The sequence below is a fragment of the Rattus norvegicus genome, chromosome 5 (assembly GCF_036323735.1).
Source record: "Rattus norvegicus strain BN/NHsdMcwi chromosome 5, GRCr8, whole genome shotgun sequence".
In the NCBI taxonomy this organism is placed as follows: Eukaryota; Metazoa; Chordata; class Mammalia; order Rodentia; family Muridae; genus Rattus; species Rattus norvegicus.
The window spans coordinates 10298732-10423131 of record NC_086023.1 but is presented as its reverse complement, the minus strand read 5'-3'; the positions used below and the strand labels follow the sequence as shown (position 1 = coordinate 10423131).

The 124400-nt window shown below is 42.7% G+C and overlaps 2 protein-coding genes and 3 long non-coding RNA genes across 6 annotated transcripts; 3 read left to right on the top strand and 2 right to left on the bottom strand.

Moving 5' to 3' along the window:
* Positions 1–19079: 19079 nt before the first annotated feature.
* LOC120102808 (uncharacterized) lies at positions 19080–58475 on the top strand. The gene is made up of 3 exons (XR_005504564.2): positions 19080–19254; positions 54213–54393; positions 58243–58475. It is a non-coding gene; the product is annotated as an uncharacterized LOC120102808 (long non-coding RNA).
* On the bottom strand, positions 48204–70967 carry Lactb2 (lactamase, beta 2). The gene is made up of 7 exons (NM_001024247.1): positions 70797–70967; positions 67413–67576; positions 64678–64804; positions 61194–61372; positions 51869–52017; positions 49036–49117; positions 48204–48534 (listed from the first exon to the last, which is right to left on the bottom strand). Exons 1-7 carry the CDS (start codon positions 70916–70918, stop codon positions 48491–48493), a joined length of 867 nt encoding a protein of 288 aa, NP_001019418.1. The 5' UTR covers positions 70919–70967; the 3' UTR covers positions 48204–48490.
* On the bottom strand, positions 55150–58247 carry LOC134487107 (uncharacterized). Its single transcript, XR_010066817.1, has 2 exons — positions 57056–58247; positions 55150–56910 (listed from the first exon to the last, which is right to left on the bottom strand). It is a non-coding gene; the product is annotated as an uncharacterized LOC134487107 (long non-coding RNA).
* On the top strand, positions 65866–68677 carry LOC134487108 (uncharacterized). Its single transcript, XR_010066818.1, has 2 exons — positions 65866–66729; positions 66891–68677. It is a non-coding gene; the product is annotated as an uncharacterized LOC134487108 (long non-coding RNA).
* A 6911-nt stretch (positions 70968–77878) lies between the features above and the next one.
* Positions 77879–106622, top strand: Xkr9 (XK related 9). 2 transcript variants are annotated; one of them, NM_001012229.1, is made up of 4 exons: positions 77879–77977; positions 81414–82057; positions 93735–93955; positions 105695–106622. In NM_001012229.1, exons 2-4 carry the CDS (start codon positions 81786–81788, stop codon positions 106321–106323), a joined length of 1122 nt encoding a protein of 373 aa, NP_001012229.1. In that variant the 5' UTR covers positions 77879–77977; positions 81414–81785; the 3' UTR covers positions 106324–106622. The 2 variants fall into 2 exon arrangements, with proteins under 2 accessions (NP_001012229.1, XP_006237795.1); XM_006237733.4 differs by lacking the exon at positions 77879–77977 and adding an exon at positions 77991–78170.
* The last annotated feature ends 17778 nt before the right edge of the window (positions 106623–124400 follow it).

The window sequence follows — 124400 nt, the reverse complement described above, 5'->3', positions numbered from 1 at the left end:
TATCTCACCATGTAAAACACATTTTACTTCATCTGTAAGGAATCCCCAAAGCCTTAGCATTCCTAACCACAGTTCAAAGTCTTTTTAAGGCTCAAGGTAATTTCTTAACTGTGAGCCTCTATAGAAGCACTGGGCACATACATCAACATATAGTGGCGCAGAATAAACACTCCCTTTCCAAAAGGGAGACCAAGAACACAGTAAGGAGAGATCAGACCAAAGAAAGACTAAAACCCAACAAGGTAAATATGAAAGTCTGTTTCTGGCAGGGCGGGACTGGGTGAAGGCATCATTTATGCTCCAGTGGGATCCAGTAATGTGCTGGGTAGCTTTATGTCAATTTGACACAAGCTATACTCACCTGAGAGGAAGGAACCTCAATTAAGAAAATGCCTCCACATGATCCCCATGTAGGCCAGCCTGTACGCCATTTTCTCAATCAGTTATCAGGAGGGGAAAGCCCAGCCCATTGTGGGTGCTGCCATTTTTCTGCTGGTGGTTCTGGGTTCTGTAGGAAAGTAGGCTGTGGAAGCCACGGGGAGCAAGCCAGTAAGCAGCATCCCTCCATGGCCTCTGCATCAGCTCCTGCCTCCAGGGTTCTGGCTTCCTTCAGAGATGGACTACAATGTGGAAATGCAAGCCACATTTCTTCCCTAACGTGCTTTTGGTTATGGTACCTTTGCAGCAATAGAAACCCTAGGTAAGACAGCAACACCCTTTGGCCTTCTGCCTGCCATACATGTGCACATGTGACGTCCCTCTTAGGTCAGCTTCCGTCCATGATGCAGTTTTCCTCAGCAAGCCCACAATGCTGATCTCTCTCCTATATCCTGGTGTTTCCATTACAACCTAGGCCTTACCATCATAGTTACACACAATGGCCTCAAATTTCCTCCTGGAAGGAAATCCAAGCCTGCCATGCACAGCCTGCACTTGCCCACTGTTGTAATCTTGATGCAAGCCTTCATGACCATTTAATTCTTTCATTTTGCACAATTGCAAAAGTAGAAGCCTGGGGCTATGCTGCCGAGTTGTTTGTTTTTGCCAGCTTGGCTGTGCTCTGGCACCTTCTACACTAGCAGTGGCCTCTAACACCTTGGTGAGTGAGCCTAGGAAGAGCTCTCTGCTTGTTCTCTCAGCAGAGAACCATTTAGCAAGTTTCTTCTTCTTTTTTTCTTTTCAGTCTCCTTCTTTTCAAGTTGACCAGCAATTTTACAAGTTAGAGCTTTCCCGAGTAGCCTTGCTACAGGTGCCTATCTTAGTTGCTTTATCTGCCGCTGTGATACAATACTCCGACAAGAGCTCCTTGAAGGAGGGAGGATTTATCTTGGCTTGTGGTTTAAGGCTGCAGTCTATCCTGATGGGGAAATCACAGTGGCAGGAGCTTGAAGCTGGTTACAAACATCCAGTCATGAAGCAGAGAAAGATGAATGCTTGTGTTCAGCTCACCTTCTCTTTATCCAGTTCATGACCCCAGCCCAGAGAATGGTGCTGCCCACAGTGGGTAGGTCTTCCCCAATTAACCCAATGAAGATAACTCCTACAAAAGCATGCTCAGAAGCCCAACCTCCCAAGTGATCCCATATCTTATCAAGTTGACAGTTGAGATTAGCCAGTCCAGTGATGAAACTTAATAACACCAATCACTTTAGCTGTTACGGTTCCTTTCCTGGCACCCACCTTGTGTGCAATTGTCGACTTCTTCCTATTCCTTGTGGTGGGACTCATAGAATTCCTCCATGGGCTCATATGTTTGAATACTTGATCCCCATTTAATTATCACAATGAACAATTGCTAACTTGTGGGCTGTTCTCCAAGAGTCAGTGCAAAGTAAAAGGATGACTTTTCTACTGACATTGGGTTTAAAACTGATGGTTGTATGATCAAGTAGGCTTCATCCCAGGGACGCAGGGATGGTTTAATATACGGAAAACCATCAACGTGATCCATTATATAAACAAACTGAAAGAACAAAACCACATGATCATTTCATTAGATGCTGAGAAAGCATTTGACAAAATTCAACACCCCTTCATGATAAAAGTCCTGGAAAGAATAGGAATTCAAGGCCCATACCTAAACATAGTAAAAGCCATATACAGCAAACCAGTTGCTAACATTAAACTAAATGGAGAAAAACTTGAAGCAATCCCACTAAAATCAGGGACTAGACAAGGCTGCCCACTCTCCCCCTACTTATTCAATATAGTTCTTGAAGTTCTAACCAGAGCAATCAGACAACAAAAGGAGAACAAGGGGATACAGATTGGAAAAGAAGAAGTCAAACTATCACTATTTGCAGATGATATGATAGTATATTTAAGTGATCCCAAAAGTTCCACCAGAGAACTACTAAAGCTGATAAACAACTTCAGCAAAGTAGCTGGGTATAAAATTAACTCAAATAAATCAGTAGCCTTCCTCTACACAAAAGAGAAACAAGCCGAGAAAGAAATTAGGGAAACGACACCCTTCATAATAGTCCCAAATAATATAAAGTACCTCGGAATGACTTTAACCAAGCAAGAAAAAGATCTCTACAATAAGAACTTCAAGCCTCTGAAGAAAGAAATTGAAGAAGACCTCAGAAGATGGAAAGATCTCCCATGCTCATGGATTGGCAGGATTAATATAGTAAAAATGGCCATTTTACCAAAAGCGATCTACAGATTCAATGCAATCCCCATCACAATACCAATCCAATTCTTCAAAGAGTTAGACAGAACAATTTACAAATTCATCTGGAATAACAAAAAACCCAGGATAGCTAAAACTATCCTCAACAATAAAAGGACTTCAGGGGGAATCACTATCCCTGAACTCAAGCAGTATTACAGAGCAATAGTGATAAAAACTGCATGGTATTGGTACAGAGACAGACAGATAGACCAATGGAACAGAATTGAAGACCCAGAAATGAACCCACACACCTATGGTCACTTGATTTTTGACAAAGGAGCCAAAACCATCCAATGGGAAAAAGATAGCATTTTCAGCAAATGGTGCTGGTTCAACTGGAGGTCAACATGTAGAAGAATGCAGATCGATCCATGCATATCACCCTGTACAAAGCTTAAGTCCAAGTGGATCAAAGACCTCCACATCAAACCAGACACACTCAAACTAATAGAAGAAAAACTAGGGAAGCATCTGGAACACATGGGCACTGGAAAAAATTTCCTGAACAAAACACCAATGGCTTATGCTCTAAGATCAAGAATCGACAAATGGGATCTCATAAAACTGCAAAGCTTCTGTAAGGCAAAGGACACTGTGGTTAGGACAAAACGGCAACCAACAGATTGGGAAAAGATCTTTACCAATCCTACAACAGATAGAGGCCTTATATCCAAAATATACAAAGAACTCAAGAAGTTAGACTGCAGGGAGACAAATAACCCTATTAAAAATGGGGTTCAGAGCTAAACAAAGAATTCACAGCTGAGGAATGCCGAATGGCTGAGAAACACCTAAAGAAATGTTCAACATCTTTAGTCATAAGGGAAATGCAAATCAAAACAACCCTGAGATTTCACCTCACACCAGTGAGAATGGCTAAGATCAAAAACTCAGGGGACAACAGATGCTGGCGAGGATGTGGAGGAAGAGGAACACTCCTCCATTGTTGGTGGGATTGCAGACTGGTACAACCATTTTGGAAATCAGTCTGGAGGTTCCTCAGAAAACTGAACATTCCAGTACCTGAGGGCCCAGCTATACCTCTCTTGGGCATATACCCAAAAGATGCCCCAACATATAAAAAAGACACGTGCTCCACTATGTTCATAGCAGCCTTATTTATAATAGCCAGAAGCTGGAAAGAACCCAGATGCCCTTCAACAGAGGAATGGATACAGAAAATGTGGTACATCTACACAATGGAATATTACTCAGCTATCAAAAACAACGACTTTATGAAATTCATAGGCAAATGGATGGAACTGGAAAATATCATCCTGAGTGAGGTTACCCAATCACAGAAAAACACACATGGTATGCACTCATTGATAAGTGGCTATTAGCCCAAATGCTTGAATTGCCCTAGATGCACAGAACACATGAGACTCAAGACGGATGATCAAAATGTGAATGCTTCACTCCTTCTTTAGAAGGGGAACAAGAATACCCTTGGCAGGGAATAGGGAGGCAAAGATTAAAACAGAGGCAGAAGGAACACCCATACAGGACCTGTCCCACGTGTGGCCCATACATATACAGCCACCCAATTAGACAAGATGGATGAAGCAAAGAAGTGCAGGTCAACAGGAACCAGATGTAGATCTCTCCTGAGAGACACAGCAAGAATACAGCAAATACATAGGCGAATGCCAGCAGCAAACTACTGAACTGAGAATGGGACCCCCGTTGAAGGAATCAGAGAAAGGACTGGAAGAGCTTGAAGGGGCTCGAGGCCCCATATGAACAACAATGCCAAGCAACCAGAGCTTCCAGGGACTAAGCCACTACCCAAAGACTATACATGGACTGACCCTGGACTCTGACCTCATAGGTAGCAATGAATATCCTAGTAAGAGCACCAGTGGAAGGGGAAGCCCTGGGTCCTGGCAAGACTGAACATAATTGTTGGGGGGAGGGCGGTAATGGGGGGAGGATGGGGAGGGGAACTCCTATATAGAAGGGGAGAGGAAGGGGGATGTTGGCCCGGAAACCGGGAAAGGGAATAACATTTGAAATGTAAATAAGAAATACTGGGGGGGTTGGGGATTTACCTCAGTGGTAGAGCGCTTGCCTAGCAAGGGCAAGGCCCTGGGTTTGGTCCCCAGCTCCAGAAAAAAAAAAGAAGAAGAAGAAGAAGAAGAAAAAAAAAGAAATACTCAAGCTAATAAAAAAAAAAGACAAAAAAACAAAACTGATGGTTGTTCTTTCAAACTATTAACTGTCTTTTCTACCACATGAAAAGGGACTGCATGAGGCAGGGACCATTATGGACAGACTTCTAGATCAGTCTGCCCACTTTGAGGTGTCTTTTATTTAAGCTAAAACCTCACAATGCCAGCTATGTCCAGAAGCATTCCTGTCTAAAAGGTTAACATCTTTAGAAATTGCTCCATGACCTTGAGCAAAGCATGTCCAAACAGGCATCACTTTTCCTCAACTATGACCTTGAACTGAGCATGCTCGACAATGTACTTCTTAACCAAGCAAGCTCAAGAATGTGATGAGCGCGTTTCTATAGGAATATGTATTGTTGGGGTTGGTCTGGTGCTGTTACGTATTCAAATTCTAAATATACCCCCCGAGATCTGCTCAGCACCACAAGATCCTCATGTACACCAGATGATGCTGTATAACCTTGCTTCCCAAGTTAATTGGTCAATAAAAGACTAAGGCCTGTGATTGGGCAGTAGATAGAGGTGGGTGGACTTTTAGTTACCTGGCTGGGAGTCTCAGGTAGAAACAAAAGAAAGAGAAAGGAAGCAAAGAGAGGAGGAAGCCACTGTGAGAGGAGATGGACCATGAGCATGTGGCAAGGAGAAACAGCAAGCAACAAGGGACACATGGCTGGGATGTAATTTAGATTAGCTCCAAATGCTGCCCAGTCTAGGCTCACAGCTTGTAAATCAAATACCTGGATTGTGTGTCTTTCATATGGGATACCTAGGATTTATAATTCCTTTTACAATATATATTCTCATTTAATATATGTATTTTCATATGGACACACACACACACACACACACACACACACACACACACACACACGCTTCTTCAATAAAATCCCTATCTTCCTCTCTTTAAGGATGATACTGCTTTAGAAAGAATACCTATAGGGTTGGGGATTTAGCTCAGTAGTAGAGTGCTTGCCTAGCAAGTACAAGGCCCCTGGTTCGGTCCTCAGCTCCGGAAAAAAAAAAAAAAAAGAATGCCTATGTGATGGTATGCTCGGCCCAGGCAGTGGCACTATTAGAAAGTGTGGCCCTGTTCGAGTAGGTGTGGCCTTTTTGGGGTAGGTATGGAACTGCAAGTGTGGGCTTTAAGACCCTCATCCTAGCTGCCTGGAAGCCAGTATTCTGCTAGCAGCCTTCAGATGAAGATGTAGAACCCTCAGCTCCTCCTGCACCATGCCTGCCTGGATGCTGCCATGCTCCTGCCTTGATGATAATGGACTGAACCTCTGAACCTGTAAGCCAGCCCCAATATAATGTTGTCCTTTATTAGACTTGCCTTGGTCATGGTGTCTGTTCACAGCAGTAAAACCCTAAGACAGCCTATGTCCTTACCTGTTGTAGGCGATCTTTCTCTGCCCTTTCTGCCTTGGCTGTGACATCTTTGCATTCACTAAGATAGGAACCCATTGTGCTCAGTCATTTACACTTGAGATATACTCAAGTATATCTCACTCTTTCATTTCTGAGAAAAGTACCCCATGCTGCTTCTACTCTAGTTGCTTAAACATACCATATGCTGGTTAGCCCATAAAGCTTTAAATGGCTTTTTGGTTGGGATCATCCCAAGACACTGGTGTCAAAACAGAGTTAGATGTCTAGCTTATCGATGGTGCCATTTTATTGCATCGGTAGTGGGCGGAGTCAGCAGGGGAAGCTTTCTGATTCAGTCCTGGCACCCAGGAAAGGCAAGGGGTGAGGGCAGCAAGGGCTTCAGACTGAAGTGTGGCTGAGGGAGTTCCAGTCATTGCAGGGGCAGCACCTGGAGGAGTCCCCACTGCGAGAGGTGGTGAGTCGTCCGGCTCCTGTGGTCCTCAGCTAGGACTGCTCTGTGGCCAGCCACCTTCGATGGCTCCAGTCAGGAGGCTCTCTGTCCCTCTATGCGTGTTGTCAATAATCTCAAACCTTGTGCTACCCTGCATGGCTCCTTTTACCTTGCCCATATGTTTTATGAAAATTTGCCCAAATCGTCCAATCTGAATATACAAGTTGTGCCCGCTAGCACCCTAACTATACCAAGATAATGGTTTCTTTGGAATAGGCTGGCTAACGTGGGGTCAGAGAGGACGGGACGTGATGGAGACACGGGCAGAACTCGTGAGTGGTTTCCTGGGAGACAAAGCACAGAAACAAGCAAGCAGCCGAAGAGGCTCTAAGGAAGTTTTTGCTTTTCTTCTTGTTTATAATGTAGTATGAGCTTGTGAATCCCAATGGAAAGGCCTACAAGGAAGCCATTCTATAGGAGTGACTGAGGGAAAAAAAAGACCCTGGTGGGCCAAAGGCTGTTGTTCTTCTCCTCTGGTGACAAGGATGAGCTTGCACCATACCCGAGAGGGACGCCTTAATGCCAATACCCAGTTGTCTTCCCTTGATTGTTCCCATTTTCTCAGGAGAGATATTAGGACTAGACATTGCAGTGAACTTTGGGAAGAGAACTGGAAGCTCACAGGAGGGTGAAGAAATCAGAGGAACAGGATCAGACAGCTGGGCCCATTGGAGAGTTTTAGGTGTAGACCTAAAGTGAAGTTTTTCTGCAGCCGTGTCTCCTGGCCTGGATACGGGTATAGAGGAGGTAGGAGTGCTTCTGTCTGGCTGGTGGAACAGTGCCACAAGGATACTACAAATGTATGCAGATGAGGACAGCAGTGATGCAGCCAGGGCCAGGGAGGAGTCACCAGGTCCTTTTTAGTACCTTCATTTCCATGACATTGCACCCCCTAGCTCCTTGTAAAAGAACAAAGACTGTAGACTGCATTACTGGGGCTCCCTGGTTCTTGATCTCCAGCTAGATAGAACTGGAAATTAAATAGAAGACACAGGCGGAAAAAATCAAAACAAAACAATAACAACAACTGTTGTTATTAATATCAGGTATCAGTTATTAATAATATCAGAATATCAGCTGCGCCTCTGGGGAAAGAGCATACCAAACCAACACCAACATGATTCCACATGGTGAGATTTAATTGGGGAACAAGACAAGGGGAAGGGGTGAGAGAAAGAAGAGAAAGAGGGCGAGGGTGCAGGGAATCTGCCTTTTATTTGGAATGTGACATAAAGGTTCCCAGGTGGAGGTGAAAATTGAGCCAAAGGTCTTCTGGGCACGTATGGCTGTTGCCATGGCAACAGTGATCAAACAGTGTCACTGTTAAAGGCAATTCCTGATACCAGCACCACCACCACCACCACCACCACCACCACCACCACCACCACCACCACCAACAACAACAACAACAACAACAACAAAAAACACATCAGACAGTGGGGTATGCACTTTCCCTCCATATGCCTGTCTCTTACCACACTTGTAGTTTGAGTCTCTGGTCACATCCCCCTCTTACCCAACTCTTCCTGGAGTTCAGGGATCTGCTCTCTCTGTTAGACTGTCGCTGGCAAGAGCTTATCACACGCCTTGTTTCTGGCCAGGCCATTATCTCTTCTGGGTTCCCTTATCTACTGGCTACTGTGTGAATGAGCGTCTTATGAAACTCTCTCAAGTCCTTAGGTGTAAGTCACAATCTTTCCCATGCTTCTTTGGCAGAGACAAGGGATGGAGAAATGGTGGCTGTAGGGGCCTTTCAGTCGGAGGCATCTGTGAGACTGAAGAGTCCTGGGGGTTGGTTCTTTGGGAGGGCGGCCAGAGCTAGGGATGGGGATGTGACTGCAGACACTGTGTACTCATCACATGGGATTGCCAGAGGGCAGAGTTGTAGGCGCGGGAGCTGAAGGTAGGTGGAGGAAGAGAAAGCAAGGAAGTGAGGAGGCGAGGCTGCAGGCCACTAATCCCCCTGCACACATTTTAGGTGGCTACAAAGCCACAAAGCGTGACTGAAGAGCAAGATGGAAGGGCAGCTCATGAGCCAGACCCTAATGTCTGCTGTGAACCAGGGACAAGAGGCTGGTGAACAATGGCCTGAGGGGTAAGAGGGTGGGTGGAAGAACTTGAGGGTGTGAGTTTTCAGAACTGGCAGTTGTCAGCTGGAGAAGAATGGTCAGCCAGCAGCCACGAGAGCCAAGAAAGACACTTACTCTGCCTCTGGGCTTGTGGTCTGTGGCGTGAGAGGGTGTGGTGGGGGAACAGCCGCTACCTGAGAATGCTGTAGGGAAAACAGGTTTCAATTTCCAGTGAGGGCTGCAGCCTGACTTCTAAGAAAGACAAAGAAGAAAATATCCAGAAAGAGGTAGGGAATGTGAGTTCTGAAGGAGTTTCCAGGGGGCACCCAAAGGGGTGCAGCGGAAAGGTTTGGTGACTGACTGGATTTCAGCTGAAGTTAAAGGAACAGACAGCACCTTGTGTAGGGGGAGAGTGTGATACTTGGTGACGTAAGAGGTTTGACCACGGACAAGAAGAAGGCATGTCAACTTCAAATAAGTGAAAATCTGACTCTCTACCACATAGCACTTATATGGGATCAGCGTGGCCGCAATCCTGGGTACTCTGCTCTGGTAGAACAGGCACATCTGAGGGGACAAAGGGCAAAAAGAAGTCCACCCAAGCTACCATAAGGCAAATGTCATTTGGTCTCTAGTGTTGCCTCAGAGTTGGCAACAGCAGAGGCAGCCATTGTTAGTCAAATGTCCTGACATTAGCCACCTTGAATACCTCAGCTCTGAGGAATTCTTTGCATAGTTTCCATCCTAGGCATTTTCTCATGCCTCTCAGTGCCGTCTTCTACATTCCACATGCTTGGCTCTAGTCAATACTGAACTTGACCAGGTGGGGTTTTTGAAGCACAGTGAAATTATCTGGGTGGCCTTGTGGTGGTAAGTGGTGAATGACTTCTAATTTCAGCTTCCTTTTTAGGAGTGCCTTAACAAATGTGTAGTAAAAGGCTTTGTGTGCCACATAGGGACTGGAGAGAGGGCTCAGTGGTTAAGTGTACTGACTGCTCTTCCAGAGGTCCTGAGTTCAAATCCCAGCCACTACACAGTGGCTCACAACCATCTGTAATGGGATCTGATGCCCTCTTCTGGTGTGTCTGAAGCTACAGTGTACTCATATACATAAAAATAAATAAATAAATAAATCTTTTTTAAAAAGAGAAAAAGGAATGTATAGGCTTTATTAGTTAGCCTTTCTACACTGTAACATAGCACAGAGAAGTTAGGTCTGCATGCCTATGTGTGAAGCTGCTTTACGAAATGCTTGAACGAAGAGCTCAGGGAAGGCTTGCTTTGGCCTCTGGTTTGAGAGGATACAGTCCTCATAGACCAAGGAGCAGCCGAGACCTGGTAGAGATCCAGCTTAACCTATAGAGCCCCTATGATTTACCCATCAGTGAGCCACTTCCTCCAGTAGATCTCCTCTCCTCAGAGTTCCACAGTCTTCCAAGATAGCACTAGGACCAGTGCTGGGGTGATAGTCAACCCCTGGGCTTGTGGTAGGACATTACATACTCAAGCCGCAAGAGACAAACAGAAGAGCAAAAGCTACTGAGATGATGTGAAAGTAAATGCAAGGAAAGTGCCCATAAAACAGCTAAGAACAGGAGATTGGAGGGAGGGCTCCGCAGGAGCTTGCCTGTTCTTCCAGATGGCGAGCTCAGCCCCCAGCACCATGGCCAGGGCTCACAACTACCTGGAACTCCAGCTCCAGGGATCCTTGTTCATCTGGTCGCTTGGGATATTCTCTCTGTCTCTCTCTGTCTCTCTCTCTGTCTCTGTCTCTCTGTCTCTGTCTCTCTCTCTGTTTCTGTCTCTCTGTCTCTCTGTCTCTCTGTCTCTCTGTCTCTCTGTCTCTCTCTCTCTCTCTCTCTCTCTCTCTCTCACACACACACACACACATTTTTAAAAGTTTAAGACACTTGCCCTAGATAACAATTTGCCTATCAAAGTCATTTTTACTCCATGCAGAGAAGTAGTCCTCTGGGTCTTATTTGCTAGAATGACTCTAGGCAGTTAGTTCTTCTTAATCTTATCTCATTCCTAAGCCACTCAGGAAATTCTTTTTCTTTTTTTTTTCTAGGTTATGTATCTATCCACATGTTATCATTGTGTGATTATTGAAAGCATAAAATTAAACTCATAGGAATTATTAATTATTATTAACTCCCCCACCCACTCCATCACCCTTTGAGATTACATAATTTCTTCGAGTATATATGCTGCAACTTAGGATGCAGTGTTGTCACTGCGGATCAGACTGGCAGGGAATGACACAGACGGGGAGGTGGACCCAACAACTGAACAAGCACACTGACTGTTGTGTTCACGGAAAGCACGGGATACCCTGACTCTGACCACCCCACTGGGGTAGTCTGAAACCCCGAAGCTTATGGAACCTTAACTCAAAGTGGACTTTTTAAAAACCTTACTAACACTAAGTACCCCAGGACTGAGTTAATGTTTCTCTGATGAGAGAGCAGTTTTACAAAGTGATGAATAGCAGAGAAAGGAAAACAGGAAGTGTAGACAAATGCTTTTAAGAGGTTTATCTTCAGGTGGATGAGATGGCTCAGTGTGTAAAGGAAAGTGGAACACAAGCCTGGAGACCCAATCAATTCCCAGAACCCGTGTAGAGGTGGATGGGGAGAGTGCAGTCCACAAAGCTCTTCTGGTTTGCACATGCACACGGTGGCAGTGTTCAGTCCCTAGCCCAGCGTTGGTTGACAGGTTTTGATTGGTTCTTGCATTTTACTGGTGACATTGAATTGGGTTGGGGTTTGTTTACCTGGGGTCTCCAGGTGCTGGAAGCAGCACAGATTAATGGCCTCCTGAGTGTGTCGGGAGAGTCCAAAAAACAGTGCCTGTAAGAAGGGGAAAGGAAGAAGGCCAGAAGGGCAGGGATGATCATGTGGAGATCACAGAATGGTTTGGAGAGGGAGGAATCTGTCAGCCATACCCCAGACAGTAAGACCTCAAGATAGCCCAAGTTTGAGAGACAGGAGCAGTATTCATTCAATAGGGATAAAGGAGACTGATAGCTTGACTGGAGGCCCAGGACACGGTAGGGACATCTTGGAAGTAAGTTTTGGTGTACTGGTGGAGGACAGAGAGGACACAGTTTTCTTCTCCTTTTCTTGATGGCCTAGGTTATTTTGGTTGCAATCCCTTTAGCTGTGACTGAAAGGGGCAGATATTGGACCAAAATTTAGGAGTCAAAAGAAAAGCTGCAGGAGCCAGGATGTATTATGGATTTCGAGAATTAGAACACTACATTTGAACTCACCCAGCTCTCTCGCTCCTCCCTTCTCACTTCCCCTCTCTTTTCTCAGGTCTCTCTTTCCAATTGGCTTCATTTTTTTCTCTGTGTATAGACTTTATTTACATAGCAGAATATAAAATCACTTTGGGGCGCCATCAAGCATTTAAAGGCTTGCACTTCTTTGGCCTGAGGTGTGGCTGACTGGAACAGCATCTGGTTGATTTATTCTGTCACTTTTTCCCCTGGCTTCATAGAAGCCACTCTTGCAATACATTTTCTTTTGGGATTAAGTCCCTCAATACAATTATTGTCCCTTTCTTCTTCCCATCTTACTACTTGACTTATCCAATACGTCTTTAATGCATTTCAGATTCAGAGGACATGACTTGTATTAACACTGTCATTTGGACTAAGCACAATGACATTGGAGCCGAAAATAAACCAGTTGTTAGGATTCTAGCAGGAAAGACTATTGTAGCTTAAAGGAGCTTGACCATCCAGGCTTTTGGAGATTTATAAAAATCTATTGTTTGAAAATAATTGCTATTAAAGTGCCACACACATGATTAAGCACCCACAACATGGTGCACTAACCTCATCGCTTTTCTTTCTCTTTTCACCCCATCAAGAGCTGCCGCCGTTCATATTAGTGGCGTTGAGTATATTGCTGGGTGGAGCCATGTCCACATGTGTACCATGGGTCTGGAATTGCTCATCAGTGTCCTGGGCCTAGAGCTTATGCCTGCTCTCTCCAGGGCCCCTTTGTTCGGCTGGCTTCTAACACCAGACAGAAGCACGAGGAAACCCAGTCCCCTTAAAACCGAAATCTTGGAGGTAGCTAGAGGGTAAGGGTGATTTCCATGGTTAAGGGTGACTGCGCCACACCTCACAACCTGGAACTTACATGGTTGAAAGGACTGACTCTTTTTTTTTTTTTCTTCATTCTTTTTTTTTTTTTTTTATTAACTTGAGTATTTCTTATATACATTTCGAGTGTTATTCCCTTTCCCGGTTTCCGGGCAAACATCCCCCTCCCCCCTCCCTTTCCTTATGGGTGTTCCCCTCCCAACCCTCCCCCCATTGCCGCCCTCCCCCCATAGTCTAGTTCACTGGGGGTTCAGTCTTAGCAGGACCCAGGGCTTCCCCTTCCACTGGTGCTCTTACTAGGATATTCATTGCTACCTATGAGGTCAGAGTCCAGGGTCAGTCCATGTATAGTCTTTAGGTAGTGGCTTAGTCCCTGGAAGCTCTGGTTGCTTGACATTGTTGTACTTTTGGGGTCTCGAGCCCCTTCAAGCTCTTCCAGTTCTTTCTCTGATTCCTTCAACGGGGGCCTATTCTCAGTTCAGTGGTTTGCTGCTGGCATTCGCCTCTGTATTTGCTGTATTCTGGCTGTGTCTCTCAGGAGCGATCTACATCCGGTTCCTGTCGGTCTGCACTTCTTTGCTTCGTCCATCTTCTCTAATTGGGTGGCTGTATATGTATGGGCCACATGTGGGGCAGGCTCTGAATGGGTGTTCCTTCAGTCTCTGTTTTAATCTTTGCCTCTCCCTTCCCTGCCAAGGGTATTCTTTTTCCTCATTTAAAGAAGGAGTGAAGCATTCACATTTTGATCATCCGTCTTGAGTTTCGTTTGTTCTAGGGATCTAGGGTAATTCAAGCATTTGGGCTAATAGCCACTTATCAATGAGTGCATACCATGTATGTCTTTCTGTGAATGGGTTAGCTCACTCAGGATGATATTTTCCAGTTCCAACCATTTGCCTACGAATTTCATAAACTCGTTGTTTTTGATAGCTGAGTAATATTCCATTGTGTAGATGTACCACATTTTCTGAATCCATTCCTCTGTTGAAGGGCATCTGGGTTCTTTCCAGTTTCTGGCTATTATAAATAAGGCTGCGATGAACATAGTGGAGCACGTGTCTCTTTTGTATGTTGAGGAATCTTTTGGGTATATGCCCAAGAGAGGTATAGCTGGATCCTCAGGCAGTTCAATGTCCAATTTTCTGAGGAACCTCCAGACTGATTTCCAGAATGGTTTTACCAGTCTGCAATCCCACCAACAATGGAGGAGTGTTCCTCTTGAAAGGACTGACTCTTAGAAGTTGTCTTCTGATCTCCACAGGAGGCACCGTGGTGCGTGCACCTTCCTACCCCACTAAATAGATAACTTAATTTTTTAAAATGGAAATCTTTAGCTTACCCCACCATCTCATGTCTCTGAACCTGTCTTTCGGGCCACGCTGTTGGATAGGTGGTACTCACGGATGTTCCACATCTCTGGCTCAGCTGGCTTTCCAGGAGGCACACTTCACTGAGGTGGCTGATCATATTATGTGAAGATGGAGGCTGAAGGCAGTTTCCAAGGTAACGCTGAAGGGCGTGGCTGACGGATGAGGGTGGTACACAGCTGGAGAACTGAAAATGGCCCCACAGTGGCCAGACCTGTGGTTTTCTCAGCTTGGAGGGTTTACTTCTGTTCTTCTCTAAGCTAGTACTTTTTTTTCCAACAAGAGAACATGGATTTATTTGAGACTAAACCAACCAGTCCACCTTTGCTTTTCAAAAAGCTCCTAATAGATTGAGGAAGGCGAATGGCCCTTTCTTATTAAGATAAACTACAACTTTAGCAGTCCCCTGTTAGTTCCTTACTGTGGTTTCAATTATCTGACGTCAACCGCAGTTTGAAAATACTACATGAAAAACCCCAGAAGTTAATAGCTGGATCCATTCCGACTAAGTTGAAGTAGCTTCGTGCTGCTGTACACGCTGGTGACGTCTGACGGGTGTGAGTCATTTTTGTGCAGTTTCCATGCAGTACACACTACTCATCCATCAGTGACTCAGCTCTTCTGTTCATCAGATCATCAGAACTTGTGCTCAAGTAGCCCTAAGTTTGTTTTCTAATGGCCCTAATTTGCATGAGAAATGATTCTGGGAGTTTAGATATTCCACAGGAAAGTCAACTACCACCATCCCTGAAACAGTCAAGAGGGTAAAAGAAATGTATGCTACTGTTGCTGAGTTAGGACAACAGAGCTGTGGCTCTACTGTGTGAGAAGAGCTTATGAAGATGGAAAACACGTGAAGCCTTTTTCTTCCTGTGCAAACTACAATAATACTTGAGCGCTCTTTTTCTACAAATGAGGGATTGATTTGCCAGATACTGTTACTAACCAGGTACCACGGTTACCATGATGAATGCTACATAAAGGGAAATAAATCAGTTACAAAAGTCCAATTTATCATAGGGGATATGTTACAAGAATTCAGTGTATACCTGTAACCATGGATGGTTTGGAGTGCTTTGTCCCCAGATGGTCCTTAGTGCTGTAGGTAGGATACAGATCAGTGGGCCGATAAGTTCATTAGAATATGGGGCCCGCTTGGAGGAAGTATGCCATTGGGCTGTGCCTTTGAAAGGAAGGTCTACCTTGTCTCTGGTCCCATGCCCTGTTTTTCTGCGTCCTTGCTGCCATAAGATGAGACCCTCTACTGCTCTGCCTCAGCTCGGCCACACACAGTCATGAGTCCGGGCCACCATGGAATGAAGCCTTTGAAACCAGAGGCCAAGATACAGGTCTCCTCTTTTAGTTTTCTCAAGAAAAACTAATGCAGAAAACTGGTACCAGAAGTAGGGTCGCTGCTGTGACCAGACAGTGTCTTGTGTGGGTCAGAAGATTTTCAAATTTGGAAAGGCCTGGGGAAACTGGATAGGAAAATATAAAAATGTTGTAGGCGACTCTTAGTGAGTTGCTCTGAGCGAGCTCAGATGCACACAGGACTACAGATGCTGAGGCCCTGACTGTGAGGTGTCAGACAGGTGGCTGCTTTTGCCTGGATTTATGGAGAAAACCCCAGCCTCAGAAACAGCATGGAATGCTTCGTAAAGCTTGTGCTGGTTGGAGGACAAGCATGTTTAAAGCAGAGAATCCTGGGGCTACTGAGATTAGTGCCAGCAAAGACCACAGCTTATGAACATATCAGGAAGCCCTGCCAGGCTCAGGCACCAGGGTTCAGTGGAAGAAGGAAACTCTGTCTTCTGCCTGCTTGCTCTCACGCTCCCTACCTAGCAAGTCCATCTGCCTTCTTGCTCAGCCATTCCTTCCCCTATGTTACTAGAACCGACTGCCTCAGGATTTCAGCACAGACTGAAGACCAGCAGCGTTCCATGGATCCTCCAGGCCTACAGCAGCAGATGAGGGCTGATGAGACATCCAGCCTAGTGAGCTGAACACTGGCCTCTCAGACTCTCCAGTGCAGGCAGCCATTGTTGGATTACTCAGACTACATGTGTAAGCCAGTTTAACAAATCCCCCTTTAAGACAAAAGGATGAGTGTCGTGTCTTACAAAAAGATGAGGACAGAGAGAATATGTTTGGTGGATGTGCAGTCAGGTGTGGGGGAAGGGGGTGCCTCTGCGAGCCCATGCTGAGGCACCCCTTCCCCTTGAGGGACCAGCCACACAACGATGTAATATAGAATAGAGTTTATTCAGGGCACGGGGAGGGGAGTTGAGAGGGTAGTGGGGGGGGGAGAGAGAGACAGCGAGAGAGAGAGACAGAGAGAGAGAGAGAGGCTGGCCATGAACAAGTGGAGAGAGAGGGGGAGGGGAAAAGGGAGCGGGGATGTGGCAGAGGACAGGGCTGGAGCAAGAAGGCAAGAGCAAGAGAGAGAGGAGGGGCCAAGCAGCCCTTTTTATGGTGAGTCAGGCAAACCTGGCTGTTGCCAGGTAACAGTGGGGCAGAGCTTAGACAAAATGCTAACATTCCCCTGTTTCAGTTTAATTAAAAAAGGGAAAAAATTAGAAAGAGGTATTGGTGGAGCAGAAATATGGTCATCGTGATCTTTAGCTGCTTCCTGCTGACTTAGGGGTGACGTGTCTCTAGGAAACCTAGGAAAATGGATATGGTCCATCTTAGGAGGGTCGCCTGTTTCCTTGCTGTCCAGGGTCTGCTGACCATGGGGGATAGATCAGAAGGAACAGGTGCAGCAGGTGTCCGTGTCTGTGAGAGAAGATTAGAGCATCTAGAGGTTGCTTCTCTGGAGCTGTCCTGGATGCAATAAATGCCTAGGCTTGACAAGATGCTAACACACACACACACACACACACACACACACACACACACACACACACACACACATTATAGGTAGAGAATAAAGGTAAGACGTTTGGGAGAAAAAATTTCTTAGGTGTACACTTGGAAGTTTAGGTGTACATTTGAAAGTACATTTGAAACTCTTAGGTCTTAGCGGTTGGGTAGGGGTGAGTATCAATCCCAGGGCACAGGAGAGGAACCCCACCCTCTGGAATGGGTAGTAAGTCGGAACTAGACTATTGATTGGCAGGTGTACTTAGCTGGATGGAGTCTGTTTGGTCCATGAGAGGAAGATCTGAGTGGGTGTCTTGTAACAAAAGGGATACATTTGTAACAGTCCTTAAGATGAGGTTAGGGAAGACAAAAACCTTTCATGGAGCAGAAGGAACAAGAAGGACTTTTTCCTTCTGTCTGGGAGACTGAATACATACCACTTTAAATTTAGTTAAAAGACAAAGGAAACTCAAAATTTAAATTTGTGCTTATATAGTTGGATCGTATAGGGGAAATGTTTATTAGAGTTAGACAAATTTATAAGAACTTAACTAATGTTGGGACAGTGGCACAGCAAGAAGAGGAGGAAACGTGAAGCATTTAGTTGCTGGAAACCGAATCTAGGAAAGGAAGTAACAGGCTACATCTGTGAAAGCTTTCCATCTGAACTAGTGTATCCTTTATCATGAGGTCTGGAAGAAATCTGGCAGTCTTAGCCAAGGAACAAATTGACCAGTGAGTTAATACAGTGGGAGATCACCTCAGGGTAAGGAACTAGGTCTGTTTGCTAGCTGTCAAGCGACAGTTACCTTACCTGTCAATGTACTCAGAATCTGGAGAAGAATACATTATAATCTAGGAGTCATGTATTAATTAAAAACAACAGAGTTCATCTGTAGTCCACTACCTAAACAGTTCCCAGGTCCCTGCGGTCTCCATGGCAACTTGGACAGAGTCAGTCTGGCTTTCAAGCCCAGAAGATGAAAAGCCTTTTCTCTGTGGAATAGATACATGAGAAATGAGAAATGACTCACCTTGATTTAGACAATGTGAGTCACTTGACTCTTAGGGTATCCAGTTTTATCCACCAGGTAGACCAAGCCCAGACAGGGCAATGGTGGTGCTCTCAGTGGTTTTCAAACCACAATCCATGTAGTCTCTTGTAGCTGTGTCTATTATCTTCTGAGACCTTTGTAAACTGTTATGCTTTGAGAGTGTGTCTGTTATAAGCTTAAATATATTTGTAGACTTCTGACAAGATTGAGAGCTGTGTCTATTGTTCATATCTGAGTTAGACAATACACACTATAATTTAATGGCAGTAGCAAAAATCATTATTTACCAAGGCAGGATAGTAACAAAAATCTTGTTAAGTGACTTTGACAGGTTCCATTCATTAGTAGAGAAGAACACATTTTTGCACTTGCGTTAGCAGAGAAACACTTGTCTTAGAGTTGGCCTGAAGCAGAGTGGAAGGCAATCAGAGAGCTAACAGAGGTGGTGTGAGACGGAGGTCACATTAAGTATGTCTGAACAGGTTCAGGCCTGTGCCGCGAACTGAGCAGGCAAGCACGCAGCTGTGAGAACAGGCAAGGGCTGTGTTGTGGCATACATGGGAGTCCACAGTGGGTCATCGTTGGGGTTTCTGTGCTATGGGGCCCTGATGTTGCAGGATCAAGGGAGCGCAGTGCACGTAGCAAGCAAGTGGGGTGGGGGCCCAGTAGCATAGCTTTCTGTCTCCACCCAGGTAGTGTGAGAGAACTCTGACACCAAACGCAGAAAGAGAAGCCAGCAGGAGACACCGGAGCGCAAGTGTGCCTGCAGCAGTCCCATGGAAGAAAGGAGAGAGAGAGAGAGAGAGAGAGAGAGAGAGAGAGAGAGAGAGAGAGAGAGAGAGCGCTCCTGTGCGTATGTGTTTGTGGGGGAGGTGGGGGTGGGGGAAGCAGTGCAGCGTCTTTGTGCATGCGCATGAGAGAGCACAAGTGGAGGGGCAGATGGTTGCACATGTGCGTGCAGGAAAGCAGAGTCTCAGCAGAGTCCCTGGCAGGACGCAAGGAGTGGGACCAGACCTGCTTTTCACGAGGATAACAGGGAGCAGAGCAAATGGTGAGAGAATGAGGGAAGGGGGAGGGGGAAGCTTACGCTACAGAACACTAACAAGAGAGTTGGTTTAAAATGCCAGTTTAGTGGCCATCTAGAGATACTGCTTGCTGTGTACTGTAAATGAGATGGGGCGGTCCCTGTAAGTAGGGACAAGGTGGCAAAAACCAACCTGTCGGTGAGAGTAGAGTTATTATTTACCCCTACAAGCGTCCTGAGGATACAATTAATGTCCAGAGAGAATGACAGCCAGGCCAGATCACAAGGTCATCACGTGGTGATCTGAGGGCTAAGTTCTGGACCAGTGCTCTAAGGGATGGAGGGAGAGCAGTTCACGTAGGCCTAGGATTTCACAGGAGCAAGAGAGGATCCACCACAGAGGAGAGAGGAAAATCTCGCCCAAGGGACAATGTCCTAGAACAAGGGTCAGTGAAAAGACTGAGTATCTCTCTTCTCAAGAGCATCACAGGGGTAGCTCTGAGCTCAAGAACTTTCTGCTGGGACCATGGGGACATTTACTCTGACCGGTGTGGGGGAGGGGGCTTACCAATTCTCTGAAGTTTGGGCTGGTGAGCAATGGCTCTCCCTGGGGTAGCCCTGGGGAAGTGAACCTGTGGAGTTTCTAAGTCCAAGTCTTGGCACTAAATATTGTGTTTTATAAAAAGATAAGGAGAGAGAATATGTTTAGTGGATGTACAGACAGGTGTGTGGGGGGAAGGGAGCACCCATGGTTTGAGTAGGCTTGGCTACTACTAAAGCTGGCAGCAGAACTTGGTGTTCTTTTTGCACACATGCATAGGCAAGAGCTGAGGAGGCTTCCTCCCTGATCTCCGAGGGAGGGCTGGGATGCACAAGGCACAGAAAGGTTAGGAAACCTCTGGAAACAAAGCTGAGGCATCAGCAGAAACAGCAAGGAATAGCCCATGGAAGGAACATGTATATCTTCTAAGGGAAGCCATGGGCAGTAACCAGGACCATCCAAGACAAGTGGCCACGAGGGCTACCGTAACCGGCAAGTCTTTAGGGTGGGGTGGTCTGGAACTTGATCATGATGATGTGGTGGGTCCTGCTGTCCCACACAGAATGACAGGATTCAGTGTTTGCCCTCAGGGGGTCTCAGTCTGTTCATTTCAAGTTGGAAGACTGCTACTTACGGCTGTTTTGAATTTTATAGGGACTATAACAGTTTGCCTTGGGTCCCAGAGAGGCCTTGTTTAGACTTGGCAGTGTTGAGAACTGTTGGGCTGTTTGCGTTCCTCTTCCTGTTGCTGTGATAAAATACTGTGGTTTGATGCTGGTAGCACTTTAGTGACGACATCAATGGATGAATCAAAGCATTCAAAGTGGAATGGTTGTTAGGGTTGGGAGGGGTGTGACTTTAGGAGGTGAATCCCCTGAGAACGCCTCTGCAGAGTAGAGCCTATACTTGGGCCTTTCTCAGTGCTCTGCCCTGGCTCTCCCGAGGTGAGCAGCTTTCCTGCAGTACGTCTGTCCGTTCACTCTGCTGACTGTATTCCTCCACAGGACTAAGCAGCCAGAGAAGCTACCCCAACCCAGGGTTGAGACCTCTGAGACAAGCATGGAGCTTTAACTCTTAAAGTGCTTCATTTCAGTGTTTACCACAAGGGTCAGAAGCTCATGGACCTCGCTCAGGATTAATAAATATTGTATTAAATAGGCAGTTTCAGGTGCTTAGCATGGGCATGAGATGTTGACGTCACACTGTTTTTAACAGTGCATTCACATAGCCCTTTATGATAATTTCACTTTAACTTATGTAACTAACTGCCACGAAATATAATATTCACCTGTGTTAGGGTTTACTGCTGTGAACAGACACCATGACCAAGGCAAGCCTTACAAAGTACAACATTTAATTGGGCTGGCTTACAGGTTCACAGGTTCAGTCCAGTATCATCAAGGTTGGACTAGGGCAGCATCTAGGCAGGTATGAGGCAGGCAGAGCTGAGAGTTCTACATCTTCATCTGAAGGCTGCTAGTGGAAGACTGGCTTCCAGGCAGCTAGGAGGAGGGTCTTAAGCCCATGCCCACAGTGGCACACTTAGTCCAACAAGGCTACACCTCCTGGACCAAGCAGATAGAAACCATCACACTACTGTTTCATAAAGTCCTACTGACCTTTACCAACTTGTACAAACTTCACATTCTTCATGCTGGAAGGTAAAAGTTAATACAATAGTTGTAAGGCCTTAAACAAGGGATTTCACTGTGCCTGTGCTCTTGTTTGAAACAGGGACAACAGTCTGTGACTATTCTATCCCTAACAACCCCCACATTGCCTGAAATAGGGGTAATATCAGGATACTGTGTCAAGTATTGTGGTCCACCCTAGTCATGAACTTGACTTGTTCAGTAAAATGTAGAGGAGGGAGTGTTGGGAAAATTAGAACAAGAAGATCACTGGTGTCTCAAGGAAAATGGGTTCCAGAGGGAAAGCAACAGTGAGAAGTAGGTAGATCAGGGAGTAAAATAGTTGCTATAAAATGAACATGAGGAAGCTAAAGAAAGGAGTGAACAACTTACATCTGAGGAAAATGGCAGAGGGAGTGGATGTACGTGGAAGGGTGGATCTGCAAGACAAAGGGCCATCACATAGACCTTAGTTTGATTTGGTTTCTTTTAAGAAAGCCCTGAATAGAGAAAACAGGAAAATGGTGGTGGATAATTGCTTTCTGTGGAGGCTGGCACACACTGGGGGCAGCAGGAGCAGCTTCTAGAGAAGGTAAGTGAGCTCTTGTTCCTGCCACAGAGGTTATCTCATAGGTCACCATCATCCCAACTAATATGATGTGTATCATTCTCTGCAGAATGCTTCCCCAGACTGGCTCTAAAGTGAGGAGGAATTTTGCTTCTGGAACTTATGAGTTGTGGAATGAAGCAGATATCTTTTAATCATCAACAACAACAATAAAAAAAACACCCCCCCCCACGCAACGGTACATGGCTCAGTGCCTAGTAGAAGTGAGGTCTTGGCAGCATGACCACATATTATTGGAATACTTCCCTTGTTCGCATCAGCCTGTAAGCTCTAAGACAAAACTCACAGCACACACACACACACACACACACACACACACATGAATTAAAGTACACTTGTTTCTTTGAAGAACATTTCATACACATCACTAGTTTTAAGCTCATTATCAATGTAGAATGTATTATCCCCATCAAATGAGAGAATGTAGGGCTAAGCGTAGCATGTAATTACTAAAAAACAATCCATGCTATTGCTGGCTAGGCACCTGCGATGTTGGTCTGTTTTCAGCCCGGTATACAGCCTGAGACTGAAACCTCATGTTTCTCCTAACCCACACCTTTCCCACAAACACTGACTCTGCCTCTTCAGAACTCTTTATTGCTCTCTAAGTCCCCATGGCCAGCCCAAGTTTATGAGTAGCTAGCTGGGGGCACACTCTCGCCAGCCCACACTCTGCTATGGTTACCTCTACCCTGGAGCTCAGTCCCTGCCTGATTTTCCCCTTCTAAAACCTGGCCAAATTCCACCATGGCTAAATTCTTTCCCTCCAGCCTACCTGAGTCACCAAGAATGAAAAAACTAGACAATTTTAGTTTAAAATAAACCAATAACACAACCACTGGGCACAGAATTTATCATCCTCAACTATTCTATGTTAGAAATCGTCATCCCAGGAATGCAAGGATGGTCCAATATATGGAAATCCATCACCGTAATCCACTAACTATATAAACAAACTCAAGGGAAAAAACGCCACATGATCATCTCATTAGATGCTGAGAGAGCATTTGACAAAATTCAACATCCCTTCATGTTAAAAGTCTTGGAAAGATCAGGAATTTAAGGCCCATACTTAAACATAGTAAAAGCAATATACAGCAAACCAGTAGCCAACATCAAATTAAATGAAGAGAAACTTGAAGCAATCCCACTAAAATCAGGGACTAGGCAAGGCTGCCCACTCTCTCCCTACTATTCAATATAGTACTCCAAGTCCTAGCCAGAGCAATCAGACAGCAAAAGGAGGTCAAAGGGATACAGAAGTAAAAATTTCACTATTTGCTGATGATATGATTGTACACTTAAGTAGCCCCAAAAATTCCACCAGAGAATTCCTACAGTTGATAAACAACTTCAGGAAGGTGGCTGGATATAAAATTAACTCAAACAAATTGGTAGCCTTCCTCTACTCAAAGGAAAAACAAGCTGAGAAAGAAATTAGGGAAATGACACCCTTTACAATAGTCACAAACAATATAAAATACCTTGGTGTGACTCTAACCAAGCAAGTGAAAGATCTATATGACAAGAACTTCAAGTCTCTGAAGAAAGTAATTGAAGAAGATCTCAGAAGGTAGAAAGATCTCTCATGCTCATGGGTTGGCAGGATTAATATTGTAAAGATGGCCATTTTGCCAAAGACAATCTACAGATTCAATGCAACCCCCAACAAAATTCCAACTCAATTCTTCATAGAATTAAAAAGAGCAATTTGCAAATTCATTTGGAATAGCAAAAAAGCCCAGGATAGTGAAAACTATTCTCAACAATGAAAATACTTTGGGGAAATCACCATTCCTGACCTTAAGCAATCATGCATGGTATTGGTACAGAGACAGACAGGTAGATCAATGGAATAAAATTGAAGACCCAGAAATGAACCCACACGCCTATGGTCACTTGATCTTTGACAAAGGAGCTAAAACTATCCAAGGGAAAAAAAGACAACATTTTGAACAAATGGTGCTGGTTCAACAGGTGGTCAGCATTTAGAAGAATGTAAATCTATCTATTCTTATCTCCTCAAGTCCAAGTGGATCAAAGACCTCCACATAAAACCAGATACACTGAAACTAATAGAAGGAAAGCAGGGAAAAGCCTCAAACACATAGGCACAAAGGAAAATTTCCTGAATAGAACACAAATGGCTTCTATCATAAGATCAAAAATCAACAAATGGGACCTCATAAAATTGCAAAGCTTCTGTAAGGCAAAGGACACTGTCATTAGGACAAAAACAGCAACCAACATTGGGAAAATGTCTTTAAGAGGACTATTATCTAATATACAAAGAACTCAAGAAGTTAGACTCTAGAGAATCAAATAATCCTATTAAAAATTGGGGTACAGAGCTAAACAAAGAATTCTCAACTGAGGAATATTGAATGGCTGAGAAGCACCTAAAGAAATGTTCAACATCCTTAGTCACCAGTGAAATGCAAATCAAGACAACCCTGAGATACCACCTCACACCAGTCAGAATGACTAAGATCAAAATCTCAGGTGACAACAGATGCTGTTGAGGATGTGGAGAAAGAGGAGCACTCCTCCCTTGGTGGGATTGCAAGCTGGTACAATTATTCTGGAAATCAATCTGGAGGTTCCTTGGAAAATTGGACATAATACTACCTGAGGACCCAGCTAAACCACTCCTGGGCATATACCCAAAAGATTCTCCAACATATAACAAGGGAATATGCTCCACTATGTTCATAGCAGCCTTATTTATAATAGCCAGAAGCTGGAAAGAACCCAGATGTCTTTCAACAGAGGAATGGATACAGAAAATGTGGTACATTACACAATGGAGTACTACTCAGCTATTAAAAACAATGACTACATGAAATTCTTAGGCAAATGAATGGAACTAGAAAATATCTTCCTGAGTGAGGTAACCCAGTTACAAAGGAACACACATGGTATGGACTCACTGATAAATGGATATTAGCCCAAAGGTTTGGAATAACTAAGAAAAAATTCACAGATCATATGAAGCCCAAGAAGAAGGAAGACCAAAATGTGGATATTTCATTCCTTTTTAGAAGGGAGAACAAAATATTCACAGGAGGAAATACAGAGACAAAGAGTGGAGTGGGGACAGAAGGAAAGGTCATCTAGAGACTGCCCTACCTGGGGATCCATTCTATATGCAGCCACTGAACCCAGTCACTATTGCTGTTACCAAGAAGTGCTTGCTGACAGGAGCCAGATATGGGTGTCTCCTGAGAGGCTCTGCCCGAGCCCTACTGATACAGATGAGGATGGTTGCAGTTAACCATTGGACTGAACAAGGGGACGCCAAATGAGGAGTTAGAGAAAAGACTGAAGGAGCTGAAGGGGTTTGCAGCCCCATAGCTTCCTATGGGAATATAATTTCAACTGTTTTCCCTTGTATGTTCAAACAGACACCCTATTGCTTCACTCCTCTAACCCCTGGGGAATCACCCTATTGCTTCACTCCTCTGAACCTTGGGGATCTCTCTTTGAAGCCTCCTTCCTCCTGCCTTAATCTGGATCTGACCAACCAGACCCCACCAGAGCTTCCAGGGACTAAATCACCAACCAATGAGTACACATGGAGGGACCTATGACTCTAGCCGCATATGTAGCAGAGAATGGCATTGTCCAGCATCAATAGAAGGATAAGTCTTTGGTTCTGTGAAGGCTCAATGTAGGTAATGCCAGGGTGTTGAGGTTGGAGTGGGTGGGTGGGAGTGAGAGCATCTTCATAGAAGCAGGGGTATGGGAGTAGGGAAAAGGGAATAACATTTGAAATGCAAATACATAAAATATCCAAGAAAAATAAAAAATAAAAAAGAAATCTTCCAGTGGTGCAATCCACCATCAGATCTAACAGTTCCCTGTTTACATCTTGCTTGCTTCCTTGCCATACCAAAATACTCTCCCTTCCTCTGTGTCCCCTCTTCCTCTCTTGAACCTGGAGGCCCTCCTTCTCCTTCTTACCCGTAGTGACTAGCTTCTTGTTGTTTTTATTATCTAATTAATTAACTAGGGGAAAATTCTACTACACCTCACCTTTTCTGTCAAAAAAATCCCCTCTTCTCTCAGATATGAGTGAAAAAAAGTCATGACAAGTAAATTACATAGTATGAGGTACAAATGACATCCAGTCCATCAATCTGTCAATTTAGGTAAAGCACTCTACCATCTAACTTAAAAGGCTTATAATTTTACACTTGAGTTATGTGTTGGTTTTAGATTGTATACCTTCTAAAACCAACATGCAGCTTGTACAGCTATGTTTTGGTTTGCCAATTTTAGGCTTCCTATTATTATAGGAGATAATAAAAAATTACAAAACTCCATTTTCTTAATCTTGTTATTTTATTACTATTTTCCCTTGTAAACAGACACCCTCTAGCTTCACTCTTCTAACCCCTGGGGATCACCTTATTGCTTCACTCCTCTGAACCTTGGGGATCTCTCTTTGAAGTCCCTTCCTCCTGCCTTAATCTGGATCTGACCTTGGGCATGTGATGATGGGCTGAGAATGAGGTCTACACACTGAGGGCTCAGCAGCCTATGGGGAGATGGTTGAGCCTTTATGACGTGGGGTCTATTGGGACAAAGTCAGATCACTTTTCCATTGAAAGCTGGACCACAATAGGCCATTTCTTCTAACGGCTTAATCACAGAACGAGAACAATGGAGACCTGACACACGTTAGTGATCGTCCTCCTGACAATGTGCTTTCTTGCATATGTGCGTGCATATGTCTGTGTGCATGTATACATTGCTATTTTCTCTTTTCATCCAGGATCTAAAGAGATGGTGCATGACTGGTAGATCTTCTATTCCTTTCATTCATACATGATTATCTAGTTGACTAAATATTTCTAGTATGCACGTAATTCTCCCTCTAAGAAAAGTAGCACCATCCTTATTATGCTTCTTTGTGATTCCAAGTCCCCAACTTAAAGTCTTCAACAGGCCTCTTCTTACTTAGTTTCTTTACATTTTTTTCTGTATTCTGTTGATTTTACTTTTTTTTTTATATTAACTTGAGTATTTCTTATATACATTTCGAGTGTTATTCCCTTTCCTGGTTTCCGGGCAAAAATCCCCCTCCCCCCTCCCCTTCCTTATGGGTATTCCCCTCCCAACCCTCCCCCCATTGCCGCCCTCCCCCCAACAGTCTAGTTCACTGGGGGTTCAGTCTTAGCAGGACCCAGGGCTTCCCCTTCCACTGGTGCTCTTACTAGGCTATTCATTGCTACCTATGGGGTCAGAGTCCAGGGTCAGTCCATGTATAGTCTTTAGGTAGTGGCTTAGTCCCTGGAAGCTCTGGTTGCTTGGCATTGTTGTACATATGGGGTCTCGAGCCCCTTCAAGCTCTTCCAGTTCTTTCTCTGGTTCCTTCAACGGGGGTTCTATTCTCAGTTCAGTGGTTTGCTGCTGGCATTCGCCTCTGTATTTGCTGTATTCTGGCTGTGTCTCTCAGGAGCGATCTACATCCGGTTCCTGTCGGTCTGCACTTCTTTGCTTCATCCATCTTGTCTAATTGGGTGGCTGTATATGTATGGGCCACATGTGGGGAAGGCTCTGAATGGGTGTTACTTCAGTCTCTGTTTTAATCTTTGCCTCTCTCTTCCCTGCCAAGGGTATTCTTGTTCCCCTTTTAAAGAAGGCGTGAAACATTCACATTTTGATCATCCGTCTTGAGTTTCATTTGTTCTAGGCATCTAGGGTAATTCAAGCATTTGGGCTAATAGCCACTTATCAATGAATGCATACCATGTATGTCTTTCTGTGATTGGGTTAGCTCACTCAGAATGATATTTTCCAGTTCCAACCATTTGCCTACGAATTTCATAAAGCCGTTGTTTTTGATAGCTGAGTAATATTCCATTGTGTAGATGTACCACATTTTCTGTATCCATTCCTCTGTTGAAGGGCATCTGGGTTCTTTCCAGTTTCTGGCTATTATAAATAAGGCTGCGATGAACATAGTGGAGCACGTGTCTTTTTTATATGTTGGGGCATCTTTTGGGTATATGCCCAAGAGAGGTATAGCTGGGCCCTCAGGTACTGGAATGTTCAGTTTTCTGAGGAACCTCCAGACTGATTTCCAGAATGGTTGTACCAGTCTGCAATCCCACCAACAATGGAGGAGTGTTCCTCTTTCTCCACATCCTCACCAGCGTCTGCTGTCACCTGAGTTTTTGATCTTAGCCATTCTCACTGGTGTGAGGTGAAATCTCAGGGTTGTTTTGATTTGTATTTCCCCATGACTGAAAATGTTGAGCATTTCTTTAGGTGCTTCTCAGCTGTTCAGGATTCCTCAGCTGTGAATTCTTTGTTTAGCTCTGAACCCCATTTTTTAATAGGGTTATTTGTCTCCCTGCAGTCTAACTTCTTGAGTTCTTTGTATATTTTGGATATAAGGCCTCTATCTGTTGTAGGATTGGTAAAGATCTTTTCCCAATCTGTTGGTTGCCGTTTTGTCCTAACCACAGAGTCCTTTGCCTTACAGAAGCTTTGCAGTTTTATGAGATCCCATTTGTCGATTCTTGATCTTAGAGCATAAGCCATTGGTGTTTTGTTCAGGAAATTTTTTCTAGTGCCCATGTGTTCCATATGCTTCCCTAGTTTTTCTTCTATTAGTTTGAGTGTGTCTGGTTTGATGTGGAGGTCCTTGATCCACTTGGACTTAAGCTTTGTACAGGGTGATAAGCATGGATCAATCTGCATTCTTCTACATATTGACCTCCAGTTGAACCAGCACCATTTGCTGAAAATGCTATCTTTTTCCCATTGGATGGTTTTGGCTCCTTTGTCAAAAATCAAGTGACCATAGGTGTGTAGGTTCATTTCTGGGTCTTCAATTCTATTCCATTGGTCTATCTGTCTGTCTCTGTACCAATACCATGCAGTTTTTATCACTATTGCTCTGTAATACTGCTTGAGTTCAGGGATAGTGATTCCCCCTGAAGTCCTTTTATTGTTGAGGATAGTTTTAGCTATCCTGGGTTTTTTGTTATTCCAGATGAATTTGCAAATTGTTCTGTCTAACTCTTTGAAGAATTGGATTGGTATTTTGATGGGGATTGCATTGAATCTGTAGATCGCTTTTGGTAAAATGGCCATTTTTACTATATTGATCCTGCCAATCCATGAGCATGAGAGATCTTTCCATCTTCTGAGGTCTTCTTCAATTTCTTTCTTCAGTGTCTTGAAGTTCTTATTGTACAGATCTTTTACTTGCTTGGTTAAAGTCACACCGAGGTACTTTATATTATTTGGGTCTATTATGAAGGGTGTCGTTTCCCTAATTTCTTTCTCGGCTTGTTTCTCTTTTGTGTAGAGGAAGGCTACTGATTTATTTGAGTTAATTTTATACCCAGCCACTTTGCTGAAGTTGTTTATCAGCTTTAGTAGTTCTCTGGTGGAACTTTTGGGATCACTTAAGTATACTATCATATCATCTGCAAATAGTGATATTTTGACTTCTTCTTTTCCGATCTGTATCCCCTTGATCTCCTTTTGTTGTCTGATTGCTCTGGCTAGAACTTCAAGAACTATATTGAATAAGTAGGGAGAGAGTGGGCAGCCTTGTCTAGTCCTTGATTTTAGTGGGATTGCTTCAAGTTTCTCTCCATTTAGTTTAATGTTAGCAACTGGTTTGCTGTATATGGCTTTTACTATGTTTAAGTATGGGCCTTGAATTCCTATTCTTTCCAGGACTTTTATCATGAAGGGGTGTTGAATTTTGTCAAATGCTTTCTCAGCATCTAAGGAAATGATCATGTGGTTTTGTTCTTTCAGTTTGTTTATATAATGGATCACGTTGATGGTTTTCCATATATTAAACCATCCCTGCATGCCTGGGATGAAGCCTACTTGATCATGGTGGATGATTGTTTTAATGTGCTCTTGGATTCGGTTTGCCAGAATTTTATTGAGTATTTTTGCGTCGATATTCATAAGAGAAATTGGTCTGAAGTTCTCTTTCTTTGTTGGGTCTTTGTGTGGTTTAGATATAAGAGTAATTGTGGCTTCATAGAAGGAATTCTGTAGTGCTCCATCTGTTTCAATTTGTGGAATAGTTTGGATAATATTGGTATGAGGTCTTCTATGAAGGTCTGATAGAATTCTGCACTAAACCCGTCTGGACCTGGGCTCTTTTTGGTTGGGAGACCTTTAATGACTGCTTCTATTTCCTTAGGAGTTATGGGGTTGTTTAACTGGTTTATCTGTTCCTGATTTAACTTCGGTACCTGGTATCTGTCTAGGAAATTGTCCATTTCCTGTAGATTTTCAAGTTTTGTTGAATATAGGCTTTTATAGTAAGATCTGATGATTTTTTGAATTTCCTCTGAATCTGTAGTTATGTCTCCCTTTTCATTTCTGAGTTTGTTAATTTGGACACACTCTCTGTGTCCTCTCGTTAGTCTGGCTAAGAGTTTATCTATCTTGTTGATTTTCTCAAAGAACCAACTTTTGGTTCTGTTGATTCTATGGTCCTTTTTGTTTCTACTTGGTTGATTTCACCTCTGAGTTTGATTATTTCCTGCCTTCTACTCCTCCTGGGTGTATTTGCTTCTTTTTGTTCTAGAGCTTTTAGGTGTGCTGTCAAGCTGCTGACATATGCTCTTTCCTGTTTCTTTCTGCAGGCACTCAGCGCTATGAATTTTCCTCTTAGCACAGCTTTCATTGTGTCCCATAAGTTTGGGTATGTTGTACCTTCATTTTCATTAAATTCTAAAAAGTCTTTAATTTCTTTCTTTATTTCTTCCTTGACCAGGTTATCATTGAGTAGAGCATTGTTCAATTTCCACGTATATGTGGGCATTCTTCCCTTATTGTTATTGAAGACCAGTTTTAGGCTGTGGTGGTCCGATAGCACGCATGGGATTATTTCTATCTTTCTGTACCTGTTGAGGCCTGTTTTTTGACCAATTATATGGTCAGTTTTGGAGAAAGTACCATGAGGAGCTGAGAAGAAGGTATATCCTTCTGCTTTAGGATAGAATGTTCTATAAATATCCGTTAAGTCCATTTGGCTCATGACTTCTCTTAGTCTGTCTATGTCTCTGTTTAATTTCTGTTTCCATGATCTGTCCATTGATGAGAGTGGGGTGTTGAAATCTCCCACTATTATTGTGTGAGGTGCAATGTGTGTTTTGAGCTTTAGTAAGGTTTCTTTTACATATGTAGGTGCCCTTGTATTTGGGGCATAGATATTTAGGATTGAGAGTTCATCTTGGTGGATTTTTCCTTTGATGAATATGAAGTGTCCTTCCTTATCTTTTTTGATGACTTTTAGTTGAAAATTGATTTTATCTGATATTAGAATGGCAACTCCAGCTTGCTTCTTCCGACCATTTGCTTGGAAAGTTGTTTTCCAGCCTTTCACTCTGAGGTAGTGTCTGTCTTTGTCTCTGAGGTGTGTTTCCTGTAGGCAGCAGAATGCAGGGTCCTCGTTGCGTATCCAGTTTGTTAATCTATGTCTCTTTATTGGGGAGTTGAGGCCATTGATGTTGAGAGATATTAAGGAATAGTGATTATTGCTTCCTGTCGTATTTTGTTGAAGATATTTACTGGTCCTTTGAGCTGGGAGTCTTCACTCTCTTCTATACCTATTATCCTTAGGTTTGATCTTCTCATTGAGTCCTGGATTTCCTGTATGTTTTGGACCAGTAGCTTTTTCCGCTTTACATTATCTTTGACAGTTGAGTCAATGATTTCTATGGAATCTTCTGCTCCTGAGATTCTCTCTTCCATCTCCTGTATTCTGTTGGTGAAGCTTGTATCTGCAGCTCCTTGTCTCTTCTTTTGGTTTCCTATATCCAGGGTTGTTTCCATGTGTTCTTTCTTGATTGCTTCTATTTCCATTTTTAATTCCTTCAACTGTTTGATTGTGTTTTCCTGGAATTCTTTCAGGGATTTTTGTGACTCCTCTCTATGGGCTTCTACTTGTTTAATTATGTTTTCCTGGAATTCTTTCAGGCATTTTTGTGATTCCTCTCTGTAGGCTTCTACTTGTTCTCTAAGGGAGTTCTTCACGTCTTTCTTGAAGTCCTCCAGCATCATGATCAAATATGATTTTGAAACTAGATCTTGCTTTTCTGGTGTGTTTGGATATTCCATGTTTTTTTTGGTGGGAGAATTGGGCTCCGATGGTGCCATGTAGTCTTGGTTTCTGTTGCTTGGGTTCCTGCGCTTGCCTCTTGCCATCAGATTATCTCTAGTGTTACTTTGTTCTGCTATTTCTGACAGTGGCTAGACTGCCTTATAAGCCTGTGTGTCAGGAGTGCTGTAGACCTGTTTTCCTGTTTTCTTTCAGCCTGTTATGGCGACAGAGTGTTCTGCTTTCGGGCGTGTAGTTTTCCCTCTCTACAGGTCTTCAGCAGTTCCTGTGGGCCCGTGTCTTGAGTTCACCAGACAGGTCACTTGCAGCAGAAAAGTTGGTCTTACCTGTGGTCCCGAGGCTCAAGTTTGCTCTCGTGGTGCTGCCCAAGACCTCTCCACGGCAGCAGCAACCAGGAAGATCTGTGCTGCCGTTTCCGGGAGCTTTAGTGCACCAGGGTTCCAGATGGCGTTTGCTGTTTTCCTCTGGCGTCCGAGATGTGTATGCAGAGTGCAGTCTCTTCTGGTTTCCCAGGCGTGTCTGCCTCTCTGAGGGTTTAGCTCTCCCTCCCACGGGATTTGGGTGCAGAGAACTGTTTATCCAGTCTGTTTCCTTCAGGTTCCGGCGGTGTCTCAGAGGCAGCGGTCCTGCCGCTCCTGGGCCCTCCCCCACGGGGACCCAGAGGCCTTATACAGTTTCCTCTTGGGCCAGGGATGTGGGCAGGGGTGGGCAGTGTTGGTGGTCTCTTCCGCTCTGCAGCCTCAGGAGTGCCCACCTGACCAGGCGGTCGGGTCTCTCTCCCACGGTGTCTGGGTTTCTTAACATTTTTAATGGTATGACTTGGATGGATTGTGTCTTTCTGTCACATCACTGGATCCTACATAAACCCTTCTAGTTTAAAACCATGTTCTACAGTTCTGAGAAATGTCCTCATCCTTATTTTTCAGATATTTCCATCTCTATTTTCAGGTGTTCCCCCTACCCCTGGTGTGATGTTCCTATCCCTTCAATGTTACTATTTGTTTTTATCCTAAGGCTTTCTATCTTTTCTAGTTTTCACATCTTTTTTCCTTGTTCTAAATTTTGAAAAAAATGCAACTTTATTTCCCAAAAATCTTATTCGTTTTGGTTAACTTTGCTTTCAAGTGATTTTTGAATGGAGCTATTTTTATACTATACTTCTTTTATGAATTTTTATACTTTTTTATACATTTTTATACTTCTTTTATGAATGTCTTTCAGTCTGAAGGTACTAATTAAAATGTTCCTCTGCACTGTCAGTTTCACTTACAGCTTGTTTTATGTTTGTGCATCTGTTACTCTTTGGTTTTGCAATGCTAAAATTTTTATGGGGATTTCTGTCAACCGGTAGGTGTTCCTGTAGAGGAGTGGGGCATTCTATCAGAGAAGACACGACTGTATGTGAAGGAACACCCATTTTTGGTACAGGATTATTTTCTATATTCAATCTGGCATTCACATACTTGCAAGTCAGTATTCTGGCCATTGGTAAATTAAGGAGAATGGAATTCTATTCTTCTTTCACAGTCTTTACTCACACCTTGTATGGGTGTTTAAAGTGGCGTCGGTCCGTCCGCACAGCAGTGGTAAGGCTATGTGGAGATACGTTCCACACAGAGGCTTTCAAGAATCCTGCAGATCAGAATCGTCTGCAGGGCGAGCGCCTCCGTGTTCGGATCTCCAGGCCTAGGTGGAGTGAGTTGTTCTTTTGTGGACCACAGGAATATGTCTTGTGTAAGGTAAGCAGTTCCTCTATCACGTGCTCCCCTACGAAGCATGGACTGAACCCTAAAACACTGCCGCTTCTTCTTTTAATTTGAATGAACTTAGTTTACTGGTTACAGTGATGGGAAACTAATGCCAGACCCATAACTTCTACTGCTGCTTTTTATAAGTGCAAACCTTTATTTACTCACAGTTTCTTTTTGGTGGTGGTTGGGATTGAACCCAGAATCTCAAGCACTCCTGAGACTTCACTGTTTTTGAGCGGATCTCAGACAGGAGTAATGATAAACACGTGACCAATCTGTTGTAAATAATCATTAGCAAAGAGTTGAAATTTCCAAGGAAAATGCCCAATATATTTATCTTTCTTCCCCAGACACCAGATACACCTTGCTGCAGTTGCCTGGTCCCAGTTAAGTCTTTCTAAATCTCCCAGGGCTTTGCCTGCGTAGCCACTGCCAGACTGTCTACACGAACTCACCCATTACTTTAAGTGCAGTCCCATAATGCACTATCCCCTCAATCTCTGATCCAGAACTCTTTCATTGGCTTCTCAATACCTCAATACCATGTGTGTGTGTGTGTGTGTGTGTGTGTGTGTGTGTGTGTGTGTGTGTACGCGCGTGCACTCATGATCCATTTTCCCATAGGTCATGTACTTTCCCACTGCTGTGGATGAAGATCTTTTTCATTAGATTCCACAGAGCCAGTGTGTGCTATAGATTGCTGTCTGTAAGCAGGTGAAGGCAGGTGAAAGACCAGGCTAGAGCCTGTGATTGGATAGTAGAAAGGAGGGCAGGCTGAGGGTTTTTGAGAGGCAGGAGAGATAGGAAGGAGAGAGGAAGGAAGGAAGGCAGGAAGGAAGGAAAGAAGGAAGAAAGGAAGGAAGGAAGGAAGAAAGAGAAAGTGATCCAGATTTTGCATGGCTTTAAATAGCCACAGGTAGCTATGAATATCTTATAAGCAATGGATAATTACAGGACAATTTGTCTTATCTAGGTGGGCAGTTTATATCAACATCAACTGGCTCTGAGTTTATTGTTTGAACATTTTGTGGGGTGAGAATTTTTTCTTTTTTCTTTTATTGGATATTTTTATTTATTTACATTTCAAATGTTACCCCCTTTCCTGGTTTCCTGTCCATAAACTCCCCACCCCATCCCTCTCCCCCTTCTTCTATAAGGCTGTTCCCCAACCCATCCACCCACCCCTTCCTGCCTCCTTACCCTGATATTCCCCTGCACTGGGGGGGGGTCGAGCCTTGGCAGGACCAAGGGCTTCTCCTACCATTGATGCCCAACAAGGTCATCCTCTGCTACATATGCAGCTGGAGCCATGTGTCTGTCCATGTGTCCTCTTTGGAGTACACCTGAATAGTATTCCACTGTGTAGATGTACCACATTTTCTGTATCCATTCCTCTGTTGAAGGGACATCTGGGTTGTTTCCAGCTTCTGACTATTATAAATAAGGCTGCTATGAACATAGTGGAGCATGTGTCTTTGTTATATGTTGGGGCATCTTTTGGGTATATGCCCAAGAGAGGTATAGCTGGGTCCTCAGGTAGTTCAATGTCCAATTTTCTGAGGAACCTCCAGACTGATTTCTAGAGTGGTTGTACCAGTCTGCAATCCCACCAACAATGGAGGAGTGTTCCTCTTTCTCCACATCCTCGTCAGCATCTGCTGTCACCTGAGTTTTTGATCTTAGCCATTCTCACTGGTGTGAGGTGAAATCTCAGGGTTGTTTTGATTTGCATTTCCCTTATGACTAAAGATGTTGAACATTTCTTTAGGTGCTTCTCAGTCATTCAATACTCTTCAGTTGAGAACCCCATTTTTAATAGGGTTATATGATTCTCTGGATTCTAACTTCTTGGGTTCTTTATATGTACTGGATATTAGCCGTTTATCAGATGTGGGATTGGTAAAGATCTTTTCCCAATCTGTTGATTGCTGTTTTTTCCTAATGACAGTGTCCTTTGGCTTATAGAAGGTAATTTTATGAGGTCCTATTTGTTGATTCTTGATCTTAGAGTATAAACCATTGATGTTCTGTTCTGGAAATTTTCCCCAGTGCTCATGTATTTGAGTCTCTGCCCCACTCTTTCTTCTAATAGTTTGAGTGTATCTGGTTTAATTTGGAGGTCCTTGATCCATTTGGACTTGAGCTTTGTTCAGGGCAATAAGAATGGGTTGATTTGTATTCTTCTACGTGCTGACCTCCAGTTGAACCAGCACCATTTGTTGAAAATGCTCTTTTTTTCCATTGGATAGTTTTAGCTCCTTTGTCAAAGATCAGGTGACCATAGGTGTGTGGGTTGATTTCTGGGTCTTTAATTCTGTTCCACTGATCTATCTGCCTGTCTCTGTACCAATACCATACATGACTTTTATGACTATTGCTCTGTAATACTGCTTGAAGTCAGAGATGGTGATTCCCTAGAAGTTCTTTTATTGTTGAGTATAGTTTTCACTATTCTGGGTTTTTTGTTATTCCAAATGAATTTCCAAATTGCTCTTTCTATCTCTATGAAGAATTGAGTTGGAATTTTGATGGGGATTGCATTGAATCTGTAGATTGCTTTTGGCAAGATGGCCATTTTTACTATATTAATCCTGCCAATCCATGAGCATGGGAGATCTTTCCATCTTCTGAGATCTTCTTTGACTTCTTTCTTCAGAGTTGAAGTTCTTGTCATACAGATCTTTTACTTGCTTGGCTAAAGTCACACCGAGGTATTTTATATTATTTGTGACTATTGTGAAGGGCGTCATTTCCCTAATTTCTGTCTCAGTCTGTTTATCCTTTGAGTAGAGGAAGGCTACTGATTTGTTTGAGTTAATTTTATACCCAGTCACTTTGCTGAAGTTGTTTATTAGCTGTAGGAGTTCTCTGGTGAAACTTTTGGGGTTACTTAAGTATCCTACCATATCGTCTGCAAATAGTGATATTTTTATTTCTTCCTTTCCAATTTGTATCCCTTTGGCCTCCTTTCCTTGTCTGATTGCTCTGGCTAGGACTTCGAGTATTATATTGAATAAGTAGGGAGAGAATGGGCAGCCTTGCCCAGTCCCTGATTTTAGTGGGATTGCTTCAAGTTTCTTTCCATTTAGTTTGATGTTAGCTACTGGTTTGCTGTATTTTGTTTTTTTACTATTTTAGGTATGGGCCTTGAATTCCTGATCTTTCCAAGACTTTTAACATTAAGTGGCATTGAATTTTGTCAAATGCTTCTCAGCATCTAATGAGATGATCATGTGGGTTTTCTCTTTGAGTTTGTTTATATAATGGATGGATATACATTGATGGATTTCCATATATTGTACCATCCCTCTATGCCTGGGATGAAGCCTACTTGATCATGATGGATGATCGTTTTGATGTATTCTTGGATTCAGTTTGCAATAATTTTATTGAGTGTTTTTGCATCAATATTCATAAGGGAAATTGTTCTGAAGTCCTCTTTCTTTGTTGGGTCTTCGTGTGGTTTACGTATAAGGGTAATTAAGTATTACCCTTAATTACGTATAAGGGTGTGGCTTCATAGAAGGAATTGGGTAGTGCTCCTTCTGTTTCTATTTTGTGGAACAGTTTGGACAGGATTAGTGTTAGGTCTTCTATGAAGGTTTGATAGAATTCTGCACTAATCCCGTCTGGTCCTGGGCTACTTCTATTTTTTTGGGGGGGGGGAGTTATGGGCCTGTTCAAATGGTTTATCTGATCCTGATTTATCTTTGGTACTTGGCAAAGTATCTGCCTAGAAAATTGTCCATTTCCTCCAGATTTCTCAGTTTTGTTGAGTGTAGGATTTTGTAGTAGGATCTGATTTTTTGAATTTCTCCAGTTTCTCTTCTTGTCTCTTTCTTTTCATTCCTGATTTTGTTAATTTGGATACATTCTCTATGCCCTCTGGTTAGTTTGGCTAAGGTTTTATCTATCTTGTTGATTTTCTCAAAGAACCAGCTCCTGGTTTTGTTGATTCTTTGTATAGTTCTTTTTATTTCTACTTGGTTGATTTTAGCCCTGAGTTTGATTATTTCCTGTGGGCGTATTTGCTTCTTTTTGTTCTACAACTTTTAGGTGTGCTGTCAAGCTGCTAATGTATGCTCTCTCCAGTTTCTTTTTGGAGGCACTCAGAGCTACAAGTTTTCCTCTTAGCACAGCTTTCATTGTGTCCCATAAGTTTGGGTATATTGTGCCTTCATTATTTATTAAATTCTAAAAAGTTTTTAATTTCTTTATTTCTTCCTTGACCAGGTTATCATTGAGTAGAGCATTGTTCAACTTCCATGTGTATATTGACTTTCTGTCTTTTTTGTTGTTACTGAAGACCAGCCTTAATCCATTGTGATCTGATAGGATGCATGGGATTATTTCAATCTTCTTGTACTTGTTGAGGCCTGTGTTGTGACCAATTATATGATCAGTTTTGGAGACGGTACCATGAGGTGCTGAGAAGAAGGTATATCCTTTTTTTTTTTTTTTTAAAGATTTATTTATTGTATATGAGTACACTGTAGCTGTCTTCAGACACACCAGAAGAGGGCATCGAATCTCATCACAGATGGCTGTGAGCCACCATGTGGTTGCTGGGATTTGAACTCAGGACCTCAGGAAGAGCAGTCGGTGCTCTTAACCACTGAGCCATCTCTCCAGCCCCGGTATATCCTTTTGTTTTAGGATGAAGTGTATTATAAATATCTATTAAATCCATTTGGTTCATAACTTCTGTTAGTTTCTCTATGTGTCTGTTTAGTTTCTTTTTCCATGATCTATCCCTTGATGAGAGTGGGGTGTTGAAGTCTCCCACTATTATTGTGTGAGGTACAATGTGTTCTTTGAGGTTTAGAAAGGTTTCTTTTATGAATGTAGGTGCCCTTGCATTTGGAACATGGATATTCAGTATTGAGAGTTCATCTTGGTGGATTTTTTTCCTTGATGAATATGAAGTGTCCTTCCTTATCTTTTTTGATAACTTTTGGTTGAAAGTCAATATTTTTAATATTAGAATTGCTACTCCAGCTTGTTTCTTGGGACCATTTGCTTGTAAATTTATTTTCCAGCCTTTTACTCTGAGGTAGTGTCTGTCTTGGTCACTGAGGTATGTTTCTTGTATGCAGCAAAATGCTGAGTCCTCTTTTAGTATTCATTCTGTTTGTCTATGTCTTTTTATTGAAGAATTGAGTTCATTGATGTTGAGATATAATAGGGACCAATGATTACTGTTTCCCTTTATTTTTGTTGTTAGAGTCGGAATTATGTTTTTGTGGTTATCTTGTTTTGGATTAGTTGAAATTAGATTACTTCTTGCTTTTTCTAGGGTGTCATTTCCCTCCCTGTGTTTGAGTTTTCCATCTATTATCCTTTGTAGGGCTGGATTTGTGGAAAGATATCGTGTAAATTTGGTTTTGTCATGGACTATCTTGGTTTCTCCATCTATGTTAATTGAGAATTTTGCTGGATACAGTAACCTGGGCTGGCATTTGTGTTCGCTTAGGATCTGTATGACATCTGCCCAGGATCCTCTGGCTTTCATAGTCTCTGGTGAGAAGTCTGGTGTCATTCTGATAGAATTGCCTTTATATATTACTTGACCTTTTCCCCTTGCTGCTTTTAATATTCTTTGTTTTATTCATTTGGTGTTTTGACTATTATGTGACAGAGGAACATCTTTTCTGGTTCAATCTATTGGGAGTCTGTAGGCTACTTTTATGTTTTCTTTAGGTTAGTGAAATTTTCTTCTATAATTTTGTTGAAGATATTCACTGGCCCTTTAAGTTGGGAGTCTTTACTCTCTATACCTCTTATCCCTAAGTGTGGTCTACTCATTGTGTCCTGGAATTTCTGGATGTTTTGGATTAGGAACTTTTTGTGTTTTGTATTTTCTTTGACTGTTGTGTCAGTTTTTTCTATGGTATCTTCCACACTAAGATTCTTCTTTCTCTTGTATTCTGTTGGTGATGTTTGCATCTATGACCACTGATCTCTTTCCTAGGTTTTCTATCTCCAGGATCACTTCCCTTTGTGATTTCTTTATTGTTCATTTCTATTTTTAAGTCCTGGATGGTTTTGCTCAATTCCTTCACTTGTTTGGTTGTGTTTTCCTCTAATTCTTTAAGGGATTCATGTGTTTCCTCTTTAAGGGCTTCTACCTGTTTACCTGTGTTGTCATGTATTTCTTTAAGGAAGTTATTTATGTCCTTCTTAGAGTCCTCTAATGTCTTCATGAGTTGTGATTTTAAATCGAAATCTTTCTTTTCTGGTGTGTTGGGGTATTCAGGGCTTGCTGTGGTGGTGGGACTGGGTTCTGATGATGCCAAGTGGCCTTGGTTTCTGTTGCTTAAGTTCTTGCCTTTATTTCTTGACATCTGCTTATCTCTGGCGTTAGGTGGATCTTGCTGTTCCTGAAGTGGCTGGTTTGACCCTCCAGTAAGCCTGTGTGTCAGTACTCCTGGAGACTGGCTTTCTCCCAGAAGGATGTGGTTAGAGTGCTCTGTCACAGGGTCAGGTCTGGGCACAGGCAGAAACCGGAAGGATCCTGTTTAGGCTGCTCCTGTGTTCCTGTGTCCAGAGGGCTTCAGGAATGTTATGTTATGTTATGTTATGTTATATTATATTATGTTATATTATATTATATCATATCATTCTTGGACCAGGAGTGTGAGCAGAAGATGTAGTCTCACCTGCGCTCTCAGGAATGTCCGCACTTCTGAGAATTCAGTTCTCTACCTACAGAATCTAGGTACAGAGAGCTGTGGGGTGAGAATTTACTGATATAAATCTGATTGACAAATTACAAGCCTCCAGAGTTTTGATTTGACTGGGTTATGGGGATTTTTTGACTGCTAACCACAAAGGGTGGATGGCTGGGAATGTGAGCATTGGTGGTTACTGCATGGTGCTAGCCATGGAGGCGGTGGCACAGGGGCCAGAAGTAGCTAGTGTTAGTGTGGGTTGGTGCATTTTTATAAAAAATATTTCCTGCTACAGTGGGTCAGTTTGTCTGCTTATTTAATAAAGTCTTATGTAGTAGTCACACTAGGCTCACTTGTGAGCTTCTTTCTCAGCCTCTGGAGTACTGACTGGGTGAAGCAGCCATTGTACCTGGATGTGCCTCTTATTTTGATTAAAATATGTTGTTATATATATTTTAAATATAAAATACAGAAACAATTAAAAACTGAAAATGCTAAACAAGTGTATGCTGTAAAGTTTCCAGTGCCACCTTTCTTTTAGCTACCTGTAAGTTTTTCTGAGGTGTAACCAATGCTATTTTTCCTTGATAGTTTTGGTGGGTTTTCAAAGATAGTACTCATATAGAAGCAAATGCATCTGGCATGCATGGGGCCCTGGGTCTCATTCCGTCATGGCATAAAATTGGTGTGTTAGCACAGACATCTTCTAATCTAACCCTCAGGAGGTAGACACAGGAGGATCAGAAGATCAAGGTTATCCTCAGCTACATAGTATGTTCTCAAAGGCAAAACAAAACAAACAGCAAACACACTTAGTAGCCCCCCCCCCCATACACAAGGTTCTCATTTTCACTCCTAATTTGTCTGTTCATGTAGTATCTTTGCTAGGGTTTCTATTTCTGTAAAGAGACACTGTGACCATGACAAGTGTTATAAAGAAAACCATCTAATTGGGGACTGTCTTACAGTTTCAGAGGTTTATTGGTCTATTATACCATCGTGGCAGGAAGCACGGCAGCATGCAGGTAGACATGGTGCTGGGGAAGGAACTGAAAGTTTGACATCTGGATTGGCAGGCAGAAGGAAGAGAAAAATGCCACATGGGGCTTGGCTTGAGCATCTGAGACCTCAGATTGTGGCCCAGTGACACACTGCCTTCAAGCATGTCACAACAAGACCATGTCTCCTAGCAGTGCACTCCCTGCAGGCCTGTGTGGGCCGTTTTCTTTCTAACCCCCACATGCAGAACTGATTTTCTTTTTTTTAAAAAGGATGTTTATTTATGCCTGTGTGTGTGCCTGCATGTATGCTTGTGCAACTACATGCACGCAGTGCCAGTTACGCCAGACCAGGCCATCCAGTCACTCAGGACTGGAGTTACAGATGGTTGTGAGCCACCACATGGGTGCTAGTAATCAGAGCCTGTCCTCTTGTGCTTTTAACCACGGAGCCATTTCTCTGGTCTCAAGGTAAAACTGATTTTCTTGGTTAGTGCTTCAAATTCTGTACTGTTTTCCCAACTAAAAGAAAACACCCCAACACTATAAAAACCCGAATCCAGTAGAAAGACTGGTAACAATGAATCCTCAGTGGATTCCAACATTGCCTAGAAGCTGGTAGAAAGTTTCATTCTGGTTCGTCCCTCTGACCAGCATGCAGACTTGTGAGAGAGGGGCGTGGGTAACTGAGAGGATTCAGAATCATTGCACATGCATCTCTCCTCATTGCTTTCAGGATTCTAGCTTTCCACTATCAGCCCTGTCACAGACTTTTCCTGAAGTGACAACCTAGACATAGACATGCTCAAAGTCCCCCAGAAGAGTAGAGTTGCCGAGCCAGGCCTGGTGACACACGCTTGTAGTTCCAGTACTCAGAGGTTGAGTGAGGCCTGAGGATCAGCGTCTGGCCAGCCTCAGCCTGAACTCGGACAGTTCAAGATCAGCTGGCGTTACATAAATGACCCTGTCTTAAGAAAGGCTCAGGTTGCCTAGTCACTGAGCTATAGCATATGACTGACCTATGAAGTATTGTTCACACATTGAGAAAGGAAACCTACGAGGTAAGCATTGTTTCTGGGAGGGTGCCTTCCTCACTTCAGCCATAAGTCTGGGTGTGATGCTAAAATGGCACCTGTTTTCTTGGCCTCATGTGCTGACCTGAAGAATGGGAAGTAAGCCTGTATAAACCACTGAATAGTTTCCATAAGACCTTTTCATACTGAAGCTAGAAAAGCCAGCCATTCCTGCTGGCAGGGTGGCCATAGCCAACACCCCAGTCTTGTGCATAAGCTCACTGGAGTCTTTGATGAGTAAAATAGCAGGGAAGGGGAGACAGACGCTGGTCTTCAGTCTGGCCGCCTCTCATCCTCAGTGGTCAGCTACCCACACTGACCAACCTTTTGCCTGAACAATTTAACAAGAACATTCAGTCAGTAATAAGCTACACTCCATCCACTTAATTCCGTTTCTAAATGCTTATGCTGCCTCATGCCAGGGGTTCTCCCGTACACTGGACTTGGGTCTGTAGTGAAATTCATTTTTCCTCTCTTCCACACAGTATGCAGCAGGATTCGTTCTGTGCCGTCACCTACTGCGTATCAACAGCATCTTGGGGTCAAACCAGAGATGGCAGTTTCCTTACACTTCTTTCTACCTGACTCCCACTTTCAGAGATCAAACAGGTGTTTGGGTACTATTTCTTCTATTTCTTTTTCTTTTCTTCTCTTCTCTCTTCTTCTCTCTCCACTGTTTCTTTTAATGTGTACCTAGGGTTGTCTGACCATATGGCAGCTAGAGGTTGGTTTTGGGCAAAACCCCCCACCCCCAACACACACACACACACACACACACACACACACACACACACACACACACACACACACAATCTGTTCTCTGTCCTATATCTCAGACATGGAGCCCAAAACTGTACCGACCTGCTAGCCAGTGGACTTTAAGGGGCTTTCTGCCTTTCTGTCTCCTTCAGTGCTGGGAGCTGCACACCACCATGCCTTCCTTTTTAACGTAGCTGCTGGGGATCCAAATTCCAGGTTTCATGCTTTGCCGTTGAGCCATGCCACAACCTCCCTGATGTAATTCCTCCTTTTATCCTTTTAAGTAGCGCTCATGTTTGCAGTTCTCTATTTAGAAATCCCTTTCTGCTTGTGTCTTTCCATGCTGCACTGCAAAATCCAATTGCAAAACGTCACTATGCCCAGTGCTCCTGTTTATAAGATTCTGGGCTGATGGCTGTTCAGAACAGTTATTACAAGGGCTGGTCAATAACGTAAGAGAACATGGCAAAAACTCAGGGTAATTACCTGCTTAGGTGTTCCTTTCAGTTCCGTGTGAGACACAGAGAGCTGCTCAGTTACACACAAGCCTCGTTTGTAATAGAGAGAAGGCAGAGGTGCTGTCAGCGACTGTATGAAATCCTGAGGAAACAGAAAATGAGGATTTTAGAGCTACTGGGTATATTGAATGGGGGAATAAGGTTCTTGAAACAGAGGGATGGCATTTCTGTAACGGCAGGAGACGAACATTTGCTACTGAGGCAAAGTAATACTAGATAATTCTCCAAACCATGCTAGGCCCTGGGACCTGACCTGCATGCAGTTCTGAGTAATGAGGGAAACTGAAAATGTCATGTTCTGAGCAGCTCAGAGCATGAGTCATCCTGCACTCCATTGATGTGGACTGTGTATGTCACGACTGTTACTCACTCAGGAGCCCTGGCGATCGTCAGCGCTACAGGAATGTGGCCAGCACTTGGATGCAGGTAACCTTTGGTTTTACTTAATCCTGTTCAAAGCACAAATGGAGTTATGTCGGCAACTCAGATATGCCCAAGAGGAGCTGGACAGGGTGTCTCTTATGAGAAAACACAGTAAGATACTTGGAGGAAGGGGACAGCGCACTTATTTTTTTCCTTCTTTTGAATAGGGCCTCATTATGTAGCCCTGGCTGGCCTGAACTCCTTGGCGGCCTCTAACACAGAGATTGGTGTACCATTACCCACAAGTGCTGGGATCAGAGGCACGTGTCATCGCAGCTGGCTGTGCACATAGCCCTTTTATCCTACGTGGGATTAGTGTATTGCTAGTCATTGCTAATGTCTTACTGTGTCTTTTATGAATCAAACTATTATAGGTGTGTGTGTGTGTGTGTGTGTGTGTGTGTGTGTGTGTGTGTATGTGTGTGTGTGTAGGATTTAATATCATCTGTGGTATCAGGTATCCACTGGAGGTACTGTATTCCCTAGAGCTAAAGATTACTCCATTGGGCAAAGCATGGGTGAAATTAATATGCACATAATTATCTATCTATCTATCTATCTATCTATCTATCTATCTATCTATCTATCTATCTATCTGACAACCCATCCCCATTTATTTTTGAGATGAAGAATTCACTATATGCCCCAGGCTGGCCTAGAAGTAGAAATCCTCTTGCTTCATACTCCTGAGTGGCACTGGGGTTATAGCTAGGACCCCTTGTCTGTGACTCTAGTACACTGGTTCCTGCGTGATGTTAATGCTCTCATGAAACTCCGATTAGCTCTGTGACTCAATCACAAGCACGAGATTCCGATGGTAGAAATAGTTCGCACACAGGATGCTTTTCTCTGTTTAGGAGCACAGGCAGTTTATTCCGAGGGGAATAATTTTTCTCATCTAAACAAATAACTGCATTTCCTTCTGGCTACCACTTTCTTTGTAAGACTGGGTGCGGGCTTCTGTCAGCCGACTACTATAGGCCAACTGGCTGGGATAGTCTTCTTCACTCCCAACAAGCACAATGGTGCGCACATCACCTTGTTAACAAGGCCGAGAGCTCGCGCTGCCCAGATGCTGCTGCGTTCACCATTGTGGTGTGCGTTTGGCACAGTCCCCAGTGAAAAGCATTTAATATATGTCATAGCTTTTGTTATAGCTCTGTTGCTAGGCTTTTAAAATGACTAAGATTTAGTAGCTCCCCATCCTTCCCCTTCTGCGAAAAGACCTACTTGCAAAGTGCGGTATCTGAAGTGGGCTGTGGCAATGCCACGATTGCATGGCTTTTTATTTTATTAAAACTCTTTTTTTTTTCAAGACAGGGTCTCTCTGTATAACCCTGGCTGTCCTGAAATGTACTGTGTAGACCAGGCTGGCCCCAAACTCAGAGATGCCTGCCTCATCCTCCTGAGTGCTCGATGAAGGTGTGTGCCACCACCGCCAGGCTTTTCATGTATTTCTCTGAGATTTTCTCAGCTCAGAATGCCCTTTTAAATCTTCGGCCCCACAAGAGGTAGCAGGCATTGTACTAGTTCAGGAGGGAAGGATGATGGCTAGGGCCAAGACTGGCTGAGGGTGATGAACTCTGGATGTAGAATAGGGAACACTTGGACGGTAGATGAAGGCCAACCAAGAGGGATTATTTTTAATTTTCTGATTCGACCAACTGAATGGTGTTTGTATTCAACCCTCTGGGAAAGAAGAGAAGCTAAGAGGTAAGTTAATTTATTCACATACCAATGAAATTAAAGACTCCAAATTTGATTATGTGTTCCATTTTTTAAAAAATTTTTTTGGTGGTAGCATCATGGAAGACACAGTTATTACTGATCACTTTAGGGACATGACTTGGCCTTAACGAAGCTTCCAGACTTAGTGTTTTTGTGATCAGCGTCACCATTCATGCCCAGAACTTTTTACACGGTTCCTTACTGGAACTTAAGTCTCCATTCCTTTTCCTCCAAATCACTGCATTCACTGTTCTTTTCGTCTATGAATTTCCCTATTGTAGGTGCTTCATATAAGTGCAACCATGGTGTTCATCTTTGCTGTCTTGACTCATATAGCATTATGGAATTCATGCACCATCTGTCAGGTTTCCCTGTTTTTAGTTTTAGTCAGCCCCACAGATACCTGCTTAAGTCAGGTTTTCGGAATGATTCTCAGAAGTAGAATCACACTGTAATTGTTTTATTTTTCAGTTTATCAACTCACTGTAAAGGTTTATTTCTTGGTACCTCAGCAGCTGCCCTCTTCTTATTTTCAGAAAACAGCAGCTATCCAAATTGGCAGGAAGCCGGACCCTGTGGTTCTGATCTGTGCTTGGCTTTGTGTTGCTTTTCACTTAGGCATCCTCTTCGGAGAAACGTTCATTGTCCATTTGTGAATTGACTGGGTCATTGGCTTTTAATTGTTGAGTTTCTATAGTTATTTTGTAGTATGGAACAAGTCTGGGTATATGCCATGTTTCCATGGAACAAGAAAAAATGTGTTAAGCTTGCATAAAAATGTATTACTGAAAAGCCCATTCCAGCGGGGGTGTTGACTCATGACAGCCATATTCCTGGAGCTCCCGTTATCACTTGTAGGCAGCTCAATAAGGTGAGAAAGTCCCTTCTCTCCAGCAATCAATATTGCTGGGATAACCTTGGAGAAGGACCTGGTGAATTATTTAAGTTTCAGGAACTTTTTGAGACTTGTGAGTTATTTATTTCCTGAGCCCCATAAGTTTCATTTACTTCCCGAGTCTTAGGAGCCTCCCTCCAGGACTGAATGTTTTGATTTGGAGGAAATTACTATGCAGTACCAGGAATCTAACCATTATTTAAGAATGTTATTTATATATTTAAAAGACCTAGCTTGCCATCTTCAAATTAAAAGCCAACACTTCCTAGTATATATTCATATATAAACGGATGACTATTTCTATACCAAAATCTAAAATTGCAGAGCATGTCGTTGTGGGCTGGAGAGATGACTCAGCAGTTCAGAGCAATGACTGACTGTTCTTCTGGAGGACCTGGTTTGATTCTGGGCCCACACATGGTAACTAACATCTGTCACTCCAGTTCCAGGGGATCCAGCGCCCCCTTCTGGCCTCCATGCACACTGTATGCATGTAGTGCACAAATACTCATATAGGCAAAATATTCATACACATCAAATAAAAACACATTTTAAAGAATTACTTATTATTAATCACATAATATTTCAAGTTAGTCTATTTAATATTTTTTAATGATCAACTTATGCATTGTTTATGGGATACCATTATAAGAAAATAAAACAGTATAGAGTTGTAGAATCAATAAATGATATAATTGATAGAAAAGTGAAATAAACTTGGTATGTACAAGGTATAGACAAGGGTTGAAGAAAAGAAATGAGTATGCAGATATCCGTGCTGTGATTGAAGTAGCTAAAGAAAACAGTATTACTGGCAAATGCTAACAAATAACTGTGGGGTGTGAATTGGTGGCCCCCACACACTCCTGTGTTTGAATGCTCGGCTCACAGGGAGTGGCACTGTTAGGAGGTGGCCTCCTTGGAGGAAGTGTGTCACTGTGGGGGTGGGCTCTGGAGGTCTCCTCCTTCGCTCAGGCTCCACCACGTGGGGAGAGCTTCCTTTTGGCTTCCTGTAGAAGACAGTCTCTTTCTGACTGCCTTTGGATCAAGATGTAGAACTCTCAGCTCTTTCTCCAGCACCATTGATAGTAAGCCTGGATGCTGCCATGTCTGCCCACCTTGATGATAATGGACGGAACCTCTGAAACTGGAGCCTGCTCCAATTAAATGCTTTTCTTGTTAGAGTTGCCTTGGATGGTATTTTTACTGCACTAGAAACTCTAAGACAATAACCAAACTCTATAAAGTATTAACTGGTTTGAATTGTTCAACATTTATTACCCTTAAGTAACCACTGTACTTAATCCCTAGGAAAGTGATAAAGTGCTAGATTCTGAATTTCTGGTAAAACCTTCCAAGACCCAGGTTAGATCAGTAACCTGTCCTACATACATAAAACGTAATTTACATATTTCACAAAGGTGTTAAAAGTTATTTTCAAAGTTGTACATTTGATATTTTCTATAAATATGTAATTTATAGCTAAAAGAAAATACCATCTTCTAAAAGCAAAATGAGAACTTTATTGATCTGAAACTAAAGGGAGGCTCTCCATTTCTTGGCAGGACTTGCGATGGAAACTGTAGGAAAAGAAACAGAGAGTAAAAACAAGATATAAGTATATCACTGGGTTTCCAATTCTTTTATAGTAAGAAAAGGTGCACCTTCCGTAAAAGAATTCTGTTGATGACGATAAAGTAATTTCTTCTTGTAGGTAAACACATGGCTGGGGCTTCTAAACAAAATTCAAGCTTTGACTCACTTCTTGATTTTAAGGACTCGACTGCCTGATTTGACAAGTTCATCTACCATCAGGAAATAGCTATCGAGCTCTGACTTCACTGTTTCTATCGGCTTACGACCGTGCCTGTCCTCACGTGTCCCACGGCCAGTGTCCTTGGCCTTGGCATCCTCCCAGGCACCAAGTCACTATGGCGCAGGGCGTGGACCCTACTTCTCCACCGAATGTGGTATTGAAGGGAGACCTCAGATGAGCACTGTTCTACCTAAAAACAAACTCAAGCACCTGCACACGTTTAAATGCTGGTAGAAAGTGCATTAAAGTTCAGAAGGATACGTACATATTTTCCCATCTTTCTCTAGTTTCCTCAAGTGAAGCAAGAGATTATGCTCCGCCATTTTATGTAAATTCTCTGGAACGTTCTGAAAGGAGAAAGGATAACGGAGTCTTAGTTCTAAATACTTAATTGTTTAGAATCTTTAAAGCAAGACACAGCAGAGAAGAAGTTAACCTGAGCATGCTACACTGCTAACCTAAGTCAGGCTGAGGCTCGGCTGACAGCTTTCCTACCTACAGCCCCACCCCGGCACATAAACTGGGAGAGCACAGGAAATCCAGGCACTCAGGAGCTGGAGGTAGGACGGCCATATGTTCAAGGTCATCCTTGGCCATTGTGAGTTTGAAACCAGCTTGTCATAATGAGATCCTGCCTCAAAAAAAGCAAAAATCAAATAAAAATATAATACCAACTTAAGCAATTTCTACCTTGAAAATGGTCTTGTTTTAGAATACTATTCTCTTATGTTTCTATAGATAAAATAGTTAAATGCGACAAATTTTGTTCACTATGGAATTCCTAGTGTTTAGCATACTGACACTCAATAGAAACTCATTAATATTTATAAACAAGGAGTGAGTGTAAAGATTTAGTTCTGCATAATCATAAATTGGCTTTATGCTCTTTTGGGTATTATGATATCTGTATCTTATGACTTACAGCTTTCATTTACTCTTGGATAAAATAATGTAATATTGACATGTTTCAATAAGGAGAATTTTCATTTTATTATTTAAATAAGGATTACAGTTCTGAAGCCAATTTTCTTGACTAAACTCACTTTGTCTGTGACCTAGTTAGTTTTAATTGTTATGGTGACACAGTCCAGAGACATGGGACAGTAGAGTGTCAGTTGAAGAACTGCCTAAATCAGACTGTCCTGTAGGTGTGACTGTGGAGAGTGTCTTGATTATTAATTGATCTAGAAGGGTCCAGCTTACTGTGAGGGGCACCATGCCTAGGCTTCTGTGTCTAGAACGACTCCATTTCTTTTCCAATCTGGCCTAGAAAGTGCTTACTCCTCCTTTAGATAAAACCCATCACTCTGTATCTTCACTACGTAAAACTACGTCAAATTTTGTGTCAGCATATGGTGTATAGAACCTGAAGGTAGGAGTGAAAAATATGACTTGGATATTCCCCATGCTCCAACACGTGGGCCTTTGGAGTACTGGAGTGTTCTGGACTAAAGTTCTCAACCTATAAAACCACGTAGTGTGTATGGAGGAAGCGGTCACGACAACCTGTCTTCACTAATCCTTGGACCCATCGAAGGCAAAGGCTTGTGCTTATGTATGTATTTCTGCACACACTGTAGCATGTGACTTATCAAATATTTAACGAGTGCTGAATGACTTACTCACTCTAGGCTGTCAGTCCACATGCAGGAGGTGTATATACAGTACCTCTGTGTACGCACAGAACACACTCCCGCTCTGTGTACATCCAGAACATACTCCCGCTCTGTGAATATACAGAACACACTCCTGCTCTGTGTGTAAACAGAACACACTCCTGCTCCATGTATATACAGAACACACTCCTGCTCTGTGTGTGCACAGAACACACTCCTGCTCTGTGTGTGCACAGAACGCACTCATGGATGAAGAAGCACTGTTTGTTTAGGCATGAGCAGTTATGTAAGGAGTAAGCTGTGACTGGGTAGAGAGTTTTGCTGGCTGTTCTTAGGTTAGGGAAAGAAAGCCCTCAGTGTAGCAGTGTATAGTTTAGAGTGGCTACACACTAGTATTAGAGAGGTAATGAGCTCTTACACTCAACTTTTAAGCTTTTTTAGTGTGTGTGCACGCACACACATGCATACTGAAGCTACATGTTGACCTTGGGTATTTTACTTGATTACTTTCCACCTTATGTTTTGAAAAAGGGTCCCTCAGTGACTCTAGAGCTCATGGATTCTTTGTCCCCAGCACTGGCACATAATATGACTTTTACCTGCTGGAAATGGAATCTAGTCCTCATGGGTGCACTGTGGGCACTCTAGTGACCGACCTATCTCTCAGTCCCAAAGAAAGAAAGTACTTGTATTAATTTTTCCAACGAGCTTTTCTCCTAGTAGTGCCAGGAATCCCAACCCAGAGGGTTGAATATGCTAGGCTGGCTAACTCTACTCCTGAGTCACCCCGCCTGTCCCATCAGAGGTGACTGTCACCTATCATCTTTGTCTGCGGAGGTGAGGCGCAGTGGAGTGTGACTTAGCAGTCTGCAGGGTACCCCAGGGTAGCCTCTAACTGGGTAAGTGCTGAGGCTGTGTGTGCTACTGTGTCCACCCTGGAGGGACTTGTAAAACTACTGAGCTACTCTAGCTGCACGGCAGACACTCGCCTTGCTAAAACCCGGAGCAACATTAACTGAGCCACACAGTGGGGCAGGAATGTGCCCAGAGGCCACACACTGAGTCTGGAGTCCTTCCTGTAGAAAGGGTTCTATTCATGCGTTTTGATGCACATTTTCCCATTATTAGGCTACAATTTTCCATTGCTATGACCCTCAGGTGTTCTTTACTTTGTTTTTGCTTAGAAGGTCACTCTCTTTGTCACCAGGTAACCAAGAGGGCTAGAACAGGATGTCATTACAAACTAGGCAGGGCAGCTCTGGTGGAGTCACGTGCAGCGGTTACAGTGGCTCAGCATGGCCACCTTCACTCTCTCTCTCTAGACACTTCTCTCTCCTAACTGTTGGTCGCAGGCGTAGGCAGCTGGCAGTACTTAGAGAATAAAAACGCTGGTACACCTGGGGTGTATGCAGTTTACCGCCCCGCTTACTCAAGTGCACTGTACTAAAGAGTGGCCGTGCACAGATAAGATCTAAGACTCACCTTGTAAATCATTTTCCTAAGTTCGCTCACTGAGAATGATTCCTCAAGGTTATCACGGAATACGGTGATAATTTGTTCTTCTCGGTTATTTCGGTGAGAAATATATTCCAGAATTTTAGCTTCGGCATTATGGATCACTGGGCCATGTCCTGAATTAAAAGAGGAATACAAATTAGTGCGACCAAATAAGAAACATGAAGAAAAAGCTAAGCTACTCTACTTAAACATAATTCATACACTCACTAAAGAGCAGTCTAAGTACATACATATTCATTGCCCGGAAAGAGCACAGGTCTAACACATAAAGACTGCATACAGGGCCTTCAGTTGGGCCTGTCAACAGAGTGATGGGAGGAGGTCTCTCCAGATTCCCACCTCTCCTTGAGGATCTGCTATGCTAACGGTTGCAGGAGAGGAAGAGGCAGCTCAGCTCAGTAGTGCAGCCACTCGGACTGCCGAGACTCCTCTTGTAAACAATTCTCACCCTTGCTCCTGTAAGCAACCCTGATAAACTCATTGGCTTACCGTAGAGAGACATTAAAGTAGAAAGGGGAGGGGTATTTGGGAAGAAGAAAGGGATCAGTGGGGATGGAAGGGGTATAAGAAATGTATTGGGTAAAAATAATCAATATTTATTGATTATTTTAAATATTTATTCCCTTGCACAGGTATGTGTGTCTGTGAATGGGTACATGGGTGCCTATAGAGCCAGAGAGGATAACTGGCTTTCTGGAGATGGTGTCACAGGTACTTGGGAGCCACTAGACTGGAACGTCCATCACTGAAAGAGCAGCACACACTCTTAACCACTGAGCCCTCTCTCCAGCCCCTCAAACACACTACATAAGCCTATGGAAATGTCATAAGGAAACTGAGTATTATGTATAATTAACGTATGCTAATAAAAAGCACTACATTACAGACAGCCTGGGAAAAATTAAGCTTTGATGGCAACAATGAAAAATTGTGTATAATGCCAAAAACCTTTAGCAAACTATATCAAATGAAAATATTATTATGTTCCTTAAAATACAAGATTGATTTTAGCAATAGCATATTCACTCACACAGTAGCCATGGTAATAGCGGGTAACATGTAAGTGCTCACCGGGCGCTCGACATTGTTTCTCATACATGAAGTACCCTGTGCTTACAAGGATCCCATGAGGTAGGGACTCTTACCACCCACAGGGAAGGAACATAACCTGCCTACAGCTCTATAGCTAACAAGGGTGGAGCTGAGATTCCCACCAGGCAGTTCTAACCACTATGGATGCGTCTTAACTGGCGCAGCGAGCTTACTAACAAAAGAGTGAGAAAGTACACAAAAGCAGGCTACGGCCCACAGTAGAACTGAAAGCTTACAGCCAATGCAGCCGCTCAGAACTTGCCACAACCCAGATGCAGTTCCACTGAGATTGCCTGCTCTTTAAACAGTGCATGCAGCATGGTGCAGAAGTCCACAAAAGGGACATTTAAAATGTTTGAGAACAAAGCCTCCAGCAGCAGGCTAACCTAGGATCACATGACCAACACTGGACTTTGCTGTGTGACAGGCTGTCCTTTCTTATCCCTGTGAGGAAAAGTGTGAGTGTCTCTGACCTGTCCCCGCAGCTGTGAAGTCATGACATCCCTGCTTTACAGAGCTTTGCTAAGCAGAGATATAAAGGCCTCTGTGTGATACCTGCAGGGACGCAGTCTTTACTATATGGTAACTATGGTGACAGCATAATTTACATAAAAACTGCGTCCTTGCTAACAATACAAGAGGTTTACTGGGTGAGAACACTCCAAGACCCTTTGTAGGGAGCCTTCTTGGTCTCTAGCTCAGGAGGGCCCAAGCAGCTGCTCCTTGTATTACAGAGAGCCCTGAGTGCCTACTCTGCCCATGTCATGGTATTACACATGGCAGCCATATGGTGCATTTACTATTCCTGAGCATGGAGAGCTCATGGGAGACTGCAGGTGAGCTGACAGATCTTCCCATAGCTGTTTTGTTAGGAGCAAGTTAGATAACTAATTCCCCTTTCCCTCTGGGACTCTAGCTGGATTCTTCCTCGGCTCCTGTCACAGAAAGAACATCCACACTGTAACCAGTGCAGTGACATCTGACATATAACAGTTTCTTCTTCTGGCGATCAGATACGTACCAGTTCATAGTTACTATGGAAACGTGCATATCAACACTGTGAGTTAAAGAGTTCAGAGGACAAGTGTTACCCAAGGTTTGACAGCTAAAATGTTGTTTATGAGAGAAGTCAAAGTGAGCTAATAAAGACGACAGACATTGAGGCATCTTCCTGTCCCTACGTAACCTTGCTTTGTTGCAACACTTTTGTCAACAGCTGTGTGAATGCTGATGAAAACTCCTTACAGAAAACTCTATGGAGCGGAGGAACCTAGAGATGATGTGGAGCGGCCAGCAGGAGCTCTGCCTCTTTAGCTTCCTAGGTGAGAAGAGTCAGGGTAACAGATCAAGCTGCACTGAAGAAAAAGGAAGACAGGAGCCTGGACACTAAGAAAGAGGTAAGGACTTGTAAGACGCACGGACAGACACACAGGGAAGGGGCAGTCCTGATGTCAGCAGACTGGCAGTCCCAGCTGTAGGACAGATCCACAATTTTAGAAGGCCTTAAATTTACCGTAGGGATCTGGTGTGACTGAGACGTCTATGTTTTAGCCGATGGAGAAGCATCGGTCCATTAGTCTGCTTCCACATTTTGGAGTGCTACAGCCCAGGGCAATCTTGAGAGGGGCTTCCTGCTCGAGAATGAGCTATACCGGGAACATGAAATCAAGAAATAACCCCAAGTTAGCGAGCTGGGGGACAGGCTGCCCAGAGTCTGTCTGTATGGAAGAAGGCTGGAAGAAGCAATAGAAAGGGGTAGGTGTCAATGTGGATTTGCCTAGAAGTTCAGAGAACAGGAAGAGGCTGGGTTGTGGGGTTGGGGTGCTGGTGGCCCTGTTCTGTACGGTGAGGAATTTAGTTTATTGCTTATGGAAAGCAAGTTGTCCCTTGACCAACAACTGCTTGGCCTTAGGAGCTGCATGTGTGTCTAGGCCAGCATGGGGGAGCAGTAGGTTCCCCAGACACCTTCTCCCTGCAAGGCGCTTCACGTGGCAGCATCCGGAGGCTCCGAGATCAGCACTCGAGTTGCCGAGTTCCCTAAGGTTTTCCTTTTCACTGAGGAACTCTGTGGATATATCTTGGCTAGGTATAAAAACTGGGGGACCTGTGAAAGAAGTGAAACCTGCCTAGCTTCAAGGGCCACAGAGCTCAGGGCTGGGGTGGCTCCTGGATGTAGGCCTCAGAGAGAGCAAGCAATGCTAGCAGGAAGAACAGCAAGGACTGAAGACATTAAGGAAGCATTACATCCCAACATCAGTAGGAGAGCACACGACCCATGGCCACAACACTCAAGACTGCGTGCGCCAGATGAAGGCAGCAAACCTACGCACGTGTAGCGTTGAAAAGAAACGAAGACGCATAAAATGGAGAAGCATCGGTCCATTAGTCTGCTTCCACATTTTGGAGTGCTACAGCCCAGGGCAATCTTGAGAGGGGCTTCCTGCTTGAGAATGAGCTATACCGGTGATGGCACAGTACATTCAGTGATGTCACAGCGGGATTTCCAAGACCCGTCCCCCTAAGAAGACCCTGCGGCCAGAAAACAGCCTTTCCATGTCAGAGTATGGCACAGTTTAAGAATCCCGAAGCTGTGCAGACCATGTCAGGTTACAGAGCAGACTATCAGCAGGACCCGAGGCCTGCAACAGACTAAGTCACTGCCGTTCACATGAGCTTGTTATCACCCAGCGATGTGATCCTTTACAGAGTTCCCACTGCATTTTGAGCATGAACTAAAGCAATCCGCATGTCTTCAGGAGAAGTCACACAACAGCTATCAAAGCTCTACACTGAAAAGTCAGAGAGGAAGCCAGGTAGTGGTGGCACACACCTTTAATCCCAGCATTCAGAAGGCAGAGGCAGGCAGATTTCGAGGCCAGCAGAGTTCGAGGCCAGCTTGGTCTACAGAAGGAGTTCTAGGACAGCCAAGGTTACACAGAGAAACCTGGTCTCAAAAAAAAAAAAAAACAAAAAAAAAAAACAAAAAAAAAACACCAAAAACAAACAAACAAACAAACAAAAAACCAGAGTGGAGTTGGTCAGCTGGCTCAGTGCTCAATGGATAGTGGCACGTGACATTAAGCCTGATGACCTGAGTTGGAGCCCCGGAACCCACATGGTGGAAGGAGAGAACCAACCCCTGAAAGTTGTCCTCTGACCTCCACTTGTGTCACACACACACGCGAATGTAAAGAAACATAGAAAATCCATAGATTTAGATGAAATAAGCAAATTAAGTACCCCAACATCTTAAAGTAAGAGTAAGTCAAACCCAAGACTGATAAATTGAAAGAACAGTTCAGAGAGTAAAGTGAGTTCAGAGAGTACAGGACGGCAGCCACAGAACTGCCTTTCTATTTATTACAAGTGCATCCTATTGGGAACTAACTGAATTCACCAAAATACTGAGATTAAACTAGTGAAGATGTTACTATATATTGAAAACTACACTTATTACAAGCTTGTACTATTGGGAACTAACGGAATTTGCCAAGATCCTGAGATTCCACTAGTGAACATTTTGCTATATCTTGAAAAGTACACTTATTACAAGTCTGTTCATGAAAATGTTGCTATATCTTGAAAAGGAGAGTTATTACAAGCACGTCCTATTGGGAACTAACTGAATTTGCCAAGAAATTTAGATTATATTCCTGAAAATTTTTCTATATTTTGTAAAGTACACTTATCACAAGCATGTCCTATTGGGAACTAACTGAATTCGCCAAGTAACTGAGATTCTGTTTGTGAAATTTTGCTAAACCTTTAAAGGATAAGGTTCCCAAACTCTCAGCCAAACTAACCAAAAGGAGGAGACAAGGATTTAACACAATTGAACACCAAAAAGAGAATGCTGCAGGAGACTTCTGAACTTCAGGTCACTGTACAGGATTCTGTAAATTCAGCCTGTTAAACTGGAACATCAAAAAGAAATGGATGAGTTTTCTCCTATATGTGACGTATCGACATTGAAACGAGAAGACAGAAACAAGCAAACATCTGTAGTGGGGAATAGGACTGAAGGACCACCATGGGCCTCCGCAAAGAGGAGCCCAGTACCGGAATTCACGGCCCACAAGACAGAGGAGACCCAGGATGCTCATCTAGTGTTGCCTTGCTCCTGGTTAACGATCCAACGACAAAGGCAACATGTCCTTGATGAATGTCTCATCAGAAGAAAGCAAGCTGACAAAATTCAGCGCCCTTCATGACAAAAGCTCTTCAGAATGCAGGCCGGGAGTGCCAGACTTGAGCATAATAAAGGCAATTATGACAAGCCTAGTGGCTAACCCACACACTGGAGAAAACAAAGCACCTCCTCTAAATTCAAGACCCTACTCTAATTCAATGCAGTCATTGAATTCTTTTGTTTGTTTGGTTTTTAGAAAGACTGGGTGTCTCTGTGTAGATTTGCCTGTCCTGAAACTCCCACTATGGAGCAGGCTGGCCTTGAACTCACAGAGATCTGCCTGCCTCTGCCTTCCAAGTGCTGGGACTGAAGGCATAGCAGCACCACCTCCACCTGGCCACAGTGTTTGAATTCCTAGCTGGGTCAGTAAGCAAAGAGAAAGCTATGCAGGTGAGATTTGAATGTGACATTCCCACAGGCTTGTCCTGTGAGTTCTGGTCTCCAGCTAGTGCTGCTCTCCTCGGGAGCATGAAGGATCTTTCAGAGGTGGGCTATGGAGCAGGAATCAGTCACTAGGAGGTGCCCCAGCCATTTATGGCTCATGGTTCTTGGCACCTTCTGCTTCTCAGGTGTGACTATTCTCTGCTATGCAGTCGTGTACGGGGAGGAGCCGGTATGTCAATAAAGATGGCAGAAGCCAATCGCTGGTCGAAGATACAGAGGTGGGATTTCCGGGTCCCAGGAGGAAGGGGAGGTCACCCCCGTCCTCCACCTCCAGCCAGGCTTTTCAGAGAGGAGGACAGGCGCCATGTAAGGCCAACTAGAACCTGTGGGGCTTCCGGGAAGAACAGTTGTTGGCAGCTTAGTAAAGCCAAAGGAAAGGAACTGTCGGAACTCTCGGGAAACGCCAGCTGGCAACATGGCCGCAGCTGTTCTCCGAGCATAGCCGGGATCTCGGGGAGAGCTCCCAAGAAAGAGTAAGCGTGTTATAAAATTACCCACAACATGTTCTGGCTGCCATGGACTGAGTTGGCCCACTAGGTCTTCCCTGCCTTGATGGCCTAAAACCCTCTACAACTATGAGTCAAAATAAGTCTTTATCTCTTGTTTCTGCCAGGTACCATGGTCCCAGTGCAACAAGTAAGTATGTGAAAGAACATGCAAACGTAAAGGAGGACCCAGCTTACCCTCCCTCGAAGACAATATGGATCAGATAAATAACCAGGAAAACAATCTCCTTCACAGTAACCTCTTCCCTGCTCTCGGTTGACAAAAACAGCAGCAGCAGCAGCAGCAGCAGCAGCAGCAGCAGCAGCAGCAGCAGCAGCAGCAGCACCACCACCACCACCACCACCAAAAAGACAACAAAAACACACCAAACCCTAGGAATAAACCTAACGGAAGATATGAACGATCTCTATAATGAAAACTATAAAGCACTGTAGAAATAACTGGAAAAAGATATAAATCTGTGTTCACGGATTGGCAGAGTTAATACTGTGAAAACAGCCATATTACCCAAAATGGTAAACAGATTCAGTGCAAATCCCCATCAAAATTCTGATAACATCTTTTATCTAACCCGAAGGCATAGTTATCAAGATTATTAACAAAAGACCCAAATAATCAAAGCAACTTTGAGCAGTGCTGGATAGTATCATAGTATCTGATTTCAAACTATACTGCAGAGCTACTGCAGACAAAAGGTTTGGTTCTAACACAAAGCTTGGTACCCAGTCTCACCCCAAAGTGAAGCCCATAGCTGTGCTTCGAAGGCAAACAATGTTGGGAAGGCAGCCGCTCAGCAAGCAGTGTGGGAACCTGGACAGTACACACATGTGAAATGAAACAAAATACCAGACTCTCACTTTGTACCAACAAACAAAACAAAGGTAAAAAACCAAACCATACTACCCCAAATGGATCAAGGAAGGATCTTGTTGTATAATTTGGACCTTTGAAACCACTCAAGTTAAACATGGGGCAAATAGTTTAAAGGAAAACACGAAGAGACGTCTGAAAAGGACTCTACAGCTTGAGAAAATGGGCAAGAACTGATGAAGAGGTGAGATTAGAAACCTCTGCGGCAGCTGGGCAGTGGGGCGCACACCTTTATTTCAGCACCTGGGAGGCAGAGGCAGGTGGATCTCTGAGTTTGAGGCCAACCTGGTCTACAGAGTGAGTTCCAGGATATCCAGGGCTTCAGAGAGAAGCCCCGTCTCAAGAACAAATAAACCCTACCAATAAGGGAGCAATCAGTAGAGTGAGGAAAGCCTGCAGACTGAGAGGAACTCGCCAGCCACTGATCTGGCATGGGTTGGGTTAGTCAATTTCTTAATATCTCTCATATGCACACACACACACACACACACACACACACACACACACACACACACACTATAAAAACACCAAAAGAATAATGTAGTCAGCGGGAAAATGAATTGCCCTAGTTAGCATCTGCTGTTGTTACTGAAGCTAGCCTTGAATTCATAGTAATTTATCATGTAATCCTCCTACCTTAAGTACTAGGTTGCAGCACAAATCATACCCAAAACTGCCTCAAAGAAGCAATTTACAAATAGCTAATACATGAAAAGAATATTTAAAACTGTCAGCCACCAGAGAAATGCAAATCCAGACTACATTGAGATTTTAGTTCATTCCAGTCAGAAGCACTATCTTCAGAAAACAAAAACAAAAATAAAAATGAGAAATGCTAGTTAGGATATAGGGAAACAGAACCTTTAAACACTGCTAATGAAACTACAAATTGGTATGATAAATACAGAAATAAGCAAGATGGTTCCCCATGAAATGAAAAACAGAGCTGGGATATAGCTTGAAGGTAGTGTACTTGCTTATCATGTACCAGTCCCTGGGTTCCATCCTCAATACTGTAAAAGACAAAGCCAACCAACTAACCAACTAACCAGCCAAGCAAGCCAACTGAACCCAAATGAGCCAACCAAACAACCAACTCCAATGAACCAACCAACTCAACCAAACCAACCAAACCAACCAACCAACCAACCCAACCAATCAAACCAACCAAACCAACCAACCAACCAACCCAACCAAACCAACCAACCAACCAACCAACCCAACCAACCATCCAACCCAACCAACCAACCAAACCAACCAAACCAACCAACCAACCAAACCAACCAATCAAACCAATCAAACCAACCAACCAACCAACCAAACCAACCAACCAAACCAACCAACCAACCAAACCAACCAACCAAACCAACCAACCAACCAAACCAACCAACCAACCAAACCAACCAACCAACCAACCACCAACCAACCAACTTGCAAACAGTACTATCGCTTGATCTAGGTGTACTACTGTTGGCTATACCCAAAGAAACCAACAGTTTCGTGCAAGAGCCATACCTAAATGTCCATGTTATTCTGGCTTTAATTGCAATAGCAAGTTCTTTAAAGAGCCTAAGTGCTTGTCAATGCATGAAGAAAGTAAAAAGTACTTATATACAACATATAAAGAATGAAATATTGTCTTCTGGAGAATGGATGGATCATTTTGTCAAAGTCAACTATCACGTTTCACTCTTATGTAGAATCTAGATTTTAAAAAAAAAGGCACTGAGGGGTCTGGAGAGATTGTTCAGAACATGTATGACTGTTACAGAAGAAAGTCTGGAGGGATGATGGCTTACAGGGTCAGAACATGTACAATTGTTACAGAAGATTTAGGTTCATTTTCTGCACGCAAGCCTGCAGCTCCAGTTCTACGGGACCTGACAGCCTCTTCCGACCTCCATGGGCACTGCACTAATATGCACCCCCTAAAACAAATATTATTAAAAAATAAAATCTTTAAGAAATGGAAGTTGCAGATTACAACAGCGACGGGATAATATGCAGCAAGTCCGCTCAAGGTCTGCTGTACAATACATGCATGGAAATGCCATCACAAAGCCTAGCACTCAGTTAGTATACGCTAATACAAAACCTCCATGCTCTATTTCAACTCAGAGGTAAGTCAAATGGACACTCCTTATCATGGGAAAAGAATGGTTTACTAGACCAAAGGACATCACTCACCTGGATATATAATGTTGGCTTTGACTTTTAGTAAGTCTTTTAGGGAGTTCATGTAATCAGAGAGGTCTTCAAATATCGTTGTCCCTTCTCCTAGGATGCAGTCCCCAGAAAAGATGGCATTTTCCTCTTCCAGGAGTAAAGCCATGTGATCATCAGTGTGGCCAGGAGTGTATAAGACTCTAGGCAAGAACACACATTATAAACCATAAGTCAACAAGTATGAATTCTTACACTTGGGGCAAAATGTTGAGAAGTGAATAACTCGGTCACTGTAGACAAGACATCAACACATGCTGACAAGCAGGGAATTAACTTCCTCCAGAGGCTGCTTGTGGAAGCTGACTCCAGACAGAAATCTCCTATTATTAGATCATGTTTCTTATCCAGAAGTGCACATTTAATAACATTTTTCTTATAAATAAGATGATTACTATAAAGTTGAAAAACATGAAAATAGAAAAAAGAAAAATCAAGATTACTCAGAAACAATACTTTTAGTTAAGAACATAGCCTTTCAAATTTGTATACTAACAATTAAAAAACAACACTGCAGGCTTTGAAGTTTTCATTTATTTCATTGTATTTCTCTACATTATTAAATTTTTTACAGGTAAACACATAAGCTCTCTACGTAATAGCTGGCACAATGCTACATTTCAAAATTAAATTTTAATAGCATTATATAAACATTTAAAAGAAACATTCTTAAATATATGTTTCCACATATTTTTTTAAGTAAGTGTAGAGGCTGGAGAGATGGCTTAGCAGTCAGGAGTGCCTGTTGGTCTCCAAGAGGATCCAGCACTCACTGTGGATTACAAAGAAGAAGACTGCTTGGAGGACATACTGGCAGAGATTTTTCTGCTTCCTATTTGCAGACCTAATCCCCTGAAAACAAGCTGAGCTCCATGTTTTCTCCTACCTTGCCGTGGCCATACTGTTGTCACAGCAAGAGAAAAAGACAATGCTTATCCCCTTAGTATTACGAGAAAATTCAGTCAACTACCTACCCATCTGTTATATATTTTGTTCTTATTGGTTGTGTTTTTCCTGTAGCACTAGGAATTAAAGAGGCAGAGGCCGCTTAGACGCTCAGCAAATACCATGCTGCTGAGCCGTGCGTGTGTGCGCGCGCGCGTGCGTGCGCATGTGTTTGCACACATGTGTTATTTTTAAGAAACCTACCCCAAGCTAGCTGTATATAAATTATAGCAATCAGCTTTAAAACTGGCGCCTTGGCACATGGAGGACACTCACTGGTTTGGAAGAGTGCAGTGCACACTCATTTCATTCCCCCTTCACGTTCAGCAGTGAACGCTTGCCTACTTAAAGACACTACTTGTAGGAACTCAGTGCCTTCCATGTGCAGGGCCCTCATGAGGATATAAAGGTGAACTTGGACTATCCCTTCTGTCTTAGTTTGGGTTTCATTGCTGTGAAGGGACACCATGACCAAGACAACTCTTACAAAGGCAAACATTAAATTGGGGCTGGCTTACAGGTTCATAGGTTTAGTCCATTATCATCATGGTGGGAAGCATGGCACAATGTATGCAGATGTGTGCTGGAGAAGCTGAGGGTTCTAGGCCGACTTGAGCATATATAGGAGACTTCAAAGCCCTGCCTCCATAGTGACACACTTCCTCTAACAAGGCCTCACCTACTCCAGAAAGGCCACACCTCCTAACAGTGCCGCTTCCCAGGGGCCAAGCATATTTGCCCAGCACGCCTGTGTAGGAAGATGACTAGCTAATTACCAGTGCCACTTACTTCTTCTCTTGGGGATGAAGTTAAACTATACGACCCCGAGTCTCTACAATCAGGTATGAAACATGACTGAACATACATTCTGAGCTAATGCAACAGAAACCTACAACATGAAACCTATGACAAACCTTCTTGTTCTTTTTATGTACTGCACTGAGTTCCCTGTGTGGACCTTGGAAGTCAAGTGCAGAGGAGTGTGGAATCACAAGATCAAAGCCACCCACAGCCCAGGTCCACTGAGCACCTGGTGGCCACTCACAAACCAGGAAGCTTTTGTTTGACGTCATGTGCCTGAGAAACGTCTTTGCTATTTGAACCACTGCATTCCTAATTAGCTAGTTGTGGCAACTGGCATTAATTAGCCACCACTGTGCCTTGTCAGAGCTGAGAAGACACCTACTCACATACAGAGTGCTTTAACGAAACAGCAAGAACTGTGTGAGACCCAGAGAGAGGAGGTAATTCTGCTCAGAGAGGGATTCAGAATCATTGGTGAACTGGGAAATACCTTTTACCAGGAGAAAGGCCTGTGAAGGGAGCGAGGCCCAGGGAAAGGGAAGACAAAGACAAAGGCGGATGGACGCGCATGCCACAGGGATTTACACACAGTTAGTTCATCTGTCGTGAGAAGAGTAGATGGAGCTAAGACCAGAGATGTTGTTTGGGGCTAGACCATGGAACTGTGAGGACAGTAAACATCTTGTGGCTGGCAGGAATCAGCAAAGGTTCGAGTGACAGGGGTACAGGGAAGACTAGACAGGGGAAGGCTGGAGACAGACGGTTAGGGAGGCTGCCACAGCAGGAGGCAGGGGAAGGGACAGTGCCAGCGAGTGCTTTGTCTTAATTGTTTTTAATTACATGTTTATTTATATATGGGTGCTGGGTTGGGGGCATGGTGTCTATGGAGGCAGGAGGACATCTTCTGGGAGCTGGTTCTCTCCTTCTATTATGTACCCTGAGTGACTCAACGCAGGTCATCAATCTTAGTAGCAAATGTTTTTACTCACTGAGCATCTTGGGCCCCTGACTTTTGAGGCAAAATCTGATTTTGATGAGGGGTCAGGGAAAGGGAAAGGTGAAAAACAGTTAAAAGTTTGAAAGTAATCCTGCATAACGTCCCAGTGCAGAGAGCAGTGGGCAGGAACAGACAAGGAGGCAGAGGACTGTCATTAGTTCAGCTTCAGAAAATCAGAGCAGGAAAGACTTTATCTCTGAAACAGGTCGACCCAGGACTATTTTTTCGAAGTGAGAACATTGAGAAAATCCTACAATGAGGTTCAGGTAGTCCCCTGATTCACCCACGAAAGAAATGTTAACTTTTAAAATAAATACATTTGCTGTTTTGAGACAGGGTCTTCTGCTGTAACCAAGCCAACCTGGAGTTTATTAGGTAGCACTGACTGGCCTCGAACTCATGGCAACACTTCTGACTCAGCCTCCCATGTTGATGAGCAATCATGCTTGCGCCCAGTCTTTTCAAGTTTGTATTTCTGAACAGTGGTATGAATTTAAACAACACAAGAACAATCAGAGAGCTGATGGAGTGAAGGGTCTTCGTTTTCTGGTTTTGCAAGCAAGCCCTTTCTTCCCCTTTTCTGAGAGCTCAATGTGTCATATTTCTTCTGTACTCATGATTCTTCGCACATTCAGGCAAACATCCCTGTATAACCCTTTATAACACGTGTGCACAGGCTGTAAGTTAGGGCTATTTACTTACCTGAGCGTGGCTCCCTCAGTCTTAATCAAGTCTCCATCTTCTATATAAACATATTGCTGTTCTCCACTTCCTATAATTTCTTCTTTCTGAGGATTCCGTCGAAGTTTTTTAATGCAATAAGTGGCATCTAGTCATAAAACATGTATATATATTAGGTCATACTCTGAATAGTTCATCTTTTTAAGAGACCAGCCCTCGCACAGGCGACACCCACTAATGGCTGCATAAAACCCTAGCATCAGGACGACAGGACAACAGAATTAAAGGATTGTATCTCTGTGGTGGAACCAGGTCACATAAAAGCTGCCATGACTTTCTAGTCATTTCTCAGCTAGCTTTTGACTCCGGGAGGTTACAGGGAGACAGTCTGATGGAGGGTGAGCACCTTTCTCTAGGGGCCTGCCTGTGAGCAAGCCATGGCAGTCCTCAACAGCAAGACCACCTGCGCTGTGAGTGCTCACAAGGTCCCAGAGACTCTAACCCTGAAAGTTAAGATACAAGACTGCTCATCAGTGGAAAGAAACCCAATGCTTTACCACTCAGCAGTGTCAGCCATTTCACCAGCACAGCAGCTACAGTGGATAAAGGCAACAGTCGGACATAGCTGGGAGAGTGAAACTGTCAAACGGAATGAAGACCATAGTGGATATGCCTGGAGCTGAAGAGACAGCTCAGCCAGGAGAGGACTGGGGGTGGGGCAGCAGCTGAGACATGACTTACACGACAAGCAGGGTGGGTAAAGACAGGCGAGGCTGGGGATTTAGCTCAGTGGTAGAGCGCTTACCTAGGAAGCGCAAGGCCCTGGGTTCAGTCCCCAGCTCCGAAAAAAAAGAACCAAAAAAAAAAAAAAAAAAAAAAAAAGACAGGCGAGAGCTGGTGGGGAGAGGAGCTGCTGAGAAGAGCTCTGGGAAATCTTAGGAGAGGTCTGGGAAATGTGTGTGCTGTGGCTGTGACAATGCTACCATCTTGTCTAATGAAAACTCTGTCTGGGAAGGATGGAGAAAGTTGTATAGGTGAGATGGCTCGGCTGACAGGAGAGTGGGTGTTAAACTTGGCCACTGTGGCCACTAGACAGCTTTTAGTAAGATCTGTGACAGTATTAACAGCACGGTCAATATGGCAGCTCTAAGTGGTGGGGGTGGGAGTGGGAGTGGGGGTGGGGTGGGGGTGGGTGGAGTCAAACAGAACCTGGAGGGGATAGCTGCCCACAGTCCAACTGGATGTGATAAAGGTTAGGGCAGCGGTGCTGAGAACAGAGGGAGAAATTACGTTTGCAAGTTATACTGACTCTTCCCCCTCTTCCGAGACAGGGTTTCTCTGTGTGGCTCTGGATGTCCTAGAACTCCCTCTGTAGACCAGGCTGGCCTTGAACTCAGAGATCCATTTGCCTCTGACTCCCAAGTTCTGTGAGTAAAGGTGTGATTCATACTGACTGTTTTTACTTTGAAGATTTTGTTTTTACTTATATGCTAATGTAATGTATGCTAAATGTGTGTAGTGACCACAGGGCCCAGAAGACACTGGATCCTCTGGAGCCAGAGTCACAGGTGGTTGTGAACTGCCTGACATAGGTTCATCATGCTGTGACCCAAACTCAGGTTCTCTGGAAGGCTAGGACACACTTTTAACCACTGAATAAAATCTCCGGCCCTAAACTGGTTGGTTTTGAAAAAAGTCTATGGCCTATTAAAAATACACATAGCTTAAAAAAAATACAAGTAGTCAGCACTGGAAATTACTGGAGCCATACCTGCCCTACCAGCAACTAAACAGTAAAATAACACGAAGCAAGACAACTACAGTACAACGGGAAGGAACAAGCGTAGCCACTGGGGATGTAGGGGAGAACCACGCAGAAGCAGAGCACCTCGGAACCATTTGGATGCCAAACCAAGCAGCAAGATCTTTCTCAAAAACAGGACTAACATTTTAGTAGCTATAAAGAGCTTTGTCAAATTTCTCTTCTACTTTCTTTGTATCATCTGGATGGTAATTATACAATTTTTTTTTTTTTGTAGAACCTAGAACTTTTACTCTCGGGAAATCCCAAAGGTAACTTTATGCAGTGCTTTCAGGGTGTCTGTATTTGACTGTCATCTCTCACGTGGGGTCTGGTATGGGACTCCCTAGCTGTGGCTTCAGGCTGGTGGGCTTTGGTTTAGGGCTGTTCACGTGGGGAAGCTCCTGAGAGCATTTTCTGCTTCTGTTCTCAGCTGTTGTCTTTGTGCCACACCCAGTGCCTGACACACAGCAGGAGCCTGGATGGTCAATGGCTGCCTTAGTCTAAGACTGTGAAGGCAGAGTAAAGGACGAAGAGGACAGGAAAGGCGTCAGTGCTACGTAAGTGTCAGGGAGAGAGAACTATCGAGATCTCTGACACAGTGCTTGGATCTCTTAGCAGCTGTAGCAGAGCTGCCTTAAGGCCTCAGGTAGTCTGCTTGGGAACAGACACTAACAGCATCAACCTTCCAGTACCCTGGGAAGTGTTCAGTGCAGCACCTGATGAACAGGAAGTGCTCAACAGCTGTTAAAGGCAAGGCTGCGCTGGTCACAGAGCCTAAAGCTTAGCTTCATCACTGGCCAAAGGGAGAAAGGACTTGAAGGAAAAGTTTCCCATGTCACCTTTGCTAAAATTGACAGTATTCATGCTGTATCAATTAAAAAACATCAATATAGTCAAAGGCTTAAACTATAAATGATTTCTCAAGCATAGCTAAACATGGTTTTCTGCTTACCATTACTGATGTTTTTACAAATGTCTACGATGCCTCCAGAATGATCTCGGTGCCAGTGAGTCACCAGAATTTCCTGGATTGCGGTGTCAAACTCAGCCAAGGCCTGCTTTAAACAGCTGATATATTCTGGAACTGATGGCTCTCCCGTGTCAATGAGGATTCTCCTACAAACGACAGGGAGGACGATCACGTCGGAACCTGTGGCTCACATTAGCATTCCTTTACGTAGATAACTTGCATTAAATTAAAGAAAATACAAACTTTTGCTTTGAACATATTGCTTCAGTTTAAAGCAGTATTTTCCTGTAAGATAGTTCTTGGAAAGAAACTATGGCTAAATGTAAATGTGAACTGCGGTCGGAAGGGACCTCGGGCACCTGAGTAGCAGTTACAGTTCACACAGCACCATTAGGAGCTCTTTCTCAGGCCTTTTGTCTTACGTTCGGAGGTTAAATGACTTGCCTAGGGTTACTCTGCAGTAAAATGGTAGGATCAGCACTCACTCTGATATGCTGACACCAGAGTATGTGCTCTTATGAATTCTGCCCACCAAATGGGTTATAAATCCAAGGACTAGAATTTATCACACCCTTAAAGACATGTGGTCTCATCTGTGGATGAAACAGCATGTGCCGGTTGTTGTTAAGCTCATGGTGCTTTAGTAAATTGCAGGCTGTACATTGTCCTCCTATAACCATAGCTTCACCAGCACTGAGATGGTAGCTAGGTTTCCAGTTCCAGGCACAGCATTCCTCTTGTTGAGTGGCTTTACACCCACAGATAAACACCCCTCATCCAGCAAACTGCTCTTCTCCACAGACGGGGACCACGACAGAAACCACAACCAATGGAGACAGAGTCCTGGAGCCCAGCCCCACGCCCCCATGGCAGGCTCAGGGAACACTGTGGAAGACAGAGTGGGAAGACTGTAGTAGCTTCCCGTGAGAATTTATCTCCTAGTAACGTCAGAGCTACACCTCACAAAGTCTCACCACTCTACCACCCAAACACGGGCTGAACAAAGGTGACACCAATAGCCATGAACAACTGGATGAGGAAAGCCCATGAGGCTTCAGCCCAACATAACTATAGGCAAGTGAGGAGAGCTGGGCACCGAGAGGTGGTCTTCTCCAGGGAAGAAAACATTAACTGGCTGTCCAGTGCCACGCAGCCTGAAAACACACATAGGAGTATATTACAGAAACTGAACAGATTATACTTAGGAGTACACAGGTGTATATATACATATATGCATGCTATAACAATTAGTGAAAAAAGAGGCCATGACTTTGAAAGACAATGGGGACGGGTATGTGGGAAGGGGGGGGGGAGAAAAAGAGTAGAAAGAGGGGGAGGGAAGAGGAAGAAGAAGAGGAGGAGGTGGTGGTGGCTACAGAAGATGGCAAATTAGAGACATTTTGGAGGGAAGATGAGACGGCATGGGCCACTCTAGTTATGGCAACAGAAATGGCCACTGGTCATATTTTGTGCAGTCAAGAAGTGGAAAGGAGGGTGGACAAATTCTTGGTGCTCTGTTTGCATTTTCTTTTTACAAATTCAGTTTAGGTCTTGGGTACATGGTGTGTTCTTGCTGTTCAGAGAAGGGCTTCCTATCTTGGGGAAAACTTTCTTGAAATTCCCTCTAAAAGTTTATATTCTAGGTAAATCCAATAAAGTTGACAGTCACGACTACTTATCAGAAGAAGTCAGGATCAAGCAGGTGAGAGGGCTCAGCAGTAAGGGTGCTTGCTGTCAAGCCAGGCAACCAGTGTGATCCTCAGGGTTAACAGGGTGACAGGAAAACAACTGCGCCCTGTAAGTTATCTTCTGATTTCAATATTCCAGTCATGGTGTGTGAGAGAGCTTGCAGGAGAGCACACATCGCACAAGCGCATGTGTGCGCTTAAGTTAGGATCGAATTCAGAGGAGTACAGAGCTCTGATAAAGATGGAGAGTGAGAGAACAGCAGCTCGAGAGCATGTTGTTAGCGAGGAGGGACTGGTCAATGAGCCCCAAAGTTAGCAGAGACAGAAGCATAAAAATCCCATTGAGTTCAACAATACAGCACCACCTATAACCTTAGACCTCTTTGTGAGGTGGAACACACAAGTCTTGGAACATCTGATTTGGACCCAGGAAACGTTTGTCTCTAATCACCCTTTAGTTTGAGTAGCGACATCAGCACATTAATGATTTCGGTGTTACTGATTAAATATCCTATAGAAATAAAATTATCACTTAAGTAGAATATGTGATTCCATTGGACATTCCTGCTTAGTAACTATTCATATTAGTAGTTTCTTAATCCGATTTTCATAGAAACACAGCCATCGATTTTTTTTTTTTTTTTGGTTCTTTTTTTTTTTCGGAGCTGGGGACCGAACCCAGGGCCTTGCGCTTCCTAGGCAAGCGCTCTACCACTGAGCTAAATCCCCAACCCTCCAGCCATCGATTTTTAATCCTCGAAGAAAAGCAGGCTGTGTTGAATTTATTGGGACCGTCTGCAACCTTCAGCAGGGCATTCTCCAGGGTTTTTCAGACTATCTGCAATTTCCGGCTTAGGCGCTGACTTCAGTATGAGTTTAAAATGACACAGGGAAGAGACTGCCCTGGGCCGAGGAAGTACAGCTCAGACTACACTCTAGCGGTTAGGCGCTCTGCTGCTAAACGAGTGCAGGAAGCCTAAAGGTCCGGCACTTTACCCCGGCCTTATTCACTCTGGGCTTGACCTGTTATGTCTACTTGGAATTCTTCCATTTCCCAATAGTCACATGCTTGTAAATGTCCTTTACTCTAGAAGGGTAAATTAATAGAGACTTGAAATGCAAACGAGCTATGCTTGTCATACACGACCAGAAGGAAAAGGAAAATGAGTTATTTTCCCCTATACACAGGCTGGGGTGCTCTTTTGGGTTTAGATTTGGGTTGAAATGGAAGAAACTTCTGCCCTCTACTGTAAGAGAATGGATTCAGCATAGTGAATAGCTTTCACGATGGGAGGCTCTGGGCAAAACAAAATGGAAGAAGAAAATACTGTAAACTTTTGGGGGACTGGGAATAAGGGTCTTGCTATACGACCCAATCAAGCCTGAAACTGACTATGCAGACTAGGATGGCCTCGAACTTGGGGCGACCCCTCTGCTTCTGCATTCTAAATACTGGGTTTCAAGTGCGCACCAACACACAGGCTCCCTTAAACTCACTGAGTCACCTCCTGCAGGCAGCCAGACAGCAAGTAAACCGGATTCAGCCGTGGGAAGCCTGTGCTTTTCTTATGTTCTCCGCTCTCCGCGGAGCTCGGGGGCTCGCTGGGGGCTAGCCTGGCCTCTCGCTGCCTCCGGGTCACGCGAGTGTGTGAGCCGGGGGCTCAGGGGTGGCGTTTACCTGCTGCCGGTTCCCACCAGGTACGTGTTGGTGCCTTGCAGGGTCATGGGACCCGGGTTACAGCCCAGCACGCGTACCACCCGACTGGACAGCTGCTCGATGCGCTGCAGAGCGGCAGCCATTTCTACCTCGGTGACCGCCGGCGCCTAAATTTTAAGTCACTCGGCCAGCAGCGGCCCCAGGCAGGGAGGGCTTGGGCGGCGGTCACGTGACACCGCACCGATCACGTGAGGCTTCGCGCATTGACCCGGAACGGATTGGCAGCCGCCATAGGGTGACTCGCCGGCCTGCGGAGCAGCCACGGGGTGGCGGGATGTGTGCGTCGTGGCTGTGGCGTGAGGTGAACTGATGTGACCTAAGGTCTCCTGAGTTGGCCTGACCCGCCCGCACTGGCCTAAGCCAGCTCTGTCGCAGAGCTTCGTGTGTCTCTGGACCTTGTTCCCAAGTAGCCAAGCATATCCATAACGAGTGACATTTCTTCATTGTAAAGTTAATCTGCAGAGACGGGGAGGGAGGGTCCTAAGTGTAGGCAGGTGTGGGATAGTTACTGAGTCACCAACCTAGGAAGGAATGGCATGCCGGGTTAAGTGGCACTTTAATCTGAAGAATAGCTTACCTTTCATAATAAATGATACAACCAACATTTGCTTATACCTGTGTGCTTCTTGCTAAGGGCCACCTCCGAATATTCCTTTTTAATCCTCAACAACAGGGAAAAAAAAAAAGAAAGAAAAATGTGACTGTGTACACCTGTACCTGTGGAAGCCAGAAGACAACTGGAAGTGCATCTAATCAACCTTCACCAGCCGTGGAGGCCACTTAGGCCAGACTGGCCGGCTGTTGACCGCCCCAGGGGTTCCCGTGTCCATCTCCCCAGTATAGGCATTATAAAAACGAGACACCATGCTCCACATTTTTACATAGGGGGGTCAAACTCGGGTTGTGGTGTCTGTAAGGCAAGCCTTTACTAACTGATCTATCTCCCCAACTCCCATTGTCAACTCTTAAACTCCCACGCTGTCTTTAACCCTCAACAGACACAAATATCCCCCCACTTTATAAATGTAAAATGGAGTTCGGGAGCACCAAGCTCTGTTTTGGCCTCTGTTTCTACTTGTTTTGCATGTACACACGATTCCATCTGCAGACCGGAGGAGCTTGTTCGTCCTCCTCTCTATCCTACCCTTGCCAAGGACAATAAGTTGGTTTAGTGTCCACGGTGAAAGTGATGTAATTGCTCTGTCTTTTTCAATCAGCAAGTATTAACCATCTCTTCCCATTTAAAAATGTTGAGTTATAAGTTACTTATAAGAAAATGCACAGGTCTTATGATCTCCATCAAAATATGACAAATATGTACAATAAAAGAATTGTAGAGTGGGTTCACTATCTTAGCCTACTCCTTTGAGGAACAATTGAGCAGTTGATATTTCTGATACTTCAGTCTCATTTTTTAGGAGAGTGTTTGTTTGTTTGTTTGTTTGTTTGTTTATTTATTTATTTATTTATTTATTTATAGGAGAGTCATTTTAAATCATTCATTCTTTCCGGAAGAAATGGCTTTACAAGTGAACAGCTCAACATTTCAGAGTAGTTGAAATAATGTATTTGTTGCACGTGAGAAATTTCTGCTTTGTGTCACAGGAATGAGCTTCATTAAAAAGTGCTACTGAAATTACCACATGTCATTTTTATTTTTTTGTGATTGTACATACATACAACGTGTCCTTTAAAATGTCCTTGGAGTCCTCATCGACTCGTTTATGTCAGGTGTTTTCATCCCGCCACATCTTTTTCTGTAGTTGGCAGATCAGAGTCATCCCTCTGTTGGGGGTGGGGCTTTCTCCTGCTGCCGCTACTTCTGCGTCATCCCTGCTTCTTGTAAGTAACCTCTTACTGATACCCAGTTAAGACAAACAGCAACAAAACCTCATTGGTTCATCGAGTTGGTCACTGATGTGGTTGTTCCTTTGGGCTGTTATGTTGTGTCACACAGCACTTTCCTCTGGATCCATGGCCTGACAGAACCACAGATGAGTTGGGGAGGCATGGACCTGGCTACAGAGCAGCGCGGCATGCAAATGAGGCGTAGCAGCCTGGGCGGAGAACATCCGTGGAGAAACTTCACGATAGCTGTCCTTGTGTACATGTTGTGTCTTAACGTACCTCTAGATATGCTACTGAGAGGCTAGGAGTTAGACAGACTCTCTGCTAGGCACACACATAGGGCAGAGGGTCATGGTTAGGGAATGAAGGTGGCGAGTTTCCAAGATGGCCGGCTTCTTCCTCACCTTTCTGACTAGAGACAAAAGCCTGGCAACTGAAAACAATGTTCCTGGGAGCTTCTGTCTCCCACCAGCAGGTCTCAGCTGATGAACTGGCTCAACAGGTCACTGCTGGGTCAGGACATGCTACACAGCAGTTCTGGACCAATCGATCGATCATCCTGTCCGTCTTCAAACTGGCCACCCCTGGATTAGGGGGGGAAAGCTCTTCAGAGACTTTAAGACCCTGCCCTTGAGAGAAACGGGACTTTCTGAGTCTCCTCTCCACTTTGCAGTCTCTGCTCTGTGTGTCTGCTGCATGTGTGTGTTTTCTTACCACCAAAAACATCTCTCGCCAACTGCTGATTCTGCTTGTGGTGCCTGGGGTCTGTCTGCTGCTGCCTGCTGCACTTCAGGTTTTTCCTGCCTTTTAATAAGTTAACTGCTGGAGAAAACAAACTGAATCAATACCTCTGGGCTGTGTCACACATGGTCACTTGGCTTTGCTACAGGCAATGAGATAGGCAACTAAGGCTGAGGCATCAGGGTCTTGAGTGTCCACAGGAAGACCCTCAATATGGCGGCCGTTTCACACACTGTATGGAATAGTGTGCCTTCCTGACATGTCAGTGGTTACGTGGTTCCTCCAGCGAGTGCTGAAGCACACAACCAAGATTGAATTCACTGTGAAGAAGAAAAATCTGGCTGGACAGTCTGGGAGAAACCCATCGAGGCCGTCTTTCTGTGAAGTATGGAATGGTATGCCTACTAGAGTAGACTCTAGTGCATGGATATATGCTGGCCTGCATCCGACGGGCGTGGCCTCTTGGGAAGTTTGACTGCTCTTACTGCTGCTGGAGTGGTTGCTGGGCTGTAGGAAGCACTGAGACACAACTCTGCTCCAGAGGTGGGAAAGCAAAGCCTGAACTGATTGGGGGTCCCCAGGCCTGCTGGGGCCATGGGTTCTCAGACTCTTGGCCAGCCAGCCACCACTGGGAGTCATGAAAGAGCCAAGAACAGAGTTGGGGGCCCACAAGGTTGGGGACAGTGTCTAACCCGGGGCAGGGGTTCGGGGTGGGGGTCCGACTTTGTCTCATGGGTTCTTGATTGTTCTTAGCTTGGCAGAGTCAGACCTCATGGAGGTTGTGACTGGGAGTACAGAGAGGCCTTCTTTGGAAGAGTTAAGTTGTGGCTCTGTAATTGAAGGGCTTCTTCATGGCTCCCCCCATAGTGAATCTTGATAAAAGAGGCAGTCCATGGTTCTAAACAGTTTATTGTCATGGCAGAAAATGAATGCCTAAGACTATACCCATTTCTCAGAGATGGGCCTGAAATTGAATACCTTTTGTAGGGAGGAATGTCTGGAAGGGAAGATTATTGGCTAAGCCTTCAGGGCCTCTAGGTACCTCATTAGCATGGAGAACTCTGTTCTGGGTCCACATGACATCACATGACACGTCACATTTCCTTATGTGAGGAGTGTGGTACATGTTCCAGACCAGGAGTCTGGCAGGGAGCAGGGAGCCACCTAAGCCTCAGGTGTGAGCCCACCAAGTTTCTGGGTCTCAACCTGCTCTACCTTACCAAACTCCCTGGTATGGTTTTATATCCCACAGCTATAGCGGTCCTGAAAAGTTGAAAGATTTAGAACAAATTTTGAGGTCTCTAAGAGCAATATGTAAAGAATAATCAAGTCAGTATGCTGACACAGCTGTGTAGCCTCTGCTTTGTATTGTGAAAACTGTTTCAGGCTGCCTGACGGAACTGTCGGGGAAGGGTTAGGAACTGCTGGAGGAGGCATGTTGCTGGGCTTGAGCCTCGAGATTTCAGAAGACCTGTGCCATTTGGAGTTAGTTTCGTTCTGCATCATGCTTGTGTGTTGAGATGTGAGCCCTCAGCTGCTGCCCCAGTGACTTGCCACCTTGCTTTTTTTTTTTTTTTTTTTTTTTGGTCCACCATCATGGACTCTAACTCTCTGCAACTGTAACTCAAATAAATTTTTTTTTACCTCACTTTGTTCATGGTGTTTCATCATAGCAATGCAACTTATGTAAAAATTAATACTGAAAGTGAGTTTCTGCTCCGATGGACCTGGGTATGTTGTTTTCAGAGGACTGTGGATGCTCTGGGACTTTGGAATAGAAAACAGGTTGGTTGAATATTGAAGTAGAGCCTAATGGGTCATCTTGGTAGGAGTTTAGAAGACAGTGCTGAGGGTTATACCTGGAGTTCTAGCTCAAAATAGGAAGTATTAGAATCTGGGCTATCGATTCGTGTGATTTTGGCAAAGAAGGTGGCTGATTTCTGCCCACTTCCTAAGAATGAAGCTAAATTGAAAAGTAGTGGACTAATTTCCTTGGTAGAAGAGATTTCAAGAGAGCTGAATATTGACTCTCCCATTTGGTTATTAGTAATATAAAAATGTAATATAAAAAGCAAGAGAGGCAAAAAAACACACAAAATAGTTTGAAGAGAAAAAGAGCACCAGGAAATCAAATGTTGGACCCAAGGTTTGTGCTGAAAGATTAAGGAGAGGTCTGATTCCTATTAGAAGAAAGGGAGAGTGTCCTCAGGGCAGGAGGCCCCAGCTAAGACTCATTTGTGAAAGGAAAAAGCCTAAGGAACTTTCTGCTCCTAAAAAGCAGCGACAGATCAAAGCTGCTGCAAATGTGATTCAAGGGGACCAAGGATTCTCCCCAGTTTGATAACCAACCTTGGCAGCCAAGTGATGTTGCCGTTAGAGTCTTGAAGGGGTACTGGAATCTTCCTCCATTTTCAGAGAGATGCCGAGGCTAAGCTAGTGGCATAGGAGTCCCTGCATGGAGGGTCGGAAAGGCAATTGAGTGGAGTCTTGGAGAGCCTCAAGACTTCGAAGATGCCACACAGTCACAAGACACCTGCCAAAGCAGCAGTAGTCAGGGAGTGGAACCAGCTTGAGAGAGAAAAGTATATTGCTAGTAACAAAGCTGGAGAGACAGCGATCTAAACCCCTTGACATCAGACGTACTGCTACAGGACTGGGAATGTTCCTTGCTAAGTTTTGGCCTTCCTTTAATTCCTTACTGTGCCACAGTCCTTCCCTTTTTGAATAGTAATGTGTATCCTGTACTGTAATATGTATGCAATTTGCTTTGGCTTTTTGACCTTACAGAGTCTCAGAAGAGAGGTTGGACTTTGGATTTTGACTTTTAAAGAGTATCCAAGACTGTGAAAGACTTGGGGATTTTTGAAGTTGGCCTAAATATATTTTGCGTTAAGATATGCTAGGGTCTATGAGGTCCAGGAAGTAGAATGTGGTGATTGAATGAGAACTGCCTCCCTTGGCTTGTGTGTTTGAATACCTGGTCCCGTTGATGGAACTGTTTGTGAAGGATTAGAAGGTGTGGCCTTTTGGTGTAGGTGTGTCACTGGGGTTGAACTTTGAAAGGTTCAAAAGGCTCATGTCATTCTCAGTTGGTTTTATCTGCCTCCTGCTTGTGCTTAAACCATCTGCCACCATGCCTTTGCTCTGCCATTATAGAGGCTAACCTCCTGAAACTGCAAGCCCAGTTAAGAACCTTCTTTTATAAGTTACCTTGGCCATGATTTCTTATTGCAGCAATGTGGAAGTAACTAATGAAAACATGCCAGTGTGTCTGTGGTGTGTGGACTTAGATTCCTTCAGTTTATATGCCTGACAGCTTCATGTTTGAGAGTTATATGGTAGTTTCACTTTCAGTTTTTGAGGAGCTTCTGTACTGATTTCCATGGTGTCTGGAGGACTTTATATACCCACTAGGAACAAGTAAGAGCCCCTCTTTCCCCACATCTTCCCCAGCACCTGTTGTTATATATATGTAACAATTCCGCTGGACTGGAATGCTCAGGGTAGACGGCGGGGTGTGCTAGCCATACCCCATAACAGATTGGGACTGAGGGATACGAGGGCAAATAGGCACCTCAGCCATTTGTCTGAGGTCAGAGTTGAAGACTTAATAGTTTCATCTGTCTACTTGTGGAAATCCAGTTTTCTCAGTACCATTTTTACCCCAACACAGAGGTCTGACTGTCCTCTGTGAACCAGGCTGGCCTTGAATTCAGAGATCTGAATCCCAGCCTCCTGAGTGCTGGGGTTAAAGGGGTTGTGCCACCAACGCCCTGCTCAGCACCATAGTTAAAGAGACTGTCTTTTCTCCAAGTTATGCTGTCACTGTGGGTTTACTCTGAGGTTATCCACTCTACCATTGGTCTGCATGCCTGTTTCTGTGTTCACTCCACACTGTGCATTACTATTATGAATGATATAATTTGAGTTCAGATATCATGACATCTCTAGCATTATTCCTTTTTCTTTAACTATATGCTGCCCTTTGTGCTTCTATGTGAATTTTAGGATTTTTACCTAATTCTGAAAAGAGACCACTGGGCCTTGGATGGGTGTACATTGAATTTGTAGATCATTTTTTGGTTAATATAGAGACATTTTCACAATTATATCTGCCTATCAGTGAGCATGAACACTCTATCCATTTTCCAGTGTCTTCATGTCTTTATTGTAGAATTCATTCAGTCAGTTGCTTGGTCAGGTTTGCTTCCAGGAATATTATTTTATTTTATTTTGAAGCTGTTGTGAATAGGACACACTCCCTCAGATTATATTTCCTTAACTATTAAATGGTAAATATGTTAAAGGTTGGTGTCTAACCATAAAGAAGGAAGCATACTATGTCTCCTCAGTGAGGGTTGGAAGAGGTGCCCTGCCATCGCTTGTACAGACTCCTATCAACAGATAGAGGGGACATGTGACTAACAGGTGACTTCAGTTTCATTTTAATATTTGATCCTAAAGTGTTCGACAGTGAAGAAATAAAACTCATATGCTGACGACTTCCAAGAAGGGACATTGAATTAAAGAAGGCTTTTTTATATTTGTCACAAGTAAGTCTAGTTTTACATGAATGGTTTGGCTGACTAAGTGAAACTTTCCCAGTTTTCATTTCTTTTAGCTATCTGCTTTATTGCAGAACAATCATGTGCTAGGGCAAAGATTATATATTTTGGCTGGCAGCCAGCTTGCCATACAGCTGGGCTGCTCTCTCAATGAAATGCGTCGAACTGTCTTACTACGTCCGTAAGTAGAAGCCACATTTTGTCAGCGGTGTTATTTTTACTCGGGTGGTATTGGAACAGTGATCAACTGTGGGGCTAGAGATGAACTATCTGTAATACAAAAGTTATAAAACTGTGTAATTATTCAGAGAGGTTGTGCGGTGTTTGTAAGATGGCTACATTGTTTACTGTGTAGGTTTACTTCCTGTTGGACATTTTTCTGCCGGACCAAAGCAAGAATGCGAACATTGTATGTTAACAAATGTATTAAGTCAAATGTTCTGGTAATAATACAGTTTCTGTTTCTTAGAAACGACTCTATAGAAAAAACTGCCTGGGTTTTCCTTAGTATAATCATGTCAGACTCAGGGAGTTCTTTTTGTGGATGGCGTCATAAGTTATACACAGACTCCGTGGGTATAATAGCCTATAAGTCAGTTACTTACATTAAAAGTTCTATGTAAAATTTCAGTTCAACTATTGTAGTTTGGTTTGAATATTCTGAAATCACTTGATTTCTGCTGAGTCTGGAAAATGAATTAAAGATTTTTTTAACTCATGCTTCGTAGGTAGAATAAAATACAACCTAGGATTATTCTGTAGACTAGTAAACAAAATGTTTATAGGTGGAAAAAGGACATAGAACAGCAGGCAGTAGTTTGCATGTGTGCTTTTTTTTGTTTTTTGTTTTTTTGTTTTTTGTTTTGGTAATGCTCCCCACCCCCACCTCACCCCCAGGTTTTAGAGATTGAGTGTTCTTTATAAAGAACACTGTGTCAGCTCCAGTGGTTCACAGTTAGAACACCACAGACTCATCAGATTACAATTGGTTTTTATCACAGTTTTAGAGACCAAAGTCCAGGGTCAAGGTGCTGGCGAGGGTGCTTTCTGGAGATGCTCTCTCTCCTCCAATTGCAGATGGCAGTTTCTTAGCTGTGTCCTCTACCCTAACTTCTGAAACAAAGTTACTATTTTTCTTTATGACTGTATCATTTGACTAGAAGTAAGGGTCACAGTTATTGACCCAGGCCTCCCATTCTTATGGAATGGGAGCGGCGGAGTCCCATTCTTATGATTAGAAGAGAGTATATCCCTCTGCCTATCCATAAACATAACCCTAGGTGGGAAGACTGCTTGCAATTTCCAAGTAAAATGGATATTAGAAATTTATACAGCTATTATTATGTTGTTAAATGTATTTTGATACTTTAATAGTCGTATATTTATTATATATCATATATTATACATTTATTATATTTATTTTATATTTATTATAAAGAATGATACCTAAGAGGGGATTTTTTTTTTAAAGATTTATTTTTTCCATGTGTGTGAGTACACTTTCATTGTCTTCAGACACACCAGAAGAGGGCATCAGATCCCATTACAGATGGTTGTGAGCCACCATGTGGTTGCTGGGATTTGAACTCAGGTCCTTTGGAAGAGCAGTCAGTGCTCTTAACCACTGAGCCATCTCTCCAGCCCGAGGGGATTATTTTTAACAATGGGAAGAATGAAAATATCTGATGCCCTGTCTTCCAGTCTACTTATTTCAGATATGTGCATGTGAGATTAGAAATAATTAGCTGTTTCTAATTTACAGAAATCATTAATGCTGTTCTTTTGCATGCTTATCATACATGTTGATCTAGTTCACTCCCATAAGCACTTCCCTTTTCCGCCTCACCACTCCTATTTTCCTTTTCTCTTTCACAATCGTACTCCTTCTGCTTTCGAATATTGTTTTAAAGCCTGCATTCTGCAGGTGAGAGGAAGCATGCAATGTTTGGCTTTCTGAGGCTGCTTTAATTTAACATGATAATCTGTGACTTCACTCCTTTCCTTGCAAATGGCAACTATGATTAGCCATTCCACATCTTCTTCATCCGTTCGCTCATTGGTAGACATCTATGGGATACCTAGATGAGGAGCTGGCATACTGGTTTCTGTAGTGAGCACAGAGATTTATATCTGTACTCATAGTGTACAAAGGTTTCTTCCATGCCACGTCTGCACCAGCATTGTCTGCTGCTTGGATACCTGATGATTAATGTTCTGATTGAATGAAATGCACTCTCAATGTAGGTATTTATTTATTGCAGATCTATTCTTTATTTTTAAGTGTGTGTGTGTGTGTGTGTGTGTGTGTGTGTGTGTGTGTGTGTGTGTGTGTGTGGTGTTATGTTGCCATGAAGTAAGAGTATTAAATCCCCTGGAACTGAAGTTAACAAGCAGTTGCCAATTGCCTGATATAAGTGTTGGGAACTGATAGGTGCTGGGACTCGAACTCGGCTCCCTTGCTGGAGCAGCAGTACGTGCTCTTACTGGCTGAGCTCTCTCTTTAGCCTGCCAGTGTAGTTTTGATGAATGTTTCCATAAATAAACAGATGTGTTTGACTTGTGTAAATGTTTATTGACTGGTATTATTTGCTATTTTGGGAGCTCTCTGTTCAATTCACTTGTCTATTCTATCTATCTATCTATCTATCTATCTATCTATCTATCTATCTATCTATCTATCTTCTATCTATCTAAAACAATCCGAATGGCTTCCTTATCTATCTATCTATCTATCTATCTATCTATCTATCTATCTATCTATCTATCTATCTTCTATCTATCTAAAACAATCCGAATGGCTTCCTGAGTTGTTGGAATCGTTTTTGGTGAAGTCCTCGCCCATGCCAGGATGTTCAGCTTTTCCTCCTAAGTTCTATTTATTTTAAAGTTTCAAGCCTTACCTTGAGGTCTTTTGTTAATTTTGAACTGAATTTTGTAGGTGAGAGATAGGAATCTAATTTCATTATTCTATGTGTGGACAGCCAGACCCCCAGCACCATGTCTTAAATAGGCTGTCTTTTCCCTCAGGCATGTTTTTGGCACAGCATGCCACCGTGGCTGTATGGGCTTATTTCTGGTTCTCTAATCTGACCTATTGGTTGGTATACATGCATGTTTTCGTGCCAGGGGTGTGCTGTGCTGGCTACTGTGGCTCTGTAGTGTGATTTGGAATTGGGTAGCATTTAGACTGTTTGCATGTCTTTTATGGCCAATAGAACTGGTCCTGTAATAAATATCCCATGAGAAGACACAGTTTTAAATGCTAAGTACTTGAGTTTGAGATGACATTATCAACAACGAGACTTGATTTTCCAAAGGTAAGAAGTATATTTAGTGCAGATATTCTATTTAGAAACACGGATCTTGATAACTCCATGGGCCAGGCTTTATTAAGCGTTAACGGCATGTTTTTGTTCTGTTCTAGACATTGGTATCCGTAATGAAGATTGTGATGGAGGAGAAGATACAGCAGGGCCTCCTTGTGCTACTGGGTCTGGAGTAGAGATTTTTTAAAAAAGAAAGTTAAAGTTATTCATTTTTGTTTTAGTGCTCCGATTTCATAGTATTTATTTATTTATTTATTTTTGGTACTAGGGACTGAATATAGGAATTTATAAATGTTAGATAAACACTCTGTCACTGAACTATATCACCATATTCTTTTCTCTGAGTAGACTCAGAGAGTAGAAATTACAATTCAGTGCTAACACAAAAGATACACTAGTATCCATTGTGGCATTTCCCCTGTTTTTGTATCTGAAAAAGAGTAGCTAGGCAAGAGCCACAGGCCTTCATAATGAAATACACCATATGCAATTTTATGATGTCAGTTTTGGGCATTATAATCTATGTAACTGATTTAGTTGCGGACATTGTCCTAACTGTTAGGTACTTCTATGACGGACAATATGTTTTTGGTGTTTTAACCTTGAGCTTTGTGCTTTGTGGAACACTCATAGTCCATTGTTTTAGCTACTCATGGTTGAAGGACGACTTAAAGAAAGCAGGAGGAGAAAATGAACATTATTTTCTTCTGCTTCATTGCTTGCAAGGAGGAGTTTTCACAAGGTGAGTGCATGTCAAACCCCACCGTTGCTATTTTATCCAAGCCAAAGGTCTGTTTCTAAATGCAGATAATCAAATGGACAAGGCTCCTTATTTGCAAGAAGGGCTCACGCTATTAGCTTCTGAAGCATAGTTTTAGTGTAGGTCACTGCAGAACTCATAGACCTTCTCTAGTTCCTTATCAGAGCCTTCTCTTTTCATCACTATACCCTACCCCCGTTCCCCTCTGTAGTGGTTTGAATGGCAGGGTTAAATATCTCTGATGTGGGTTGAAGCATCCTTTGGGTATATGCCCAAGATAGCAGATCTTTAGGGAGATTTGTGCCCAGCTTCCTGAGGAACTGTCACACCACTGATTTCCATAGTGGCATGTAAGTTTGCATGTCCTCCAGCAATGGAGGACGGTTTCTCTTCGCCCACATCCTTTCCAGCTCATTTGTTTTGCTGACGTTGGCCATTCCGATTGGTGAAAAGTGAAATCTCAAAGTACTTGAATTTACATTTCCCTGCTGGCTAAGAGCGCTTGTCCACATCATTAAGTGCTCCTCACCATTCGAATTTCCTTGAGAAATCATTGTGTTCTTTTGAGAACTCTCTGGCTAGTTCTCTACCTTAATTTTAAATTTGGTTGTTTGTTTCCTTGATGGTCCGGTTTTTTAGTTCTTAATTCAATTTAGATTTTAACCCTCTACCAAGTACGAATAATTTGTAAAGACCCTTTCCCTTTCTGTAGCCTGCTACTTTGCTGAAAGTGTTTCTTAACTGTAAAATTTTCCTGATGGAGGTTTTAGGTTTTAGGTTTTTCTTCCTTCCTTCCTTCCTTCCTTCCTTCCTTCCTTCCTTCCTTCCTTCCTTCCTTCTTTCCTTCCTTCCTTCCTTCCTTCCTTCCTCCCCCTCCCTCCCCTCCCTCCCCTCTCTCCCTCTTTCTCTCCCTCTTTCTCTCTCTCTTTCTCTCTCTTTCTTTCTTTCTTTCTTTCTTTCTTTCTTTCTTTCTTTCTTTCTTTCTTTCTTTCTTTCTTTCTTTCTTTCTTCAAAGGCCCTTTCTGCACCTAGTGAAATATAATCATATTACTTTTACCTTTCAGTCTGTTTCTGCAGTGGAATGTTTACTGATTTAGGTATGTTGACTATCACTGTGTCTCTTGGATGAATTTTATGGTGGATAATCTTTCGGATGTTTTCAATCTGAAGAGAGTTCCACGAGGTGCTGAAAAGAAGCTATGTTCTTTTGTGTCTGAGTGAAATGTTCTATAATATCTGTTAGGTCCACTTGATTTATGATGTCAGCTACCAGCATGTGTCTGTTCAGTGATGTCTTGGTGACCTTCCTGTTGAATGAGAATGGGGTACTTCTGCTTCCAGCATCAGCGCGTGAGGCTCCATATGTGATTAAAGCTATAGTAGTTTCTTTTATGAACTTGGGTACCCCATATTTGGTGCATACATATTTATAGTATCATATCCTCCAGGGGAATTTTTCTGTCAATGAGAATACAGTGTCCTTCCCTATCTCTTGTGATTAGTTTTTGTTTGAAGTCTGTTTTGTCTATTAAAATGACTAAGCCTATCCTGGGGTGTTGTCTATCCTTGATGTTAAGGTGTATTTCTTGTCTGTAGCAGAGGGATAAATCCTGTTTTCTAATCCAATACATTTATCTGTGTTTTTTTTTTGTTTGAGGAACTGAGACTATTAATATTGGACATTATCAATGAGTAGTGTTGATTGGTTCCTGCTATTTTGTTGTTATGTCATGTGTTTCTTTCTCCCTGCTTTTATTTCTGTCCTGGATCTGTCAATTCTGTTGTTATCCTCATCAGACTAATGTTCTCCTTTTAGTGCCTTCTGTGGAGCTGGATTGGTAGATAGATACTGCCTAAATATGTTTTTATTGTGGAATGTTTTTCTTTCTCTGTTAATTGTGGCTGCTAGTTTTGGTGGGTATAATAGTCTTGATTGGCATCTGAAGTCTCTCAGAATTTGTAGAACATCTTCATAGGCCCTTCCACCTCTGCTGCTAGGCTTTGGGCTTTAGGGAAGTGCCAGTACACTGTTTAGGGGGTGGAAAAACACAGCATAGAATATGGGAGGCCAAAGCTCACAGGCATCCAGTTGCTGCTGGAAACTGCATGGAGTGGGAATGAAGAGTTTGGGGTCCATGGGCCTCCTAAACTCCTGGACATCTAGACACCACTGGGACACGGGGAGTTGGGAACAGTGTGGGCCAAAGGGCTAAGGATGAGCCCCAGGGCAGATGGGACAGGGATTTGCAGTTTAGCTCATTGATGAAAGTCCTTAGCTTAGCGATGATTGTCTGCAGGAGAGTTAGGCTGTGGTTCTGTAGGCAAAGGCCTTCTCTGTGCTCCCCATAGTGGTTCTTGATGAAAGAGACAGTCCATGTTTACCCATACCATTCACTGACTGTTCATCATGGAAAATGGATGCATACCAACACCTCAGAGTGGGCTTTTACAGGGAGGAATTTCAGGGTAGGGAAGCTTACTGGTTAAATCCTCTGGGTCTCTAGCTACCTCATTAACATGGAGAACTCTATTCTGGGCTAAGTGACCTATGTGGGTAGTGGGGTCATCTGTTCTGGGCTAGAAATCTGGTAGGGAGCAGGGAGATGCCTACCATCTCAGGTGGGTGCCTGGGTGTTGTGGTCTCTGAACCTACTCAACTTCACCAAGTTTCTTGGCACAGTTCACTGTCCCACAGCCCTTCTGGCTTTTAGAGTTTCTATTGAGAAGTCAGGTGTTATTCTATTTGTTCTGCCTTTATATGTTACTTGTTCTTTTTCCCTTAGAGATTTTAATCTCTTTTTTGTTGTTGTTGTTTTTGTTGTTGTCATCACTGTTGTTGTTCTGTACATTTAGTGTTTTGATTATTGTGTGTCATGGGAAATTTCTTTTCTAGTCCTATCTATTTGGTGCTCTGTGTACATCTTGTACTTTAATAGGCATTTTCTTGTTTAGTTGGGGAAGTTTTCTTCTATGATTTTTTAAAAATTTGTTTCCTTTGATGGGATTCTTCTCCTTACTTTGTAGATTTGGTCTCTTCATAATGTCCCAGATTTCCTGGATGTTTTGAGCCTGCACTTTTTCCAGATTATTATTTTCTTTGAGCTCTCAGTATCCTTTAACACCCGAGACTCTCTTTTCTATGTCTTGTACTTTGTTGGTGTCTTATCCAGTATTCTATTGGTGTGAAGAGACACCAAGATCATGACAACTCTTATAAACAAAAGCATTTAATCGCTTGCTTACAGTTTCAGAGGTTTAGTCTATCATCTTCATGGTGGGGAACATGGCAGAACACAGGCAGACCTTGTAGCTGAGAGTTCTAGATGCAGATCTCAAAGGCAGCAGGGAGAGAGAGAGAGAGAGAGAGAGAGAGAGAGAGAGAGAGAGAGAGAGAGAGAGAGAGAGAGAGAACACTGAGACTGGCTTGGGATATCACAAAGCCCACCTTAAGTGACACATTTCTTCCAACAAGGCTACACCTCTGAATCCTTCTCAAGTAGCACCACTCCCTAGTGACCAGCATTCATATATATGAACCTATGCTGGTCATTCTTATTCAAACCATCACAGTTGGCCAGATTATTTTTGGGTTTCTTGTTTGAAATCCTAACATTCTGATTTCTGTTTTTATTTCAGTTTTTTAAAAATTCTACTTCTTTGTTAAATTCCCTCTCAAGTCTTGACTTGACTTCATTCTTTTATTCAGCTGCCTGTTTTCTAACAGATGTCATTGAGGAACTGAGGAATTTAGTAATGTCCTTTCTAAGCTCCTTGAGCACATTCTTACTTGCTATTTTGAAGTCTTTGTCTTGTGTTTCTCGGCGTCTGCAGTAATAATGTTACTGTCTTCTGGTGGAGGCATTTTGTCATGGCTGTCCATGCTGTGTTTTACATTCAGGCCTAGGCATCTTGAGTTATAATGTTTGGGTTGTTTCTTGATGTTGATGTCTGGTCTTGTTATTTTTGGGTGGGCTTTTCAGTTGCTGTTGCTGTCTGTTGATCCTAGGCAAATGTTGTAGCTGTCTGGTTCCTAGAAGATAGTGCTTTGGCAAGTTGGTAGGTGACTGAAAGGAGCTGAGATGGGAGGGGGCAATAGGAAAGTGTGTGTGTAGGTTGAATTAGTACTAAGAGGGATTCTCAAGGAATAGAGGTGCTGTGGAGAGGAGACTCTTGCAGGCAGGCTGGAGAGACGGGGTGAGAGGTGCAGGGTCAGTTTGGGTCGGCACCAAGAGGTGGATTTTTCAGTGAATAGAGTCAGGGTAGGAGAAGGGACTCCTACAAGCTGGATGCTGCATGACTGAGGGTCAGACCTGAGAGACTTTAACCAACATCACCATTCTTTAGTCCAAACAGACATGCCCAGACTTTGGAGCTGAGTCATCAAGGTACAAAGGTTCTTATTTGAGCAGCACAAAGCTTGTTGCTATTGCCCTTGCTATGAGTCATCGCTGTACTGCCAGAAGTTTCCAGATTCACTAATACGGCATCTTAACTTAATAGAGCATTTTACTTTGTTTAAGAAAGGCAAAATGTGCAATGAGAAAGAAGTCTTTTGGTTTTAGGGGATCTGGCAAAACAGTACTTCGGTCAGTTCTGGAAGTTCACATTCTCATTCAGGTGAAGAGAAATAGGGTAGAGGTCAATGCTGATGTGCAAACAGATTATATGTAAACAACAGATAAGATGGGACGTGATGCAAGAGGTTCAATGAGTCATGTAGTCATACGAGGTCAAAAGACACCAGCGTTGGGCTTTAAGTGGCTTCTTTTTATATTGCTCTGTTTCATCAGCTTGCAATCTAGTGCATTTCATTAGGACATTCTCATCCATGTGTACCTTGTTCATATGCATCCACCCTTCTGCCTCCTCTCTTGTACTTCTTCCTCATCTCCTTCTTCTATGGAGTAATCTTATCCCTGTTCTTGTGACCTTTATGTGATTTGACTTCTCACACAAAGGAGAACATGTGTGATGTTTGCTTTTCCCCATCTTTTACATCCTTTTTTCTTTCTACCCTTTTCACCTTTGACCCTTTTCCCATTGAAGAGAACCCCTTCTACCTTTATGTCATATATATCTAGGATTCAGTATATTAGGCAAAATATGATACTTTTCTTCCTTGAATTTGATTCTTTCCCTTACTTTATGGTTTCAAATTCCATTTATCTTCACGTAAATGGATGGTACTACTTCATTCTTCATAGCTGAATAAAACGCCATTGCTGATATATACATTTTCTTTTGTGTATCTATATAATTTTGTGTGTGTGTGTGTGTGTGTGTGTGTGTGTGTGTGCTGTATGTGCAGTTGCGCATGTGAGCAGCTGCATACACATGTATACATGCATGTGTATGTTGGCTATCACTTTTTATCTTATTCTTTTGAGACAGAATTCTCCCTGCGTGGGAATCCATGAGGGAATCCAGGAAGCCACAATGAATCTCCTGTCTCCATCCCCAACCCTGGGGCTAAGGCACTTACTTGGCCATGCCTGGCTTTTTAGATAGGTGCTGGAATCTATCCACTGAGCCATCTCTCCAGATCCCTACACTTTCTTCACACTTTTGTTTGTTAATAGACATCTGGACTGATGTGGTAGTTTGACTGTTAATGTTTGGGGAGCTCTCCTTAATGTTTTACTTAGTGACTGCAGTGATTTAATTATTTCCAGTACTCTGTAGGTGTTCATTTACCCTGGTATCTTCACCAGCATATTTAGTTGTTTTTATTTTTTGAATTTTCCTGACAATACCATTGTACTGGCTCTACAGGGAATATTCCTGAGTTTTGAGTTACATAGACTTAATTAGCCCTTTGTACTTTAGTTGAGAACTGTCTAATTAATGCATTTATTGGTTAAGTGATCAATTGTTTCGATACTCAGTCCACTGGGTCTAATAGCAGCAATTATTGGAAAACAGGACCTCAAATGAAAGAATATATGGAGATAAATTATGCTGAGAAAGCATAATTGTCTTGGGCTTTCTATTGGATCATTGGCTCCAAAAGTGAAACAATGATCAACCAATTAGGAAGTTAAACTCAAATCTTCTTTTCCATGAAATTAACCTCAAATAAGCAAAACTTTGTATAAACTTGCCATGGGTCATTGCACGATTGCACAGAACTCCTTTGTTTCCTAGGATTATGCACTTTATACACAGCTTATTCACTTTGCTTCCCAGGGGCTCACATGCCACTGACATGGTCCAGGCACAATATCTTTCATAAGATAGGTCATGTGGGGCAGCCATCCACTTAGCAGAACGATGGTGAGGAACTCCAGTTTTCAGCTTTGGAAACTGAGCAAAGAGAGAACTTAGGAATTGGCAGAATCTGAATCTGAATCGAGATATTTTGGTGTTGTTAGGGTTTTTACTTGTCTCGGTTTTTTTCCCTGTTGCTGGGATTGAAAAATACTTCAACAAAATCAACTGAAGAGAGAATGGCTTAATTTTGGCTCACGGTCCATCACTGTGGGGAAGTTAAGGAAGTAGAAACTTGAAATAGTTGTTCACATTGCATCCACAATGTGGAACAGGAAATGGTGGATATGCATTGTGCTAATTTGTAGAGTCTAGCATCTCCCTGCCCAGGGAATAGCCCTGTCCACAGGTAAGCTGGATCTCTCTCCACTAATTATCCAAATTGAGTTAATCCACAGAAGGCATACCACAATGCCCCTCTCTCAGGTGAACCTATATTTTCTCAGAGATGCCAGACAACATTTGTCTGTCTATTATCTATTCCACTATCTATCTATCTATCTATCTATCTATCTATCTATCTATCTATCTATCTATCTACCTACCTATCCACCTACCTATCTATTGATATAGATATGGTCTCACAGTCACCCAGTCCAGGCTCAAGTGGTCCTCCTGTATATCTATGTATGTATATTTCTACTCTTAACACTGGCATCTGCTTCCTCTCTCAGTCTTTGCTGCCTGTGCTAATTAGGCTCTCTATGTACAGTTGATAATATTTATACAATTTTCATGTTTTTAAATAGTATTTAACCTACTGGTTTGTAAACCACTTCAGGAATAGCAACCCAATATTTCCTGTTGCACTAGATACTCAGTACAGACTCAGGTAAAGCTTCATAAATTAGTCCCAGGCAGTGTTGATTTTTCTTCTATGCAATACTTTCACAGTGTGGTGTTTATATTTCTAATAATTGCTTTTCTCTTGTGCTTTATTTTGCAGCTTAGTAATATAACAACTTGGCACACGTGTTGAGCTGCAAGGGCTTTCAGGATAGAGACCATTAGTTGACATTTTCTCTACCTTGGCCTCTAGCCCAAACTGAATCTAATTTATACATGTGATAGTCAAGTAGAACCGACTATTAAAATATTGAGCTTAGAGAAGTTCCAGGTAGACTTGGTTGTGAAGACAGATTCCTTTAAGCTGTGAAGAGTAGTAACAAGGAGATACACCAGTATTGTGGGAGAAGGCAGAAAGGCAATTTGTGTGAAGTCAGGTCATGGAGAACCTTAGAAGGTATGGTAAGAATTTGTGATTTTAAATGCGATGTAAACCATTGGAGCATGTTGGCTTGAGCAATGACATATGAATTATATTTAAGAAATTCAGTCTGATTTGTGAAGGAAATAGGTTATGTGAGGAACATGAATGAATCAGGGGTAGACAAGATGTCTCAGAAGCTGTCTTAGTTAGGGTTTCCATTACTATGAAGAGACACCATGACCAAGGCAAGTCTTATAAAGGCAAACATTGAATTGGGGCTGGCTTACAGGTTCAGAGGTTCAGTCCATCATCATCACAGAGAGAAGGACAGCAGCAGAGATGGTGCTGGAGGAGAAACTGAGAGCCCTACATCTTGATCTGAAGGCAGCCAAAAGAAACTGACTTTCAGGCAGCTAGGAGGAGGGTCTCAGAGCCCACCCCCATAGTGACAAACTTTCTCCAACAAGGCCACACCTCCTAATAGGGTTACTTCCCATGGGCCAAGCATATTCAAACCACCAGAGAAGGTAAAGGAGCTTGCTACAAGCTAGACAACAACTTGAGTTTGATCCTTGGAACACATCCGGTAGAAGGAGAGAACCCACTCCCCAAAGCTGTTTTGTTTTTTTTTTTTTATTAACTTGAGTATTTCTTATATACATTTCGAGTGTTATTCCCTTTCCCGGTTTCTGGGCAAACATCCCCCTCCCCCCTCCCCTTCCTTATGGGTGTTCCCCTCCCAACCCTCCCCCCATTGCCGCCCTCCCCCCATAGACTAGTTCACTGGGGGTTCAGTCTTAGCAGGACCCAGGGCTTCCCCTTCCACTGGTGCTCTTACTAGGATATTCATTGCTACCTATGGGGTCAGAGTCCAGGGTCAGTCCATGTATAGTCTTTAGGTAGTGGCTTAGTCCCTGGAAGCTCTGGTTGCTTGGCATTGTTGTACTTTTGGGGTCACGAGCCCCTTCAAGCTCTTTCAGTTCTTTCTCTGATTCCTTCAATAGGGGACCTATTCTCAGTTCAGTGGTTTGCTGCTGGCATTCGCCTCTGTATTTGCTGTATTCTGGCTGTGTCTCTCAGGAGCGATCTACATCCGGCTCCTGTTGGCCTGCACATCTTTGCTTCATCCATCTTGTCTAATTGGCTGGCTGTATATGCATGGGCCACATGTGGGGCAGGCTCTGAATGGGTGTTCCTTCAGTGTCTGTTTTAATCTTTGCCTCTCCCTTCCCTGCCAAGGGTATTCTTTTTCCTCATTTAAAGAAGGAGTGAAGCATTCACATTTTGATCATCCGTCTTGAGTTTCGTTTGTTCTAGGGATCTAGGGTAATTCAAGCATTTGGGCTAATAGCCACTTATCAATGAGTGCATACCATGTATGTCTTTCTGTGATTGGGTTAGCTCACTCAGGATGATATTTTCCAGTTCCAACCATTTGCCTACGAATTTCATAAACTCGTTGTTTTTGATAGCTGAGTAATATTCCATTGTGTAGATGTACCACATTTTCTGTATCCATTCCTCTGTTGAAGGGCATCTGGGTTCTTTCCAGTTTCTGGCTATTATAAATAAGGCTGCGATGAACATAGTGGAGCACGTGTCTCTTTTATATGTTGAGGCATCTTTTGGGTAAATGCCCAAGAGAGGTATAGCTGGATCCTCAGGCAGTTCAATGTCCAATTTTCTGAGGAACCTCCAGACTGATTTCCAGAATGGTTTTACCAGTCTGCAATCCCACCAACAATGGAGGAGTGTTCCTCTTTCTCCACATCCTCGCCAGCATCTGCTGTCACCTGAGTTTTTGATCTTAGCCAATCGCACTGGTGTGAGGTGAAATCTCAGGGTTGTTTTGATTTGCATTTCCCTTATGACTAAAGATGTTGAACATTTCTTTAGGTGTTTCTCAGCCATTCGGCATTCCTCAGCTGTGAATTCTTTGTTTAGCTCTGAACCCCATTTTTTAATAGGGTTATTTGTTTCCCTGCGGTCTAACTTCTTGAGTTCTTTGTATATTTTGGAAATAAGGCCTCTATCTGTTGTAGGATTGGTAAAGATCTTTTCCCAATCTGTTGGTTGCCGTTTTGTCCTAACCACAGTGTCCTTTGCCTTACAGAAGCTTTGCAGTTTTATGAGATCCCATTTGTCGATTCTTGATCTTAGAGCATAAGCCATTGGTGTTTTGTTCAGGAAATTTTTTCCAGTGCCCATGTGTTCCAGATGCTTCCCTAGTTTTTCTTCTATTAGTTTGAGTGTGTCTGGTTTGATGTGTAGGTCCTTGATCCACTTGGACTTAAGCCCCAAAGCTGTTTTTTGAACTCCACTTATATGCTGCGGCACAGCCTTGCTCCACAGAATAGAATCAGGAAGAATAATTATGGGCTAGTGAGATAATTTGGGTCAGGGGTCACCTGACTAATTTGGGGATGGAGTGGTATGAAGTGTTTAGAGTCTGGTTATATTTGATGTTAGAATACAGGAAATTTGGAAAGAACATTTATAGGTCTGCAAATTATCTATCTATCTATCTATCTATCTATCTATCTATCTATCTATCTATCCATCGAAGTAATGTCTTGGTTGTTTTTTACTAGCTTCAAATTGCTACTAAATAAAAATTAAACTTTTTTAAAATTATGAATTTTATCTGCAGGCTGTAGCTGGTATTTATTTAAAAGTTCTTTCAGGAGAAGGGCTTGGACAGGGTTCTTTAAGGGTCTTTGAGTGTTTTTTGTTTTGTTTTCCTTTTATATTTCTACTATGAAAAATTCTCAGAGGATCCTTGTTGATATTAGAATTTACTAAATTAAATAGGAAAGATTCCATCTCTTCTTGAGTCTTCATTTTTACAACAAGGGAGGGAAATGTTCTGTGTTGTAGTTAAGAGAAGTCAATGAACACTAAATTGGAGCTGTCTTTTGGAACACAGTAGGTAAGGATCAGAATCTGGTGTGGGGTGGTAGACTATAAGAGGAAACCTGGTAAGGTTGAGCTGGGCTTGAAGCACCAGAGACCCAGAAGGGGTGGTAGGAACTTAGCCTGCTCTTGACTCCAGTAGCTGCCACATAGCCACAGCCCCCCAAAGAGAACATTGTGGACATCAGACCATAGACAGCACTCACAAGTCCCTACTCATGTAGATAAGTTATCTCAGGCCAAGCCAATGGGAAGCACCTGCTGTCAGACCCCACCCACTCCCAAATTGTATACAAGATCCTATCCAGAAGGAATAAAGGTGTGTGAGAATTACCCCATGTCTGAGAGCATCGTTACAAGAGCTGTAACACTACCTGGGAAGAGAATACTCTCCTGGAGCATTTATCACCAGAAGCTCCCTTGAACCCTGTTTGCTCTCCAGCCCGCCCTCCGCCAGCTCAGCTCAGCACAGGCAGTGCAGTGTCTGCATGGGGCAGCAGCACTAGAGTGGCCACAGGCAGCCACAGCCACATTGGAGGTGGCAGAAGCACTTCCTCTTCCTGCTCGTGCCCTTTACCCTTTGCTAGAACCCTCCCTTCAGTCTCCGCAGATAGCCCTGGGACACAGACCCACGAGCTGGGTTTGAGCTTTAGGCTGGCCCATTACTCTCTGTATAAGTGTCAACAAATCATTTTACCCGTTTGCAGCCTTAGCCTTTCCGATTGTGAAATGAAACCAGATCTTATCTTATGGTTGTTGTGAAAATGAAGTGTTATCATATTTGCTTAGTAGACATATCACACAGACATTAAAATTTCATGAGGTCCAAATCTTAAGTGAAGTCTTTGAAGTAATTACAAAGTAATGTACTGGAAAATATGTGTGCAAAAATTCTGTATTTAAATATTACTTGAATATATACACAAATATGCACCATAAAATGTCTGAGTGCAGAAAGTTGATCTACAGACATCAAATAATAGTATGAGAAAGAAGTAATAAGGTTTGTGGCATGCTAGGAAGCCTATAGATAACAATATTGTTATTTATTGTATATTTCAAATGTATAGAAGGATTTTTGTATATTTTTACTATAAAAATAATAAATATTTCAGGTGATAGACATGTTTAACCTCATTTAAACATTGAACATATGCATGTCTTGAACATCCATGTCTCATAAATATGCATTTTATCTTTTACAAATTATTTAAAATGAACTTAATTTCTAAAAAGATATAACTGAAGAGAAATATGTTTACTTTACAGGTATTGGTTTGTCCTGAGAACAGGTTACCATGTGGTTTTCAAACACAGCCACAGGACAAGTAATTTTATGGAGGAACAAACAGATCCTCACAAAGAAGCAATAGACATGGCCACCGACTTGAGCATGCTCAGACTGTTTGAGACCTACCTGGAGGGCTGCCCACAACTCATCCTTCAGCTCTATGCCTTTCTGGAGCGTGGCCAGGCAAATTTTAGTCAATGTAAGTCTTTCCTAGTGATCTCGGTATGCCACCAAGATCTTATGACAACTGTATAAATCCCAGGTCTGCTTTCAAATTTTTTAATTCCTAAGACTTTTTGAAATGAAGTTCAGCTTGTTTCAAATATTAAGATGTGTGTAAAGATACCTCTTTCTCTCTGATTTTCATGTTCCTTCCCTTGTCTGCCCTGAAGGGAAATGGCTGCTGTCAGTTACTAGTCCGTGGGGTGCTTCAGAGAACTCGGGTAGGAATTGACTTGTTCTGCATTCCGCTGTGCATCCTGCAGAACTGTTTAAATCGGTACAGGAAACTTTCCCCATTTTTCTTCTCAAACGCACCAGCCTGTTATTTATGTTAATTTAGATTGTTTAAGGTTTTGACTCTTTATGCTATGATTCTGTTCTTATTGTTATTGTTTTTCTTTTTTATTGATTTAAAAAAATACAGTATATCCTCAGTAGTTTCCTCTTCCTATACCCCTCCTAGTATCCCCCACCCCTCTAGATCCACTTCTTTTGTCTCTCCTTAGAAAATGAATAGTCATTTAAGCGATAATAATAGAATAGAATAGAATAGAATATGATATGATAAAAAAGCCCAAGCAAATCAGAATAGGACAAAATAAACAAACAGAAGAAGAGCCCAAGAGGCAGCACAAGAAGCAGATATAGACACAGAGACTCACTAGTTTGCATATTTAGTGATATCATCATAACACAAAAACAGAAGCTGTGATATATGCACAATGGACCTATAAGGTAGGAAATAATTAAATAAGCAAACAAATAAATAAATTTTAGTTTAGTTTAAGTAGAAGTTTAATAGAAAAGAAAAAGAAAGAAAAATCCCAGACATGACGTTATGAGACAAGGAATCTCCAGCGATATCACTGAGTGCATTTCCAGTTGGCATCTATTGCTGGCCCTGCACCATGCACTTAGTTTCAGCACTGACACTCTCCTGGAGAGACTGTCACTTACATGGAGTTATCAATTGAAGAGAGCTTCTGGGTTAAGGACAGGGACATGTGTCCCTTCTCCTTCTTCATGGCTCTTTTTCTTAAGGGAAGAATTGGAAGGAAGTTAATGAGGGGGAGAGAGGGAGGGAGGGAGGAAGGGAGAGAGAGGGAGAGAGGGAGAAAGAGAGAGAGAGGGAGAGAGGGAGAGAGAGAGAGAACAATTATCTGAGAGAACAATTATCGAGCAGCAGAGAACTTGGTAAGTAAGTTTCAGTAGACATTTAGAATAAACTTATAGCTCTTAGAAAAGTCTTCCCAAAAAATTTGAATTCATAGAAAAGCATTTATGAGATCACACTCAATTAAAATTGTTTATAAGGTTTGAGTGGAATTGAGTTCATTCATGAGTTCATGCAGAGGCAGTTGAAGTCAGAGAATAAGAAGGAGCTAGAACATTAGAACAAATTGCCAGAGTTAGTTTGAGGCCAAGCAGAGAAATTCAGTCAGAAGCCAAGAGAAGCAAGTTCTTAAGAAAATAAATGATTAGAAGAAAGAAACATGTTTGGATGAACTCAGAATGAACTCGACTCCACTCAACTGAACTGACCTCTTTCTTGAGTTACTCTTAAATTGCCTCTCTTTCTTGTCTGTTCTCCTGAGAGCTGGGTGAATCTTACTTCTGACTCATTCTGTCAAATCTTTCTCTGATTCATCACTTTGTCCCTCAATTGGTGTCACTTTCAAACATGTCTGCTTCCTTTTACAAACTAACTTTACATTTATTGTTGGGGATTAAAGGTGTGCACTAAGGGTGTGTTTGCATTTCAGTCCAATCATACAGAACTAGAAGGTCTTTGGATGTGATCCCTTGCAAGAGCAATCATGTTGCTGGATTAAAATTCCTCTATACTTCATGATAAAAGTCTAAAAGAGGTTAGGAATGGATAAATCATACCTCAAAATGGTAAAGGTCATAAACAATAAACCCATAGCGAATATAACAACAACAAAAACAACAACAAAACAACAACAATAATAATAGCTGAATATATAACCTCTAAAATTGGGAAAGAGACAAGGATTTCTACTCTCATTACTTTTATTCAATAAAAATCTCAGTCCTGTTAGATAAACAAGGTAACAGAAGGACATAAAGGGATGAAAAGATGAAAAGAAGAAGTCAAAGGGTCCCTAATTGCAGACTATTATACTATACTTAAAAGACTCCAGAGAAGGTACAAAAAAATAAAGTGTTCTCAGGAAAGTTGTAGGACAAAAGTCAATGCAGAAATCAGAATCCTTCATATAGACAACAAAGAACTCTCAGAGAAAGAAATTATAGAAAAATATCTCATTTATAATAGCTCAGAGAAATAAAGTGCTTAGGAATAAACCTAATCAAGGAAGGGGAAAACTTCTATAACGAAATCTTCCAGACTAGAAACGAACAAAACAACAACAATGAAAAAACCTCCCACCAACAACAGAAAAGATGATGATGAGGTGATGATGGAATGATTTTCCATGTTCCTAACTTGACAGGCCTAATGTGGTGAAAATGACTGTGATCTACAGATTTAATGTGATTTCCATCTAAATTCCAGTGCCATATCTTACATAACTAATACAAATATTCTAAGAATTTGCGTAGATCTACAGAAGTCCACACAACAACTATCCACTGCAATAATGAAGCGAAAGAACATTGGCTGGAGTTATTACAATGCTGATCTCGAATTAAACTGTAAAGTACAAATATAGTAATAAAGACAGTTCTGTACTGCCATAAAAACAGGCAGGGTAGACCAATGGGACAGAATAGAGCATCTGGATATAAACTAGTAAGCTATGGCTGGCCAAGTTTCAACAAAGGTGTTTAAAACATGCATTAGGAAACAACAAGAAACATTCAAGAAATGGTGTTGGGTTGGCCTGTGCTCCCCAAAAACCATAGCTATCTAAATCCCCAATACCAGTCATGAGAAGCCACCTTTCCAGCTGTCAGTCAGACGGAATCAAGAGATTACCCAAACGATACAGTCTATTGATGTTGTCCTTGGCTAAACTCTATTGCTGAAGACACCATATATATTAGACAAAAACCCAGGAGGATCTGGCTTGACAGCCCGCCAGCCCCACAAGAATTAGCTTTCTTAGTACTGGAACTCATTATGCAAGTTTCCAAGAGAGAAAAGCAATCAACGATTCTACTCAGTTGTAACACCTATGAACCACAACAACTAGGATTGCAGGCATGAACGTAAGGGTGAAGCTGTGATATCTTGGTGGTAACCAACAGTTCTTTAATTGGACTTGAGGATAGCTTAACAGGAGGAGAATCACATGTTTGTATCTAGTTAACTTTGAGGACTGGAGAGGTCAGGGACTTTTGATGAGGACTTACTACTGGCACATCACAAAGACATTGTCATTCCTAACAGTGTTTTAACATTTATCTGGTGGTGGCTAAACCTCTTCTGGGAAAGGTGCATGAGTGTAATGCAGATGGTTCTCCTTATGGCAAGGCCTGAGGAGTTTGGTCCCCACATGACAAAGACCTGGGGAGATATTTGTGCAGAATCTCCCAGCCTTTCCTGAGGGAATGCTTAGTTTGCTTTTGTCTTGTATTAGCATTTTTGGTTTTGCAATGGGAAAATGAAACTCCTCATCAAAGAAACTTCTCTTTGCAATAGATAGATTGTTACCAAAAACTATAACCTTGTTATAGAAGAAGTGATTGTGAGATACCCAGCCCCAGTTGAGACATCTACAATGTAACTCCCAAGGAACACTGCAGAAGATTGTGAGAACCAGAGGTCCAGGAAATCTGCTGTGAGATGTACTTCTTATCAATGACAGAAACAGTTTCAACCACAACACCTCACCCATATGACTACCTAAACAAAACCTAAAGAAGTGTAACACCAACAGACATGTTAACATGGAAGGAGGAAATCTCAAAGGGCCCATCCACAGCAAAGAACTGCAGGAAGTAAGGAATTCTGAGACTGGGAGAAATAGTCTTTCCTAGGGATGGGCCCCCTACTTGGTTATCTAACACCAAATGGTCAGTCCTGAATTCATATACATATACGAAACTCTAAATGGACAGGTTATATTTATATATTTGTGTGTGTGTGTGTGTGTGTGTGTGTGTGTGTGTAACAGTAATGGTTAAAGAAAAAAAAAGCCAAGATTACAAGGGAACAAGGGACAGGGTATATGGGGGTATTGGGGGAAGGAAAGGAAAGCAGAAAGTGATATATATTTATTAAAAAGTAAAAATATATAATAATTTTAATTACAAGAAATGGTACGACAAAATTGCATATTCACCTGCAGAAGAATGAAATTGAATCCTTGTACAGAAAAATCAATTCAATGTAGAGCAAAGACTGTAATTTGAAAACTGCAATGTTGAAACTGCTAGAGGGAAATGGGATGGTGCAGTCAAGAACTTTCTGAACAAAACTTGGGTGGCACAGGAACCGGCCTCTAGAACCAACACAGACCTATATATACAGCAAAGAAGCTGTCCACAGAGTGAACAGCCCACAGATTGGGAGGAAAAAAACCTTTAACTGCTGTTGTTCAGACAAAGGGCTAATATACAGAATTTACAAAGAGCTGTAAAAGTTATTCACCAAATTTCCATAGTTTCTGTTAGAAAATGGGCTAATGGAATTGACGAACAGCCATCAGCGAAACGAGCACAGATTTCCATTTTGCATCTTTTCTTTTTGTTATTGTTGTTGTTTGGTCAGTTCGAAGCAGGGTTTTCCTGTGTAGGCCTGGCTGTTCTGGAACTTGCTCTGTATGTCCTATTGCTAAAGACACCATACACTTTAGACAAAAGACCTGGAAGACCTAGGCTGGTTCTGCTTGCCTCTGCCTCCTAAGAGCTGCATTTAAAGCCATGTTACCATCATGTTAGGGTCCCAGTAAGTATCTTGGAAAGTATTCAACATTCTTATCCATCAGGGAAATTTAAGTTAAATTGACTTTGAGATTTCATCTCACCCAAGTCAAGTGGCTATCACAGATGCTGATGAGAAGATGGTAAAAAGAGGTACATTCTAGGAGACATCAATACAGAGGTAGCTAAGAAAATTTAAAATAGACATACCATATGGGTCACCCAGCCATATATGCAAAGAACTCCATTTCCTAACAGGGAGATACTGACACTGCCATGTTTATTATTGCTCTATTGTGAACATCAAGGAAATGGGCCCACACTAGGTCTTCATCCACAGATGAATAGCTAAGGAAAGTGCGGTATGTATATACTATGGAATTTTACTTATTTATAAATAAAATGAAATTATGAAATGCAGGAAAGTGGATGAATATGGAAAGTATGATAGTAAATGAGATGACCCAAACTCAGACAAAACCACGTGCTCCCTGTCTAGGCAGGTTCTACCTTGTAAGGTATGCAAGTATGCACATGAATGGATGTAAATGTGACCAACGCATAGACAGAGGGAGACGAGATCAACACAAGTTATTAAAAAGCATCTGAGGTGTTGTGTCAGGAAGCATTTGTGAACCCAAAAGACCACCAAGCAGCCGTTTCCGGTGTGATAGCGTTAGGGCCTTCTTATTACAAGCTGGGCCTTGGGCTCTCCTCCATCTCAGCTGACACAGCAGGACAGGAAGGGAAGGCAGAGTAGCCTCTGACACTCTGCAGGACAAGGATTTAGAGGAAATGGAAGTAAGCGAGGGGGGTCCATCCTGGCAAGTATGTAACTGAATCCTAGTGCAAGCAGACAGCTTCAGATGCTCTGAAGCAAGATGAAACAATCACAAAAGATCTGAAAATACATCTGAAACAATCCGACTAATCTTTGATTGACTGTTGCTAGGAAGTAGCTAGGGAGCGAGTCTGGGGTGTGGGCTAAGGACAAGCCATGCTGGTGCTGGGTGCAACTTAATTCTGCTGCAGGCCAAGTTCTCAGACTTTTTTTCTTTCTTTAAGATGGAGGCCTGCTTTAAAATGGAGTAGGTTTGGCCTCTCATTTCCCCCTTTCTTTGGTAGCTAGAAGGCCAATCATGGGACTTCCTGAAGCTTTTAGGCTTTGTTTGGAGGGACTGGTAGTATAGCTAATCTCATGAAAACAGTAACAGGGCTATGTCTTTATGACTCGGTTAACTCAGGCCTGGATGTATTGGTGACTGGAAAGGACTGGATCATTATATTTTAGAGGGGTCCGGTTGTCATTGTCCGGTCCTTGTGGTGTCTGGGGCTTGGTGGGGTCCCGTCAGTGGAAGACAGGGGGACCCACTGGTCTGGGTCATCATCAACTGTAAACAAGTCTGTGCTTTTGTGTTGTAATACTGACAGCCTCCAGGGTGAGGGGAGCGACCCTTTTAATGAGGCTCTAACGACCCCTGGCTGGAGGAGGACCTGCTTTAGAGAATATGAAGTTTAGGGCAAACATGTTTCTGAGCCCATTGGACACCTTTGCGACCTCAAACTCAGCAATGATCTTTGCTTGTATGTTAAGAAAAATGGGGGGAGGGTATTCCAAACATGATTTTAAAAGGGGTGAGTCCCTTCTCTAAGGGGAGCTTTATGTCCAGTAGAGAGTGAAGGGAAGGGGAATTGCTCAGTCACTGTGACTTTCTTAGGTCAATTTAGTTAAGGTCTCTTTTAGGGTTTTGTTCATTGTCCCCATCTCTCCTGAACGCTGGGATCTCTATGTGCAATAAAGTTTCTAACTAAACTCTAGAATATTTGGCCAGTCTCTGATTTACCTGGGATACAAAAGCTGTTCTATTACCTGACCCTATCATCTGAGGACATCTATACTTGGTCGTCTGTGCTCTAAGAGGCTCTTTGTCACTGTGGATGTAGTTTTATGTTTAGCGGGGAAAGCCTTAGTCCAACCTGAAAAGGTATCTATAGACATCTGTGAATATTTATATTTTAATTTTTCTGGCTTCAACTCTGTGAAGTCTGTCTCTCTCTAGACTGGGCTTTGCCCCTCTGATCCTATGGCTGGGGTTCTTCTTGTTAGTTACTGCATTAGTTAGCTGGCGGACTACAAAGTTCTTGACAACCTCAGTTATCTTGAGTTGACATCTCTAATCTTGATCTCAATGTCTGTAGTTTCCAAACACCCCCATGGGAGGAGTGGTAGATCTTCTGAAGTATATGCAGTCTTATTTCTTCTGGCACGATGGGTTTGTAGTCTGCTGTTTTCTACTACTGCTGTAATGTTGGGACACAGGCAAATTTCTACCCCAGATTAGCTCATCTTTTGAATATTTAGGGTGGTCAGACCCCAGGGAAGTCAAGGGGTGACAGGTCTGATTTCTAGGGCAGTGTGATAGTCTGCTTGATCTGTCTTATTATTGCCCTCTGAAAGTTGTTTTTTTTTTCTTCTGGTGTCTCAAGTAGTGAATGATGGTCAGCTTCTTAGAGTCCTTAGGGGGGGAAATATATATATATATATATATATATATATATATATATATATGTATTTTATTCTGTCATCAGAACACCTTTCTTCCTATTAATAGCCCCATGGATGTAAATAGCTATCAGTTTTGTCTTTGTTTTTGTTTTTTTTTCTTTTTTTGTTTGTTTTTGTTTTATTTTGTTTTTTGTGCTCTAATGCCTTGGTTAGAGCTATTAGGTCAGCTTTTTGGGCTGGCATTCTTGTCAGGAGTGGTTCTGCCCATATGATCTTGGTGTTTGAGACCACCACTGTCCCAGCATACCTTGTCCATCCTGAATAAGGCTGTCTGAGAATCTGGTCTGGTCCCATTGATATAGGCCAAACTGTCCAAGCAATCATGAAGTGGCGTATCAATGTCTGGGTCAGGCGTCAGGGCAGCTGGGTTTAGGTCATCCTAGGGGGCAGGTGGGGTCAAGAGGATAGCATGGTAATGAGCCATTCTGGCATCGGTGGTGGTCAGGCTTTGGCCCAGTGACAGTGTCAGCATCCTTAACCAGAAGGCCATCACAGTGATAATATAGAAACAGGGGGGCCAACTTCTGGCAACTGGGTCTAATTTCTTTGACAGGTAGGCCGTTGGCTGGTGCCAGGGCCTAGATCTCTCATCCATGAGGAGATGGACTTAGTCACTTTTGGCAACCCCAAAGCTGATGTAGAAATTTTTTTTGGCCCCCCGATCTAGGAAGGTCACCTGTGGTTGGCAGAGTAGGCCCTTTTTAGCAGAGGATCAATAATTTAATATTTTCAAGGTCTCTAAGAGGTCCTGGTTTTTTCTTTAGACATTTTTGTTTGGTTTTGTTGTCACCAAGAGATCATTTCTAAACTGTAAATTTTATTATCCCTAAGGAAGCTGGTGATTTTTTTCTCTATGTTTAGGCTTATCCTGGGTATCTTTTAAGACCATAGTTTGAATAGCCTCCCCCCATCCCCTACCTGGGGCAGTTTCTGACCCAGGGTCCCTCTTTTTATAATAATAATTGTTTTTTTTTCTAAGTGGGAGCATTTTGGGCCCTTAGGGCCCATATATATATATATATATATATATACATATATATATATACACATATATACATAGATATACATATATACACACATATATATGTATATATACATATATATACACATATATACATATATGTATCTATCTATCTATATATACACACACACACACACACATATATGTTTGTAGATGTCATTTGTTTTAGACATGTCTTATACAGGTAGACCATTGGCCCAGCACCAGGACCAGAATAAGTATATAGATTTCTAGAAGCCATTTGTTTGGATGTCTCTTACAGTCTTCTGGTTTGTCCGTGGCCGCTAACAGGATCTTTCTCAGATCATGAGTCTGTTTCTTTGTGCTCTTTTACCTGTCTTTTTTCCCCTATTCTTCTGTCAATATTAAGCACCTTTTCTGCCATTATCTTTTAGATTCTTTTTTCTTAGTCCTTGAACCTTTGGAGTTTCCTGATGTCTGGTGTTGTCTCGTTAATGAAGGTTAGAGCTATTTCTTTCTTCGCTTGTCTTTGGCCAAATTAGTGGCCTTCTTACAGCCGCTCTGAGACCAGAGCCTGGCAGATTTAAGAGGCTCTCTATCTTTAGTGGTGTTGAAGTCCCAATCTGGGTGGTTAAGTAAAGCCAGGAACAATAGCTGCTGTGTGAGTTCCCCGGTGGGGCCAGGAACCAGTTTTCTGGCCTCTGTGGTGAAGAGAACTTGTAAGAGCTTTTCGAAATCATCTCAAGTAGGCAGATGGGTGAAGAGGACTGTCTCTAAGAGAGTTATCAAGTCTTGAGGGTTGCCTGAAAGACGGAGACTTCTGAGCTCTCTAGTTAAAAACGTCACTAGTAGCAACGGGCCAATAGTGATGAGGTTGGTTTCTCAACCACACAAGGGCAGTACCAGACAGACTCAGGCTCGGAAAAGCCAATCTTATCTATGCTTTATCTTTGGGCAGAGGGACTTGGGGTGGGGTGGGGTGGGGTGGGGATGAGGCAGAGCCTGGAAGAATTTAGTCTGTAGCCCTCCTGGGTTGCCTGCCATCCCAACACAGTATATTGTCTTGATTATTAAGGCTCTGGGTAGGTGGCTACACTGAGTGCCCCAAGGCACAAGGAAGGGAGTGGTTTTCAGCGGGCGGAGACTACATCTGTTCTGACAGTGAGAGAGCCCTTCTCCTGGCACGAAGGGTAACCATTCATTGAGCAAAATAAGTGGCCCTGAGGCTGTTCTAAGGTCCAGTGAGGGAGATATCTGTCCCCTGGGGGCCTCTACCTGCCCAGTGCTCTCTGGAAGCTGCTCTCTCCACTCCGGATGGATGGATGGATCGTACCTGGGAAGTAGACTGTGAGAGTCAGCCGTTTCACTAAAGGACTGAAGTATTCTTAGGCGACCCTTCCATTGAAAACATGGCATTATATAAGATACTTAAAAACCTTTCCTAAATGCCAAATATCGGATGCAACATATGGAAGAGTCCTGAAAGTGGGAATGCCCTGGGACTGACCAGGATTCACAAGGCGTTTGTACCCTGAGGGCTTTTCTGAGTCTCACACATATGATATTCAGTTTTGGTGACTTCCTAGAGTATGGAAGACAGAACTCAAGTGTGAAGGAAGGCAAATGTTAATTACAGGAAGTATGAAATGCTCTAAAAGAAGACAATATAGTTACTGAGAGGTTAAAAGACAAGGCTCAAACCGATACAAGCCCTACTGACATAGTTGTGATAAAGTGAACACTGAGGATTTTTTACCAAACACCATTTTGTTTCTCTTTTGGAGAGTTGGATGAAGAGGGACTGGAGGAAAACTGCGTTTCTGTGTGCCACCTTTTCCTTTTTTCTGAATGGAAAGTGGGTGAGCAGTATCCACTTGGGATAAACTCAGACTGTGTTTTGTGTAGAATTATGACAGTGCGTGCCAGAGGGACAGCTAGGGGAGCTCCGAGGGAAGTCTTCTGGGGGTTGTAGCTCAGTGTCAAGGGAGCTAGAGCAAGGGACTTCTGGGTTCTTTAAGATTTGTAGAACTTAAAAAAAAAAGATTTGTAGAACTTTTTAAACCATGTGTATACGTTAATTTGGTGGAGATTAAAGCCAGGCATGGCAGTGTACACTTGTAATCCCAGCACTCAGGAGCTGGAGGCACACAGTTTACCGTGAGTTTAAACTATGCTGGACTACATAGTGAGATCTGTCTCACAAAACAAAACAAAACAAATCCATGCAAATAAATGCCCCAGTATAAAAATACATCACATGGGCAGGAAAGATGGGTTAGCAGTTAAGAGCACTTACTGCTCTTACCCAGGGTCCAGGTTCACATTCTAGAAGCCATGTGATCATCCCTAACTCTAGTTCCAGGAGATCCAATGCCCTCTTCTGGCCTCCACAGGCACCAGGCACATGTAGGCAAAACAGTCATCGATACAAGATTGAAAACATAAAAAAAAGCAAAAAACGAAAACTAGACAATTTAGGAGAAGTATTATAATTAAAGAGTAGGAGAAAAGTTAAGTCAAGATCCTGAGTGTTTTGTGCCAAAATCAAGAGAGGAGAAAGATGTTTGTAAGGAGATTCATCAAGAGACATCACTGGAGATCTGGCTGTGCACATGACCTCAGATACTGCATACACAAAGGGACTCATACTCTATTCTCTGCGACTCTCTTTCTGGTTTCCCTTATATTTGCTTCCCTTTTTAAACCATCCTCTGCTTTGACAGTGAGGTAGCAATGACTTGTATTTCCAGAACAGTAATGACCTTTCGCTCTGCGCTGGGACAAAATAGGTAATGGTGCCAAACCTGTGGAGCTTTGTGAATTTCAGAGCCTGTTTGGTCATGTGACTCAGGGTCTGTGAGTTCTGAAAAGTTATTTTGTCAATGATTTACACTTATAAATTTTCTTTTTAACTGTCTCGTTATCCATTAAGCTATCTCCCAGTGGATTAGGTATGGGAATAAGGTTAAAGCCAAAGAGTGTAGAAAACCAAGACGTACAATTGTAGTGTTTAGTCAAAGTATTATTTACTGAATCTATTCAGGATAATTCTAAAGTAGTATGACACAGTTGATTAGCACACCAACAAATCTCAGACCCATCACTTTCCAGCCTGACGAGTGTCGAATAATATATTTCTTCAAACCTCAGCTGCACTAGTACAATGTGGGAATCTCGAAGAGTTAGTCACATAAGCTACCTGATATGTTGGTGTGTGTTTACACTGTACAGCATGCACGGCACACGCTACTTTACTATTACTGTTACTAAGATCACTGTCCCCACTCCTAAACCAATGTGTCTTTTTTCTTTTGTAGACATGGTCATCATGGTTTCCTGCTGTGCTATTTCTTGGTCAACTGTCGACTATCAAATAGCTTTAAGAAAATCATTGCCTGATAAAAATCTCCTCAGAGGATTCTGGCCCAAGCTCACGTATCTCTTCTACAAGTTGTTTACCTTGTTATCCTGGATGCTGAGTGTTGTACTTCTGCTCTTTGTGGATGTGAGGACTGTTCTGCTTCTGCTCTTATTTCTGTGGACTGTAGGCTTCATATGGGCATTTATAAATCACACTCAGTTTTGCAATTCTCTAAGTATGGAGTTCTTATACAGGCTGGTGGTTGGATTCATCCTTGTGTTCACGTTTTTTAATATCAAGGGGCAGAATACCAAATGTCCAATGTCTTGCTATTACACTGTAAGGGTGCTTGGCACCCTGGGAATCTTGACTGTGTTCTGGATTTACCCTCTCTCTATTTTTAACTCTGACTATTTTATCCCTATCAGTGCCACCATCGTTCTCTCTCTTCTATTTGGGATTATTTTTCTTGGTGTGTATTATGGAACTTATCACCCAAATATAAATGCAGGGACACAACACGACGAACCTGATGGAAAAGCACCTCAGAGAGATTGTAGAATAAGATATTTTCTAATGGACTAAGTTGTGAATTTATGAGAAATGTCTTTTTTTTTTCATTGCCTAGTAAAGAAAATGTCTGTCATATGTACATGCTGTTACTTAGTTTGTCACTTCTGACTTGAAATGAGTTATGGTACATGGTGAATGAGAAGATAATATTTTAAGGATTAAAATAATTTCTTCTTTGTGTTGCCAAGGATTAGGCCCTGTGCATGTTATCCCACCACTGAGTTGCAACCCCAGCCATCTCGCTGGTTTCAAAAGTCTTGAGTATTGAGGTAGTTACTATTCCATCAAGCGAATAAACAGTGAGGCCCATAGTGAGCTTCTCTCCAGCTTTGTCCTCATCGTTCCTAGGACCACTGTCCCCATTGTGGACAACTGCAAGAGGAGGGAAGGACTAGAGCATCTTGTTTCCCCCACCTCTACTCTCTTCAGTCAGCACAGGGCTTTTGAGTTGGAACCGGGGTGATAAAGGGATGGAGGACTATGAAAGCAAACTCTTAGGGTACCCTTACACGAACTTCCTAACTGAGAGACCCAAAGCAGAATCTTAGAAGACTGAAAATTCATTGTTTACTGATTGTACAGTGCTATAGACACATTTTAATGAGTATAGAGTAATTATACACAACAATGGATGTCATTATGTCATACATGACATTATATACTTCAGTCATATTCACCCTGCTTCCTTTCTTGCTCCACCCCTAGTCCTGCTGACCCATCCTTCCCACCTAGCTCCCCTACTTTCACATCTCAGTTTTTGATTCTAAAGCTCAATGAGTTTCAATGTGGTTGTTTACGTGAGCATTGGCAATTTATGTCTCTCTCTTCTAATCAACCATTGACTGACTGTAAATCTTTAGTGGGTCTGGGCCTCTCCACTCTCTCTCCTCACTCCATGACATTGCTGATGGTCTCAGTTTCCTGTAGATAGTTGTGAGTTCAATACATCAGCCACATAACTCCTGAAAGTGAACATTCCACCTCACCCCACTACCCCGCCCCCACCTGCAGCTCTTCCATTCCTTCTGACCCTTCTTTCAGGCTGGTCCCTGAGCCTTGGAGGGGTGACACTGATGTCCCATTACAGCTGGGTACTCAACAGTCATTCATTCTCAGTACTTGACCAGTTATCTGTCTTGGCAGTCACCAGCGAGCACTGCATAAAGAAGCTTCTCTGAGGAAAGCTGATTGCAGCGACGAACTATCAACATGGGCATTTGGAAGGTGACTGACTGATGGGCACAGCACACCTATGGACTGAGATAGCAGTTGCAGCTTCCTTAGGGGCTACCATGTGCCCCAGCTGCAGGCTTGTAACTGGGCTTCCAAAACCAGCTGTGTAATCCCTCTTGTGGAACACGGATCAAATCTTCTTGATATAATATGTCTTTAGTATCTCTGAGAAGTAGTTTTGACTCAGATTTTTCCATTAATTTGGTCACTTTACATCTCAATCACAGTCCCCCTTTCCTCCCATTCCTCCCCCACAAGCCCCTCCCCTTTGCCCTCTCTTCTCTGAGGAGAAGGCTCCTGTTTACCAACCCCCTGTGGCACATTAACTCACTGCAGGACTAGGCACATCTCTCTCACTAAGGCCAGACAAGGCAGCCCAGTTAGGGGACACAATCCACAGGCCAGCAACAGAGTCAGGGGGAGCCCCTGCTCCAGTTATTGAGGGACCCCCATGAAGACTAAGATGTACATCTGCTTACATATGTGCAGGGGTGTGGGGGGTTAGGACTAGGTCCAGTCCATGTGTGCTCTTTGGCTGGTGTTCCGTGTCTGAGAACCCCCATGGGTCCAGGTTAGTTGACTCTGTTGGTCTTCCTATGGAGTCCCTGTCCCTCCAGGTCCTTCAATTCTTTCTCTACTCTTCCACTAGACTCCCCACGCTCTGTCTAATGTTTGGCTGTGGGTGTCTGCATCTGTTTGGGTCAGCTGCTGGGTGGAGCCTCTCAGAGCACAGTTGTGCTAGGTTCTTATCTGCAAGCATGAAGTATCATCAATATTGCCAGACTATCAGAGTATCGTCAATATTGTCAGGATTAGCTCTTTCCCGTGGGATGGGTCTCAGGTCGGGTAAGTCAATGGTAGCCACTCCTTCAGTTTGCACTCCATCTTCGTCTGTGCACCTCTTGTATGGAGGACAAATTTTGAGTTGAAGGCTTTGTGGATGGGTTGCTATTCTTATTTCTTCACTGGGAGTCCTGTCTGGCTACAGGAGGTGGCCACTTCAGCCTCCACATCACCACTGCTAGGAGTCTCAGTGCTTTAAAAGTAAATAGCACTGGGTAAGAACTACCTACTTTTTAGGTTCTCTCTCCTCTCCTCTTCCTATCCTTTTCCTCCTCCTCTTCCTCTTCTTTCCCTTCCCCTTCTCTTCCTCTCCTCTCCCCCCACCCCCTGTTACAGTACAGATGCGTGTGTGAGCCACAGTACAACTTCGATGGTCAAACCCTGCCGTTCACCTTGTTTATTGCTCTGTGTGCCAAGGTGACTGTCTTGAGAGCTCCTGGAGGTTTCTCTGTTGCCTCAGTCTTCCACCTCATAGATGTCTCGAGCACCCCATCATTACAGATGCATGCTTCTGAAGACTGATCCTAGGGCTCTGAACTCGGGCCTTCCTGCTCACTGGACAAGGGTGTTACTGGGAAGGGAAGCAATTGCCCCTCTCGGAGGAGCTGGGGACTCTGTAGTTTACCTTGGGCACACAATTCTAACATGTTTGCCATTAGACCCGAATCTTGTCTGTCTGTCTGTCTGTCTGTCTGTCTGTCTGTCTGTCTGTCTGTCTCTCTCTCCCCAGATATAGAATTTTGGATTGGTAGGGTATCTTTCACCTTTAAAAGTACTTATTTCATTATTAAGTAGTAATTCCATTCACTGGTGATCATTCAAGTCATTATTCCTCTCTGTGTAATATGTTGTTACTTTCTGGTAGTTTTGTTCTGTACTAGTTTGACCAATGAGTGTGGTTTTTTTTCCTTACATTGATCTCAGCTTGCATTTCTTCTAGAAAATGCACATTTTTGGTTTTCACCAAGTTAGGGAGCATCTGACTATTGTTCACATCCTTTTTCTGCTCCTGAACTAAGGTTGTTCACAGTTACACCAGCCGCATTAGTAATGCACTCCACTCCTGCCTCCGTACAACTGGTCCCAGTGTGTCGTCATTAATGTACATTCTTATGCGGCTTCTCAATCTCTGACCTACTTGATCATTGAACAACATCTGAAGCCTAGTTTTCCCAATTAATTTTTTTGTTCCTCACATTAGAATTGTTAATTTAACAATTAGAATGTGTTAATTTATTTTTTCTTCCTTAAATTTTCCATTGTTTGTTCCACTAATCAAAAATTCATATATTATATTATTAGGTTCTAGAATTTTCATGGTTTTCACCATAAGCTTATTTTTTTATATCCTTGATTGTGGTTATAATAAATCCTTTATAGTTTTTTATTCTTCTATTCAGCTCATTCTGGGAATGAGCTTTATTTGTATCTTTTCTTGTGAATGGGACAAATTTTTATGTTTCCTTGTATATGCACACTAATTTTTAATTGTCTTGACTTTACAAATAACCTCTTTCAATGTCTCTTTTTTATTTTAAAAATTGTAATTATATTTATTTGCTTCATGTGTGCATGTGTGTCTGGGGTCCGAGGATAGCTTGTAGGGGTAGGTTCTCTCCTTCCATCAGGTGGGCCCTGGGAATTGAACTTAGGCAGTCAGGCTTGGAGGCAAGCCTCTTTACCTGCTGAGCCATCTTGGCTGCCCCAGACTCCAGGCTCTCTTGATTCTGTGTGTTCCTCACAGTGGTTTACTTTCCTTTTGACAGGAAATTTGAATTAAAATCCTTGAATTCTAGTGTTTTTCTTTAGGTGGTTTGCTTGGAGCATGTTCTTCACGTACGTGATTCAGAATCAGCCACGGACCAAGCGCAATGGAGCGATTTCTCCGCACAGCTGGTGCTGTTTCATTTCCCAGATCCCCTCTCCTTCTTGAGTAGTTTCAGTCACAGCACATTTTGTCACCTGGGCCCTAAAGCCACCGAGACTGTAGACTTTCTACAAGTTTATTTTTATATAAAGATTTCTATTTGTGCTTTTAATTTTTATTTGTGTGTGTGGTGTGTTTTGTGTGTGCATGATGTGTGTGTGTGTTTTGTGTGTGCATGATGTGTGTGTGTGTGTATGTGTGTGTGTGTGTGTGGTTGTCAGTGTATGTGTCTGCATATTTGTGTGGATGACAGAGCTCTCTTCTGGGCATCTTCCTTGACCACATTCCAGGCTCTCTCACTGAGCTTGAGCTCACTAATCTGAGCAGTCCGCGTGGCCAGTGAGCATTATGGACTTGCCTGTCTCTGCTCCCCCAGCCACATTTGCAAGGCTCCAGGAGTGCACACTTAGCTCCCAGCTCTATCTGGGGTCTCTGTGCTGTTTCTTGTTTTGAAAGTCAACGTCTTCCTGTTGATTTTGCTTGTCATTCAACTGCTTTGAGGTATTTCTTATTTGTGAGAGTTGTAAATAGCCACAATTGCATTTTTATTCATTTTAGCATTTTCTGAAACAGTTGCCAATTCATTATAATATTACCTTAAATATCTCATTTAAACTGTTCTTAGTTAACCACTAATTCTCTTATGTCCACATATCTAACCCTCATATGGCGACAGAACACTGAATAGCCTAACAGAACAAGGGCATTTAGGATGCAGTCCTCTTTCAGGCTGCTTGGAAAGCCAGGAACCAAGACTGCAGGACTGGGACCACTGGTCAAAATGATAGAATCTGAGCTGGATCCCGGGACCTGGGTGAAACTTGACGAAAGATTCAGAGTACCATCAGTTCGAGGCTTTCAATAACGAGCAAACACACACCACTCTCCTCTGTCCCTTAAGAATCAATCCAAAATGAGATTGCAAGTTACCTGTACAGGAAAATCACCTCCTGGAAGTTATTTGTTGTAGAAACAAGAAATAGTGTAAACTTACCTAAAACGTGGGTTACCATAATGCTGTCTCTCTGACCGTTGGCCACCTCAGCCCTAGGAAGAGTGGCCCGTGCAGTGGTCCTGTTGCCCAGGCTAACCATTTTTCTGGAGACCATCTGGCTTTACTTTGTACTTAAGCACTTCCTGTCTTCCTGTGCGCTGGTCTGTGTGCCCTGAGGAGAGGGCTGGGGGGAGGTCCTAGAGTGTAGGCAATCCTGCTGGGATTCAGCTCTTTCACCTCAAGTCCAGTTGCTTCCTGTGGGGCTACGCAGTCTTTATCTGGTTAGGGTTACTGTGAGAAGCCTAGAGCCGATGCTGTTATACATGCTTTGAACTGGTCAAGTTGCTTATTTGATATAATATACTTTATCAATGTCTGCCCAAGTGATTTTTAGTTTTGGCATAAGCTAGAGCTGAACAATACAATTCGTCGTTTATTTAAATAAGTAGCTAGATCCTAGTTAGATGCTTTGCCTAGTTTGCCCACTCTAAAGGTGAATTTTTAATACCTAATAAATTTATTTTTATCTGTTTATCTTGTTTCCTGTGTGTTTCGCTTATGGCTTATAGCACCTTAAATTTATTTTAAGATGTTAAAATACTAGGTTTTAAGCCCTTTCTTGGTAACCCTACATATATAAAGGGCTTTTTGAAGTTCAGGAAGTAGAGGCTAAAGAGATGACTCATCCGGTTGAAATGCCTGCCACCCGGGATGTCCTGGGACCCATGTGGTGGAGAAAAGAGAGAACCAAAGCCTGAAAGTTAGTCTCATGCCCCCGTGCATACCTCCCAACACACACACACACACACACACACACACACACACACACACGCACACGCACACGCACATACGAGCACACAAAAGAGACTAATGAACGATGCTCTTACTAAAGGACATCCACATATGCCTACATCTTCATGTTGACTGTAAATATGGATGCGTTCCTCTTAGAACGATGCCTTACAAGCTTTAGCTGGTATCAGATCACTCGGACAGCCACTAAAGAAGACCGATAAATGTCACCTCCAGAGATCAACGTGAGGCTTGAACTTGGAGCTCTTAAGTCCTCAGGCGCTGTTGATGCTAGAGAACCACCCCTTCAAGTTCTAAAAGACAGCTGTCAAGCACTGCTTCCATAGTAACCACTAGAGGGCGACAGAATCACAGAGAAATTGGACGCACTGCTTTACTTTCCTTTTTTTCCCCTCCTGATAACTTGTTACTTCCACAAGCCATGAGACTATAAAACTACGCAAGTTGCTTTCCCCATGTAGTGTAGAGCAGAGTTTGTGTTTGTGACTCAGTGGGAATAGCATGTCTCTCAGTCTGGTCAATGCCTATTAAATGCCTGTAATACAGTCAGACACGAACCTTTCTGGATAACATCTGTACACCTATTTAGTAGTCTTTAAGGGTTAATAGAAACTATTTGATGTTTCCAGATACACTCCATTTTGATATTAGATCTATTTTATTAAGAGGAAAATTAGATATGTGTTGTGTGGTATGTATTGCTTTCATTTTGTGAATAAAAGCTGAAATGTGTTTTAAAAATATTGACTTTTTTTGTATAAGGAACCAAGTGTACAGAGGTTAAATGTCACAGAATATAGTGAGCTCACTCACAACTCCTTTATACCTTGCATAGCAGAGAGGAGGAAAGACACGGAAAGATGTCTGTCAGAATGTCCAATGTTCATTTTGTCTGGTCTGGGGTAGAAACTATCTTATTGACGCTGTTACTCTTTTAAAATCCTCTTTTGGTAGATAGCTGTAAACACTTGTGCTGGGTTATATTGGCTATCAACTTGACAGGATCTAGTGTCATCTAGGGGACAAATGTCTGGGCATATATGAAGGAGATCTGGGGGACACGTGGACATGTATGCAGGGGCAGTCATCCAGGGACGAGTGTCTGGGCATAGATGCAGGAGCTCTTCTATATTTGATTGACCCGGGTGGGAAGACTCTATTTGCTGGACAGAATTAAAAGGACAAAGCAAACTGACTCTCAGTGCTCACTGATCTCTGCTTCCTGACTGTGGGTGCGAGTGAGACTGCCACCCGGCCTTCTGCGTCAGGACGGAGCACTGCCACCCGGCCTTCTGTGTCAGGACGGAGCACTGTCACCCGGCCTTCTGTGTCAGGACAGAGCACTGCCACCCGGCCTTCTGTGTCAGGACGGAGCACTGCCACCCGGCCTTCTGTGTCAGGACGGACTGTGCTCTTGGGAGTTGTAGGTCAAGATAAACCCTTCCCTTTTGTCATGAGATTTGTTGTAGTATGAAACAAGTAACTAATACAACACCTTCTTAATTAGTGACTTGACCAGCAATTACTCTCAGTTGTATTATAAAATTCAACATTTTAATGAGCATATACTAGTTGTACATAACAGTGGGTTTCATTGTAATCATTTATGCATGTACACGTTGTTTTCGACCGTATTGCCCCCTGACCCTGACTGGTCCTCCTACATTGGTTGTAAACTTTCCTCTTTTCCTCTAGCCCCTCCGACTTTCATGTCTCCTCCCTTTTTATATACACATTACCTTTATTCCATAATGAGTAACATGCTGAGAAAACAGAGCATGTGTGTGCCAATTCTTGCAACCACGACAATTGCTATTGTGTGATTGCCATTAGCTGTGTTAATTGGGTGGGAATTTAGTCAGGGCTGTACACAGGTATAATGCAGTCACCCTCGAGATATGATTCTGTAAAAGATGGGGATCCTGCGTACTGACTGGTCTCATGCCACGACATCTTAGACATCATAACTCGTTTAAGATGCCCTCCCTCTTTCTAGCTCTTACACACTCCTAAACTTTATCGGTTCTTCTGTATGACCCCGGGCCCAGATTCACAATTCTTTCTCTCTCTTTTGGGGACGGGCTCCCTCAGCTCTTTCTTTGCTGTTTGATGCTGAACTTCCTAGTTTGTCCCTCTGCCACGATACCTGTCTCAGCCAGAGATTCCTGTGGACAGCGTGCTGCTGGGACGCTCGCTGTTCATTGCTGCCCTGCTTGGACACCATCCATCCATTGATGGTTCTCACACGGTAAGCTGCCAGGGCCAGGCAGGTTTACAAACAAAGAGATAAAGAATGCTGATTGAAGACTTCCCATGTTGTTGGTCAACCCAGCTTTTGGAGCAGTTTGAGTGGCAACTGCAAAGCTACCTGGAACAGGAATCAGTGTGGTCCCCAGAATCAAGCTGATGAAAATGCAGAGAAATTCCTTTTTCCAGGCCTCTCCTAAGACCCAGAGCTGAGCAGCCACATGCTTACATGTTAGGTCTTTCTGTAAAATAGCCCAGCCTAAGGCATTTTACTACAAGGTCTAGCGGAAGCCGACTCTCCACTCTGTTCACTTCTGTCAAGTGGCATCGGGAAACCAGGGGTTTTGAGGACCACTGTTTAAGGGAGGCTGCTGTGAGGACACATTTGGCTGGGGGCATACTGGAAAAATATTCGTGTAACTTTTAGACATGTCCGTGTGGCGTTAAGTCTATGCAAGGCTTTTATTGAAGGACAAGCTACCAGGTGTCTTACACCCATGGAGCTAGCAGACCTGACTGTCAGGAAACACCAGCAGAGGGAGCACCATGGCAGAAAAATATCCTCAGCCTCTAAACTACCTGTCCTATCCAATCCCATTCCGTCCCTTTCTTTTCCTTTCCTTTCTTTTCCTCTCCTCTCCTCTCCTCTCCTCTCCTTTCCTCCACCTCTCTCTTTCTCCCTCCTTCCCTCCCTCCCTCTCTCCCTTTTTTCCTTCCTTCCTGATCCAGTCCAGTTTTACTAGGATTGCTTACAGATGCATAGATGAGATTTGAGTTTAGGTGTATGGTCATCTTAACATCTACATCATTAAAGACAGTGTGACTCTCTGTTCCATTAACCACAACTACAAATAAACCCTCAGGGAGGGCAAAGATATCCTGAGGCCCTTCCCCATATGATAGGAGGCTGGCAGGCTATTGCGAGCTCAGGAGTGCACCAGCTTTGTCATGCCTGGAAGTCAGCGTGAACACCAATTTCCATCCTTCCTCTGGCTCTCAGTATTTTTGCTCCTTCTTCTGCCATGTTCGCTAGGCCCTGGAGGGGATAGTATAGATATCCCATTTGGGGCCGAGCATTCAGTAGTCATTGGCACCACTTTGACCAGATTCACCACTGCAAAAAGCTTCTTTGAATTGATAGAAAAGCTCTATCAATCTCTGGCTATTGATATTAATAGATATGGTTACCGAGCCTCCAGCTCATTTCTAGCTTGACTTCTGTAGGTCATGTAACAGCAATAGGCTCCTAACAACTAGTTATGATGGAAATGCAAAAGAAACTGCAATATCCTTATTATCTGAGAGCCCCAGGACCGTCCTTACCAAGGAGTTGTGGGGAGGCAGCTCGCCCATGACATTGAGATTTTCAATTAAGAGCCAAGGCTTCTGGAAACACTTATCTACTCATGCAGGGCACCTCCATTCCAACTTTTTAAAATTTTTATTAGCTTACCAAGTGTCAAACTATTGGAGAACTTTAATATAAATCCAAAACCCAAGTTGGACTCTTGGAGTTGGGGTGGTTCTAGTAGTAGCGATGATACTGATGTCTGTTATTACTGTTGTGATGCTTCTGAGGTACTACGTGCAGCAATACCTTAAGAATTCTTAGCAGTCCTCCAAATCTTTTATTTTTGAGGTTTTTCCTTCAGTATACTGTATTTTTGAGCATGGTTTTGATGCTATGTTATGTACTTATAAAACTTATGTATGGAATAATAATTATATGAAAACTGGAAATAAAACAAGTTTAATACTTTTGCATAAACATATTAGTTTTCATTGGAATGCTGCATGCTGCCTGTTTTTCCTGACAGGTGGAAAATGTAGTATACAGATACTTTATTTTATTTTTTGAGAAACATTCTCTCTATGTAGACCAGGCTGACCTCCAATTCAGAGAGACCAGCCTACCTCTGTCTTCCAAATGCTGAGAATAAAAACATGTGCCACCATGCCTGGCCTACAGCACTACTAATAAGGCAGCATATAATGAATGAGCTAATGAAGAAAGCTTAGATGCCAAGTCAGTTCCTAGCATTTGAAGGATTCTAAAATCTCTGTGGTGTATGTATGCATGCAGATACTTAGATGCCTAGTAGATTTCTTTCAATGTATAGTGATATAGTTATCTTTATTACATTTTTTCCTGGATCATAGGTTTCTGGAGTTATGGTCTCTCTAAGATTATTCACCTAAAAAAGTCCAATTTGTATTTTATTTTGTGTGTGGTTGTGTGTTTGTAAACTCAAGGATAGCCTTCTTGAGTAAGGGATAACTCTGCATAGTGTGCACACAGTTGTCTATTAGTAGTAGAAAGCTATTAATCCCTAGAAAAGTGAATATGGGCTCAGCTGGTAAAGTGCTTGCTTGGCATGCACAAAGTCCCATGTTTAACACTCAACACTATATAAATGGGCCTGGTGAAACACAACTGTGATCCAGAACTCAAGAGTGGAGAAATGAAGATAAGAAGTTCAAGATTAACCATGAATATCTGGTGAATTTGAAGCAAGTGTAGATGACACGAAGCTCTCAAAAACAAAAACAAAAACAAAAACAAAACAAAACCATAATGTGGTGCATTTGGTTTTGGGGTTGCTGTGGCAGAATATTGATCACAAACTACTTGGGGGAAGTAAGGGTTTACTTACCTTGCGATTTATAGTCATTCATTGAGGGAAGCCAAGGAAGGAACTCAAAGCAGGAGCTTGAAACAGAGATCACAGAATCACAGAGGAACATTGCCTACTAACTTTCTCCCCCTGGCTTGAGCTCAGCTAGCATTCTTGTGCAACAAAGATTATCTGCTAAGGGATGACACCACCCACAGTAGGCGGGGCTTTCACACATCAATCAGTAGTTCAGAAAGTGACCCACAGATATTTACACAGGCTAATCTGATGGAGGTAATTCTTCAGTTGAGATCCCCTTCTCTAGGTTTATGTTATGTTGAGAGCAGTCATGACAGGGGAAATGAATTAGTCTATTCATATGTCTTCCTGAGGGCTGACTATAGTATTCAAGATGGTGTTAGAATGTCTTAATAACTGCTAATATTGCTTAACTAATAGGCCACTATTCCAGAGAAGGATTTATGTTTTCTTGGTGGTTCGTAGGTTGAAAACTAGATTCTAAAGAACTGTAGATGACGTAACATTTTGATATTCTTCAGGAATATGAAAATGGCAGTTGCCGCCTGTTCTTTTCCTAAAATCGCTTTATCTATATATGTCATGCACCACACAGTTCATCTATTTAGAGTCCTTTGACTTCATCTTTTCCTGAACTTCAGCCATCTCTCTCTGCAGTCAGTCTGGGAACGATTTGCCACCTCAGAAAGAAACTCTTAGCATCAACTATCATGTTTGACATGGTTAATTTTACATGCCAGCATAGCCTAGACCATCAGGAATATGTGGCCAAACATTTTTATTGTTTGTATGAATATTTTTGGATGACATTAGCAATTAATTAACTTGAAACACATCATTTCCCTTCTCTTAATGTGGGCTGGCTTCATCTAATTGAGGGGGATTTAGATGGGTAGTATATTGATCTCTGTTAGATAAGAAAATATCCTTGTATCCTTGCTCCCCTCAGTGATAGACTGTGATTTCTAACTGTAAGCCAAAGAAACCATTTCCTTCCCAAGTTGCTTTTGGTCATGGTATTTTTCATACCAATGAAAAGTGAGTCAGGACAGCTGTCATTATACTATTCATAGATGTGCTTGACAACTGTCTATTGGCCTGGCACTATGTAGATGTCTATACATTTTCTTGTTTGTGAGAATTTAGGGCCATTCAGGCACCTATTTAATCAGATTTTTTTTAACTTGAGTCTATCCAGATGATGTATAATCAAAGATGCCCTGAAAGACTGCGCTAGATTGAATATGTTTGGCCTATGGGAAGTAGCACTATTAAGAATCATGACCTTGTTGGAATAGGTGTGGCCTTGTGTCACATTGGGGGTGGGCTTTTAGAGCCTCCTCCTGACTGCCTGTGGAAGACAGTCTTTTCTTGGCTGCCTTTGGATCAAGATGTAGAACTCTCAGCTTATAAGAGTTGTAAGATCATGGTGTTGCTTCACTGCAAGGGAAACCCAAACTAAGACAGAGACTGAGTTCACAGTTCAGATATTCTAAATATTGTTCTAGGATGCAATTTCTGGCATTTTTTGTTTCCCTTTCACAATTAATGACTGTTTTAAGGCATTTTTAAAGGTTCAAGGTATCTTCAGCTCACTTTTTAAGTAGACAGATCTGCATTTAGATTTATCAAGCAAGTGTCCCACACTTAGAGCTCTGCTCCCCCTCTGTAGGTCATCAACAGGACTGACTGGTGATAATAATACAAGAGGTCAAACCTAGCCACTAAGATATTTCTGCATTGGCCTATGCCAGTTGTGGTTGTTTGGGCTGAATTATACTGAGATCTATCTAGCAACCTGCTACAGTCAGGCTTCTTCTGTCTCACTAAACAATGATATACAAACCAAAAAATATCCAGAGCCTTTTAAACTTTACTATATTGGAAAGATAAACTTTCTCTTTTCAAAGCAGAGTTTACTCATACATTTTAAAGAAGTCATATTTATTATCCTCTTAATAAATGTATCCATTGCCTTCATAGGAAGCAAAATGCACTCCGTTAAGGAATTATAACAGGAAAAGCTCTCCAACAGAGTCTCACTGAATAATCCTGGTGCATCAAGAGAATCTTTAGACTGCATTTTATTTGTGCAGGTTTATTTATTCAGGTGTGGTTGTTTCCCCTAAGATAAGATAGTCAAATATCGAGAACCCCCCTCACATAGTTATAATGCTCAATGCGTCCTTTCATTAAGTGCCTTATTAAGACCCTGGAGTGACTGGCAGTATGAGGGCTTCAGAAAAACTTTCAAAGGCCTTTTGTTTTGTTTTATTTTGGTTTAGAGACTGAATCTCATGTAGCCCAGCCTTGCCTTGGACTTGCCATGTAGTAGAAGATAACTTTGAACTCTGGATTATCCTGTTAATATTTACCAAATGTTGACTGACAGGTATGTGCCAAAAGCCTGTAGAGTAAAGCATCCTTGCAGTTTTGCATTGATTTGCTTTTCTGCATTCTGTTTGCCAGAATTGTCTTGCCAACCTTCCTATATTTGTTATTGAAGAATATATGCTTTTGTTAAAGAAATTTTCGAATAGCCCAGGTTTATGCACTCTCCAGCTGCATGCACCTCAGGCGTTATTAAGAGTAACTTCTTCAGAAACTGGCAGAATTAAAAAAAAAAAAAACGGAAGGGGTGTGGGATGACAGGAATTTAAAAGGAGAAAGATAAGTAAAAGGAAGGAGAAGGGAGAACCAAAAGTAATAATTCTAGGAAAACACTTTAGTTGTGGGGATATGCAGATGAATCATTTCTCACTGTGAGAAATATCTGACTATTGTGTGCTGTACCCTTGGCATTTGCATCTAACAATAAACAGAAAACAAATGCTTGTCCTCCCCTTTGAAGTTGTGGTGATGGCACCTTGCAGAAATATTTCCAGAAAGTTAAATAAAAACTAATAAGCCACTTCTTTGTGTTTTGACTACTGTCACTGTGTAGGAAAGGGACAGCATTCTGTGGGCTTGTTTTAATTACCCCGTTGGTGTACACCATAACATCACACGACATTGGTAAGCTCACCTGATGTACCACAAAGACCTCTGATTTATGAACCCATAATTGGGTTTCCAATAAACATTTGTCAAAGTAATGTATGAGTTCAAACCAAAGCCTTCTTTATTTATTCATATAAAAGAGCACTTAACTTTCAACAAAGAATTGCCTATCTTCAAAAACACTCTATAAAGGAATCACATTTAGAAGCCATGTTTCTAGCAGTGTGAGTGCTCAAAGGCCCATTTTAATTCTTTACAGGACTTCACGTACTAATTGGTGTGTGTCCACCACATCCTACTGTATTTATCTTGAAATAATATGTATTAAATATAATCATCAAGTTATTTGTGACTGAATGAATCCAGTGGGCTTTAAAATACTTATTCGGTGGTTGAATGCTGGCACCATTCTGTAGTTATTTCAAGTCTTTTAGGACAACAGATGTTTGCCATTCTACTGTTTACCTTTAAGACAAACAGAGCATACCTTGACTTGCAGCTACTTTGTAGGGTGGTAAGGCCACTGATAAGGTAATTATTGATCTTTATGTTAAACATCCAGCTGCTTTAAAGATTTGCTTAATGATTAGCTTATCTTTGTTTCTCCTGTAGCAAATGAGATACAATGCGTTCAGTTGTAAACTTTGTCATCTTAGTGTCAGCCCACTGTGGGGACACAAAGTATTTTATGAGATATTATTTTACTGATCAATAGCTACTAGCAATTTTTTTTGTTATGGAAGCAGTATGTTATTTGCCATTTTAACCATTTTAAGTATAGAATTTAATAACATCAGTTATACTAAGTATAGTCTACTGCTGCCATTATTTATTTCCTGGGTGTTTTCAAATGCTGTGAACAAAGCTACGTGCCCACTAAACAACAGCTTCTTACTCCCTCTGTAACAGGCCTGGCAACCTCCCCTTGTGTGAGTCGAATCATAGAATTGTCTTTCTACTTCTGACTCATTTCACTTGCTGTGTTTTTAAGGCTCATTTACACCATACCATATGTCAGAGTTGTACTGCTTTTATGGCCCCCTTTAAATTGTATGTATATACCACAGTTTTATTTTTATTAAAGTAAATTATTAAATTAAAATACCAATGATTACTGTATTGTGGAGAATGCTGCTATGAATGTTGGCGTAGGACCCCACCCTGAGTTCTTTTAAAGTTGTTGGATTATGTGTTAGTTCTATGTCCAGCAATGTCTTCCGTGTTCACCTTTTGGAATAACCTCACTATCCCTCTTAAAAGCTTTATTGAGTCATTTTCTCTGTTTTGTATTTGAGCCTTCCAGAATTTCTCTCTGTCCCTCCCTCTCCTTACCTCTCTACTCCAGCACACCTTTGTTTTCTGTTTTTGTTTTGTTGGTTTGTTTTGAGTCAAAGTCTTTCTATGTGGTCCTGGAACTTACTGTGTAGCCTAACTTGGCCTCAAACTCACAGAGATCTGCCCATCTCTGTCTCCCAAGTACTGGAATAAAATTAAAATTATGCACCCCTAAGCCTGGCTTCAAAATTGTATTTTTTAAAGAGTTGCTACATGGTAAGGGTAAGTATAGTTACTCACACCCCTAAATATTGAAAGAAACTAGCTATGTTCCAGGCATCATGATAGCCACTGACGGTGTGGGGAGAAGTTGGGAAAGCTATCAGGCTTAAGCAGTCTTCATAGTTCCTGAGACTCAAGAAAGTGAAAAAGATTTTACTACATAGTGATTCCGGCCCTTTATGAGTTCTGAATAGAAATGAATTTCAACCTGGATCTTTGAGAAAGAGGCTAAAGGAGGGGAAATCATGGTTTCTAAGGCACTTTGAAAGATTGTTCTTGTCCTACAGAAAGTTCAAAACATGTAGTGGTAGAAAAAAAATTTTCTGTTCTTCCAGAAAAGTGGTGAAGAAGTTTGAAAATGTTCTGAGATCGTGGCCTGGCCTACTTATCGCACATGTTATGACCCTTTCCCCTTCTAGGATCTGTGGGTAAAACATGAACTAGGATTATTTCACAGAACTCAAAGGTATGATGTGAGTTTGTCTTTTGTTGCCTTTGTTACTAGTTCTAGGGATTTGAGAATAGGATCTGAGCTCCTGTAGATGCTGGAGGTACATTTTAGTGTAGTGTGGATTCAGTTCCCAGCATATTTATATAACGTATGTACACAGACACAGGCAGACATACACACAGAGACACATAAATACACAGACAGACAGACACATAAACACACACACACACACACACATATATCCAGAGACTCATGAATATACAGACATATACACATAGATATATTCATATATTGATATATACAGAGACATCTAAATACACACACAGACATATACATATAGAGACATATACCCAGAGGTCCTATGTGTGTTTAATCTGAAATAAAATTTGAGAAGTCATAGCTGTTGCTCTGGCCTTTGTGAGTTCTCATTAGTGCTATTCTCCTATTTATAGTAGACAATTATCAGAAGTAATAATGCAACATTCAATATATATTTGTAAAAATGTCCTTAAGTATAATTAATATGTACAATGACAATATTTGAAGCAGATTTAAAACAGACTCTTGTAAAAAAATACATACATTCAATTAATTTGAACTGTGTGTCCTAAAAAAAAATTGCAGATTTCAAAGGAGATCTGGAAGCCATCTCTGAAAATTTCTGAAAATTTGCTTTCCCCCACTCATCTTCCAATATATGTAGTCAGTGATTTGTTTCTATTTTCTAGTAAAAGTAGGCACGAAAACAGTGGACCTCTTCCTCCTCCTCCTCCTCCTCCTCCTCCTCCTCCTCCTCCTCCTCCTCCTCCTCCTCCTCCTCCTCCTCTTCTTCTTCTTCTTCTTCTTCTTCTTCTTCTTCTTCTTCTTCTTCTTCTCCTTCTCCTTCTCCTTCTCCTTCTCCTTCTCCTTCTCCTTCTCCTTCTCCCCCTCCTCCTCCTCCTCCTCCTCTCCCTCCTCTTCCTCTTCCTCCTCCTCCTCCTCTCCCTTCTTCTCCTTCATGTCAATGTTCATGGTGCCTTGGGGAAGAGAGTCTATACCCTGGCCTTGCACTGGTCTTTAGATATGCACTGGCTGATAATTGGTGAGTTAGGTTTTGTAGTCTGCATCTGTAGGCAATAAGTTGGCATTGGCTTATAGAGTTTATAAATGATAAAATTCCTGATCTAATCCTAGGTGCAAGATTTTCAAAAGCTATAGATACAGCTGTCTGGCATGTCTTTATGTGAACTCTGCATTATGCTATATTTGTCTCAAGTCACCTCTGTCTACTGCAGACAGCTCTGAGCCTACTCCCTGCCTCCCATAACCTTTCCCATGAGCTCTGACTAACTCTTTCCAAGAAGATCCCATGTTATTTCCTTGGAAATAAGTAGAGAACCTTGGGCTTACTCCACCAAAAGAGGGCTTGGAAATGATATGAGGCCTTTGTTTTCCTTGGCTGTACTTTCCCCTCCTGTTTAATTTTCACAGCAGCAGTACTTTTGTCTTCTACAGCTGTTTGCTTCTGAGAACCAGAGGGCAATGGAAACCCCTCAGCAGTAAGACTTCCTTCCTTCTTGTCTAAAAGTTTCTCTTCTCTAGGACTTTAGCTCAGAGAGGGTAGAGTAGGTCAGAAGTCCTCTTCCTTTTGTTGTTTCTCTTTCTCTGTCTTCCTTACTATCCTCAAAGTGTATTCGTCAAGAAAGAGGTAGACTTTCATAATTTTTGTTGTCTATAAAAGTTTTTATGTATATGGGGGTTTTCCCTACATGAATGTCTGTGTACCACTTATGTGCCTGGCAAGTAAGAATTGTGAACCACCATGTGGGTGCTGGGAATTGAATCTCCATCCTCTGGAAGAGAAGCCAGTATTTATAACCACTGAGACATCTTTCCAGCTCAATTTTTGCTATCCTATGTGGGTGTCATCCATGTAAAAAAATATATGAATGTATTTTTCAAGTCAGTTATATTTGCCTCTTCATTCATTAAAGAGAGATAAAGGAAATTTTCTAAAATCCTTTATCTCTTGCAAAGCTCAATTTTTAGGACTATTTTAAATTCTGGTTGACTATTTTTAGGACTTTTTAAAATTCATGGCATTCTGTGGTTCAAATGACTATTGGGCATGCAATGACATCCTTATCCTTTTATCTCATTCCTGAGGAAGATGGATACTTTAGACTTTGAAGTGGGCTCCCTCCATGTTTGCCCCCTGCTGAGCCTTGATGATGCATGCAGAAACTTTTGTTCTTAAGAAAAGAACACCTTTGCCTTTGCTTTTTGGCAGATGGGCAGTAACACCATTGAGTCAGTTCCTGATTTTGTCCTGAGAATGTAAACTTGTTTTTCCACTGTGCTTCCAGGGATTTTCCACCCAGTGGACTTGGT

What these genes read in the sequence shown, in the direction of transcription:
- Xkr9 (NM_001012229.1), top strand. Translation starts at nt 81,786, where the DNA reads ATGAAATACACCATATGCAATTTTATGATGTCAGTTTTGGGCATTATA. An exon ending in CAAGGAGGAGTTTTCACAAG is followed by an intron (nt 82,058 to 93,734) that starts GTGAGTGCATGT and finishes TTTACTTTACAG; the next exon opens with GTATTGGTTTGTCCTGAGAA. An exon ending in CCAGGCAAATTTTAGTCAAT is followed by an intron (nt 93,956 to 105,694) that starts GTAAGTCTTTCC and finishes TTTCTTTTGTAG; the next exon opens with ACATGGTCATCATGGTTTCC.
- Lactb2 (NM_001024247.1), bottom strand. Translation starts at nt 70,918, where the DNA reads ATGGCTGCCGCTCTGCAGCGCATCGAGCAGCTGTCCAGTCGGGTGGTA. An exon ending in ACTGAGGGAGCCACGCTCAG is followed by an intron (nt 61,373 to 64,677) that starts GTAAGTAAATAG and finishes GTTCTTGCCTAG; the next exon opens with AGTCTTATACACTCCTGGCC. An exon ending in TTAGGAAAATGATTTACAAG is followed by an intron (nt 49,118 to 51,868) that starts GTGAGTCTTAGA and finishes TTCTCCTTTCAG; the next exon opens with AACGTTCCAGAGAATTTACA.